Genomic DNA, 142,025 nt, shown 5'->3' with positions numbered 1-142,025 from the left:
CACCTCACAGCTCGTAAGGCCTCTGGGATTAACCCCGATGCCTAATGATGTCACTGCCTGGAGCTGACAATTGGGACAGGTAGCCACGATGGCTTTGGCCTGATTCCGTGTCAGCTGGAACTGACGAATCAGTCCTGGCACATTTTGATGATATTGCTGGTGACTTATTTTTGCCTGCTGAAACACATCAGGGAGACATACCTTTTCGGCTGGGGCAGCAAGGGAATCCGCCTTCCGGTTCCCCTCAGCGATTTCACCTGGCAATGGGGTGTGCGCCCTTATATGCATCACATAGAAAGGTTGTTCTCTATTCGAGACCAAGTAAATCAGTTTTGAAAGCAATCTAAAGAGATGCTCGTTCTCAATGTCTTTGAGAACTGCCTGTTCCGCTCTGGACACCACTCCTGCTACGTAGGCTGAGTCAGTAACTAAATTAATTGGTTCTGAAAATTTTTCAAAGGCTCTCACGACCGCAGCTAGTTCAGCTATCTGGGGTGACCCCTCTACAAACTCAACATCAGCTTCCCAAAGCTGAGTCTGTGGATTTCTCCAAGTCATCACCGACTTGTTGGATGTCCCCAATGCATCAGTGAACACTGTGAGAGCCTTGAGTGGCCTCCGGCTCCTTTTCTCACGAGGAATGAGATGGAATTCCTCATGAAACAATTTATGTGATGGTGCATGAACTGAAATTTGCCCACTATAGCTGTCCAGAGCTAACTGGAGGTTAGCATTGCTCTGCAGCAGATGCTCAAACATCTCTTTGGTCAGTCTCTCAGGGGAGTTTTTCCCTTCTCCAGAGAGCCTGACTGGGAGGTGAATACACATAAAGTCACAACCTGCCAGTTCATGCAGCCTTACCCTGGCCTTTTGAATCAGCTGAGCCATCAGCTCTTGTGGCTTGGTGATAGTCTTGGGTCTTTGATGGGAGAGGAAGACCCATTCTATTATTAAGAGTGGATCTCTCTGCCCTTCAGTCCATTGGAATATTAACCCATGTAGGTGTGGCAATTTTCCCAGGACAATAAATTTGAAAGGCAGCTCAGGTTTGAAGCGATGTGCCTGTCTTTCTGTCAAGGCCTTTTGTGCCTTTTCAATTACAGTTTTTGCTTCTGGAGTTAGCACTCTGGGAGACAGTAATTCTCTCTCCCCTTTTAATAAATTGAGTAGGGGGCTCAGGTCCTCATTGGTGAGACCTAGCCAGGGTCTGACCCAGTTTAGTGACCCGCATAGAGAATGAAGATCTGCTAGAGTTTTAGGATTACCAATAATTTCCAATTTTTGTGGAACAACAGTCCGTGCTGTAATTTGCAGGCCCAGATATTTCCAAGGTGGCATCCTCTGAACTTTGTCTTCCTGCAATTGGAATCCAGCAGAGGTTAAAACTTTAACCACTAGGTCAAGGGTATCTTTCAGTATGTTGTTATTGGGACAGCATATTAAAATATCGTCCATATAATGCAAAATGATAGCCTCTCTCTTTTCAGCACGCACTGAGGACAGCAATGACCCCACATACCACTGGCAGATGAAGGGGCTGGCTTTCATCCCCTGAGGTAATACTGTCCAGTGGTACCGTTTCATTGGGGCTTCCCTGTTAATGGTAGGAATGGAAAAGGCAAACCTTGGTGCATCCTCTGGATGCAGGGGAATTTGAAAAAAGCAATCTTTAATATCCAGTACTGCTAGTAGCCAATCTTGTGGTAGCATGGCTGGGGAGAGCATTCCTGGTTGGAGAGATCCCATGTCTTGTATTTTTTTGTTTATTTCTCTTAAATCTTGAAGGAGACGCCATTTATCTTTCCCTGGCTTTTTTATTACAAACACCGGGGAATTCCAAGGGCTGGTTGTTTCTACTATGTGTCCCTTAGCCAATTCTTCTTCTACTAATTTTTGTAGCGCCCCAAGTTTTTGTTTGCTGAGAGGCCACTGGTTCACCCAAATTGGATCATTATCTAGCCAAGATAATTTTTGGACAGGACGCTCTACAGTGGCCCCTATCAAAAATCCTGAGGTGTCTCAGGAATAGTGAGTTTTACCCCCCACTGCAACATGGTATCTCTCCCCCACAGGGGGCACTTGTAGTCAATTACAAAAGGTCGGACACTAGCTATCCTACCATCCGGACCTTCAATCTGGACGATATCTCTAGCAATTTTTGCCAGTTTCATCCCTCCAACACCCTGTATTTTTCCTGCCACTGGTTGTAGTTCCCAGTGTGAGGGCCACACCTTTTCCAGTATGATGGTCACATCTGCCCCAGTGTCAATTAACCCTTCTACATGGAGATGTTCTGATTTATGTGTTAAATTGCATCCTATAATTGGCTTGTTTTCACCCACTACTTCTGCCCAGTAAACTCCCGGTGCTTTGTCATCTACTGGGACTTCTGTTGGAACAGGGATTTACCTGGGCTATTACCTGCCCTTTGTCTATATAGAAAGGGGGTTGGGGGCACCTAGCTAAGAGAGTGAGGTGTGTTAGGTCTCCCGTGATTGTCATGGGAGCCACCTCAATCTCTATTGGTGTGTGTGCTGTGTCTCCAATAACAAAATACCTGCTATCCAGTCCAGCCAGGTCTTGTGAATTATCCTGCAAATCTACTCCAACAACAGTCCAGCGGTCAGATCTGAAACAAAAAGCTTTAGAAGTTACAAGTTTGAATCGCTTTTGCGGTTGCCAGACCTTATTAGGCAAACGTTTTTCACAATTATAGTTTTGCAGTTTTTCACCCCCCTTTTCCCTTTTTACTAAAGGACAGAGATTCGTTTCCACTTCATTTATGTCTGCACGCTGAGTGGATAAGCGCTGTGATGTAAGTTTTTTGGCAAGCTGGTATCCATGTGTTTCTGTTGTTTTAAAGGACAGTTTTTAGCAAAGTGTCCTGGTTTTCTGCAATAAAAACAAATTCGCTGTTGCTGGTCAGGCATCATCTGTTCATTCCTTGTTTCAGATGAAACTGCAGCAACAGGTCTTGGGGTGGTCCAGGGAGGTCTCTTTTCCTGCGAAAACATCTCTGCTTTCCTTGCACAGGCTGCTGACATCTGTGCAAGGGTTGGAGGGGGATCCACAGGCAAACCTAAAATGACTCTACGGCAAGATTCATTAGCATTTCTCTGAGCAAGTTCTTTGACTAACTCTGTTTGTACCACAGGGTCTTCTACCTGACGGGAGACTTGTTCCCTTAATCGGTCTAAGAATTGCAGGAATACTTCTGAGGGCATTTGTTTTACATTAATATAACTGCCCTTAGTGTCAGCTGTAGGTAGCTGTGTGAAAGCCTTTTCTGCAGCTGTAGTGATTTTATCTATCACAACTTTTGGCAATGCCCTTGTTTGGTCCTCAGGTTTTTCCCATACTCCTTCACCACATAAATGCTCTAAAGTAATAGGATTATTTAATAAATCCACATATTGGGGATTAGTTTTTAATAATTCCACCAGTATGTTTTTTAGAAACCGCTTCCATGTGTTTTCCCATAATTCAAATTCAGATGGTGTAAGCAAACACTTAAAAAGATCTTTAATATCTGTAGGAACTAAATCATTTGAAGTTAATGTTGTTTTAACAATGCTTTTAAATATTTCACTATTACGGCCAAATTCTCTTTGTACCTTGCAAATTTCTTTTTTGTCTTGGTATGAAAACAGTTTGTAAGTACGGTTTTGAGGTCTTGCTCCAATAAAGGTCACCGGAGCAGCAGTAGGGAAAAAGGCTGAGTTAAAACCATTTTGTTTTCCATCCCCAGTTGTATTGACCTGGGAGGGGGGAGAGGCTTGTCCTGCTCGGACATCGGGGAAGCCCGTATTCCCCCATCCCCCAGGGGCACCATGTGGCTCCACACTGGGAGCAGGCTGTGAGGTTCCACCCCTCCATCCCCCGGGGCATCCCCCGGGATCATCAGGGCAATTTGCAGCAGCACAACCACACCCGCCTTTGGAATGTGGTGAGGCAACCTCACCTCCCTGCTCGGTCTGGGGCCCGCCCCCCGGACCGTGGGAACTGGGCGGGGCCCCGCCCCTCACCCCCCACTCGGCCCCGCCCCCAGCCCCGCCCCCCAGACCGTGGGAACTGGGCGGGGCTCCGCCCCTCACCCCCCCTTCGGCCCAGCCTCCAGCCCCGCCCCCCGCTTCCGCCCCATCTCCACCCCCAGCCCCGCCCCCACAGGAGCCAGGCGGGGGGGCGCTCCCCCCCACGCCGGGCCTCGGGGTTCCACCCCCCCCCATGTCGGGTCTCGGGGTTCCACCCCCCCCCCCCCATGTCGGGTCTCGGGGTTCCACCCCCCCCCACGTTGGGTCCGGGAGGCTGGCACCCCTCCATCGGGGGGCAGAGCCGGGACACCCCTCTCCCTGCCCCTCTGCAGGAGCAAGGGGTGTAACTCTCTCCCTCCCCGCTCCTCCTCCCCACGGGACAGGGGCTGGAGGAACAGGGAATAGGGTTACAGCCTCGGGGGACAGGGTCATAGGGTGGGGCCAGGCAGGGCTGGGGGGGATTATGGGTAGGAGAAAGGGGATACACATGGGGATTCACCATGTGGCCGGGTAACATGTGGCCGGCGCCATCTTGGCTCTCAGCCATGTGGGGATAGAAAGATGCATTTTCTGTAACACTGACAGGGTATAGGGAGGGAGCCTTGATGGCTTGTGAGGCAGGACTGGTTGACTGAGAGAGACACACCGGATTAGAACTTGTATTGTTTGTCTCGGGTATCTTTTCTAGTGGGGGAACAGAGGTTTTGGGGGAAAAGTTAGGAAAGTTAGGTGGATACTGTGGTGCTTGATTGTCTTCCGTTTTTATTTCTCTGTTAACTAATTCTTTTCGAATTAAAAGAAAAACTGGGAGGAATTTCAGGGCCGATTTGTCTCCTCCTTCTATTTTTAAGGTTAATAAATTTCCAATTTCATCCCAGGCAGTTACTGAATCTAATTTTAACAATTCGATCTGTTTACTTTGCTGAGTCAAATATGATACAAACTGTTTTATCTTATGTTTTGAAATTTTTACATTTGTGGTTTTTAAAAAATTCTGTATTTGTTGTGTATGACTCCTTTCTTGTGTGCATAGCCGGGATCCCATTTTTGGAGGTCACAGGAGCTCTGCACACAATCTGTCTATTTTCCCTACCACAGAAAACAAGGTTGCACCAAAAGGATTACAATTAAACTCACACTGTACCGGCAGCAGGGAGAATTCCCTCTCCCACCCCCTCTCCGTCTCTGCCCACGGCTGGGGGAACCCCACACGCTCGGGTCTGCTGCCGCTGGGAAGGAGTTACACGGAACACAGTCCCCCGGGGTCTGTTTCACTCGCCACCCCTCCCAGCCTGGTGTCCGAGTTCAATCTTACCTTTTCTGTTGTTTTCTGGCGGTGGAAGGATACTTGTTGCCCTGGAATCGGTCCTCTGGTGCTGGAGGATTTTCGACTCCTTTTCGGAAACTTTTTTGCTGTATTTTTTTTTAACTGCATCCAAAGTCTCCAAAGAACGGCTCACCCTGGCTCCGATAAGCCTTTAACGTGGGCTTGTTCAGCCCCAACGGTCGGGCGCCACTCTGTCGCTATCCAGCTCCCCGATGGGACCCCTCTGTCCCACCCCCCGTGGTGCCTGCCACTGGTCTCTGGGCACAGGCGGCGGAGGGGGTCCTGGAGTGGATACAACACAGACTCAAAGTATCTAGACACAGGAGGCTCAAACTTGCTGGAATAATCCCGGGTTTATTGTCTGTCGTCCATCCGGGGCCAGAAAGAGAGCGAAATGCTCTGGATCTTATCTCTTATACCAGGGGGCAGGGGTGATTAGGGGATGCAGGGAGGTCACAGCCAATGGGAAGGGGGGGGAGGGAAAGAAGGTTTTCAGGTAGGAACTAACATTACACAAACCAAAGGTGAGTTTTACCCTTGGGAGGTACCAAGATTTCTAGATGCACTACAACAATAACTTTTTAACCTTTATTAATTATATTATTAAAAATTCCAAACTCCACCTACGAAAGTCAACTTATCTATAACACCATGACGGCTCTCCCAGCCCAAGGGGACAGAGCCAGGCCCTGTCAGGAGCCAGTGCAGGCCCTGCCCAGTTGGCAGCCAGGGCTGGCTGTGGCCCTGGGCTTGTGGCAGGGCTCCCGCTCAGGGCTGCTCCTGTGCCTTGTGCCTGTGATGCCAATGGCCTGCGCATGCAGTACTTCAAGAAAGTAATGTCTGCCTCTTAATACTACAGTGAGTATTAGTAAAGAGATTGATTCCCAGCATTGGTGACAAGATGAACAAACTGAAGCCACTTACTGTAAAAGGTGTGATAAATGGAGATGGTTTGTGCTAATTAAATTTTAACTATTTAAAAAGTTGTTATTATTATAAAAAAAATAAAAGGATTTAGTGTTACAAGGCAGATGGACCCCTTTACAGATGTTTCATGGTAAAAACAGGATACAGGATGTAGTTTAAGGTAAGTAATGTGCCAAGACAAAATCGACTTTGAGATGGACAAAGCTGGAGCGACTTTAAGCATAGGGCCTGGAATTATAAAATGTAAGACTAATTAATGGAATATAATGCTTATTTACATAGCACAACGCTTAGTACGCACACTGCAACCTATAAGGTTATCCTGGAAAATGAGGATGAGTGTAAGCCTTCATCCAAAGACCACCAAAAGAAGACTGGAGACCCCCTAGCAACAAGTGCTTCATGTGCCATGAAGAATATGTAAAATTTATGAACTGGAAGTAGGAGGAAACTTACGGGAATTATTAATGAATATTTATAAGCATACAGTTAGTAGTAAGTTTAGTTTGAATTGCTTTGTTTTGTATGTGAGGTAGGATGAGAAGCCCTCTCCATACCCCAGTCGGTTTTGCTTCTGTTTTAATCACACCTAATTACTGTCAAATTACATACATAAATTGTATTATTCTACTAAATGGTATTCTTTTATACCAAATTGCTATTCAATTCACTAAATTGTATTCATTTTTAATTGAACTGTAGTTAATTCAATAGTTGTCTAAATTCAATTTCATTTATAACAAAGGCCTGCATAAGTACCACCACAAGTCACAGCCAAAAACAGGATGTCCCACAAGGTATCCCTCAACCATGGCCCAAGCAGCCGCAGATCCTCCTTCAACCCTGGCTGCATTGCAGCCCCACTGAGCAGCAAGAAGAGAAGGGCCTTACTGAGAGCAAGCAAACTTAACCCTCTGCCAGGACACAAATTTAGAGGGCAAAAAATTTAAAAACACCACAGCATCAGCCACGTTTCACAGTGAGAAGGGTTGGAATTCTCTGCCCCCTCAACACTTCCCCAGCAGGTTCACAAAGGTAACTGGGATCGAAGCTGTGCCCTCGGAACCAAGAGAGCCAGCCTCCCTTCAGGGTGAGAAGCCACTGCCCCAGTTATACCCCTGGGTGCTTCCTGTGCCCCAGAGAATGGCCATGGCTGTAAATGTGTGTTTGGCTGCAGCACAGGGCCAGGCCGAAGCTCGGCAGCCTCATCAGACCCCACAGCTGCAGCCATTCCCTGCCAGGGCCCTCACCTGGCCCAGCCCGGCCTGAGCAGCCCAGACTGGCCTCAAGGAATGGGCTTCACCTGCCCACTGTGCCCACAGGCCAGGCCCAAGGGCTCGTAAGAGGATTCCTCCCAGCTTTGTAAAACCTCAGCCAAGAGTGTCCCCTTTGCTGTGCTGAGAAGAGTAAAAAACCCTCTCAATTAAACCCTACTGCACACCTCATGTGGGAACCCTGCACACCTCAGGAGAGAGCCAAAATTTGCCCTGTGTGCCTCATGAGGTGCAGGCCCAGGTGAAATGTGCCCTCAGCCCAGGGACGTTCAGCTTGGACTCCCCCAGCCCCTTGAGGCCCTGCCGCTGGTCACGGCAGCCCCTGCCTGGCTCCTGCCTGCCCACACTGTGGTCAGCCCCGGCTGCTCCAGGACATGGAGATCAGCCAGGGCTGGTGCCATGTGGCCTTTGCTGGTGGTACCAGCCGGACACTGGGCTAAGATTTTCATCTCTAAATTTGAATATAAAACATGGGCCAAGGCCTGCTGTGGAGGACAGGGTGTGTCCACATGCAGTCCTGTCCAGACAGCAAGGCAAGGGAGGTCAGGGGCAGAGGGTCTCGCTTTGGAGGTGTGAGTCCCTCAAGTCGGTGTGCAGCCGCAGAATTGCAGATGTGGGACAGAGATGAAGCGAGGGATGACAGGTCCATTTCTCACTGCCTGAGCTGTTCAGCTGATGTTCTAAAAATGCACAGGAAGAGGAGAATGCAAGGGAAAGAAGAGCTGGCTGAGGCCCCCAGCTGCCGCTGGCACACAAAGACCCTCCTGCACAGCAGGGCCCAGAGCGGCCAAGGCTCCCCAGCACGGCTGCAGCTGCTGGCACAGCTTGGCCCAGCTGGAGAGCTGCCCCTCAGGAGCCCAGCGAGCAGGGGATGGCTCTGGGCAGGGTCCCTGGCCAGGAGCAGGCCCCAGAGCACCTCTGCCTTTCAAGGCCAATCTTGTTCCCACTCTTCCTCCTGCCCACCTTGCTTTGCCTCTGCCTGCTGCTCCTGGGGCTGCTCTTGGCCAGGCAGCCCCTGTGGGAGCCAGCATTGGCTGCAGCACAAGTGGGCTCCTCAGGACAAGGCCCAGCAATTCGGAGGCCAATGAAAGGCCTGGGCAGCAGCAGAACTCTCAGCAGAATTCTGTGGACTACCATTGACTACAAACAAGTGCACAGCAGCATGACTATGCGTCAGGCTCCCAGTGCTGTGTGTAGAGTTTTAAGAAAACTCTGGAGAAAAATCAACAAATTACCATCTGATCTTGTACTGTTTCCGGATCCCAAAATAACAGCATATAAATATAAGTTGCACAGTGATGACTGTTAGAACTGACTCTATCACGCAGGTTTTGTGCACGTCCCGCGGGCGGACAATTCCAGAGATGCGCGCTGGATCCTTAGTATCGACTCCTGTTGTAGTGATAACATCTGTGAGTGACGCTGCTCTTGGCCACACCGGAGCTCTGGGCTAGCTCTACGGTGCCACTCCGGCACGGGCAGTCGCCAGGAGTGGGGAACTGCAGGGGAAAGGCAATCCCACTGCAGAACCTTCAGAGCACCGACTCCTGCTGGGCTCTGCAAGATCAGGCGTCGCTCTGTGGGTGATGGCAGAAGGATGGAGGAGACCCTCTCGCTGATACTTCCCAGGAACAGGTTTATTAGGGAGAGGGGATAAGCACGGGGTCTGGGCTGGGACAAAACACCACCAAAGAGCTCCCAGAGCACCTCTGTGCACTGGGTTTTATCTAAGAGTGGGCACAGTTCAGGGTCCAATCAGAATTCACAGAGGGAGGGGTAAGGAGAGGAGGTTACAATATCGGGGATCAATGGGGATACAAAGAAGGCAGGAACGTAACACAACAGCCAATAACACATCGAGGAAGGGATGAGGTGCATAGAAGGAGCTGGAAGGAGAGGTGGGGCTTATAATGACGGATGGGGAGATGGGGCAGGGTAAAGGCGATTGACAGGGAACATTGAAGAACACAGGGAGGGATTTATATGAGAGACAACTGGGACTAAAACATTACACTCAACAGGGGGAAACAAGAACATACCAACAAATTTTAACATATTTTTACCAAAATTAAATGAGCTAACTACAACATGTGAGAGCAATGGGCAGCGTTGACCCCAAGCTGTGCTCCACTGCTGAGCTGGCAGCACCCTGGATACGGCCAGGACATTCTCTGGTGCCATGGTGCACCCATGCATGATGTGTCAGGAAGCTTAATACATCCAGTGGTAGCTCTAGGGTTAAATCATGAAAAAGCTGTGTTATACCCTTTGGAGCACAGAACGTGAGCACGAGAAGTTGAAGGAAAGTGGCGAACCATCAATTTAGAACCTTGTTCTATGAGAAAGCAGTTAAGATATATATGTGAAAGGATTTTACAAGATGACAAAGACACTTGTTTAGACACGGACCAGAGCATCTGCCACTTTGAAATGCATTCGGTGAACCAAACTTTGCTTGTATATATAGGGCAAGGTTTTGTTTGTCTCAGGACAGTATGTCCCACCATAATGATAGACAATCAAATAGTGACTGAAACACAGTGCTTAATTTATGTGTTTGTAACTTTGTTAAAATTGAAGGCTGTGACTTTTCTTATCAAGCACCCATGATATCACAGCAGTACATAAAAGCAAATTTAGCAACTGTACAGGAAATATCGGCTGTGCCTATAGGGATGAATGTAACCCTAGTTGCTCAGTTGCTTAAGCACCATGAGTTGAATGAAATCCTAAGAGAAATCAAAGGTGCAGGTAGAAGAACTTTGATCACCATACATAACTATACCGAGACAATCAGAGAAGTTTTCAAGAGATTTGAAAGACAGTTGTCTCATTGTTGGTGGAATGTGCTTTTTGGATAGTCCCCAACGGGGACTGGTATACTTAACACCCTAATTCACCCTGTCATTGGTTTGCTTATTCTAGTAAGTGTTAGTTTAATTTTATCTGTTGTAATGTTTGTCTGGAACTGGAAAACGTTGTGAAGAGTAGCAGCTTTGACATTGCTATCAAGAGTGTATGGCTTCGAGCTGAAAGAAGGTAGCCTTGATAGATGAAGACTGTATACTGAGTTAAAGAATTTACTCATGTCAAAGAAGAAGGGGGAAATGAAGCACAAAGCTTCAAAAGTTTTAGATTTTGGAAAAGTCGGGGTTTTAATTAAGATCTGACATTCCTGGAATTTCTAACTAAAACAAACAGAGAGACCATGCTAAAACCACGGGCAAATGGGGAGGCCTTATCAAGGCTAGAAGATGGAGATGCTGACACAGTTGGGCTTAAGAAAGAAAATAGAAAACCTGATAAAGACAATAGTAAATCAGCAAGGCTCACTAAAACAAGAAACTAAGAGCCCAGACAGACGCCCATCTGGCCCTTTTGTCATCTTACCCTGAAAGGTAGGAAGGTCAAGATGCATTCCTTTCTCCCTTCCAGGACCACTACTCATAAAAAGACCACCGACTTATTTCAAAAAACAAACCACGCATGCTTAATTGCCTTTTTCCTCATTAACATGAGAAATGGAGAGTGGGTGGTAACTGAGTTATGAATATGTATTTGTATTCAATACTTTTGTAAATCAAAAAGTATTAAATACTTTTTGTAACCACCTGTACTCAGGGCTGCGTGCATATTAGGGATGACCCAGCACTGGTACAGTGCTGATTAAACGTACCCTTTCTAATTAAAACAATTAGAGAGTTGTTGTCCATCTCAGTTGGATATTGATACTAGATCATATCCATATTTTGGTAAATCACCTGATACCTAAGATTCCCCTCTAATGCATAACCTTCCCTCTTAATTTTTAATTCTTAGGAATTTATGGTGTTTCCCCATTGTCTCTTTCATGTCTCAGTATCCAATTTCATTTATCAGCAAACCTACAGTTTGTTTGTAAAGGCAAATATCTTTTTTCCATTCATCAATCACTGGAATCTTTCCCATTGATTCTTTTATCTCTCAGTGCTAGTTTTATCTACCAGCAGACCCACAGCTTGTTTGTAAAGACAAATCAGTTATTCCTCTCAATCCCTCTCCTTTTTTTTTTAATAACATATAAAATTAACATTTTATAACTTTTAACATTATGAACCTTTATTAAGGAAAGATAATAAAATACTTTCCCTTGAAGTTTTCCTCTAGCCCCCACAGAGAAAGCTGCATGAGAAATACCTAGGTCTGCATAGGACAACACCATCCCCACAAGGCTGCAGCTGCAGAATCAGCTTCAGGATTAGAACTTGCCCATTTTAGCTCTCCACAACAGACCACAGACTGGTGGGGGGTTCCCCACAAGGTAAGAGTGGCAGAATTGGCTTCATAACTAAAACCTGCCAATTCTGGCTTTTTACAACAAAACACACAAAAAGCAGAGGGATGTAGTCCCCTCCAAACAGGAGCCTTTCAGCTCTGCACAAAACCCCATGTAGACAAATGAATTAAATCCTCACATTCATTTACTACAATTTCTACAATTCTCTCACAGAAAGATGCATTCAAACTTCGGAACCTACAGAAGAAACCACAATTTTCACAACTCTCTTGAACAATCAAAAAATCCTTCTGACAATTTTTCCCCTTTCAGGGATAAAAATTAAGGTGGATCGAGAGGCGCCTGTGTTTACTAGGACACACACCTCCTCTCGATCCAGACCCACTTTAAAAGTCACCAAAGGCTCCAGGTTGGTGGATCTCTGGTACAATGGGAGCCCTTGACACTCTTAGCAATCCATTTCCATTATCCTCTGGACTTACTCTTCCTGAGGGTCCAGCTGTTTCTGCCGACATTGCCATTCCCAGTGTCCCTCTACCATGCAGGACAGCACACTGATTCTTTCCCAACTGCTGTTTGGGTTGGGTGTCCCCTGCCGGGGAGAGAACGCCTCTGCCACTTCCTTGTGGCCGACCCCATCCCCTCTGTCCTGGGAGACCTCTTGGACCCTGCGCTTTTTCCCTCTTGGGCTGGAAAAATTCTGCCAGCATCTTCACCTTTCCTCCTTGTGCTCACTCTATTTACCACACACTGTATACCAGAGCTAGTCTCTGTCCTGCCACATTGTCCAAGCAGCTCCTTCCCACTCCGGCGCTCCCGGTGCGCACAGCTGGCAGCACCACAGGCGGCCTCACGGGGCCGGTGGCCACTGGCACCCCTGCCCGGGGCTGGTGTGGTCAGGCACTGCCTGGTGCTGAGTCCTGGCAGCCCCACAGGCCCCCAGCCTGTGCTCCCACACCTCCACACATGGTCCTGCTGCTCCTTGCCTCAACCATATCTCTCCACACTCCCCTTTAACCAATTCTGTTCCAACACACCAACACGATCCGTCCATCCCCTGTTGTCAAGACTCCTTTCTGACTCCCCTTATTGCCCCTGGGTGTGTCCCTTTGTGCTCCCAGTGCTTCTGGTCTGCTTTGGCTGGGAAACTTGTCCATCATGCACTCTGGGGCTGTTTCCTGTCATTCCAATGCACAGCCCTTTCCTGCTGCTTGCCATGGAAATACTCGGGCTATTTTATCAGGTAACTTACATCTTGCGCTTGATGACATTAAATTGTGTTAATCAGACTCTGTCATATCACGAGTTTCTGGAACACATTTTCAAGCCTTCCAGCTGTAGCCCAAGGGAAGCTGTTTCTGTCTTGCATCACAGAAGTGGCAGGTGTTTTGCGAAGACAGCCCTTTACAAAGGACTTCTTGCTTGCATTAACATCCAAGGAGCTGCTTTCAAAGACAGCCAAAAAGCCATGAGGAAACAGCAAACCAACTAAACAACATATTATTTTTAGCTCTCGCTTTTAATATTTTCCAATCTGGCCTCCTTTTCCACTGCAGTGTTTTTTCTTTGGACAGAAGAACAGCCTTACCTCAGATGATGTGACTTAACAAGGAAAACAGAACTTACACACAGTGGATAGATTACAGCTAAACATGCTGAGCCCCATTATCATAGATATCATCATTTATTTTCTGTTTATTTTTGTGTCAGATTGTTTTCAGAAGGGTGAGAACAGTATCTCAGATCCCCTGCTAGTTTGGTGCCATGGTGCACTGGGATCCCCTTCTGCCTTTGGGATGTGGATATTGCAAGGGGCTGGGTAAGACCGTGGTAGCCACATGTCAATGGACATGGCCAAAGCTGCAGAGGGGCCTGGGGAACTCTGGGCTGGCTCCTGGTCACTCTCAACACCCTTTCCATGCTCTGTGCTATATCCTTGAAGGGAAGGCCCTGCCAAGCAGCAGAAATGGCAGCTCAAGCCTCAGCAGGGCTCAGGCCCAGAGGCACAACAATTACCCTCTGGGACTGTGCCTGGCATGGCCTCCCTTCCTGCAGCAGAGGCTGCCAGTGAACCACTGTTTCCTTTGGGAAGCACCGCCTTCAGCACAGCTTTTTGTTCCATCACTGGTGAAAGAAATATTTACATCTGGATCAGATGAAACCATTCTACAGATGAGAGGTGGCATCTTCAGGAGGGAATGCTTGTCAAAGTCATGGATAAAGATCAGGAAATCATACCAACTTTTGGGATTGGTCAGGACCCTCCCTTCTCAAAACAGCCACCATTTCAGTCTACCCTCAGACTGGGAATTTACTGGGGGATCTCAGGGTGTGCATGGCCATGGTGCACTTGGGGCTCCCTATCAGCTGCTGCCAAATGCCTTCCTGCAGAGGCTGGGGAGAAGCTGCAGCCAGGTCAGGCTGGGAAACAGCCCTGCAGGCCGTGAAAGCAGCAGCGGGGCAGACAGGCTGCCATGGATCAGTGCCCATTTTGTGTCCAGATGTGCAGAGAAAGCCCCCGGCTGCTGAGTCTCAGGAGAAAGCTGAGGGACATGTGTAAGAGCTGGTGGAGAGACAGGCACTTCAGATGGCTTTTCTTTATAATGCTGTTTATTCCATAGATTAGGTTGCAGCAGGGGGTCGTGGGTCAGCCTACAGCTGCTGGCTATAGGCAGGCCATGTGTCCTCTGCAAGCCCCCTCGGTTCTGGTTACAATGCATTATATCTCTTTCTTTTCCTGTGCATATTATTGCATAACAACCAATCAGCATCACACACAATACCTTTACATTTACATATATCCCATCAAAACTGCTAGAATTACCATACTGTGTTAATGACAAACTAATCATCTGAGTTAGCACTTACATGTTAAACTTTGACACCTGTTTTGCAGCGGAGAAATCTCTTTTGCTTTGGTAAAAATCATCTTTCTGTCTGCCTATGCATTTTTCCTTGGTAACAAACATGCTTTGTTTGAAAATCATTTAACCTATTGGACTTTTAGCCATAAAACTTCCTTCTAACTGACTAAACTTTTGCTCTAAACCTTCCAACTTGACTAAACCTTTGTTCTTTCAGCTGGTTCAGTAACAACTATCCCTAAAACCATCTTTTTATATATCAAAGCTTGCTTTCATTTCTAGAGAACCTTCTGCTAAGCATTCACATCCATGAAACTTTTCTGTTAAATTCTCATCCTTCCCAACAGACATGGACCCATCTTCTTCTCCCTGCAGCATTTTCTTCAGCATTTTTTGCATGATTTTGGATGGCTCATGGGGTTTCTTGTGTCCTGTGACTTTGTTCTTTCCTGTTGGAGGATCTTAGAGAAAAACAGATCCATTTCCCAGGACGGATCCCACAAAACCAGTGGTCAGCCTGTGGGATCAGCAGGGACACACTACTCGCCCCTACGACAGGAGCTGGGCATGCGTGCAGCAACCCACCCAAGAACTGGCAAAGTCTTCCCTGCGGACACTCCTGTAACTCAACAGCCACAGAAGCTTCTCTCATCTCTGCCAGCTGCATGATTTTTGGGCTATGAGCTGGCAGCTTTTCCAGGGGAAAGACCTTGACCTATCCACACCATCTCTAAGAGGCTCAGTCCAAAATGTGCGTTGGAAAGCTGCTTCACATTCTCCAAGAGGCTTGGCTGCAAAGAAAGGCAGGCCAGAAGCAGCTCCCGTGGCTCTGTAGGAGATTCTCAGGCTTCCCGGAGCTGGCAAAGGAGCCATGCAAGGCACAGGCCAAGGGCACAGCCCTGGGCCTGGCCCCTTCCCTCTTGCTCTTCTCTGTGGCTGCACAGAGCACATGGAAGGAGACACTGGCATTGCACATGAGAAGGAGATTGACAGCTAAATGCTCCTTCCTCCCACTGACAGCGATGCTGTGGGATCACTCAGGGCTCCAGATGGGAGCAGGGTGAGGTTTCCACAATCCATCAATCTTCAGACTCTTAAGGGAAATGGCACATGAGTGAGCTCTTGCCACATTGACACTGATTATTCTGTGCAGAAAGAGACACTGAAAACTTGCCTCCAGTATTTGGCAAAGTCTTCAAAGCACCACTGACCAGCATTTCCATGTACTCCATGTCACAATCCCAATCTAGAAGGAATCACAGATCAGAACCATTTCCATGTGCCCTCAGTGGAGCCGTGTCCACTTTTATCCAGCAGGAAAAGGGATGCAGGCAAAGTAGGCTGGTGCCGCCATGCTCCGTTTGTCAGCCAAGCCTAAGCGCCCCCAGTGTTTCTGGTTTCTTAACTAATTTCTCCCTGACTCCTCTCTAACACGAACAAGACAAGAGCATGACACAGTCCAGTTTGACAAGTAAGGCTTGTGAATGACTGAGTGAGTCCACTAAATTAAAAACCTAGTGTGCTTGAAAGCTGACCTTCTGCTCACTCAGGCCTCCTCACCTCTGTAGATGAGGTGACTTTATGCTGTTGCTATGTGGGTTTTAAGAGGTCTGTGATAGAGATGAGGAAGCGTTAAACTTGTTCCAGTGAGCTGCCCAAAGCAGTGACTTTAGTTTCTCTTTGTCTGGGAAGTAGCACACCGGCCTGGTTGAATAGGCAGCAGCACGAGCAGGGTTCCTCCAGCAGCAGGGACACGCCACGAGGCAGGAGGGGACTGTGGCACCAGAGGGGACTGTGGCACCAGAGGGGACTGTGGCACCAGAGGGGATTGTGGCACCAGAGGGGATTGTGGCACCAGCCGTGCCCAAGGTCTGGACAGGGTGGCAAAGTCAGGTGGTGCTACCAGACTGCATGAACAGCCCAGGCAAGGCGTGGTGAGGAGGCGGCTCTGGGGGCTGTCCAAGGAGTCCTGTCAAGAACAAATGATTCTAATATTCTCTCTGGGACAAAAAAGGAGCAATCTCTTGCGTGCACTGGTGCTAATAAATATTTGCTAACATATGGTGAGGTTTCTCTGCAAATGGGCTTTGATGGGAAATTTCTGACCACATTTGGTTTTGCTGTTGAAGTCGAGTACCTGAGTAGCTTTGGTGAGGAATGGAGAATTGTTTGTAGCTCAGTATTTTCTCTGTAAATGTAAGGAGAAGCCTTACATTTTAGCACAGGAGGAAGGTAAGGCTAAGGTTTAAAAGCTTTCCCCTCCTGAAGGGACACACATGCAGAGGAGTCTGTGAGGAGAAGTGCCCTCAGCCACTGCCAGGTTGTGTTTGCCTCCTCTTCAGGCTCAGGATTCTGGGAGTTCCACGAGCCTCAGCTGCCACTGTATTTTTCTCTGAATGTTCCTTGCTGGGCAGTACACAGGGAGAATATTTTGTGCCAGATTCTCCTCTGGGCTTTGAGGCAAATCTCAGTAATTCTGTTGATTTGCATGTACAGATGAACTTTTTGTAGGTAGGACGGAAAAGGGAAATGGAAAAGGAGTTGCTCCAAATTTGAGTGGCCCAATCACACTAAAAATGAAATATAAATTGAAAAATTTTTTATTTCTTTTTTTTGGCCTAGTAGGTGGGGAAAACATGCAAAGTTATAAAGCTCTATGAAGAGATAAAGCTAGCACCTAGCAGCATAAAAATCAAAAGAGCAAAGGATGAGGTGGGCATGGGAAGAATATTCAGCCCTTCCTCTTGAACGAAAAACAGTAAGAAAACTGCCTCTGGTTGTTACCCATAGGCAACAAGTGTTATATATAGCAAAGAGCAGATGCCCCAAGCTCTTGGTGGCCCAAGGCCTACCGTGGCTGGCCCACTTTCAGTCCTAGCTGGACCAGGGCGGCCGGCTTGGGAGGGGAGGAGGTGGGGGGATCTCAGGGGAAATGGGCATCACAGCCGGGCTGGGGGACTGTGGAGGAGGCCGGGAGTGCTGGTGCTCTTCTTTACAGGGCAAATCCTGCTTCTGAGACCGTGTAGGCGCACAGTAAAACCAGACAGTCTCCGAGCTTCCTGTGGATGAGGGAGAGTGGCACATTCTTCGCCAGGATGCTGGAGTTGCAGAGGTGTTCCTGTGGAGAGAAGAGGTGGCTGAGGCCTCCAGCTGCCACTAGCACACAGGACCCCTCCTGAACAGCAGGGCCCAGAGCGGCCAAGGCTCCCCAGCACAGCTGGAGCTGCTGGCACAGCTTGGCCCAGCTGGAGAGCTGCCCCTCAAGGCCCCAGTGAGCAGGGGATGGCTCTGGGCAGGGTCCCTGGCCAGGAGCAGGCCTCAGAGCACCTCTGCCTTTCAAGGGCAATCTCGTTCCCACTCTTCCTCCTGCCCACCTTGCTTTGCCTCTGCCCGCTGCTCCTGGGGCTGCTCTTGGCCAGGCAGCCCCTGTGGGAGCCAGCATTGGCTGCAGCACAAGTGGGCTCCTCAGGACAAGGCCCAGCAGTTCGGAGGCCAATGAAAGGCCCGGGCAGCAGCAGAACTCTCAGCAGAATTCTGTGGACTACCATTGACTACAAACAAGTGCACAGCAGCATGACTATGCATCAGGCTCCCAGTGCTGTGTGCAGAGTTTTAAGAAAACTCTGGAAAAAAATCAACAAATTACCGTCTGATCTTGTAGACTTTCCGGATCCCAAAAAAACAGCATATAAATGCAAGTTGCACAGTGATAACTGTCACAACTGAGTCTACGACGCAGGTTTTCCGAACATCCTGCGGGCGGACAATTCCAGAGATGGGCGCTGAATCCTTAATATCGATTCCTGTTGTAGTGATAACATCTGTGAGAGCTATGAGCAGCCTTGAGCCCAAGCTGTGCTCCACTGCTGAGCTGGCAGCACGCTGGATACAGCCAGGACATTCTCTGTCTACCTTACCATCCCTTGGCACAGGCTGTGCCCCCCAACAGAGCCCAGAAGGCCGGGAGCAGAACCCCGGGGACAGCGCAGCCACTTGGGCAGTGGCTCCTTCCAGGGACACGGGCCAAAGCCATCCCTGAGCAGCCACAGCCACCCCTGACCCTCCCTTCCACTTGACAGCTCCCCTAGCCCAAGGGGACAGAGCCAGGCCCTGTCAGGACACACTGGAGCCTTGGCCTCCTCCTCTGCCCTTTCCCCACCATGGACACCCAATGCAGCCACTCCCAGGGTGTTTCGGGATGCGTCTCGTACGGAGGGGCCCCAGCAGGACTGCTCAGCCTGGCTGAACCTGGCACAGCAATATACCTTCTGTGCCACTGTCTGCTATCTCCTCCCTTTCTGCAGAGGCATCTGGAATGAAGCTGTTGCATTCTGCAGGAAGTTCTGCCTTCTGCAAAGACTTCTGGTCCATCTCTGGAGAAAGGAAGAGGCACAGCTGAATCAGATGGATCTACTGCCCATCGGGGAGGTGGCTTCTTCAGGGAGTAATACTTGTCAAAGACATATCCATGTCTTGGTCATGATTGCTTGATCAGGAAAAGTCCACGGCTCTTTGGGCACACACAAGACTCTCCCTCCTCCTGAAGCTGCCCCTCTTGATCTACCCTGAGACTGGGAAATTGCAGGGGATTTCAGAGTGTGCATGGCCAAGGTGCAGCTTGAGCTCCCTGACAGCTGATGCCAAATGCCTTCCTGCAGAGGCTGGGGAGAAGCTGCAGCCAGGCCAGGCTGGGGAAACAGCCCCGCAGGCCATGAAAGCAGCAGCAGGGCAGCCAGGCTGACATGGATCCCTTCTTCCTGTGCCACCATGTCCAGATGTGCAGAGAAAGGCCCCAGCTGCTGAGGGAAATTGCACCCACCATGACGTCTGTCCCGATCACTCAGCCTCACATCCATGTGTTTCGATGTCTCCAGGGACTTGATATCTTCTGTAGGCTTGTTCCTCCCTCTAGGAGGACCTTAACAGAAAGTATTTCCATTTCACATGAATGTGTCCAACAAACCAGGGCTCAGCCTGTGGGCTCAGCAGGGACACAGTACTCACCCCTGCGATGGGAGCCGAGCTTGCGTTCAGGAATCAGGAAAGTAGCTGGGAAAGTCCTCTCTGCAGACACACCTGTAACTGAACAGCCACAGAAGCTTCTGTCACCTGTTTCTTGACAGGTTGTCAATGATTATGCTCTGAGCAGAAGTTGAGAACTTACCTGCAGAACCTCCTAATGGTTCCAAGCCATCTTCCATCCCAGCTGCTGGAGAAGCTGTCTCAGCACCCTCATCTAGAAGGGAGCACAGATCAGAACCATTCCAATGTGTGCTGAGATCGACTTCTGCCTTTGGGATCTGGGCACGGCAAGGGGTTTGGGTAATGCTGTGGGAGCCAGATGTCAATGGACATGGCCAAAGCTGCAGAGGGCTCTAGGGAGCTCTGGGCTGGCTCCTGGTCACTCTCAACACCCTTTTTGTGAAACATCCCTGAAGGGCAGGCACTGCCAAGCAGCAGAGATGGCAGCTCAAGCCTCAGCAGGGCTCAGGCCCAGGGGCACAGCAATTGCTCTCTGAGACTGTGCCTGGCATGACCTCCCTCCCTTCACCAGAGGCTGCCCATGGTCCCCTGTTTCCTTCGGGAAACACCGCCTTCAGCAAAGCCATTTTCTTCATCTCTGGAGAAAGGAAGAGGCACAGCTGGATGTGACAGAACCGTTCTCCTTCCAGGGAGGTGGCATCATCATGAGGCAATAATGGTCAAAATCATGGATAAAGATTAGGAAATCATATCAAAGTTTGGGATTAGCCAGGACCTTTCCTCCTCCAAACAGCCCCTACACCTGAATTACCCTGAGACCGGGAAATTGCAGGGGGTGTCAGGGTGTGCATGGCCAGTGCTGCTGTTTGGGCTCCCTGTCAGCTGATGCCAAATGCCTTCCTGCAGAGGCTGGGGAGAACAGCCAGGCCAGGCTGGGAAACAGCCCTGCAGGCCGTGAAAGCAGCAGCGGGGCAGTGAGGCTGCTTTGGATCCCTTCCTGCTGTGCTGGGCACGGCGTGTCCAGATGTGCAGAGAAAGGCCCCGGCTGCTGAGGGAATTACACCCACCACGGTGTGTCTCCAGATCACTCAACATCTTGTCCAGAAGTCGGGATGCCTCCAGGGATTTCCCGTCTTCTATGTCTTGGTTCGTCCATGCAGGAGGACCTGAATGGAAAGCAATTCCATTTCTCCTTCAATCCTGAGGGGCTGGGAGTGCACCTGGATGACTGCTGCCCTCCAAGGCACTCCCTCATCTCTGCCTTCCCCTCAGGAGCAGGGGCAGGGGGACCACGTTCCTGCAGTGGCCCCACACAGGGATGGAAGGAGCCCCTTGCATGGCAGTCAGGGGAGAAAGAACACCCTGGAGCTGCCAGAAGCTCTGAACTGAACCCCAGGCAGGGCCAGGGCTTGACAGCGACAACGGGAGCAGCTCAGGTTCCCTGGGGCTGGCAAAGGAGCCACACAAGGCACAGCCCTGGGGCACAGCCCTGGCCCCTTCCCTCTTGCTCTTCTCCATGGCTGCACAGAGCACATGGAAGGAGACACTGGCATTGCACATGGGAAGGAGATTGACAGCTAAATGCTCCTTCCTCCCACTGACAGTGATGTGTGGGATCACTCAGGGCTCCAGAAGGGAGCAAGGTGAGGTTTCCACAATCCATCAGTCTTCAGACTCTTAAGGGAAATGGCACATGAGTGAGCTCTTGCCACATTGACACTGATTATTCTGTGCAGAAAGAGACACTGAAAACTTGCCTCCAGTATCTGGCAAAGTCTTCAAACCACCACTGACCAGCATTTCCATGTACTCCATGTCACGATCCCAATCTAGAAGGGAGCACAGATCAGAACCATTTCCATGGTTTGCTTGCATCCGCTTCAGACTTAGGGAACTGGGCACTGCAAGGGGTTTGGGTAAGGCTGTGGGAGCCACATTGTCAATGGACATGGCCAAAGCTGCAGAGGGGTCTGGGGAACTCTGGGCTGCCTCCTGGTCACTCTCAACACCCTTTCCATGCTCTATGAAACATCCCTGAAGGGCAGGCACTGCCAAGCAGCAGAGATGTACAGGTCAAGCCTCAGCAGGGCTCAGGCCCAGGGACACAGCAATTACCCTCTGAGACTGTGCCTGGCATGGCCTCCCTTCCTGCAGCAGACGCTGACCATGAGCCACTGTTTTCTCTGGGAAACACCGCCTTCAGCACAGCTTTCTGGTCCTTCTCTGGAAAAAGAAAGTTTTACAACCGGATCAGATGGAACTGTGTCACAGATGGGAGGTGGCATTTTCAGGAATGAATGCTGGTCAAAGACATAGATAAGGATTAGGAAATTATATCAACTTTTGGGACTGGTCAGGACCCTTCCTTCTCTAAACACCCAGCATTCCTGGTGTACCCTAAGATGGGGAATTGCAGGGGATCTCAGGGTATGCATAGCTGAGGTGCACTTTGGGCTCCCTGTCAGCTGATGCCAAATGCCTTCCTGCAGAGGCTGGGGAGAAGCTGCAGCCAGGCCAGGCTGGGAAACAGCCCTGCAGGCCGTGAAAGCAGCAGCAGGGCAGTGAGGCTGCCATGGATCCCTTCCTGCTGTGCTGGGGACGGCGTGACGAGATGTGCAGAGAAAGCCCCTGGCTGCTGAGTCTCAGGAGAAGGATGAGGGACATGGACCCACCTTGTCCTCCCTGCTGCATTTCCTTCAGCATTTGCTGCATGGTATTAGATGGTTCACGAGGTTTCTTGTATCCAGTAGCTTTGTTCCTTCCTGTTGGAGGACCTTAGAGAAAAATTTCCAGGAATGGATTCCACAAAATCATTGCTCATCCAGTGGTGTCAGCAGGGACACACTACTCACCCCTGTGATGGGAGCTAGGCTTGTGTGCAGCATCCTGAAAAGTGTCTGGGAAAATCCTCCCTGCAGACACACCTGTAACTCAGCAGCCACAGAAGCTTCTGTCATCTCTGCTAGCAGGATGACTTTTGGGCTCTGAGCTGGCAGCATTCCCAGGGGGAAAGGCCTTGACCTACCCTCGCCATCTCCGTGAGGCTCAGTCCTGGATGTGAGTAGGGAAGCTAGATCACCTTCACCAAGGGGCTTAGCTGCAAGGAAAAGTAGGACAGAACAGCTCCTGTGGCTCTGTAGGAGATCCTCAGGCTCCCTGGGGCCAGCAAAGGAACCGTGCAAGGTACAGGCCCGGGGCACAGCCCAGGGCCTGGCCCCTTCCCTCTCTGCTCTTCTCCGTGGCTGTACAGAGCACATGGACACACTGGCATTGCACATGGGAAGAAGACTAAGAAGACAGCTAAATGCTCCTTCCTCCCACTGACAGCGATGCTGTGGGATCACTCAGATCCAGTGTCCAGATGTGCAGAGAAAACCCCCAGCTGCTGAGTCTCAGGAGAAGGCTGAGGGACATGGACCCACCTTGTGCTCCCTGCAGCATTTTCTTCAGCATTTGCTGCATGGTATTGGATGGCTCATGGGTTTTTTTGTGTCCAGTAGCTTTGTTCTTTCCTGTTGGAGGACCTTAGAGAAAAATTTCCAGGAATGGATTCCACAAAACCATTGCTCAGGCTGTGGGGTCAGGAGGGACGCACCACTTACCCCTGCGATGGGAGCCGGGCTTGTCTGCAGTAAGCATCCCAGGAGCTGGCAAAGCGCTCCCTGCAGACACACCTGTAACTAAACAGCCACAGAAGCTTCTCTCATCTCTGCTGATCTGCACAGGCAGCACTGAGCTGCAGGAGAGGTGAGGGGATCACACAGGCCAAGGGCACACACGTGCACGGCTCTGTCCTGGCACCTGCAGCGATGCTGCCCTGGCTGAGCTCTGGGCTCTGAGCTGGCCACTCTCCCTGGGGGAAAGGCCTTGACCTACCCTCACCACCTCCCTGACGCTCAGTCCTGGGTGTGGGTTGTGAAGCAAGATCACCTTCACCAAGGGGCTCGGCTGCAAGGAAAAGTAGGACAGAATAACTCCTGTGGCCCTGTAGGAGATCCTCAGGCTCCCTGGGGCCTGCAAAGGAGCCATGCAGAGCGCAGCCCTGGGGCACAGCCCTGGGCCTGGCCCCTTCCCTCCCTGCTCCTCTCCGTGGCTGCACAAAGCACATGGAAGGAGACACTGGCATTGCACATGGGAAGGAGATTGACAGCTAAATGCTCCTTCCTCCCACTGACAGCAATCCTGTGGGATCAGTCAGGGCTCCCAAAGGGAGCATAGAATGGTTTCCAGAATCCATCAACCTTCAAACTCTTAAGGGAAATGACACATGAGTGAACCCTTGTCACAATGACACTGATTATTCTGTGCTGAAGGGGACATTGAGAACTTGCCTCCAGCATCTGGCAAGGTCTTCAAACCACCATTTACCAGCACTTCTAGTTAATCCATGTCACGATCCCAATCTAGAAGGAATCTCAGATCATAACTATTTCCATGATCTGCTGGTATCCCCTTTCTTCCTTAGGGAACTGGCCACTGCAAGGGGTTTGGGTAAGGCCATGAGAGCCACATTACAATGGGCATGGCCAAAGCTGCAGAGGGGCCTGGGGAGCTCTGGGCTGGCTCCTGGTCACTCTCAACACCCTTTTCATGCTCTATGAAACATCCCTGAAGGGCAGGCACTGCCAAGCAGCAGCGATGGCAGCTCAAGCCTCAGCAGGGCTCAGCCCAGATGTTGCAGTGTGTTTCTTGTTAATGGTGTTTTGTGTTATGGCGGAAGTTGCTGGTTTGGTCCAAATGCTGCCCTCCCACCCCACGTTGTCAATGTACCCTGAGTCTCCTGTCAATCTGCCTTAGGCCCACCACATGCCTGGAATTCCACTTCAGAAATCCCCTGAACTTCAACACTAGATTAGTCCATGTGACCTCATTTTTTCATCCACCTCCCTCATTGGATGAGGATTTTGTGAACCCTGCCTTTTACCCCACCCCACGGTATCTCTGATTAGCTGATGTTTTGTACCCTCCCTTTGAACTGCCTCCCTATTTCAGCTGTTGCATACTCACATTTTCTGTCTTTTACCCCCAAGATTCCCCAGAGCAATAAATCCACTATTACCCCATCCAAAAGATCTCCCTCTCATTCTTGCCTCCTCAGAGTAGAGACTGACAGTCAAAAAGCTGTAGAGCAAGTGCTCTAGTGGCACCTCGGGTCTTCCTGCTCCTGGGCTGTGACCCACTCCTGGAGCAGGCCGAAGTGATAGAGCCAGAGAAGCTCCGGCCCAATGTGATACCCAAAGGCACAGCAATTACCTCCTGGGACTGTGCCTGGCATGGCCTCCCTTCCTGCAGCAGCAGAGGCTGCCCATGAGCCACTGCTTCCTCCAGGAAACGCCGCCTTCAGCACAGCTTTTTGATTCTTCTCTGGAGAAAGAACATTGTACAGCTGGATCAGATGGAACCATTCCACAGACTGGAGGTGGTATCTTTTGGGTCAATGCTTGTCAAGGACATGGAAAAGGATCATGAAATCATATTAACTTTTGGGATTGGTCAGGACCCTTCCTTCTCAAAACAGCTGCCATTTCTTGTCAACCCTGAGACTGGGAAATTGCAGAGGACTGGGAAACTGCATGGCCTGTGCTGCAGTTTGGGCTCCCTGTCAGCTGATGCCAAATGCCTTCCTGCAGAGGCTGGGGAGAAGCTGCAGCCAGGCCAGGCTGGGAAACAGCCCTGCAGGCTGTGAAAGCAGCAGTGGGGAAGTGAGGCTGCCATGGATCCCTTCCTGCTGTGCCGGGCACGGCGTGTCCAGATGTACAGAGAAAGCCCCCGGCTGCTGAGTCTCAGGAGGAGGCTGAGGGACATGGACCCACCTTGTGCTCCCTGCAGCATTTCCTTCAGCATTTGCTGCATGGTATTAGATGGTTCACGAGGTTTCTTGTGTCCAGTAGCTTTGTTCCTTCCTGTTGGAGGACGTTAGAGAAAAATTTCCCAGGAATGGATTCCACAAAACCATTGCTCAGGCTGTGGGGTCAGCAGGGACACACCACTTACCCCTGCGATGGGAGTCGGGCTTGTCTGCAGTAACCAACCCAGGAGCTGGCAAAGCGCTCCCTGCCCACACACCTGTAACTAAACAGCCACAGAAGCTTCTCTCATCTCTGCTGATCTGCACAGGCAGCACTGAGCCGCAGGAGCTGTGAGGGGATCGCGCAGGCCGAGGGCACACACGTGCACAGCTCTGTCCTGGCACCTGCAGCGATGCCGCCCTGGCCGAGCTCTGGGCTCTGAGCTGGCCGCTCTCCCTGGGGGAAAGGCCTTGACCTACCCTCACCACCTCCCTGAGACTCAGTCCTGGGTGTGGGTTGAGGAGCTGCATCGCCTGCACCAAGAGGCTTGGCTGCAAAGAAAGGCAGGACAGAACAGATGCTGTGGCTCTGTAGGAGATCCTCAGGCTCCCTGGGGCCTGCAAAGGAGCCACACAAGGCACAGCCCTGGCCCTGGCCCCTTCCCTCTCTGCTCCTCTCCATGGCTGCACAGAGCACACGGAAGGAGACACTGGCATTGCACATGGGATGAAGATTGACAGCTAAATGCTCCTTCCTGCCACTGACAGCAATCCTGTGGGATCACTCAGGGCTCCAGTGGGACAAGGTTTAAAAAACGCATCACCCCTGAGATTATGTTAAGGGAAGTGGCACATGGCTGAGCTCTTGCCACCCTGACATTGATTGTTCTGTAAGTAAAAAGGGGAATTGAAAACTTGCCTCCAACATCCTCCAAGAATTTCAAGCCATCATTCATTACTTCCAGGTAATCCATGTGATGATTCCAATCTAGATTGGAGTACAGATCAGAACCATGTCCATGGTGCATTCTGGGATCCCCTTCTGCCTTAGGGGACTGGGCACTGCAAGGGGTTTGGGTAAGGCCTTGGCAGCCAGATGTCAATGGACATGGCCAAAGCTGCAGAGGGTCCTGCGGAGCTGTGGTCACTCTCAACACCCTCTTTGCAGTCCCTTTGCAACATCCCTGGTAGTGTGGCAGGAGCAGCCCAGGGCCCCTGGGGACTCTCTCCCTCCCACAGAGGAAACCCTCCCTTATGCTTTGGGGAAAACCATTCCCAACGCTTCCCAGGGAGAAGGGAGTGTTGTCCCGAGAAAGGGGAACCAGGCCATGGGCTCACCTGCTCCCTGTGCTCGCCAGGGAGCAGCCTGGGCAGCCCTGTCAGGCAGGGCCACTGCCAGGAGGAGCAGGAGGAAGAGGCGCAGAGGAAAGGCCATGGTGCCTTGCCCTCTGCCAGTCCTCCAGCTCTTGCTGTCACCACTGTCCTCACAACGCTGTCCCAGTGTCAGCACCGCTGCCAACGCCGCTGCTGCTGTCGCCGCTGCTGCCACCGCCGCTGCTGCCACTGCCGCTGCTGCCGTCGCCGCTGCTGCTGTAGCCGCTGCTGCTGTCGCCGCTGCTGCTGTCGCCGCTGCTGCTGTCGCCGCTGCTGCAACAGTCGCAGTCAAGGACTGACTGCTCCGTCCTTGTGGTGCTGTGCAACCACGGGGCTCTGCCACCTCTGTGACCTCAGAGCCTGTCGTGACCTCAACCTGTGTAACCCCAGAGCCTGCTGTGACCTCACAGCCTTGGCTGTACCCCTTGAGTGTTCTCCCATCTGGGTGCCCTGATAGTAAATCTTTTAATTCATCAAAGGGCCATTGCTAAACAAAACCTTGGTTTTGTCTGCTGACATTGCTGGTAAGGTGTCACTAGAGGACACGAACTATAGAACGAGGGTTCCGATCACACACAGGTGTTCTGACACTGGTAGAAGGGACAATACCTCCCTCATCTCATTGGTGGGACAAGAGAAAACAGTCTCAGAAAATATGTGTCTTGTTTTAGGAAACAAAAGCTTATTTTCATAAACAGTCCTTGAGAGTGAAAAACTCCTCAAAAGACTTTCTCTTGGGAACAATCAGCTCCCGAGAGCATGAAATTCTCTCAGGTTCAGAAAATCATGTCCACAGTCAGGCTGTGTCCCTGGTGTTGCTCTTGATGGTTCCCTCTTTTCCTGGGCTCTCCAGTGGAGGAGGTGCAGGCCCAGGTGATGCCACTGAAGGAAATGTGCCCTCAGCCCAGGGACGCTCAGCTTGGACTCCCCCAGCCCCTCAGGGCCCCACCGCTGGTCACAGCAGCCCCTGCCTGGCTCCTGCCTGCCCACACTGTGGTCAGCCCCGGCAGCTCCTGGACATGGATCTCAGTCAAGGCTGGTGCTGTGTGGGCTTTGCTGGCAGTACCAGCCGGACACTGGGCTAACAGCTCCATCTCTTTATTTGAAGAGAAGAAGGGGCCATCACCTACACTGGCAGATGGGCTCACCTTCAGTGTTGTTTACAGGGCAGGGCCAGAGGGGCTCAGGGACAGAGGAAGGGCCATGTTGGTCTCAGGTGGGGCTGGAGGGTGCTGGGCTGGTCTTGGGGTCTCTACAAGAACTAAGGAATGGGCTAGGCTGGGGCAGAGGGAGATCAAAAAAGGGAATGAAGGGACCTTGGGGATACCCATGGGGAGAAGAGTTGGCCGTGGGATCTACAGGGTTATAGGAGGATTCCTCCTGTTCTGGGATGGCTGCTCTGGGGTCCTCTTCTCAAAGCTCTTGCGAGAGCTGCCCAGGCCCTCATTACTGAAGAGGAGCTGCTCAAGCTGTCTGGGTGTTTAGTGCAGCCACTGTCCTTCAAATGCTGTCCAGAAGTGCTCCTGTGGAGAGAGGAGGTGGCTGAGGCCCTCAGCTGCCACTAGCACACAGGGCCCCTCCTGCACAGCAGGGCCCAGAGCGGCCAAGGCTCCCCAGCACGGCTGCAGCTGCTGGCACAGCTTGGCCCAGCTGCAGAGCTGCCCCTCAGGAGCCCAGCGAGCAGGGGATGGCTCTGGGCAGGGTCCCTGGCCAGGAGCAGGCCCCAGAGCATGTCTGCCTTTCAAGGGCAATCTCGTTCCCACTCTTCCTCCTGCCCACCTTGCTTTGCCTCTGCCTGCTGCTCCTGGGGCTGCTCTTGGCCAGGCAGCCTCAGTGGGAGCCAGCATTGGCTGCAGCACAAGCGGGCTCCCCAGGACAAGGCCCAGCAGTGAAGAGGCCAAAGAAAGGCCTGGGCAGCAGCAGAACTCTCAGTAGAGTTATTTGGATAACCACTGACTCCCCACAAGTCCACAGCAGCCTCCTTGGAAATGTTTCCTGTCTACAATAGACTTCCATAAGAAGCTATTTGAGGGAAAGATGAACAAAACCCTCACCATTTTCTCCTCCAGGAACACCAGATTCCAAAGCAGCACAACATGAAGACAAGCTCTCCACCTCCCACCATGGCCATTATCTCTAGTTAGCAGCGTGTTCCCTGACAGAAAGCCCTTTCAATGACCTTCTGGGAATCAGGAACATGAGTTGTGGTGCTGGCTCCATCTGTGGGAGCAATGGGCAGTGTTAGCCCGTGCTGTGCTCTGCTGCTGAGCTGGCAGCACGCTGGATACGGCCAGGACGTTCTCTGTTTCCCCCTGAGCTGGGGCCTGCAGGCACCTTGCTGCCCCTTGGCACAGGCTGTGCCCCCCAACAGAGCCCAGAAGGACGGGAGCAGAGCCCAGGGACAGTGCAGCCACTTGGGCAGTGGCTCCTTCCAGGGACACGGGCCAAAGCCATCCCTGAGCAGCCAGAGGCACCCCTGACCCTCCCTGCTCTGTGACAGCTCCCCCAGCCCAAGGGGACAGAGCCAGGCCCTGTCAGGAGCCAGTGCAGGCCCTGCCCAGTTGGGAGCATGGCCCTGGGCTCATGGCAGGGCTCCCACTCGAGGCTGCTCCTGTGCCTTGGGCCTCTGGGTACTCAGGGCCAGCTCTGGGAGCAGCTGCAGAGGGAGGGATGTTGGTGCACGAGTCCCGTTGCTTGGAGCTGACCTTGGGGCTCTGAGATGGCAGCTCTCCCAGTGGGAAAAGCCTTGACCTACCCTCACCATCTCCCAGAGAATCGTTCCTGGATCCCAGGGGCACAGTTCAGGACGTGGGCTGATAAGCCAGATCACCTTCATTAACAGGTTCAGCTGCAAAGAAAGGCAGGACAGGACAGGTCCTGGAGAGTGCTCAAGATTCTCCTTCAGTCCAGAGGGGCTGGGAGTACACCTGGGTGACTGCTGCCCTCCAAGGCACTCCCTCATCTCTGCCTTCCCCTCAGGAGCAGGGGCAGGGGGACCACGTGCCTGCAGTGGCCCCACACTGGGATGGAAGGAGCCCCTTGCATGGCAGTCAGGGGAGAATGGTCTTCCTTGTGCTGCCAGCAGCTCTGAACCGAGCCTCAGGCAGAGCCAGGGCTTGGTAGTGGCAGCAGGAGCAGCTCAGGCTCCCTGAGGCCAGCAGAGGAGCCATGCAAGGCACAGCCCCGGGGCACAGCCCTGAGCCTGGCCCCTTCCCTCTCTGCTCTTCTCCGTGGCTGCACAGTGCAGGCAGATGGAGACACTGGTGTAGAGAATATTTTAACAGAAGGTGGGCATGATATTTTAGTAAAGGCCTGTCTGCACAAACCAGCCTTTGGCATAAGTCGTGATATTAAAGGCTAATGTCCTTGAAACTTCCCTGAAGCAGAGAGAATGAAGAAAAACAATATCCTTGTGTCTAAGAGAAAAAATGTAAACCAATGTGTATTAGCCAATAGTAACTTGCTTAGACCTCAGGTCCTGGCAAACACTATAAAAGGTGCTAAAGATAGAAATAAATGGCATTCACTTTTACTTCTGTGAAGACTTGTGAATAGTCTCTCAATATCTGGCGCTTTGAACAGGAACCTCTCATGGGCTGAGGGGATTTAGTGGTGGAGCCGGTGGAGTGAATCTGGGCGCTGGAAGCCGCGGACGTGGATCGGTACCGAATAGGCGACCTGAGAGCGGTGAGACACGGCGCGGTGAGATGTGGAAAAAGGAGGCAGGTCTCTGGGGGAGACCGAAGGCGGAGGAGTAAGTGAGGGGTCGTGACCTTCCCCCTGCCATGTGCTGTTAGCATGGAAACTGAGTTTGCAGCAGCGAAAAAGCTGCTTCTGAGTATTCTCATTAAACAAGGCAAAGCAGTCAGGGGATAAGACCTGGACAAGCTCGTTTTATGGGCTACAGATAATAGGCGCGGGTGCCCGGAAGAATCGAAAGATACAGGAGATTTGTTGTGACAGAGAATAATTACAGGGAAAAGCAAGGACACTCTGTCTCTCGGTCCCACTTGGCAGATTGTAATTAATACCTTAAAAAACAGAAAAGTGAGATATGCTGAGGCTGTGAGCCCTGTAATTCTACCTGTGTCACAGCAGCCGTCTCTACCTCCCATTGCTGGGTGAGCATTCCTGTCTATGCCGTCCTTGGAGAGAGGGAGGGAGAGTCAGAGAGAAGAAAATAATGAGAAAGAAATTCCACAGCAAATGCTGAAACAACAAACAGAATCTGTTCAGCTACGGCAGGATGTGATACGTCCTGAACTATTTGCTTCACTTTTGGAGACACTTTTAACACTACAGTCTTATTTAAGCTCCAACTTTACTACCCTGGAAGAAGAGAAGCCAAATTTAGCTTGGTTTCTACCCAAACCAGGGGGACATGGGGGAAAGCACTGAGGTGTGTGCAGAGAACAAAGGCACCCCCAGGGCAGAGGCAGAGCAGAAAAAAAATCTCCAAGGCCATGCTAGACAATTACAGAAGCAGTTGAGCAGAAACAGGTGTCTCAGACAGGTGGCTTCAAAGAGAGACAAAACAGCCAAAAAATTGCTAACTTCGAAATTTATCACTGTAATTAAAAGTTGATAAGCTGCAATGGTCACCATTGTTACCACCTGGCCCTGAGAGGCTTTTCGTGTAACACTGCCTGTTTTTGTAAAATCGTGCCCTTTTTCCTCTATCTGTGAACAACGTGAGAAATATTGAGAGAAAGAACTGCATTTGTTAAAGTTACCTTTGTGAGGTTTTTCTTTCCGTTTTTCTCTCTGCGAGAGTGTGTGGGGGATGACGGAGACTTTGCTCAAACCTTCTAGAGATAACAGCAGCAGAGAGCAGCAGCAGAGCGGGCAGTCCATGTACTTTTTTATTTTTTTTCTTTAAAAAATGGGGGGAATTGATGCCTTAGAAGCATTTGATTAATGTAATTCATTAACTTCAAGGGGAGAAATGCCTGTGTTTTTTGTTAACAGATTGAAAAAAGGTCACCTGTTCATCTGACCAGACTGTCTGCCTTTGAAAACATGAGATCCAGTAAACACAGACGTCACCACACAGCCTTAATACTCCAAACAAGATCAGAAGTGGAGCTGTCAGGACACACTTGTGTCTGAGCTCTACACAGACAGTTTGCCAACAGAAATTTCATGTTGTTATTATGATGTTGTGTCTCTACTGATTTTTTTCAGTTATTCTCTGTTTTAAGATTTAGAAGATGTGAAGAACAAGCTGAACATCGATGCCCTCAGTCAGTCACCGATCAGCTGCCAGTTGACATCACAGGAGCAGTGGATATTCCAAGACTGAATCACGTTAAATCATTGTTTGTGAGAAGAGTTTTATAGAAGATCTAGAAGAGTATAGAGACTCCATCTAACTGTATATAAAAGCAAATTGTAATTGTATTTTACCCTTTAAGCAAATTGCTTTCACGCTTAGATTGCATGAATACCAGAGCACATGTGTTAAAAGTAGATAGTAGTTTAAGATAAAGAGTGTAGCTTGTGTGATAATTGTTATTTGTAGGTTATTGATAAGTTTAGAAAAGATATTAGTATAAAGTGTAAGTATTCCCCTTTCAAGAGTTAATGCGATCATAGTTAAAAGTTCATTTAACTTTAAAGCCTTAGCTGTGATTCTGCAAGCATGCTGTCATTTGCATGGAACAAACTGCTTATGGTAATTGTGCTGTGTATAGTCCTGACCAACTGTCTGCTAACTAACATCCACCCCAGCACTGGCAGTTGGGGTGCAGGAGGAGTTGTGCTTCTGTGCCAGTCACTTCTGAGGCAGCTTGAACTCCTTCATAGGCAGCCAAGATTTCCTTCTCTGTGGGAATGTAGTTGGCTTCGGACCCTCTGTAGCTTCGCCTCCAGAATCCCAGTGGTCGGCCTCGAGTCTCTTCAGGCACTTTCTGCCAAAGGCTCCAGGATTAGCCATTGTTCCCGGCTGCAGAGTACAGCACGTTCTTCACGTCTGGTCCTGTCCTGACTGGGCCAGGGGCTACTGCATGAGTGATCTCCTGCTTGGTCTGAGCAAAGGCTTGCTGCTGTTCAGGGCCCCACTGGAAAGTGTTCTTTTTTCAGGTAACCATGTAGAGAGGGCTCACGATCTGGCTGTACTCAGGAATGTGCATCCTCCAAAAACCTATGGCACGTAGGAAAGCTTGTGTTTCCTTCTTGCTGGTGGGTGGAGACATTGCAGCGATCTTACTGACGACCTCAGTGGGAATCTGATGCCGTCCGTCTTGCCACTTTACTCCCAGGAACTGGATCTCTCGAGCAGGTCTTTTGACTTTGTTCTTCTTGATGGCAAAGCCAGCTTGTAGCAGAATCTGGATGATCTTTTCTCCTTTCTCAAATACTTCCACTGCTGTGTTCCCCCACACAATGATGTCATCAATGTACTGCAGATGTTCTGGAGCCTCACCCTTTTCCAGGGCAGCCTGGATCAATCCATGGCAGATGGTGGGGCTGTGCTTCCACCCCTGAGGCAGTCGGTTCCAAGTGTACTGCACTCCCCTCCACGTGAAGGCAAACTGAGGCCTGCATTCTGCTGCCAGGGGAATGGAGAAAAATGCATTGGCAATGTCAATAGTGGCGTACCACTTCACTGCTTTGGACTCCAGCTCATACTGGAGCTCCAGCATGTCCGGCACGGCAGCGCTCAGCGGTGGAGTCACTTCATTCAGTGCACAATAGTCCACAGTCAATCTCCATTCTCTGTCAGACTTGTGCACAGGCCAGATGGGGCTGTTGAAGGGGGAGTGGGTTTTGCTGACCACCCCTTGGCTCTCCAGCTCTCGGATCATCTTGTGGATGGGGATCACAGCATCTCGATTTGTCCTATACTGCCGGCGATGCACGGTCGAGGTGGCAATTGGTACTCGCTGTTCTTCCACCTTCAGGAGTCCTACTGTAGATGGGTTCTCTGATAGTCCAGGCAAGGTGTTCAATTGCTTAATGTCCTCTGCCTCCACAGCAGCTATTCCAAAAGCCCACCTGAGTCCCTTTGGGTCTTTGTAATAGCCTAGACAAAGGAAGTCTATGCCCAGAATACACGGGGCCTCTGGGCCAGTCACAATGGGATGTTTCTGCCACTCTTCCCCAGTCAGGCTCACCTTGGCTTCCAACAGAGTCAACTGCTGCAATCCCCCCGTCACCCCAGCAATGGAAACAGGTTCTGTCCCCACATGTCCTGATGGCATTAGGGTACACTGTGCACCAGTATCAACTAAAGCTTCGTATTTTTGTGGTTCTGATATGCCAGGCCATAGGATCCACACCGTCCAAAAGACCCGGTTTTCCCGTGCCTCTTCCTGGCTAGCGGCAGGGCCCCTCCAGCACTGGTCATCCTCTCCTCCCTGGGCATACATGCTAGAGGTTCCTTCAAGGGGATCATCCTCTTTTATGTAATATCTGGCAGTTTGGTCACGGGAGGTTGAGGCTACCTTCACTTTAGTGGAACCTTTCTGGTTAATGGTTCCCTCCCTGAGTTGATGTACTCGTGCTGCCAGGGCAGAAGTGGGTTTCCCATCTGTAAGAGACGGTCCGAAGATTCCCTCATCTGTCTCACAACCGTCTCAAGGACAGAGACTGAGACCCTGAATATCACAAGGGACTTGGTTTGGGGGTTTGGGCCTAGCTGAAATGGATGTTTGCTCAGTGATTGTTTGCAGGACGTTGCACGGTACACTGCTCTCGTTCCTGCTGGTGAGCAGAGGCTTGTGCGTGGTACCCTGTGCAATGGGTTTTCCACAACACCTTGTCCTTGTTCCTGCTGGTGAGCAAAAACTTGCAAGACATGGATCGCTCTGTACCCTACACCTGCTCCCTGCGCAATGGAATTCATCACAATGATCATCAATCTCATCTGGTTTTGGCCCTGCACCCCTCGCTTTGCAAAAGACTATAAAATTATACACCAAACTTACCTTCCTTTGAGATCTCCCCAACGGACAGAACACTCTGCGTCGTTGGATGGCTGAGTGGACTTCGACGTTGGTAGCTATAATCCCCTTACTCTCTTTTCCTTATGCTTTGCTTTCTCTTTTCTTTCCCTCTATCGCATATTAGTGCTGATGAGCACTCAATAAACTGTGTTTTCTTGTTTAAGTCCTTGGTTTGCTGATAATCTTTTGTACTCTAAGACCGGCTAAAAGAACCACATCACGAATCCCACCTTGCGGATCGTGACACCATCCCACTTCCCATGTCTTCTCCAAGGTCATGTAGAAAGAACCACAGCTCAGTTCATGAGGTGTACCCTCCCTCTCTAGCTGGGGGACGCTGGGCTTGGAGTTTTGGGCTTGTGACCCGCACTGGTGCCATATGGGAACTGCTCTTCCTCATCTCTTCCCTCATTTCCCTCATCTCCTCTTTGAGTTCCTTAATCACAGCGGAAATCTTAGCCTGCTGCGGGCCATGGACCATACTGGCAAAATGTCTAAGCCTGGTCCCACCGTCTCTCGGCTGTTACCGGCATTAATCATTGCAATATAGGTGGTGTAGTCACGTGGCCCTAGATTTGCCAGACTCCACAACATCTGCCCAGTGCACCTGACTTTGTCGGGGTCATTATCATGCTGTCCACCCCTCCCAAAGAGGACCTCTAATATCACCACTTCTCTCAGCTGTTGGATCCCTTCCTCAATGGTTTTCCAGTCCCTTCTGTGATAGTGCTCTTCCATTCTCTCTCTGTGGACAAACCTTTCTCTTACACTCATCAAAAGCCACTCCCAGAGGGAAAGGGGCCCTTGCTCCCTGACGAATACCTGATTCACACCTGAGTCCTGGGTCAAGGGTCCCACATTCCTTGCCTCACCACCATCCAGCTGCACGCCTGTACCCATAAGGTCCCAGACCCGAAGTAACCAGGCTGTATAAGGCTCAAGCCCCCGCCTCAAAATGTCTTTTTGTAACTTACGGAGACTGTCATATGTCAGAGACTCAGTGATGATTTCAACTTCTGGCTCCCCTGTGGGTTGTGAGGGCCCTCCTTTCTTATCCTTATCAACAGGGTGCTGTGATTTCATCTTAGACTTCCTCGTTTCCACAGGGGCAACAGCTGCTGGCTGTGACTGCCCTTGTGGTTCAGCTGGAACCTGGACGGTTGTAACGTCTGTGGGTTCCACTGCTGCACCATCAGACTGTCCCTCTTTGAGGCAGGGGGAGGGTTTCCCAGCAGCTGAGGAAATGCACTCCTTTAGCATCTGGCCCATCTCATGCATCTGCTTCACCAGAACCCCCACCCACTCTGGGTGGTTCATTTCTGAGGTGGGCTGTGGGGCTGTGCCAGGCTCTGGAGCAGCACCCCCTGTCTCTGGGGCTGTGCCAGGCTCTGGGGCAGCACTCCCTGTCTCTGGGGCTGTGCCAGGCTCTGGAGCAACACTCCCTGTCTCTTTCCCTTTGTCTCTGAAGGCTAAGTAGAACAGGCCTATCAGCAACACCAGCCACTGTATGATGTCATTAGCATTCAGAGAAGATTTTAACCCTTTGAAAACTGGCGGGATAGGCCCAAGGAACTGGGTGAAAGGTTGGGAGAAAATTTCCTCAGCTATCTTTTCCTCCCAGTAGGTACTATTATTAAAGTAACCCAAAAACCATCCAGTTAGTGTGTGACAGCTCTGAATCCATGAGCCCGCTGTCCAGAGGACGTTAAACATCCATGAATTCCTCACCTTATCAATCCACAAAACAAACTGGATAATAGCCATAGTAGCCTTAGTTATAGGACCCATATTTAGGTAAGGTGCAGCAAATGGGAGAAGTATAGCTGTGACCACATGCCCCCCCAAACCTGGGTAAGCTAAACAACATGGTTCTACCTAACAAGGTTTCTAAATCCAGCATACAAAGGTTAGGTTATTTAAGAACTGTTATTCCTTTTTTGCCCTTTTTCTCTCAGTGCCCCACATTGGGCGGCCAAAATCTGTCTTGGTTTTAGAAGACAGGTGTCTGTTAGGGAGAGCAGGAGCCTCCCTTGGGATGAAAGAATGTAGACCCCCTCCCTCCGAATTATTATAATTCTGAAATCAAGGGGCCTTTAGGCAGAGATCTGGGGATAGGAATAACAGTTCTTTCCTAGTATAACCAGGTGTTATAAATGCAACGGCAGATTAAAGATAAAAAAGATAAATTTATTATAAATTAACAAAACAGCAAAACAGCGAGGAAAAACCACAATAAATGGACAGCGCAGCGCTGGGTGTACAGGGTCTATACGCAAGGTATAGGTGTTCCCAAATCCACCTCTGAGGGTTCTTTGGCCTGGGTTTTTATAGGGATTTTATGTCCCCAGGCTAGAATTCCAACCAGTTTCCATTCACCAAGTGTCCCTGATTGTCGGGTGAATGGATTTCCTGGCCTAGAACATTGAGTCAGTAAGTGTCCGGGCAGAGTCTCCTCAAATGCAAAGTGAGTCTGTATGTATTTTAACATATTTCATCACAGCAGAGTCGAGGGATCCGGGCTGGTGCCGATGGATATCTCGGAGGAGTAGTCTCTTCTTTGTCCTTCTTGACTGAGTTACTTTAGCATAGGTTTGGCGGGTGTGGTGTTCAATTCTGGCAACAACCATTTTCCTGAGGCTCGTCCCTTTTGTCTTGCTTGATGGTCTCCGGCCGAAATCGGCCGGGCGTTGCCTAGGTCCGGAGGTAGACTTTCAGGCTAGTTCTTTTGTTTCTGTGATGGCCTGTGTCCTGTCCTTTCCTCCGAGTTGATGTGCCTGCTGAGGTTTGTTATCTGGGGGGGTTCTTTTGCAATCCGTGACTTTGGAAAAGGAATTCTACCTCGACCTGGAGGAGAATTCCTTATTCCATATTTTCATTAATTATAATTACACATACTTCATTTAAACCTTTTCTTCCGAATTTTTATTCATCCAATTCTTTATTACAGTCCCCCACCTAATAATTTGACCACATTAAAAATTCGTGTCTGCATACTTTTTCAGAGGAATACCGGTTTAGATAATGTCGCTTTCCTCTTTGTCTGACTCTTCTACATTTTCTGGGGACAACATATGTTTGTTTTCAAATTCCCTTAATGCTTTAACCGCATTTCTACTCTCTTTTTCTTCCTCTAACTTCATGATTTTTGAAAGAAGGGTGGCGTTTCCTTGTGCCTTTTCTGGGTCTATTGGGAGAGAGGCAATCTGCATTCCTTGAACGACACAATGTATCAGTCTGATCAGACAAGGAATTAGGCAGGGTAGGAAGATGACTCCGGCAATTGAACATCCTATAAAGAATACTAGCTTTTTCCACCATGCCCCTTGCCCAAAAATTTGATCCCACCAAGAAGCTTGTAAAATCGAATTCCATTTCTGGACGGGTACATGGGCTACTTTCTTTATTTCAGCAGCTAGACCCTTTATAGTTTCTCCGAAGTCATCTATTTCCATGCAACACTCTGACTCGTTATATCTGCCACACACTCCTCCCTCCTCAGCTAGCAAATAGTCGAGAGCGAGTCTGTTTTGGTATACAAAAGCTCTCATCTGGGAATGTTGTTTTGCTAGGAGCTCCAGGGCTTCTGAACTGTGATTTGAAACAACTTCTACCACAGCCTGTAACCTAATGAGCCGATTGAGGAGGTAGATTGGGGTCCTGTATCCCCAACTGCCATCATTTGCCCATGTTGCCGGTCCATAATATTGTATGATCCTTTCGGCGGGCCATTCCTCCCCCTTCCACTGGTGGTTACCTCCGGCTATTGGTAGTTCCCGTTTTAATTCCCTCTTTTGTCGGGCTAGAGTTTCAAAGAGGGGAGCACCTAAAGACCTACTTTCATCTTTAGGTAATGTAAAGAAGAAAGGCCGAATTATTCCGAGTGTGCATGATCCCTTCCAATTTCTGGGTAATTCACTGTATGCTTTCTTTCCGCATATCCAGTAAATCCCATCCGGTGCCTTCCAATCTCTGTTAAGTTTTGCCGGGTCCTCCCAATATTCCCTCAGGCCGAGAAAGGCATGGAAGGGATTCGCCCCGTCCTGTTTGTTCCAACATAAACCAATTAAATCTACCCATTCGCAATTATTTTCCCGAGATTGGCTCCAATAGCCCTCGGGTGATTCCGGCTGCCAGATTTTTGTCTTTTTATCTGAATTTACCGAGAGAGTTTTTACACACCGGGTGTAACCAACTAGCTCAGTGAATTCCCTTCCTTCCCGACTGACGCAAAAAGTTCCAATGATTCTTTTGTCAATCACCCACCCCTCTGGTCGCCGGGTTGTTTTGGGTAATTTCAATCCTGTCCACTTAAGTAATTGTTCCGGGGTTAATCCTTCTCCCTTCCATGGCCATCTTTCGGCTGATTTTAGGCCGCCACATATCCAACAATTAGTTAATCCTAATTCGGTAGCTATTTCCTGCATCAGATCTATAAATAGATTCTGATTAGGGCTAGGTAGCTTCCAATTATCGTATTGTTTTTCTAATTGCTCATATTGCTCACTGAGAGAGTTTAACCTCTCTTGTTCGAGTCTTTTTCTCTTATTTTCCATTTCCTGCCTTTTTAGTTCAAGAGTCAATTGTTTTATTTTATTTTCAGGGTCTGAACCATCCTCGTCTTTTGCAAAACAGATCACCTGATCAAACTGTAGACACACTCTGTCATCGTCATTTTTCAGTAAATCCAAAACTATAGGTTCATTACTGAATGACACTTTCGTTTCGTGTTTCAGGTTCCTCCCTTCCCAGTACAATTTCCCTCCCATGGTACAATATTTTAAGTTTGCTTTATTGTAACACAAGGGGTTGACTCTGTGATACGCAATGAACGTCGACTGTTTCTTTCCTCCAATCCAGACAGTTTTATTACACTGCCCGCAGACCGAGATTGGGGAAACCCCTCCTATTTCTCTCTTACTTCGTAGATGGGTCGCTTGGACCTCTCTTCCCCCTGTGATATGGGATTGCCTTTTTCCAGTACTTATCCCCGGGGTGGAGCACCAAATTTTCTTTTCCAGCTTACACAGGTCCATTTGGGTATCATTTGCCCAGCATTCTCCTGCGTGCAATTCCGGAGGGCAAGTGATCAATGGCTCGGTTCTTGTGGCAGTTTGGCACTGCTCACACTTCCCCAGGGAGGTCGTCCCTGGAGGCGCCTCGGGGCCCATTCTCTCGGTCCAGCACATGGCTAGGTTCAGGATCGTCAGGATTCCCCACAATCGCATCCCTCTGCCATTCCCTCCGCCCGTACAAGAACATACGGCGGGGATAGCCATCTTCTCGGCAGCAAGGACTGTCTTCAGGGGCCCTTGACGTCCTGATGGCAAACCTCCTTTTAAAGGTTGCCCACCGAGATGCCTTGATCGTGCCGCTCCTGCACGGTACTTTTACGTTTCGGCGGCACTCGATTATTAGAGGTTCCGCTTTACAGTCCAAATGGCCTCGTAGTCCCTTTTGAAAAAATCGGAACCACTCCGGAGAGTCGAGTTCCAAGATGCCCACCCGGGTAGCAAGTGCTAGAAAAAGGTTGGTCTGTTCTAATTCCTCTTTGTAACACGCGGCACACAACCCTCTTGGTTTTTGCCCTCCCAAACAATGAGTCACCCACGTTTGTTTACAATATGCACACTTAAAATGTACAAAAGGAAAACAATAACATTCAAAATTGGTGCAACTTATCCTGTCTTCGCTGCTCATTTGCTGTTCCGCTGAAGCCTGATTTTCAATTCTCCCGGAGGGGTTACAATTTTCCACTCGGGGGGATCGTGAACTGAAACTTTCTTCACTCGGGAAGAGTGTGTCCAGCCCTTCTCAGCTGTGCGAACCGCGGTGTCTGTAGTCAGGAGGACGAGGAATGGTCCTTCCCAGTGAGGACTGAGGGGTTGCTATGTCCACACTTTGATCAGTACTTTGTCCCCTGGTTGAATTTGGTGGATCGGAAATCCCAACGTGCTGCTCTGAGGAATCAATCCTCTTCTCCTTAACTCCTGTAAGTTTTTATTAATAGAAATGAGATAAGGTTGGAGTTGCACATCCTCTGTTTGAGGATGTTCAACCGGCATACCATGCTTGGACGGCATTCCATACAACATTTCAAAGGGGGACAGTCCTGTTTCTGAGTTCGGCATGGTTCTTATATTCAGCAATGCCAAGGGGAGACATTTGACCCAGGACATTTTTGTTTCAATTGTCAATTTGGATATTTGTGATTTTAACGTCTGATTCATCCTTTCTACTTGCCCCGAGCTCTGAGGGTGCCAAGGAGTATGATATTGCCATCTGATCCCTAATGCATCGGACAACTGTTTGATAATTTTTGAGGTAAAATGTGTGCCCTGGTCCGAATCAATATGGTCTATAATACCATATCTAGGAATTATTTCTTCCAGTAGAATTTTAGACACTGTTTGGGCCGTAGCCTTGGCTCTGGGAAAGGCCTCTACCCAATGTGTCAATTTATCTGCTATAACTAACAAATATTTGTTTCTACCAATCTTTGGTAATTCTGTGAAATCCACTTGGATTCTTTCAAATGGTCGGTATGAGATTGGCCGACCTCCCCAGTTGGTTTGCCGAAAATTCGCTCTGTTTACCTTTTGGCATATCACACATCCCTGTACCTCTTGTTTTGCGAGCTCGAAGATTCCTTTACACCCGAAGAATTTTAAAAATTGTTCAGCCAATGCCCTGGTTCCCCAATGGGTTTGTGCATGTAGTCTTTTGAGTATTCCTTTTGCTATCCCCTTCGGGACCAACTCCCTCCCGTCAGGTAACCACCATTTACCCTTTTTGAAATGTCCACCTACCTTTTTGAAGTCTTCCTGCTCCTTTTCCGAAGGAAGCACTGAAACCTCTGGAGGTTCCCTTGGGACTAGCTCAGAAATACTTACGGTTAACAATGCCGCTCTTTTCGCCTCTTTATCCGCTAAATTGTTTCCCCTTGTATGGAATTGTCGTCCGGTCTGGTGTCCTTTTACATGAACCACAGATATCTCCAGTGGCTCTCTGACCGCTTCTAAAATTTGTTTAATTATTTCCTCATGTATCAATCCTTTTCCTTTAGTGTTGATCAGACCCCTTTCTTCCCAAATTTTCCCGAAGGTATGCACTATCCCAAATGCATACCTTGAATTGGTATAGATGGTTCCCCTTTTTCCCTTCAAGCCTTTGAGGGCTTTTAGGAGAGCAAAGAGTTCACATGCCTGTGCTGACCAATTTGCCTTTAGGGGGCCCGATTCTACAGTCTGTCCTGTTATGCCGTTTACGATGGCATATCCTGATTTACGTTTTCCCTCTATCATTCTCGAGGAACCATCGATAAACCATTTTTCTCCTCCTTCCAATTCCTGATCCTCCAGATCGGGTCTTACTTTAGTCTGTAATTCTACTGCCTCAATACAATTGTGTAGTAGCTTTCCCGTTGGTTCCCCGTACAAAAATTGCGCAGGGTTTTGTGCAGAGGTTGTCCTTAATTCCAGTCCTGGCGAGCTGATTAACATGGCTTCATATTTCAGAAGCCTTGAATCTGTCAACCATTTCTCTGCTTTTTGCTGTAAGATGTTTCTTACGTCATGTGGGGTATAAACTATCAGGGGAGCTCCAAACGTTACCTTTTTGGCTTCCCCAACCAACAGTGCTACTGCCACAATTGCTTGCAGACACGTAGGCCAGCCCCGACTGACTGGATCTAGGATTTTGGACAAAAACCCTATGGGTTTCTTCTTTTCTGCCCATTCCTGGGTCAAAACTCCCTGTGCTGTTTGTCCACTTATATCAACAAACAGTTGAAACTCTTTACTTATGTCTGGTAATGTTAGAACTGGAGCAGTGACGAGGGCATTCTTTAGTTCCTGAAATTTAATTTCGTCTTGCCCTGTCCATTTTAATCGATCTGTATTTAGCCTTTCATACAGAAATTTCACCTTTTCGCTGTATCCTTCAATCCACTGTCTGCAATATCCCATGAGCCCTAAAAATTGCCTAATTTGTCTCTTGGTTTGTGGGGCAGGAAGTTCAAGAATTCCCACCACCCTCTCGGGATCTAATTTCTTTTTCCCTTGCGATATCCAATGTCCAAGATATTTTACTTCGGGCTCTGTGAATTGCAGCTTGGATTTAGATACTTTCAACCCTTTTTGTCCCAGAAAATTCAGCAGGGAAATGGTACATTTCTTCACCTGCTCCTCCGTGACTCCGGCGATTAGCAAATCGTCTACATATTGTAATAGTTTTGTCCCCTCCTCTGGAGTGAATTGAGTGAGTAGTTGCTCTAAGGCTTGTCCGAACAAGTTCGGAGATTCGACGAATCCTTGTGGAAGGACTGTCCACCGCAATTGCTGATTTCGATTGGTATCTGGGTCCTCCCACTGGAAAGCGAAAAAATTCCTACTCCCTTCATCCAAAGGACATGTCCAGAATGCATCTTTTAAATCAATTACACTATACCATACATCCTCTGGTGAGAGTCTGTTTAGTAGAGTGTAAGGATTTGCTACCACCGGAAACCTGGTTCAGGTTCTAGCATTTACAGCTCTCAAGTCCTGAACCAATCGGAAGTTCCCATCGGCTTTCTTTACTGCCAGGATGGGGGTGTTATGTGGGGACATGCAGGGCTCGAGCGTGCCTCCTTTAAGCAGCTCGTCAATTATTAATTTCAAACCCTTCCTCCCTTCGGCTGGGATGGGGTATTGTCGGATCCTTATCGGATTCTCTGGATTTTCAATTTCAATTTTGATGGGAGCAATATCTAATTTTCCCACTTCCCCTTTTGAGTGCCATACTCGGGGGTCAATTTCTTTTTCATCTTTTGAAGTCAAATGTAACACCTTCACTACTAACTCTGAATCTTTCACAACGATATTTATTCCTAAAGCTATGATCATATCTCTTCCTAATAGATTGTAGTCTGCTTCTTCCACAAGCAACAAATTTCCTAAACATATCTTATTTTCCGACTCGATTTCCACCTCCTTGATTACCGAGACTTTAAATGGATCTCCCTTTGCGCCAATTACAATTACTTTTTCTTTACTCGTTTCACACCCTATAGGTAACTTCTGCAGGGTGCTTCTCTCAGCCCCGGTATCAACCAGGAAACTCACTTCCTGGCGGTGGGGACCTACCTTCAGTTTTATCAAGGGCTCTTTTGCTGTTACTGTCCCCATTTGAAAGAGCCCAAGACTTCCCTAATCTTCTTTAAATATTTGTTCATCTTTCATTCGTTTCCTGCAATCCCTTTTTATGTGTCCTACTTTCTTACAGTAGAAACACTCTGGAGGATCCTTTCGAGGAGGAGTTTCCTCCTTCTGAGATCCCTTTTGTTTTTTAGGTATCGGTTTACCCTGTTTCTGTTCTTGTTTTTGAACTTCTTTTACTGCAGCCACTAATATTTTGGCTTGAAGTTTCTGTTTTTCGTCTTCTCTCCTCATATAAACCTTTTGAGCTTCCCTTAGAAGCTCTTGGAGACTCTTCTCCTGCCATCCATCAATTTTCTCAAGTTTCTTCCTAATGTCCTCCCATGATTTAGCCACAAACTGCGTTTTAAGCAGGACCTCCCCCACCGGGGAACTGGGATCAGTCCCGGAGTAAATCTGCAGACTTCTCCGCAACCTTTCTAACCATTCGGTAGGGGATTCTTCCTTTCCTTGACATTCCCCAAATACTTTGCTAATGTTCTGTCCCCTGGTGACCGCCTCTCTTATTCCCTGCACGATGATATTCCTTAAATCTATCATGCTTCTTCTTCCTTCCTCGGTCTGGGCACTCCAATTCGGGCTCACACTCGGCCACTTTTGGTCGCCGGGTGTTCCCTGCGGGTGCCGCCGGGTGTTCCCTGCGGGTGCCGCCTTTCCCAATCTCTGATGCCCGCCTGCTTAATCATTTCTCTCTCCTCCTGGCTAAACAGGGATCTCAGGATGGCCATGAGATCTTCGTAGGTGTAAATACTACTCCCTAGAAAATCGTCTAACTTTTCGGCCACCCCAAATGGGTCATCTAGCAGTCGCCCCATTTCTTTCTTGAATGCTCGTACATCCCCTGAGTTAAGGGGCACGTTTACAAATCCAATTATTCCGGGGGCGGTTGGCACTTCCCTGAGAGGGAACATTCGATGCCCATTTTCTGTCTCTCCCCATTCTCCATTCCCTATTTTTGATTTCCACCGAGTCCTGCTTGCAGGAGGGGAACTGGAGTTTGCGGGAGGTTTTCCCCTCATTGCTGGCGGAATGTCTGCCGCAGCTAAGTGGCTCAGAGGGGTTCCCTTCTGATACTTTCGGTGGTCCCAGCTGTGGTGGCCGGACCGGGATTTGTGGAGGGGGTAAGCCCCATCCTTGCGCCAACACCGACTCCAAAGAGGGTGTGGTGGCTGGGTTTTCTGCAGGTGGGGGGGTAGTGAGGGTTTCTGGCACTACTCCCGGTGGTTGGGGGGAGCGTGCTTCTGCCACTTGCCTCATGGGACCCTCGGGTGCTGATGGTACTACTTGATCCATCACCGGAGGCTCTACTGGCCCGTGGTACGGAGGGGGTAAGTGATCCAGGGGTTCCCAGGTCTCTGTCTTATGTTCGTTTTTCTGTTTCACTGGAAACAGCCGTACTTTGGTGTTTAACCAGAGTTTGGCATATTCTTTCTCCTCAGCGTCTGACGAGACCTTTTTCTCTATGTGTGCGAGTAATTCTCTGCACGTCCATCTATCAAATGTCCCCAATACTGGCCAAGTGAGACAGTTTCTTAATTCCTGTCCTCCCCAAATCTCGGCACAGTAATAAATCATTTTTGCTTTGGATTTCCCTCGTTTTTCGGGACAACTTTCCCAATTTCTCAACATCCACCCTAAAGGACTCTCCGGTGGGATGTCTAGCATTTGTTTTGGTTCCTCTGATGGGCTTTTCTCGTTATCTAGTTTTTGCACTCTACTTTATCTCTGCCCCATTTCTTACGATTCTTACCTGCTCTGCGTTGTGTTCGTCTTTCTTTTTTTTGCTTCCGAAAGTCCTAGATCGCACCAATACTTACCTCTCGGTTTGCTGTACCGGGGTTTTTCTCAGTGTTTCGACTTTCTAAATCTTTTGGCTGAGAGAGTTTACCAGTTCCAGAGCTCGACTGGACGTTCCTTCCTCTCTCAGCCCCTCTTTGATCGGTCCCCTGAGACTCCCTTTAGCCTCAGGCTTTACGAGTAAGGAAAGAGAGACCCTTTTCACACAGAATCGCTTCCTTCGCGGCCGGCCAATTCCCTCGCGGGAGGATGGAAACGCGGCCTTGAAGTCCACACTCGCTTCGTGACCAGGTCACGTCTCTCACAAACTCGCCCGATCACCCGCTCAACCTCACAGTACTTACAGCAATTTCCTGCGAGGGCGTCTTCATGCACGTATGACTTTTTATGAGCTACCAAGCCGCGGCTTTCCCGAAGGCTCCTCGCCTTCCCGAGCTCTCTGGATCCGTTTCCTCTTTATTATGGTTTTTTCCTCAGCCTAAATTTGGTTCGGCAATCAGAGCGAACTGCGGAGGGTCTCTGCTCCCCAGGCCGCTGAAATCAGCGGGGGTACCCCCTCTGGACAGCGAGATTCTCCCACAGTTTCTTCCGATCCGAGTCACGGCACCAATCTGTTATAAATGCAACGGCAGATTAAAGATAAAAAAGATAAATTTATCATAAATTAATAAAACAGCAAAACAGTGAGGAAAAACCACAATAAATGGACAGCGCAGCGCTGGGTGGACAGGGTCTATACGCAAGGTATAGGTGTTCCCAAATCCACGTCTGAGGGTTCTTTGGCCTGGGTTTTTATAGGGATTTTATGTCCCCAGGCTAGAATTCCAACCAGTTTCCATTCACCAAGTGTCCCTGATTGTCGGGTGAATGGATTTCCTGGCCTAGAACATTGAGTCAGTAAGTGTCCGGGCAGAGTCTCCTCAAATGCAAAGTGAGTCTGTATGTATTTTAACATATTTCATCACAGCAGAGTCGAGGGATCCGGGCTGGTGCCGATGGATATCTCGGAGGAGTAGTCTCTTCTTTGTCCTACTTGATTGAGTTTCTTTAGCATAGGTTTGGCGGGTGTGGTGTTCAATTCTGGCAACAACCATTTTCCTGAGGCTCGTCTCTTTTGTCTCGCTGGATGGTCTCCGGGCCGAAATCGGCCGGGCGTTGCCTTTGTCCGGAGGTAGACTTTCAGGCTAGTTCTTTTGTTTCTATGATGGTCTGTGTCCTGTCCTTTCCTCCGAGTTGATGAGCCTGCTGAGGTTTGTTATCTGGGGGGGGTTCTTTTGCAATCCGTGACTTTGGAAAAGGAATTCTACCTCGACCTGGAGGAGAATTCCTTTTTCCATATTTTCATTAGTTATAATTACACATACTTTATTTAAACCTTTTCTTCCGAATTTTTATTTACCCAATTCTTTATTACAAAAAACATTTTGAAAACCCAATAAATTATGACTTTTTAACAAACTGGGTATTATCTGGGTGCTTCTTCTTAGAGAGGGAGCAGGGGGGTGAGCTGCCCACCCTGCTGCTGCAGCTCTGCTCTTATCTTCCTTCACATTCTCTACATACTCTTGCAGCAAGGAAAACGGAGAGAAAGGAAAAGAAAAACCTCACAAAGTTAACTTTAACAAATGCAGTTTTTTCTCTCAATCTCTCGTGTTGTTTGCCGATAGAGGAAAAAGGGCACGATTTTACAAAAGCAGGCGATGTTACACGAAGTCTCTCAGGCCAGGTGCTAACAACGGCGATCATTGAAGCTTATCAGCGTGGCCTTGGAACTTTTCTTGCGCTGCTTCTGCCCCCAGGGTGCCTTTGTTCTCACAGAGCCCACCTCTGTGCTCCCCCATGTCCCCCTGGTTCGGGTGGAAACCAGACTAAATTTGGCTTCTTTTCTTCCAGGGTGGTAAAGATGGAACTTTAATAAGATTGTAATGCTAAAAGTGACCCCAAAAATGAAGCAAATATTTCTGGATGTATCACATCCTGCCATAACTGAACAGATTCTGTTTGTTGTTTCAGCGTTCGCTGTGGAACTTTTTTTTTTTTTCTTTTTTTTTTTTTCTTTTTTTTTTTTCTTTTTCTTTATTTTCTTCTCTTTGACTCTCCCTCCCTCTCTCCATGGGCAGCATAGATAGGAGTGCTAGTCCAGCAGTGGGAGGTAAAGGCATCTGCCGCTGTGACACAGGTAGAATTACGGGGCTCACAGCCTCAGCATATCTCGCTTTTCTGTCTTTTAAGGTATTAATTGCAATCTGCCAAGTTCAACCGAGAGACAGAGTGTCCTTGCTCTTTTCTGTAATTGCCATTTCCCATATCAGAGCCGACATATCAGTCCGTTCTTGCACCGCAAAAAGCAGTGTGAGCACTGCAAATGCCCATGACAATTAGCCCATATAATGAGCATATCCAGGTCCTTTTCCTGGGCTGCTTCGCCTCGTTTAACGAGGATGCAGAGAAGCAGTTTATCTGCCGCCGCAAACTCTGCCTCCATGCTGACGGCCACCCGCAAGGGGGAAGGTTGCGACCCTTCTACCACGCCCTTGCCTGCCTGGGCCCCTCCCAGCAGCCTGACTTTCCACGTCCTACCGCTCAGCGTTTCACCGCACTCAGGCTGCCTATCCGGTGCCGATCCAAGCATGCGACGTCTAACGCCCAGATCCACTCCGCTGACTCCAAAGCCCCTCTGCCCGCAGGGGTGTCCTTGGTCGGAGCGCCAGATGTTGAAAGACCCCCGAGCTGTTCACCAGTCTTCACAGAAGTAATTGTGAATGCCGTTTATTTCTATTATTAACACACCTTTTATAGGGTTCTACAGGGTCTGCGGGCAGAGCAAGCTACTATTGGCTAACACACACAGGTTTACATTCTTATCCTTGTACACAAGGATATTGTTTTGCTTTACTCTCTCTTCTGCAGGCAAGTTTCAAGGATTTTAGCCCTTAATATCACGACTTATTTCAAAGGCTGGTTTGTGCATACAGGCCTTTACTAATATATAAAATATAGCAACACCTTACAGAAGGGCCCTACTGTAATACTAGATCTAAGGCATGTAAGGTAGAGAGACTCTTTCCCTTGAGGGAGGTTCTGATGGGTGGAGTGGCTGGAGGAATTGGTTTTGTGAAGGCCCCACTGACGGCCTCTGAAGTCTGGGGTTTTAAAAAAGAGTTGGGGAATCTTGTAGAAGACCCCATAGGTATATCCAATCAGGTAGATCAATTCTTAGGTCCCTACATCTATACGTGGGGTGAGTTAAATTCTATCCTAAATATCTTATTTAATCTAGAAGAAGTCAGAATGATTTGGATGGCAGGGATAAGCGTATGGGAAAGATAAAATAGATTGGGACCTCCAGGTGACCATAAGTTGCCACTAGTTGGCCCTGGGTGGAATCCAAATCAAGAGGAAGGGAGGAGGAATATGGAGGATTACCATTCTCTGATGATAAAAGGGATAAGAGAATCCGTCCCTCAAGGTAGCCATATGAAGCTACCCTTCGATGGCGCGCAAGTAAAGGATGAAACCCCAGCAGCCTGGTTAAATAGATTAAGAAGGAATTTCCAATTGTATTCAAACATTGACCCTGACAGTCTTGAAGGCCAAGTCCTTTTGAAGGTACAACTTGTTACAAGATTGTGGCCTTATATAAAGAGGAAACTAGAAAAAACAGAAGATTGGCAGGAAAAAGGAATGAATGAATTGTTGAAGGAGGCTTTGAAAGTGTATCTGAGAAGGGAAGAAGAAAAAGCTAAAACAAAGGCAAGAGTTATGGTAGCCGTGGCTAGGGAGAGCATAGGAGCAGGCAAAAACCAGCCAAGTGGAGATGAACTGAGGCCCCCACCTGGGGAGGATAAAAGTAAACCTGTGCCACCTTGGGTTAAAACCAGGAAGCCTGGAGAGAACAGGAGGTGCTATTATTGTGAGAAAACTTGAAAAAGGATTGTTGGAAGCTCACACTCACTTCACAATGAAGCCATAACTCAAGAGCAAGATACTCTAGAAAGGGTCCTGAGAGGGGATGGTAGTGACGATTAGGGGTGTCAGGGGCTTTATACTTTAGGGGACCCAATCAACCACCAAGAAGAGCCCCCGGTAAACTCTGAAGTGGGTTCCCAATGTGAAGAATTTTAATTCTCCTTTAATTCTCCTGTTGACACAGGAGCAGATTGATCAAGTATAGATTCCCAAAGGGAGTTATTATTGGGAAATGGGTCTGTGATATACTGGGGCAGAGGGAAGACCATTTAAAGCTTCAGAAGTAGAAAATGTTGAAGTAAAAGGGAACTCCACACAGTGTTTTACAGACTTTATGTATTTACCAGTTTTAGAATGCAATTTATTAGGAAGGGACTTACAAGTCCAGCTAGGGGTGGGAATTATTCCAAAGAACGGTAGAATGGTGGTTCCAATCATGAGGCTGACTACCAAAGACGTAGGAGAGATAAATCTAGAAGAATGGGCAGGAGAAGGAAACTATGGCTATCTAGATTTGATGAGTTCGGCGGGAGAAATGCAGCACTCAACATGAATGATCAGCAAGTCTCATTTATTGGTAACTCTAAAACCACTTATATAACATCAATAATTAGGCTCATACCTAGTGCAAAAGCAAGCTCGTTATTGGATATTTTCATTTAAGGTCAACTCCACCTAATTCCACATTCCTGTGATCGCTCATCTATGCTGAATTCACATTCTTCTGATCACAGCATCCTGTTCTCAGTTAACAGTTATCACTAAGGTCTTCCTGACTTTGCAACATCTCACACTAACCGAACTCTACTGTCTAATTCTTTCCCAGCTAACTGCTGCATGGGAACATGACCTTTGATAGCTAGCCATTCCTCTATATAGATATCCCACCAATTAAAATAAAAATGCAAGAAAAGGCCCCTGCCATTTGGGTCAGGCAATACCCAATATCCCTAGAAGCCAGGAAGGGAATAGCCCTGGTGATGGAACGTCTACTAGCAGAAGGTATCCTGGAACCATGCATGTCACCTCACAACACCCCCATACTAGCAGTTAAAAAGGCAGAAGGCAAATACAGGCTGGTCCAGGACCTGAGAGAAGTAAACAAAAGAGCTATTGTTAGGCACCCTGTAGTATCCAATCCTTATACTCTCCTAAGTCAAATCCCGAGGGAGCATGCATGGTTTACAGACTTTGATCTGAAGGATGCATTTTGCACATAACCATTAGCTGAGGAGTGCTGAAATTGGTTTGCATTTGAATGGGATTACCCCGATAAAAGGAGAAAGCAACAATTGAGATGGACACGCCTACCCCAGGGGTTTACAGAATCCCCACATCTCTTTGGGCGGGCATTGGAAGAACTATTAGAACAATTCATTCTTGAAAATGAAATACAAATCCTACAACATGTGGATGATTTGCTAATATCTGGAAAAGAGAAAAGTGGGGTAAGGGAGACAAGTATCCAGCTTCTCAATTTCCTTGGGACCAAAGGCTTGAAAGTGTCCCAGGACAAACTTCAATTTGTAGAAACCAAAATCACTTACCTAGGGCACATAATTGGGGAAGGATACAAAAAGCTGAGCCCTGAAAGAATATCTGGCATCTTATCTATTCCACTCAAAACCAAAAGAGATGTAAGGAAACTCTTAGGTCTTTTTGGGTATGGTAAATCGTGGCTGGACCAGTACACCCAGAGTGTGAGGTTTCTCCATAATAAGCTAGTGGATCCTGAACCCATAGAATGCACAGCTGAAGATGAGAAGCAACTGAGTGATCTAAAAGAGAAGTTATCTTCAGCACCAATTTTAAGCCTACCTGACCTTAAGAAAGAATTATATCTGTTTATAAATACAGAGGAAGGAGCCACTTATGGAGTATTGACTCAAGAGTGGGGAGGGTGCCAAAAGCCAGTAGCTTACCTGTCAGAACTATTACATCCAGTAGCTCGAGGGTGGCCAACCTGCCTAAAAGCAATAGAAGCAGCAGCTACTCTGATAGAGGAAACCCAAAAATTGACTTTGCAAGGAAAGTTTAAAATTCACACTCACATGATCTTAAAACTGTCCTGAGTCAGAGGGCCCAACACTGGCTAAAGGATTGCAGGAGATTGAAATATGAAATTATCTTGATGAATACAAATAGTTTAGAATTGGTCACCTCATAAAGCTTAAATCCAGCACAATTTCTAGCGGGGGAACCCTTACCTGAGCTAGAACATGACTGTCTAGAATTTGTAAATCTACAGACTAAAGTAAGGGGAGATCTAGAAGACGTACCTCTGCCCTGTGGAAAGATATGATTTGTTGATGGGTCCTCAAGAGTAGTGGAGGGCAAAAGAAACTTGGGATATGCAGTACTTGTAAGGACAGAAAGAGAAAACATGGAAATTCTAGAGAAAGGGAAATTACCTCTCAACTGGTCAGCCCAGCACTGTGAAATATATGCCCCAAAAAGAGGATTGGATTTGTTAGAAGGAGATAGAGGGACTATTTACACTGATTCATGATACGTTTTCGGAATAGTCCACACTTCTGGGAAAATATGGGAAGAGCAGGGATATTTGAATTCAAAAGAGAAGAATTTGGTACATGAAGAATGAATAAGATCTGTATTGGAATCTCTGCCTAAACCTAGACTACCGTCCTACCTAGTCTACTAAACCTAGACTACTAAACTACCGTAGAAATAGTGGTAGTACACATCAGGGGACATCAGAAAGGGAGTACCTTGGAAGAGAGGGGAAATCAATTAGCCGACAGGATAGCCAAAGAAACAGCCTTGGATCTGGAGGAGCCAATAAGAATTCTCAAATTAAATAACACACCACCTGGGACAGAGAAGGGGGAAGAACCAATATTCAGTAAAAAAAGAACTAAAAGCAATTAAAGAATTGAGACTGCATCAAGGGAAACAAGAGAAGTGGTTTACGTCTGATGGCCACAGATTTTTAAACACCGCTTTAGCCTGAAAGATACTAACCAAGACACATGTATTTACCCATTGGGGAACCCAAGGTTTATGTGACCACTTCTTAAGGGAAAATCTGTGTATTGGGATATATGATTTAGCAAAAGCTATAACCAAAGGGTGTATAATCTGTCAAAAGGTGAACCAGAAGGTAATGAGGAAAACTGAGCCTGGAGGGAAAGAACTAACCTTTAGACCCTTCCAAAACACACACGCATACTTCACAGAGATGCCTCCTATACAAGGTTACAAACACCTATTAGTAATAGTTCATCATCTTACTCAGTGGGTAGAAGCCTTCCCAACTAAGAAAGAAACAGCAGAAGTGGTTGCCAAAATTATATTAGAGCACATCATTCCCAGAGAGGGGCTAGTTAATTACCTCGATGCTGACAGGGGGCACATTTTATTGCCCAAATGTTACAAGCAACAATCAGAGCTCTGGGGATGAAATGGAGATTACACACTCCATGGCACCCCCAGAGCTCATGGAGAGTGGAGAAGATGAACAAAACCCTAAAGAATGTGTTGACCAAATTAATGGCTGAAACCCAAATGAACTGGCTCAAGTGTCTACCCCTTGCCCTCTTAAAAGTTAGGGCGAGGCCTCGATCAGACCTTGGGGTCTCCCCATGTGAGATGATGTTCGGGCTCCCTTTCCTGATAACACCATACCGTGCAAGAGATTATTCAGAATGAGAGGCAATAACACGTAAATACTTAGGAATTACTGGAAGGACATTAGAAGATCTCAGGAAAAGGGATTCCTTTCCCAAACCTCTCCCCTTGGTTTTAAAGCAGTAACTAAAAAATCACTAGAAAACTTATTTATTTTTTGCTGTGAGATATGGATTAGAAAAAGAGCAAAACAGGCTTAAAACTTAAAAGGAATAAAGAAAGTTTATTAAGAAAATTACAAGAATAAGAAAACCAGAATAAAACTTCCAGAAAACTCCTTTCTTTCTCATTACTTAACCATTGTTTTGTTTACATGACAACATAGAGACAAAAAACTTTGGAATTTTAGTGTTTAAAACAGTCTCAGTTTTTGCTAGTCTTTTCATCAGTCTTTGTAGAGAAACAGAAGTCTTTTTTCTGCTAATTTATGGAGTTTCTCACAAGAAAACGATTTCAGTTATATCTTTCTATTTCTCTGATGTCAGCTGCCTGGAAATCTGTCATCAGTTTTCTCTTCTTATTTCACGTCACTCTGAGGTGTGTTATGGGTCAAATGAGTCTAGGGAAGTCATTTTTAAGGATGAGCTATTTAAAGGCAGAAGTCCTCTTTATTTGTCTCTGTGAGCTTCTCTGGAAACAAGTTTTTCCTTTGCTTCAAACAGCCTCTCAAATCTTCAACTATTACTTCTTCCCTTCTGTTCCAGCACTTCACTGTATCACAACTACTCCACTTTTTGCTCAAAATTCACACTTTGAACACTCCGTTCTTCTCAATACACTCTGTCATGAATTAAAGGAGTTTTTTTTCAGAACACTATTGTCCATTTCTATAGCTTCAACAGAAAAATATTTCAGCTTAATTAAAGCATCTCTTTATTCTCTTCTTTATCTAAAACTTAACTCTTTTTTTCACTGTCTTTAATGGTTTTATGATGACTTTTTCATGTCCTTTTTTCTTTTTCTGGGAAAAGGAGTAATCTGTAAATTTCATCTAGGTAGTAAAAGAGTTAAAGTCTTGGAAAGTTGCAGATGTTCATGGTGTCAGCGGCAGAAACTGCAAACCCAGTCAGGCTGGCCAGCTCCGTTTCTGTTCCTTGCTTTTTGCGGCTTTGTCCGGCCTGGAGGGGGAGGGCGAGGGGCGGGGAGAGAGGTCGAGACGGAGCTTTGTTATTTCGTCAGAAGCTGGAAACTAAAGAAAACAAGAGAACTCTGGCTTTACATCTTAAGGTGGTGTTCACAAGTTGATCTCACTTCTTAATGGTTAAAACTGCTGCCAGTTCTCAGAAATGACCAATAATTGGTCAGAAGAAAAAACTCTCATCAGCTTTCAGCAGCTTTAACTTCTTTAGCTCTCAAAGCTATCTTAAAGGTAGTCACTCTAGGACAATGGTTATATCGATGGTTATTGCCAACTGTCATTGTAAGAACTGTTATATCGATGGTTATTGCAGGCTATCATTGTAAGAACGGTTATACCAATGGTTATTGTTAACTGGTATTATTGGAACAGTTATACTGATGGTTATTGTTAACAGTTATGGAACCAAATTATAAGACTGGAAGTTAAAGGAAAGGTATTGAAGACCAACATCTCCTGCAGAGCATTCCCTAAGGGCTATTAAATTAATAGAAAGTGGGAACAACGAGAGGGCTCTACCATCTCTTCCAGGAAAACTCCCAGACCCAAGAGGCAAGACCAGGTGAGGCCAAAGAGCAGGTGAGCCATGAAGCCTGCCACACCACAAATGGCTCATACCAGACTCTTGGGAGGACTGATACTAGTCCTACTCATGAATAACATTGTAGAGGGTACAGGAGCTGGATGTACAAAGTGCTATCACCCTCTTTATGATGGAGAGAACCTTGGGTCCCTAATGAGGGTCCATACAAACATTAATCCCACTTGTTTTGATCATTCCCAGTTGGGCACCTGCCAAGAGAATGGGAAAACAGATTGGGTTACGAGAAATGCTGCCTCATTTAGGCAGCGCCTGCTTGAGGAATGCCCTGTAGAAGAAGCTTGGTTCTGTTTCAAACGTGAAGGATTGGATGACATGGTAAAGGAAAAGTCACTAATAGGGAAAAAGGGAAGCTTAGATGAACGTCTAGGAAAGAATCTGTTCATAGACTTAATAGGAAAGATCAGTAAAGAACTGAATCTTACAAACTGTTGGGTTTGTGGGAATACCCAAATGTCTGCAATTTGGCCATGGGAAGGAATCAGTTTGGGACCATTTGAAATTTTGAGATGGAAATTAATGGAACAAAAACCCCAAGCTATAGGGGAGAGGAGAAGAGAGCAGTGGGGTTTGAAATTGTGATTGGTGAAGGATGTATAAAAAGAGCAGGGAAGAGGTATAAAACCCAAGTGGGAAAAACGGCTTGCAAAAGGTACTTGATAGTAAAGGAGGTAAATAGTCATTGGGTTCCTCGAGGACCCAATCGATATTGGTCCATGGGAAAAGGGGGAAAAGTGTATTTACCATGAAGAATATAGGCTATACGAATGTGCTGAGAAAGGGATAAACCCCTTTTGGGGAGTCAGAGAGCTATCCAAATACTGGGAATGCCCTATCGAGGTACAAGATGATTTCTGGAAAGTTCCTGAACACCTATTTTTGATCTGTGGGAATACAGCAAACACCCATCTCCCTGGGGACTGGGGAGGGAGTTGCACTGTATGAATTATCAAACCTGCTTTCTTCCTCCTCCCAAAGGAGTCGGGATCAAGTCTAGGAGTTCCACTCTATGATGACCTAAAAAGAGCTAACCGAATGAAATGACATATAATTGACATGGGGAGTGCTCAGGAACGGAAAGGAAAAATCTGGACCCCAGAAGAAATAATCAGATCATATGGGCCAGCCACTTGGGCCCAAGATGGATCTTGGAGTTATCGTACTCCAATTTACATGTTGAACAGAATAATTTGACACAAAGCAGTACTTGAGATTGTCTCTAACAAAACAGCCCTTGCTCTAGACCACATTAGCAATCAGTTAGCCCAGACTCGAGCTGTAGTTTACCAAATCTGGCTCGCAGTAGATTATTTATTAGCTGATGATGGGTGAGTTTGTGGGAAGTTTAATTCATTGGAGTGCTGCTTCGTGATCGATGACAAAGCTGAAGTAATCAAAAATACCTCTAAAGAAATACGTAAAATTGCATACATGGGTACCCAAGATTGGACTCCCCTGATAAATTCCAATTGGTGGGATGACTTTTGGTCATTTGAAGGAGGATGGTGGAAGAAAGCGGTGTTTATCATAGCTAGCGCATTCGTAAGTTTTCTGTTCCTACCATGTCTACTCCCATGCCTAATATGAACAGTAACATCTACACTCCGAGCAAGCCTCCAAATCCCAGGGGTAACGGATCAAGAGCAAATCAAAATGATGAGAATAGAAACTCAAAATCAAAAACATCAAACTGCCCAAAAGGTTCAATACTGGAAGTTGAGAAGACTGTATTTCCAGGAGCCAGAGGAGCCGAACCAATGCGGGCCCAAGGCCCGATCAAAAAGACAGAGGAGGGATATTGTGAGGAGTAAAATGTGACCTCCTGACCAGTATACAAAGATGTTTACAGTTTAAACAGTAGAATGTTGTCACCGTAACGTGCCTTCTTTGTTAAAATACCTCATGCTGTGTCATGTTTGGTAACTATCAATGTTGTTGTAACAGCCTTGTTAATGCCACATGGCCTTGTCTATTGCCTCTGCTGCACCCAGTACCCCCCTATGGCACCGATGACAGCACCCAGTGTGTAGATGAGCCCAACTCCCATGGGGGGGTAACACCCAGGAGAAGTGGGATTAACATCTGAAGACCCCTAGAATCAGCGAGCCATGGCACAAACCAGACTCTAAACTACATTGAGGAGCAAGGGAGAACGTTGGGCAGCTGACTGATGTTCTGGACCTCGTTGCCATAGCTAAAACAACACTTGCTATCCATGACTACCCAAGATTTACAACGAGCCAGTGTCTTCCTAGGGACTGTCATGAGGACGGAAGCCCCAGCTCTGCCATGTGGCAAAGCTGAACGCCTCCTCCTCTGGGTCGTCCATTGCGAATAGCAGTGGTCAAGCTCCCCCACCTACAGCTGACCTCAATAAAGGCATTAAAAATGGACCTAGTCTCCTTGCCTATTCTTTTCACTTTCACTTTAATTCGTTTCAGTGAAATGATCATGAATTTCCTTGCTCTGATACACATATTCTGTGAATGTGCATAATTATTTTCTTTGTATTGTTCTCTGTTTCCTTTGTAACACATTTTATATTTTATTTGCTTTCCTCCCTGCAGCTTAATAACTGCAGATGCAGTCTTGGAGTTATAAAGCTCAAGGATATAACTCTTCATCAGCTGTAATAACCTCTAAGTTCATTACTGTATCTGCTTCACTGGAGCTGAAAGCATTGCTTGGGGTTAATTTTGGTTTTTAGCCCCCAAAATGAATCTGATTTCATATATGTGGTTCCTGCCACCATCCCATCATTCAGTGTCCTAAGATCATTCTGTGATTCTTCACAGCTGATCCTGGTTTTTTGTATCTCGACTAACTGAGCAATTTAAAAATCTTTATTTCCAGTAGTATTTCACCTAAAAGTCAAATGATAATCACAGGATTGTAGCTCTTCGTAGCATGTGATATAAAGCAGATTTCTCCAAACAAAACATGTTTCCAGACTACCAGTTGTGGATGAAATTAGGAAAAAGACAAAGTTAGGTTTCCATCTCCCCCTCAGTGGATATTTTGATCTGAATCCAAGCTTTGAGGTTCAAATGCACTTTTAGTGGAGACACGCATCAAATGACTGAGTTGGAACTTCACTGTTTTTACTTGCAGAGATGGGTTCAGGCTCATCTCTGACCAGTGGTCTCTTCTGCAGGGTTTAACAAGAGACAAACAAGCTGATGTATCCTGGGGTTTAACATCAGACAGGGTGCAGCTTTTAAAGGACAAATTAATCTTCTAAAATATAAAATCTAGAGTGATTTTACAATGCACCACATCCACTAGGTACATAACCAGTGTGTGCAGATGAATTTGTTTAATCAAGGAGGGTTGGGAAGCCCTTTAAATTTAAGGATACACAATCTAAGCCACATAAGCTTTTTTACACCTGTTTTATAGCCCTCACCCCAGACCTGGCACTTGATATATTATATTCTGGGCCAGATCACGGGTTCACAGTTTCGCTTCTAAAGCAATGGAAAACAGAAAGCATTTTTATAAAGCTTGGCATGGCAGCATATGTCCCCAGGGTGCTGGGAAGACTTCTGTCACTGAAAAAGTTGCTTCATTCTAAGCTTGGTTAAAATGCAAACCAAAATCCAAAAGCATTGGTTTGCTTACCTTCACCAAAAATAATAAACCCCTGCCAAGTGAACTCAGATCTCTGCATGTTGAGCTGATGGATGGTTCACAAACCTACCTTTAAAAACAATGCAGTGCCTGGTTTTCTTTATGTACTTCAGCAGCTCTCCCAGCTCACATTCATCTTGCCCATTGTGAGCTGTTTCAACACAGAACTCCATTAAAACTAGCCATTTCAATGTTATTGGGAGCCTTTCTGCAGGCTGCAGGAGGAGACTCAAGGACAAGGACACCCCTGGAGCACAGGTGACATCCACACCTGGCTGGTGGTGTTCTCCATGCAGGAGCCTCCCTGGCAGGATTAGGGCTGGAAAAGGGAGGGATTTCTGTGCCCCAGGAACTGGAGGAACCCAGAGATGAGTGCTGCGGTGCATCTGTGCTCTTCATGCTGTGAATACTGTGTTCCCTTCCCTCGGGATGTTCTGCCACCCCGCAGCTCAGCTGCTTCACCCCAAGCTGTAGCTCCTCAGTCGCCTGCCAATCCCTGTCCCAGCCCTGCCTCTTCACCCTGAAATGTTCCCTGTGCCTCCCCCCTGGGCTGTCAATCCTGTGTTATGCCTTTCCCCTTGAGTGCCAATCCACCCCAATTCCTGTCCCTTGTTCCAGCAGGTTCCCTGTCAATCCCCCCTTGTGCCAACCCCCGGCTTGGCCTCCCCTTTGGAATTCCCCCAAACCACGACGCCCCAGTGGATTGTTTCTCTGCTTGTCAGTCTGTGTCCCCTCCCTGTGTTTCGCCATTTGTTAGAGCATGGTAAACCCCACCTTCTGTACCTCCCCTGGCTCTCCCTGATTTGCTGAGAAATTGAAACCTCCCCCTAATCCTTCCCAGGATAAGAGTCCTCACAGAGCCTCGGGCGCTGTTTTTTGTCTTTGTGACTTTGGGTGTAGAAGCTGCTCCCTGGAGCCCACCCAAAGAGCCCCCTCCTCATTCCTGACCTCCAGCCTTGGTGCTGGCAGCTCTAGCGTGTCCTAGAGCATCGGCTGTGGGGCGGATCTGGGCTCGGGCTGCTCCCGAGGTGTGTCCCTGTCCCCAGGTGTGTCCCTGTCCCCAGGTGTGTCCCTCTCCCGAGGTGTGTCCCTGTCCCCAGGTGTGTCCCTCTCCCGAGGTGTGTTCCTGTCCCCAGGTGTGTCCCTCTCCCGAGGTGCGTCCCTGTCCCCAGGTGTGTCCCTCTCTCCCGAGGTGTGTCCCTGTCCCCAGGTGTGTCCCTGTCCCCAGGTGTGTCCCTCTCCCCAGGTGTGTCCCGTGGTGCTGAGCTGCCCTGCCTGCCTGCCGCTGCCCATCCGCGCTCGCCGCCTTTGTTGTGTGCACCTTTGATCTGAGCTGCCGTCCCCGGGCAGAAAGCACACTGGGGATAAATGAACTTGCAATTACGTGACTGGATTTGAAATCAAGGTTTTGCTATTATTATTATTATTGTTATTGTTATTATTATTAGCTTTGAAATACTTTTGCATTTGAAATAAACGCAACCCTTTCACAGAAAGAGATGCTATACGTTTTCCACACTGCTAAATTAATCTATTTAAATCGCTCTGTACGGTTCTCTCTATCATAAATAACAATACCTTCCATTATCCCTTCTTGTGAAATCAAAATGCTCCTTCAAAGTGTTCCCAATGAGAGTAATCTGATTTCCTTACTTAGCTTCTGAGTCTTCCATGACTAGAGACCCACAAGTAGTCTGCGCTTCATGTGATGGAATATATTCACCTGCTGCAGCTAACTTCTTCCAAAACTTGAAGCCATGTGGTTTTTGGCAGACTTGTCTGTAGTACAAAACTTCTTACACCCTTTAGTAGAAAACAGTATCAGCTCCAGGCAAAGTTAGAAAATAAAATGAGATGACATCAGTTCATCCAGAAGAATCTGAGTGTTTTTACAGACAAGGCCGTGCAAATTTAACATTTCATTCCGCTCTCTAAGTTCAGTTCGTTGAGTGCCATCAGTCCCTGCTCCTGTCCAAGGATGTCGTTATCACCTGCAGATCTGTTTAGCACATGCCACACCTACAGCCTCCTCTCAACTTTTGTGCCACTTGGAACAAATTGCCGAGATGCCCCTGTCTTGGTTTTAGAAGACAGGTGTCTGTCTGCTAGGGAGGGCGGGAGCCTCCCTTGGAATGAAAGAATGTAGACCCCCTCCCTCCGAATTATTATAATTCTGAAATCAAGGGGCTTTCAGGCAGAGATCTAGGGATAGGAAAAACAGTTCTTTCCTAGTATAACCAGGCAAACAAACAACAATAACTACAGCATTAGCAAGAAAACAGAACCAGGGACCCCGTGGCAGCTTTCTCGGCCGAGACGGGAAGGGATGGAGGAGAGGCTTTGCTTCACAAACCCCCACGGGCGGGCAGTCCCGGTGCTCCTGCAGGGCTCTGAGGAACAGCCGGCTGGAACAGCAGGGATGAGCTGAGATCCTGGGCTGGTGGCTGAGGTGGATCAGCAGCTCTGCAGCGGTGGCTGGCACTGCCACACGTCCCGGCAGGACAGGGGGTGCGAGGCCACCAACAAAGAGGGAAGAAGGAGAAGAAGCAGCCGCTCCGTCTGGGTGATGGCGAAATTCCCTTCTCCCCACCGCAACAGCTCCGCACCCAAAGTGTTCTTCTCCAAACCTGAAGAAAGCCCGCAAAATTGTCCCCACCCTCCTTTTTTCCTGCCCCGCTTCCCCCTCTGAGCCCAGCCAAACTCTGTTTTTTGTCAAGCACCCACCAAGTACCCACAGTTAGGTTGTCCCTGCAACTAATGGGTAAAAATTCCATGGGCAAGCCAGAACTAAAAAAAGGACACCTGACCCCCAATAGCCCCTCGCCTCACAAGAACAAGGAGCTGGTATTGATGACAGTAGTCAAGCAAAAATTGTGCAGATTTTCTTTACTGTCCAATTTTTAAAATAGAAGAATATTTCTAGGGTGCCTAAAGAGAAACCATTATCAACCTGACAGGAAATAATCTACTACAGACACCTTCTATTGTGTATTAATGTTTCCTTTCTAGGGCTCTTGTTTCTTCACTTAATGGAGCTGATTCTGTATCAGCTAGGAATATTTCCATATTTCTCTCCTGTTCTTGGATTTTTGATTTCAACCTCTTTGGTCCATCTTGTTGTATTTTGCAGAGATTTTATAGGCTCTTTTGGAAAGACTCTAACCAACCTGTAGTGCTGCAGTTGTGATTCCAGCTGCTAAATGTGTATTTGCAGATGTAGCACCTCATTAGCTCTCACTTCCAGCTCCTTCACTTTGCCAAGATTGTCCAGGAAGATGTAAGGAGAAGCCTTACATTTTAGCACAGGAGGAAGGTAAGGCTAAGGTTTAAAAGCTTTCCCCTCCTGAAGGGACACACATGCAGAGGAGTCTGTGAGGAGAAGTGCCCTCAGCCACTGCCAGGTTGTGTTTGCCTCCTCTTCAGGCCCAGGATTCTGGGAGTTCCACGAGCCTCAGCTGCCACTGTATTTTTCTCTGAATGTTCCTTGCTGGGCAGTACACAGGTAGAATATTTTGTGCCAAATTCTCCTCTGGGCATTAGGCAAATCTCAGTAATTCTGTTGATTTGCATGTACAGATGAACTTTTTGTAGGTAGGATGGAAAAGGGAAATGGAAAAGGAGTTGCTCCAAATTTGAGTGGCCCAATCACACTAAAAATGAAATATAAATTGAAAACGTTTTTATTTCTTTTTTTTGGCCTGGTAGGTGGGGAAAACATGCAAAGTTATAAAGCTCTATGAAGAGATTAAGCCAGCACCTAGCTGCATAAAAATCAAAAGAGCAAAGGATGAGGTGGGCATGGGAAGAATATTCAGCCCTTCCTATTGAATGGAAAACAGTAAGAAAACTGCCTCTGGTTGTTACCCATAGGCAACAAGTGTTATATGTGGCAAAGAGCAGATGCCCCAAGCTCTTGGTGGCCCAAGGCCTACCGTGGCTGGCCCACTTTCAGTCCTAGCTGGACCAGGGCGGCTGGCTTGGGAGGGGAGGAGGTGGGGGGATCTCAGGGGAAATGGGGATCACAGCCGGGCTGGGGGACTGTGGGGGAGGCCGGGAGTGCTGGTGCTCTTCTTTACAGGGCAAATCCTGCTTCTGAGACCGTGTAGGTGCACAGTAAAACCAGACAGTCTCCAAGCTTCCTGTGGATGAGGGAGAGTGGCACATTCTTCGCCAGGAAGCTGGAGTTGCAGAGATGTTCTTGTGGAGAGAAGAGGTGGCTGAGGCCTCCAGCTGCCACTAGCACACAGGGCCCCTCCTGCACAGCAGGGCCCAGAGCGGCCAAGGCTCCCCAGCACGGCTGCAGCTGCTGGCACAGCTTGGCCCAGCTGCAGAGCTGCCCCTCAAGGCCCCAGCGAGCAGGGGATGGCTCTGGGCAGGGTCCCTGGCCAGGAGCAGGCCCCAGAGCACCTCTGCCTTTCAAGGGCAATCTCGTTCCCACTCTTCCTCCTGCCCACCTTGCTTTGCCTCTGCCTGCCGCTCCTGGGGCTGCTCTTGGCCAGGCAGCCCCTGTGGGAGCCAGCATTGGCTGCAGCACAAGTGGGCTCCTCAGGACAAGGCTCAGCAATTAGGAGGCCAATGAAAGGCCCGGGCAGCAGCAGAACTCTCAGCAGAATTCTGTGGACTACCATTGACTACAAACAAGTGCACAGCAGCATGACTATGCGTCAGGCTCCCAGTGCTGTGTGCAGAGTTTTAAGAAAACTCTGGAGAAAAATCAATAAATTACCGTCTGATCTTGTACTGTTTCCGGATCCCAAAATAACAGCATATAGATATAAGTTGCACAGTGATGACTGTTAGAACTGACTCTATCACGCAGGTTTTGTGCACGTCCCGCGGGCGGACAATTCCAGAGATGCACGCTGGATCCTTAGTATCGACTCCTGTTGTAGTGATAACATCTGTGAGTGACGCTGCTCTTGGCCACACCGGAGCTCTGGGCTAGCTCTACGGTGCCACTCCGGCACGGGCAGTCGCCAGGAGTGGGGAACTGCAGGGGAAAGGCAATCCCACTGCAGAACCTTCAGAGCACCGACTCCTGCTGGGCTCTGCAAGATCAGGCGTCGCTCTGTGGGTGATGGCAGAAGGATGGAGGAGACCCTCTCGCTGATACTTCCCAGGAACAGGTTTATTAGGGAGAGGGGATAAGCACGGGGTCTGGGCTGGAAAGGAATCACAGATCAGAACCATTTCCACGGTGCCCTCAGTGGAGCCGTGTCCAATTTTATCCAGCAGGAAAAGGGATGCAGGCAAAGTAGGCTGGTGTCGCCATGCTCCGTTTGTCAGCCAAGCCTAAGCGCCCTCAGTGTTTCTGGTTTCTTAACTAATTTCTCCCTGACTCCTCTCTAACACGAACAAGACAAGAGCATGACACAGTCCAGTTTGACAAGTAAGGCTTGTGAATGACTGAGTGAGTCCACTAAATTAAAAACCTAGTGTGCTTGAAAGCTGACCTTCTGCTCACTCAGGCCTCCTCACCTCTGTAGATGAGGTGACTTTATGCTGTTGCTATGTGGGTTTTAAGAGGCCCAAAGCAGTGACTTTAGTTTCTCTTTGTCTGGGAAGTAGCACACCGGTCTGGTTGAACAGGCAGCAGCACGAGCAGGGTTCCTCCAGCAGCAGGGACACGCCACGAGCCAGGAGGGGACTGTGGCACCAGAGGGGATTGTGGCACCAGCCGTGCCCAAGGTCTGGACAGGGTGGCAAAGTCAGGTGGTGCTACCAGACTGCATGAACAGCCCAGGCAAGGCGTGGTGAGGAGGCGGCTCTGGGGGCTGTCCAAGGAGTCCTGTCAAGAACAAATGATTCTAATATTCTCTCTGGGACAAAAAAAGGAGCAATCTCTTGCGTGCACTGGTGCTAATAAATATTTGCTAACATATGGTGAGGTTTCTCTGCAAATGGGCTTTGATGGGAAATTTCTGACCACATTTGGTTTTGCTGTTGAAGTCGAGTACCTGAGTAGCTTTGGTGAGGAATGGAGAATTGTTTGTAGCCCAGTATTTTCTCTGTAAATGTAAGGAGAAGCCTTACATTTTAGCACAGGAGGAAGGTAAGGCTAAGGTTTAAAAGCTTTCCCCTCCTGAAGGGACACACATGCAGAGGAGTCTGTGAGGAGAAGTGCCCTCAGCCACTGCCAGGTTGTGTTTGCCTCCTCTTCAGGCCCAGGATTCTGGGAGTTCCACGAGCCTCAGCTGCCACTGTATTTTTCTCTGAATGTTCCTTGCTGGGCAGTACACAGGGAGAATATTTTGTGCCAGATTCTCCTCTGGGCTTTGAGGCAAATCTCAGTAATTCTGTTGATTTGCATGTACAGATGAACTTTTTGTAGGTAGGATGGAAAAGGGAAATGGAAAAGGAGTTGCTCCAAATTTGAGTTGCCCAATCACACTAAAAATGAAATATGAATTGAAAACGTTTTTATTTCTTTTTTTTGGCCTGGTAGGTGGGGAAAACATGCAAAGTTATAAAGCTCTATGAAGAGATTAAGCCAGCACCTAGCTGCATAAAAATCAAAAGAGCAAAGGATGAGGTGGGCATGGGAAGAATATTCAGCCCTTCCTATTGAATGGAAAACAGTAAGAAAACTGCCTCTGGTTGTTACCCATAGGCAACAAGTGTTATATGTGGCAAAGAGCAGATGCCCCAAGCTCTTGGTGGCCCAAGGCCTACCGTGGCTGGCCCACTTTCAGTCCTAGCTGGACCAGGGCGGCTGGCTTGGGAGGGGAGGAGGTGGGGGGATCTCAGGGGAAATGGGGATCACAGCCGGGCTGGGGGACTGTGGGGGAGGCCGGGAGTGCTGGTGCTCTTCTTTACAGGGCAAATCCTGCTTCTGAGACCGTGTAGGTGCACAGTAAAACCAGACAGTCTCCAAGCTTCCTGTGGATGAGGGAGAGTGGCACATTCTTCGCCAGGAAGCTGGAGTTGCAGAGATGTTCTTGTGGAGAGAAGAGGTGGCTGAGGCCTCCAGCTGCCACTAGCACACAGGGCCCCTCCTGCACAGCAGGGCCCAGAGCGGCCAAGGCTCCCCAGCACGGCTGCAGCTGCTGGCACAGCTTGGCCCAGCTGGAGAGCTGCCCCTCAAGGCCCCAGCGAGCAGGGGATGGCTCTGGGCAGGGTCCCTGGCCAGGAGCAGGCCCCAGAGCACCTCTGCCTTTCAAGGGCAATCTCGTTCCCACTCTTCCTCCTGCCCACCTTGCTTTGCCTCTGCCTGCCGCTCCTGGGGCTGCTCTTGGCCAGGCAGCCCCTGTGGGAGCCAGCATTGGCTGCAGCACAAGTGGGCTCCTCAGGACAAGGCCCAGCAATTCGGAGGCCAATGAAAGGCCCGGGCAGCAGCAGAACTCTCAGCAGAATTCTGTGGACTACCATTGACTACAAACAAGTGCACAGCAGCATGACTATGCGTCAGGCTCCCAGTGCTGTGTGCAGAGTTTTAAGAAAACTCTGGAGAAAAATCAATAAATTACCGTCTGATCTTGTACTGTTTCCGGATCCCAAAATAACAGCATATAGATATAAGTTGCACAGTGATGACTGTTAGAACTGACTCTATCACGCAGGTTTTGTGCACGTCCCGCGGGCGGACAATTCCAGAGATGCGCGCTGGATCCTTAGTATCGACTCCTGTTGTAGTGATAACATCTGTGAGTGACGCTGCTCTTGGCCACACCGGAGCTCTGGGCTAGCTCTACGGTGCCACTCCGGCACGGGCAGTCGCCAGGAGTGGGGAACTGCAGGGGAAAGGCAATCCCACTGCAGAACCTTCAGAGCACCGACTCCTGCTGGGCTCTGCAAGATCAGGCGTCGCTCTGTGGGTGATGGCAGAAGGATGGAGGAGACCCTCTCGGTGATACTTCCCAGGAACAGGTTTATTAGGGAGAGGGGATAAGCACGGGGTCTGGGCTGGAAAGGAATCACAGATCAGAACCATTTCCACGGTGCCCTCAGTGGAGCCGTGTCCACTTTTATCCAGCAGGAAAAGGGATGCAGGCAAAGTAGGCTGGTGTCGCCATGCTCCGTTTGTCAGCCAAGCCTAAGCGCCCTCAGTGTTTCTGGTTTCTTAACTAATTTCTCCCTGACTCCTCTCTAACACGAACAAGACAAGAGCATGACACAGTCCAGTTTGACAAGTAGGGCTTGTGAATGACTGAGTGAGTCCACTAAATTAAAAACCTAGTGTGCTTGAAAGCTGACCTTCTGCTCACTCAGGCCTCCTCACCTCTGTAGATGAGGTGACTTTATGCTGTTGCTATGTGGGTTTTAAGAGGCCCAAAGCAGTGACTTTAGTTTCTCTTTGTCTGGGAAGTAGCACACCGGTCTGGTTGAACAGGCAGCAGCACGAGCAGGGTTCCTCCAGCAGCAGGGACACGCCACGAGCCAGGAGGGGACTGTGGCACCAGAGGGGATTGTGGCACCAGCCGTGCCCAAGGTCTGGACAGGGTGGCAAAGTCAGGTGGTGCTACCAGACTGCATGAACAGCCCAGGCAAGGCGTGGTGAGGAGGCGGCTCTGGGGGCTGTCCAAGGAGTCCTGTCAAGAACAAATGATTCTAATATTCTCTCTGGGACAAAAAAGGAGCAATCTCTTGCGTGCACTGGTGCTAATAAATATTTGCTAACATATGGTGAGGTTTCTCTGCAAATGGGCTTTGATGGGAAATTTCTGACCACATTTGGTTTTGCTGTTGAAGTCGAGTACCTGAGTAGCTTTGGTGAGGAATGGAGAATTGTTTGTAGCCCAGTATTTTCTCTGTAAATGTAAGGAGAAGCCTTACATTTTAGCACAGGAGGAAGGTAAGGCTAAGGTTTAAAAGCTTTCCCCTCCTGAAGGGACACACATGCAGAGGAGTCTGTGAGGAGAAGTGCCCTCAGCCACTGCCAGGTTGTGTTTGCCTCCTCTTCAGGCCCAGGATTCTGGGAGTTCCACGAGCCTCAGCTGCCACTGTATTTTTCTCTGAATGTTCCTTGCTGGGCAGTACACAGGGAGAATATTTTGTGCCAAATTCTCCTCTGGGCATTAGGCAAATCTCAGTAATTCTGTTGATTTGCATGTACAGATGAACTTTTTGTAGATAGAATGGAAAAGGGAAATGGAAAAGGAGTTGCTCCAAATTTGAGTGAACCAATCACACTAAAAATGAAATATAAATTGAAAATTTTTTTATTTCTTTTTTTTGGCCTAGTAGGTGGGGAAAACATGCAAAGTTATAGGGCTCTATTAAGAGATTAAGCCAGCACCTAGAAGCATAAAAGTCAAAAGAGCAAACGAGGAGGAGGGCTTGGGAAGAATATTCAGCCCTTCCTATTGAATGAAAAACAGTAAGAAAACTGCCTCTGGTTGTTACCCATAGGCAACAAGTGTTATATGTAGCCAAGAGCAGATGCCCCAAGCTCTTGGTGGCCCAAGGCCTACCGTGGCTGGCCCACTTTCAGTCCTAGCTGGACCAGGGCGGCTGGCTTGGGAGGGGAGGAGGTGGGGGGATCTCAGGGGAAATGGGGATCACAGCCGGGCTGGGGGACTGTGGGGGAGGCCGGGAGTGCTGGTGCTCTTCTTTACAGGGCAAATCCTGCTTCTGAGACCATTTAGGTGCACAGTAAAACCAGACAGTCTCCAAGCTTCCTGTGGATGAGGGAGAGTGGCACATTCTTCGCCAGGATGCAGGAGTTGCAGAGGTCTTCCTGTGGAGAGAAGAGGTGGCTGAGGCCTCCAGCTGCCACTAGCACACAGGTCCCCTCCTGAACAGCAGGGCCCAGAGCGGCCAAGGCTCCCTAGCATGGCTGCAGCTGCTGGCACAGCTTGGCCCAGCTGGAGAGCTGCCCCTCAAGGCCCCAGTGAGCAGGGGATGGCTCTGGGCAGGGTCCCTGGCCAGGAGCAGGCCCCAGAGCGCCTCTGCCTTTCAAGGGCAATCTCGTTCCCACTCTTCCTCCTGCCCACCTTGCTTTGCCTCTGCCTGCTGCTCCTGGGGCTGCTCTTGGCCAGGCAGCTCCTGTGGGAGCCAGCATTGGCTGCAGCACAAGTGGGCTCCTCAGGACAAGGCCCAGCAATTCGGAGGCCAATGAAAGGCCTGGGCAGCAGCAGAACTCTCAGCAGAATTCTGTGGACTACCATTGACTACAAACAAGTGCACAGCAGCATGCCTATGTGTCAGGCTCCCAGTGCTGTGTGTAGAGTTTTAAGAAAATACTGGAGAAAAATCAACAAATTACCGTCTGATCTTGTAGACTTTCCGGATCCCAAAAAAGCAGCATATAAATGCAAGTTGCACAGTGATAACTGTCACAACTGACTCTATCACACAGGTTTTCCGAACGTCCTGCGGGCGGACAATTCCAGAGGTGGGCGCTGGATCCTTAATATCGATTCCTGTTGTAGTGATAACATCTGTGAGAGCTATGAGCAGCCTTGAGCCCAAGCTGTGCTCCACTGCTGAGCTGGCAGCATGCTGGATACAGCCAGGACATTCTCTGTCTACCTTACCATCCCTTGGCACAGGCTGTGCCCCCCAACAGAGCCCAGAAGGCCGGGAGCAGAACCCCGGGGACAGCGCAGCCACTTGGGCAGTGGCTCCTTCCAGGGACATGGGCCAAAGCCATCCCTGAGCAGCCACAGCCACCCCTGACCCTCCCTTCCACTTGACAGCTCCCCTAGCCCAAGGGGACAGAGCCAGGCCCTGTCAGGACACACTGGAGCCTTGGCCTCCTTCTCTGCCCTTTCCCCACCATGGACACCCAATGCAGCCGCTCCCAGGTTTCGAGACGTGTCTCGTACGGAGGGGCCCCAGCAGGACTGCTCAGCCTGGCTGAACGTGGCACAGCAATATACCTTCTGTGCCACTGTCTGCTATCTCCTCCCTTTCTGTAGAGGCATCTGGAATGAAGCTGTTGCATTCTGCAGGAAGTTCTGCCTTCTGCAAAGACTTCTGGTCCATCTCTGGAGAAAGGAAGAGGCACAGCTGAATCAGATGGATCTACTGCCCATCGGGGAAGTGGCTTCTTCAGGGAGTAATACTTGTCAAAGACATATCCATGTCTTGGTCATGATTGCTTGATCAGGAAAAATCCACGGCTCTTTGGCACACACAAGACTCTCCCTCCTCCTGAAGCTGCCCCTCTTGATCTACCCTGAGACTGGGAAATTGCAGGGGATTTCAGAGTATGCATGGCCAAGGTGCAGCTTGAGCTCCCTGACAGCTGATGCCAAATGCCTTCCTGCAGAGGCTGGGGAGAAGCTGCAGCCAGGCCAGGCTGGGGAAACAGCCCCGCAGGCCATGAAAGCAGCAGCAGGGCAGCCAGGCTGACATGGATCCCTTCTTCCTGTGCCACCATGTCCAGATGTGCAGAGAAAGGCCCCAGCTGCTGAGGGAAATGCACCCACCACGACGTCTGTCCCGATCACTCAGCATCACATCCATGTATTCCGATGTCTCCAGGGACTTGATATCTTCTGTAGGTTTGTTCCTCCCTCTAGGAGGACCTTAACAGAAAGTATTTCCATTTCACATGAATGTGTCCAACAAACCAGGGCTCAGCCTGTGGGCTCAGCAGGGACACACTACTCACCCCTGCGATGGGAGCCGAGCTTGCGTTCAGGAATCAGGAAAGTAGCTGGGAAAGTCCTCTCTGCAGACACACCTGTAACTCAACAGCCACAGAAGCTTCTGTCACCTGTTTCTTGACAGGTTGTTAATGATTATGCTCTGAGCAGAAGTTGAGAACTTACCTGCAGAACCTCCTAATGGTTCCAAGCCATCTTCCATCCCAGCTGCTGGAGAAGCTGTCTCAGCACCCTCATCTAGAAGGGAGCACAGATCAGAACCATTCCAATGTGTGCTGAGATCGACTTCTGCCTTTGGGATCTGGGCACTGCAAGGGGTTTGGGTAATGCTGTGGGAGCCAGATGTCAATGGACATGGCCAAAGCTGCAGAGGGCTCTAGGGAGCTCTGGGCTGCCTCCTGGTCACTCTCAACACCCTTTTTGTGAAACATCCCTGAAGGGCAGGCACTGCCAAGCAGCAGAGATGGCAGCTCAAGCCTCAGCAGGGCTCAGGCCCAGGGGCACAGCAATTGCTCTCTGAGACTGTGCCTGGCATGACCTCCCTCCCTTCACCAGAGGCTGCCCATGGTCCCGTGTTTCCTTCGGGAAACACCGCCTTCAGCAAAGCCATTTTCTTCATCTCTGGAGAAAGGAAGAGGCACAGCTGGATGTGACAGAACTGTTCTCCTTCCAGGGAGGTGGCATCATCATGAGGCAATAATGGTCAAAATCATGGATAAAGATTAGGAAATCATATCAAAGTTTGGGATTAGCCAGGACCTTTCCTCCTCCAAACAGCCCCTACACCTGAATTACCCCGAGACCGGGAAATTGCAGGGGGTGTCAGGGTGTGCATGGCCAGTGCTGCTGTTTGGGCTCCCTGTCAGCTGATGCCAAATGCCTTCCTGCAGAGGCTGGGGAGAAGCTGCAGCCAGGCCAGGCTGGGAAACAGCCCTGCAGGCCGTGAAAGCAGCAGCGGGGCAGTAAGGCTGCTTTGGATCCCTTCCTGCTGTGCTGGGCACGGCGTGTCCAGATGTGCAGAGAAAGGCCCTGGCTGCTGAGGGAATTACACCCACCACGGTGTGTCTCCAGATCACTCAACATCTTGTCTAGAAGTCGGGATGCCTCCAGGGATTTCCCGTCTTCTATGTCTTGGTTCGTCCATGCAGGAGGACCTGAATGGAAAGCAATTCCATTTCTCCTTCAGTACTGAGGGGCTGGGAGTGCACCTGGATGACTGCTGCCCTCCAAGGCACTCCCTCATCTCTGCCTTCCCCTCAGGAGCAGGGGCAGGGGGAACCACGTGCCTGCAGTGGCCCCACACAGGGATGGAAGGAGCCCCTTGCATGGCAGTCAGGGGAGAAAGAATACCCTGGAGCTGCCAGAAACTCTGAACTGAACCCCAGGCAGGGCCAGGGCTTGACAGCGACAGCGGGAGCAGCTCAGGTTCCCTGGGGCTGGCAAAGGAGTCACACAAGGCACAGCCCCAGGGCACAGCCCTGGCCCCTTCCCTCTTGCTCTTCTCTGTGGCTGCACAGAGCACACGGAAGGAGACACTGGCATTGCACATGGGAAGGAGATTGACAGCTAAATGCTCCTTCCTCCCACTGACAGCAATCCTGTGGGATCAGTCAGGGCTCCAGAAGGGAGCAAGGTGAGGTTTCCACAATCCATCAATCTTCAGACTCTTAAGGGAAATGGCACATGAGTGAGCTCTTGCCACATTGACACTGATTATTCTGTGCAGAAAGAGACACTGAAAACTTGCCTCCAGTATCTGGCAAAGTCTTCAAACCACCACTGACCAGCATTTCCATGTACTCCATGTCACGATCCCAATCTAGAAGGGAGCACAGATCAGAACCATTTCCATGGTGTGCTTGCATCCGCTTCAGACTTAGGGAACTGGGCACTGCAAGGGGTTTTGGTAAGGCTGTGGGAGCCACATTGTCAATGGACATGGCCAAAGCTGCAGAGGGGCCTGGGGAACTCTGGGCTGGCTCCTGGTCACTCTCAACACCCTTTCCATGCTCTGTGAAACATCCCTGAAGGGCAGGCACTGCCAAGCAGCAGAGATGTACAGGTCAAGCCTCAGCAGGGCTCAGGCCCAGGGACACAGCAATTACCCTCTGAGACTGTGCCTGGCATGGCCTCCCTTCCTGCAGCAGACGCTGACCATGAGCCACTGTTTTCTCTGGGAAACACCGCCTTCAGCACAGCTTTCTGGTCCTTCTCTGGAAAAAGAAAGTTTTACAACCGGATCAGATGGAACTGTGTCACAGATGGGAGGTGGCATTTTCAGGAATGAATGCTGGTCAAAGACATAGATAAGGATTAGGAAATTATATCAACTTTTGGGACTGGTCAGGACCCTTCCTTCTCTAAACACCCAGCATTCCTGGTGTACCCTAAGATGGGGAATTGCAGGGGATCTCAGGGTATGCATAGCTGAGGTGCACTTTGGGCTCCCTGTCAGCTGATGCCAAATGCCTTCCTGCAGAGGCTGGGGAGAAGCTGCAGCCAGGCCAGGCTGGGAAACAGCCCTGCAGGCCATGAAAGCAGCAGCAGGACAGCGAGGCTGCCATGGATCCCTTCCTGCTGTGCTGGGAACGGCGTGACGAGATGTGCAGAGAAAGGCCCTGGCTGCTGAGTCTCAGGAGAAGGATGAGGGACATGGACCCACCTTGTGCTCCCTGCAGCATTTCCTTCAGCATTTGCTGCATGGTATTGGATGGCTCATGGGGTTTTTTGTGTCCAGTAGCTTTGTTCCTTCCTGTTGGAGGACGTTAGAGAAAAATTTCCCAGGAATGGATTCCACAAAATCATTGCTCATCCAGTGGTGTCAGCAGGGACACACTACTCACCCCTGCGATGGGAGCTAGGCTTGTGTGCAGCATCCAGAAAAGTGTCTGGGAAAATCCTCCCTGCAGACACACCTGTATCTCAGCAGCCACAGAAGCTTCTGTCATCTCTGCTAGCAGGATGACTTTTGGGCTCTGAGCTGGCAGCATTCCCAGGGGGAAAGGCCTTGACCTACCCTCGCCATCTCCGTGAGGCTCAGTCCTGGATGTTAGTAGGGAAGCTAGATCACCTTCACCAAGGGGCTTAGCTGCAAGGAAAAGTAGGACAGAACAGCTCCTGTGGCTCTGTAGGAGATCCTCAGGCTCCCTGGGGCCAGCAAAGGAATCGTGCAAGGTACAGGCCCGGGGCACAGCCCTGGGCCTGGCCCCTTCCCTCTCTGCTCTTCTCCGTGGCTGTACAGAGCACATGGACACACTGGCATTGCACATGGGAAGAAGACTAAGAAGACAGCTAAATGCTCCTTCCTCCCACTGACAGCGATGCTGTGGGATCACTCAGATCCAGTGTCCAGATGTGCAGAGAAAACCCCCAGCTGCTGAGTCTCAGGAGAAGGCTGAGGGACATGGACCCACCTTGTGCTCCCTGCAGCATTTCCTTCAGCATTTGCTGCCTGGTATTGGATGGCTCATGGGGTTTTTTGTGTCCAGTAGCTTTGTTCTTTCCTGTTGGAGGACCTTAGAGAAAAATTTCCAGGAATGGATTCCACAAAACCATTGCTCAGGCTGTGGGGTCAGCAGGGTCACACCACTTACCCCTGCGATGGGAGCCGGGCTTGTCTGCAGTAAGCATCCCAGGAGCTGGCAAAGCGCTCCCTGCAGACACACCTGTAACTAAACAGCCACAGAAGCTTCTCTCATCTCTGCTGATCTGCACAGGCAGCACTGAGCTGCAGGAGAGGTGAGGGGATCACACAGGCCAAGGGCACACACGTGCACGGCTCTGTCCTGGCACCTGCAGCGATGCTGCCCTGGCCGAGCTCTGGGCTCTGAGCTGGCCGCTCTCCCTGGGGGAAAGGCCTTGACCTACCCTCGCCATCTCCCTGAGACTCAGTCCTGGGTGTGGGGTGTGAAGCTGCATCGCCTGCACCAAGAGGCTTGGCTGCAAAGAAAGGCAGGACAGAACAGCTGCTGTGGCTCTGTAGGAGATCCTCATGGTCCCTGGGGCCTGCAAAGGAGCCATGCACGGCACAGCCCTGGGCCTGGCCCCTTCCCTCTCTGCTCCTCTCCATGGCTGCACAGAGCACACGGAAGGAGACACTGGCATTGCACATGGGAAGGAGATTGACAGCTAAATGCTCCTTCCTCCCACTGACAGCAATCCTGTGGGATCACTCAGGGCTCCAGTGGGACAAGGTTTAAAAAACGTATCACCCCTGAGATTATGTTAAGGGAAGTGGCACATGGCTGAGCTCCTGCCACCTTGACATTGATTGTTCTGTAAGTAAAAAGGGGAATTGAGAACTTGCCTCCAACATCCTCCAGGAATTTCACGCCATCATTCATTACTTCCGCGTAATCCATGTGATGATTCCAATCTAGATTGGAGCACAGATCAGAACCATGTCCATGGTGCATTCTGGGATCCCCTTCTGCCTTAGGGGATGGGCACTACAAGGGGTTTGGGTAAGGCCTTGGCAGCCAGATGTCAATGGACATGGTCAGAGCTGCAGAGGGACCTGGGGAGCTGTGGTCACTCTCAACACCCTCTTTGCAGTCCCTTTGCAACATCCCTGGCAGTGTGGCAGGAGCAGCCCAGGGCCCCTGGGGACTCTCTCCCTCCCACAGAGGAAACCCTCCCTTATGCCCGGGGGAAAACCATTCCCAACGCTTCCCAGGGAGAAGGGAGTGCTGTCCCGAGAAAGGGGAACCAGGCCATGGGCTCACCTGCTCCCTGTGCTCGCCAGGGAGCAGCCTGGGCAGCCCTGTCAGGCAGGGCCACTGCCAGGAGGAGCAGGAGGAAGAGGCGCAGAGGAAAGGCCATGGTGCCTTGCCCTCTGCCAGTCCTCCAGCTCTTGCTGTCACCACTGTCCTCACAACGCTGTCCCAGTGTCAGCACCGCTGCCAACGCCGCTGCTGCTGTCGCCGCTGCTGCCACCGCCGCTGCTGCCACCGCCGCTGCTGCCGTAGCCGCTGCTGCTGTCGCCGCTGCTGCTGTAGCCGCTGCTGCCGTAGCCGCTGCTGCCGTAGCCGCTGCTGCTGTAGCCGCTGCTGCCGTAGCCGCTGCTGCCGTAGCCGCTGCTGCCACCGCCGCTGCTGCCGTAGCCGCTGCTGCCGTAGCCGCTGCTGCCGTAGCCGCTGCTGCCGTCGCCGCTGCTGCCGTCGCCGCTGCTGCCGTCGCCGCTGCTGCTGTCGCCGCTGCTGCAACAGTCGCAGTCAAGGACTGACTGCTCCGTCCTTGTGGTGCTGTGCAACCACGGGGCTCTGCCACCTCTGTGACCTCAGAGCCTGTCGTGACCTCAACCTGTGTAACCCCAGAGCCTGCTGTGACCTCACAGCCTTGGCTGTACCCCTCGAGTGTTCTCCCATCTGGGTGCCCTGATAGTAAATCTTTTAATTCATCAAAGGGCCATTGCTAAACAAAACCTTGGTTTTGTCTGCTGACATTGCTGGTCAGGTGTCGCTAGAGGACACGAACTATAGAACGAGGGTTCCGATCACACACAGGTGTTCTGACACTGGTAGAAGGAGCAATACCTCCCTCATCTCATTGGTGGGACAAGAGAAAACAGTCTCAGAAAATATGTGTCTTGTTTTAGGAAACAAAAGCTTATTTTCATAAACAGTCCTTGAGAGAGAAAAACTCCTCAAAAGACTTTCTCTTGGGAGCAATCAGCTCCCGAGAGCATGAAATTCTCTCAGGTTCAGAAAATCATGTCCACAGTCAGGCTGTGTCCCTGGTGTTTTTCTTGATGGTTCCCTCTTTTCCTGGGCACTCCAGTGGAGGAGGTGCAGGCCCAGGTGATGCCACTGAAGGAAATGTGCCCTCAGCCCAGGGACGCTCAGCTTGGACTCCCCCAGCCCCTCGGGGCCCCACCGCTGGTCACAGCAGCCCCTGCCTGGCTCCTGCCTGCCCACACTGTGGTCAGCCCTGGCAGCTCCTGGACATGGAGCTCAGCCAGGGCTGGTGCTGTGTGGGCTTTGCTGGCAGTACCAGCCGGACACTGGGCTAACAGCTCCATCTCTTTATTTGAAGAGAAGAAGGGGCCATCACCTACACTGGCAGATGGGCTCACCTTCAGTGTTGTTTACAGGGCAGGGCCAGAGGGGCTCAGGGACAGAGGAAGGGCCATGTTGGTCCCAGCTGGGGCTGGAGGGTACTGGGCTGGTCTTGGGGTCTCTACAAGAACTAAGGAATGGGCTAGGCTGGGGCAGAGGGAGATCAAAAAAGGGAATGAAGGCAGCTTGGGGATACCCATGGGGAGAAGAGTTGGCCGTGGGATCTACAGGGTTATAGAAGGATTCCTCCTGTTCTGGGATGGCTGCTCTGGGGTCCTCTTCTCAAAGCTCTTGCGAGAGCTGCCCAGGCCCTCATTACTGAAGAGGAGCTGCTCAAGCTGTCTGGGTGTTTAGTGCAGCCACTGTCCTTCAAATGCTGTCCAGAAGTGCTCCTGTGGAGAGAGGAGGTGGCTGAGGCCCCCAGCTGTCGCTGGCACACAGAGACCCTCCTGCACAGCAGGGCCCAGAGCGGCCAAGGCTCCCCAGCACGGCTGCAGCTGCTGGCACAGCTTGGCCCAGCTGCAGAGCTGCCCCTCAAGGCCCCAGCGAGCAGGGGATGGCTCTGGGCAGGGTCCCTGGCCAGGAGCAGGCCCCAGAGCGCCTCTGCATTTCAAGGGCAATCTTGTTCCTGCTCTTCCTCCTGCCCACCTTGCTTTGCCTCTGCCTGCTGCTCCTGGGGCTGCTCTTGGCCAGGCAGCCTCAGTGGGAGCCAGCATTGGCTGCAGCCCAAGCGGGCTCCCCAGGACAAGGCCCAGCAGTGAAGGGGCCAAAGAAAGGCCTGGGCAGCAGCAGAACTCTCAGTAGAGTTATTTGGATAACCACTGACTCCCCACAAGTCCACAGCAGACTCCTTGGAAATGTTTCCTGTCTACAATAGACTTCCATAAGAAGTTATTTGATGGAAAGATGAACAAAACACTCACCATTTTCTCCTCCAGGAACACCAGATTCCAAAGCAGCACAACATGAAGACAAGCTCTCCACCACCACCATGGCCATTATCTCTAGTTAGCAGCGTGTTCCCTGACAGAAAGCCCTTTCAATGACCTTCTGGGAATCAGGAACATGAGCTGTGGTGCTGGCTCCATCTGTGGGAGCAACGGGCAGTGTGAGCCCGTGCTGTGCTCTGCTGCTGAGCTGGCAGCACGCTGGATACGGCCAGGACATTCTCTGTTTCCCCCTGAGCTGGGGCCTGCAGGCACCTTGCTGCCCCTTGGCACAGGCTGTGCCACCCAACAGAGCCCAGAAGGACGGGAGCAGAGCCCGGGGACAGCACAGCTGCTTGGGCAGTGGCTCCTTCCAGGGACTCAGGCCAAAGCCATCCCTGAGCAGCCAGAGGCACCCCTGACCCTCCCTGCTCTGTGACAGCTCCCCCAGCCCAAGGGGACAGAGCCAGGCCCTGTCAGGAGCCAGTGCAGGCCCTGCCCAGTTGGGAGCATGGCCCTGGGCTCATGGCAGGGCTCCCACTCGGTGCTGCTCCTGTGCCTTGGGCCTCCGGGCACTCAGGGCCAGCTCTGGGAGCAGCTGCAGAGGGAGGGATGTTGGTGCACGAGTCCCGTTTCTTGGGGCTGACCTTGGGGCTCTGAGATGGCAGCTCTCCCAGTGGGAAAAGCCTTGACCTACCCTCACCATCTCGCAGAGAATCGCTCCTGGATCCCAGGGGCACAGTTCAGGACGTGGGCTGATAAGCCAGATCACCTTCATTAACAGGTTCAGCTGCAAAGAAAGGCAGGACAGGACAGGTCCTGGAGAGTGCTCAAGATTCTCCTTCAGTCCAGAGGGGCATGGAGTGCACCTGGGTGACTGCTGCCCTCCAAGGCACTCCCTCATCTCTGCCTTCCCCTCAGGAGCAGGGGCAGGGGGACCACGTGCCTGCAGTGGCCCCACACTGGGATGGAAGGAGCCCCTTGCATGGCAGTCAGGGGAGAATGGTCTTCCTTGTGCTGCCAGCAGCTCTGAACCGAGCCTCAGGCAGAGCCAGGGCTTGGTAGTGGCAGCAGGAGCAGCTCAGGCTCCCTGAGGCCAGCAGAGGAGCCATGCAAGGCACAGCCCCGGGGCACAGCCCTGAGCCTGGCCCCTTCCCTCTCTGCTCTTCTCCGTGGCTGCACAGTGCAGGCAGATGGAGACACTGGTGTAGAGAATATTTTAACAGAAGGTGGGCATGATATTTTAGTAAAGGCCTGTCTGCACAAACCAGCCTTTGGCATAAGTCGTGATATTAAAGGCTAATGTCCTTGAAACTTCCCTGAAGCAGAGAGAATGAAGAAAAACAATATCCTTGTGTCTAAGAGAAAAAATGTAAACCAGTGTGTATTAGCCAATAGTAACTTGCTTAGACCACAGGTCCTGGCAAACACTATAAAAGGTGCTAAAGATAGAAATAAATGGCATTCACTTTTACTTCTGTGAAGACTTGTGAATAGTCTCTCAATATCTGGCGCTCCGAACAGGAACCTCTCATGGGCTGAGGGGATTCAGTGGTGGAGCCGGTGGAGTGAATCTGGGCGCTGGAAGCCGCGGACGTGGATCGGTACCGAATAGGCGACCTGAGCGCAGTGAGACACGGCGCGGTGAGATGTGGAAAAAGGAGGCAGGTCTCTGGGGGAGACCGAAGGCGGAGGAGTAAGTGAGGGGTTGTCATGGAGTTACTTTACTTTTAAGGGAGTTGGAGTTGCTGGGAAGTGCTTGGAGTCTTTTCTCCTGACCAATTATCGGTCATTGCTGGGAACTGACAGCAGTTTAGGCCATTGAAAAGTGGGATCAACTTGTGAACCCTACCTTAAAATGTAAAAGCAGAGCTCTCTGGGTTCTCTTTGTTTTCTGGCTGTGGAGGGTCCGGAGCTCCAGGCCTCCCGTCCCTGCCCAGGCCATGCGGCCGGGCGGGGATGGGGCCGGGCCTGCTTCGTCTCCCGGCCGGGAGATGGGGGGGCCTGGGGAAGGTTTTCCTCGGGCCCGGGCCGGGCCGAGCCGATCTCTGGCTCGGCTGCAGGTTTTGCTGTAACTAATTCACTAGAAACTGCCCAGTGAAGAAAGAGGGAAACCCTGGACTTGCAGCGGGTTGGAGCAGAGACTACACGCTCTAGAGCAGCCATGAGGAACTTTCCATCACAGACGGCTCCAGCTCCTGTTCGGCAGAGATCTCCAAACCATCTACAAAAGCCTGGGCAAGATGTTAACTCTTTCATTACCCAGATGAGACTTGCGGATTAATCTTTTTATCCAGAGAGAGAGAGAGAGAGATATCAACATGAAAAGAGACTTTATAAACTACCAGTGACAGGAAAGAAAAGAAGCTTCAAGGAAGGTAGAGAATTAAGAAGATGCTTTAATTAAGCTGAAATATCTCCCTGTTAAAACTATGGAGATGGACAATGAAGTCCTGAAAAGAACTCCTTTAATTCATGATATAGGATCTAGAGAGGAATAGTGTTCAAAGTGTAAATTTGAGTAAAGAGTAATTATAGTATAGTGAAGTACTGGGAGATTAAAAGCCTTGAGAGGCCATGAGAAAACTGTTGAGAGATTTGAAGCCCTGAGAGGCCATGAGAAAACTGTTTTCTGGTGAAGCTCACAGAAACAGATGAAGAAGACTTTTTTTTCTTTTTTTGCCTTTGAATAACATATCCTTAAAAATGCTATCTCTAGATGCATGGCCCATACACACCTCAGAGTGATGTGAGAATGGAAGGAGTGAACTCTAATAATAGCATCTCTAGACAGCTAACATTAAGGCAATAGAAAACTATAACAAAAATAGTTTTCTTGTGAGAAACTCCATAAATTAACAGGAAGAAACTTCTGTTTCTCTATAAAGATTAGTAAAAAGACTAGCAAGAATTGGGACTGTTTTAACCATCAGAGTTCCAGAGTTTTTGTCTCTGTTGTCATGTGTACAAGGGAATAGTGAGTAGATAGGAGATGGAAAGGTTTTTCTGGAAGTTTATTCTGGTGTTCTTATTACTGTGGTTTGTCAATAAACTTTCTTTTTTTTTCCCCTTTTAAGTTGTATGCCTGTTTTGCTCTTATTCTAATCCATATCTCACAGCAAGAAGTAAGTAATTTTCTTAGTTAGTGGTTTAAAACCACGACATTTTTTGGTGGAGAATGCGGGCAGACAAAATTAGCAAATCTAGACCACTACATTAATAGTGTTACTGTGAGATAAAAGGTTAATTAAGAGCAAAGCATGATTGTCTTAAGTTTATATATAACAGTGATAATGAAAGTCTAGGGGTGGAAAGTAGTGAATGTTCTGTTTCTTCTTTTCTGACAATTTATTGTGTTAAGTTGTATATTGAATATAATTGATAATTTTTTAGGTAAGGGTTCACAAGTTGAAGGGGTGGAATGTCATGGAGTTACTTTACCTTTAAGGGAGTTGGAGTTGCTGGGAAGTGCTTGGAGTCTTTTCTCCTGACCAGTTATCGGTCATTGCTGGGAATTGACAGCAGTTTAGGCCATTGAAAAGTGGGATCAACTTGTGAACCCTACCTTAAAATGTAAAAGCAGAGCTCTCTGGGTTCTCTTTGTTTTCTGGCTGTGGAGGGTCCGGAGCTCCAGGCCTCCCGTCCCTGCCCAGGCCATGCGGCCGGGCGGGGATGGGGCCGGGCCTGCCTCGTCTCCCGGCCGGGAGATGGGGGGGCCTGGGGAAGGTTTTCCTCGGGCCCGGGCCGGGCCGAGCCGATCTCTGGCTCGGCTGCAGGTTTTGCTGTAACTAATTCACTAGAAACTGCCCAGTGAAGAAAGAGGGAAACCCTGGACTTGCAGCGGGTTGGAGCAGAGACTACACGCTCTAGAGCAGCCATGAGGAACTTCCCATCGCAGACGGCTCCAGCTCCTGTTAGGCAGAGATCACCGAACCATCTACAAAAGCCTGGGCAAGATGTTAACTCTTTCATTACCCAGATGAGACTTGCGGATTAATCTTTTTATCCAGAGAGAGAGAGAGAGAGATATCAACATGAAAAGAGACTTTATAAACTACCAGTGACAGGAAAGAAAAGAAGCTTCAAGGAAGGTAGAGAATTAAGAAGATGCTTTAATTAAGCTGAAATATCTCCCTGTTAAAACTATGGAGATGGACAATGAAGTCCTGAAAAGAACTCCTTTAATTCATGATAGAGGATCTAGAGAGGAATAGTGTTCAAAGTGTAAATTTGAGTAAAGAGTAATTATAGTATAGTGAAGTACTGGGAGATTAAAAGCCTTGAGAGGCCATGAGAAAACTGTTGAGAGATTTGAAGCCCTGAGAGGCCATGAGAAAACTGTTTTCTGGTGAAGCTCACAGAAACAGATGAAGAAGACTTTTTTTTCTTTTTTTGCCTTTGAATAACTTATCCTTAAAAATGCTATCTCTAGACGCATGGCCCATACACACCTCAGAGTGATGTGAGAATGGAAGGAGTGAACTCTAATAATAGCATCTCTAGACAGCTAACATTAAGGCAATAGAAAACTATAACAAAAATAGTTTTCTTGTGAGAAACTCCATAAATTAACAGGAAGAAACTTCTGTTTCTCTATAAAGATTAGTAAAAAGACTAGCAAGAATTGGGACTGTTTTAACCATCAGAGTTCCAGAGTTTTTGTCTCTGTTGTCATGTGTACAAGGGAATAGTGAGTAGATAGGAGATGGAAAGGTTTTTCTGGAAGTTTATTCTGGTGTTCTTATTACTGTGGTTTGTCAATAAACTTTCTTTTTTTTTCCCCTTTTAAGTTGTATGCCTGTTTTGCTCTTATTCTAATCCATATCTCACAGCAAGAAGTAAGTAATTTTCTTAGTTAGTAGTTTAAAACCACGACAGGGGTCGTGACCTTCCCCCTGCCATGTGCTGTTAGCATGGAAATTGAGTTTGCGTCAGCGAAAAAGCTGCTTCTGAGTATTCTCATTAAACAAGGCAAAGCAGTCAGGGGATAAGACCTGGACAAGCTCGTTTTATGGGCTACAGATAATAGGCGCGGGTGCCCGGAAGAATCGAAAGATATAGGAGATTTGTTGTGACAGAGAATAATTACAGGGAAAAGCAAGGACACTCTGTCTCTCGGTCCCACTTGGCAGATTGTAATTAATACCTTAAAAAACAGAAAAGTGAGATATGCTGAGGCTGTGAGCCCTGTAATTCTACCTGTGTCACAGCAGCCGTCTCTACCTCCCATTGCTGGGTGAGCATTCCTGTCTATGCCGTCCTTGGAGAGAGGGAGGGAGAGTCAGAGAGAAGAAAATAATGAGAAAGAAATTCCACAGCAAATGCTGAAACAACAAACAGAATCTGTTCAGCTACGGCAGGATGTGATACGTCCTGAACTATTTGCTTCACTTTTGGAGACACTTTTAACACTACAGTCTTATTTAAGCTCCAACTTTACTACCCTGGAAGAAGAGAAGCCAAATTTAGCTTGGTTTCTACCCAGACCAGGGGAACATGGGGGAAAGGACTGAGGTGTGTGCAGAGAACAAAGGCACCCCCAGGGCAGAGGCAGAGCAGAAAAAAAATCTCCAAGGCCATGCTGGACAATTACAGAAGCAGTTGAGCAGAAACAGGTGTCTCAGACAGGTGGCTTCAAAGAGAGACAAAACAGCCAAAAAATTGCTAACTTCGAAATTTATCACTGTAATTAAAAGTTGATAAGCTGCAATGGTCACCATTGTTACCACCTGGCCCTGAGAGGCTTTTCGTGTAACATTGCCTGTTTTTGTAAAATCGTGCCCTTTTTCCTCTATCTGTGAACAACGAGAGAAATATTGAGAGAAAGAACTGCATTTGTTAAAGTTACCTTTGTGAGGTTTTTCTTTCCGTTTTTCTCTCTGCGAGAGTGTGTGGGGGATGACGGAGACTTTGCTCAAACCTTCTAGAGATAACAGCAGCAGAGAGCAGCAGCAGAGCGGGCAGTCCATGTACTTTTTTATTTTTTTTCTTTAAAAAATGGGGGGAATTGATGCCTTAGAAGCATTTGATTAATGTAATTCATTAACTTCAAGGGGAGAAATGCCTGTGTTTTTTGTTAACAGATTGAAAAAAGGTCACCTGTTCATCTGACCAGACTGTCTGCCTTTGAAAACATGAGATCCAGTAAACACAGACGTCACCACACAGCCTTAATACTCCAAACAAGATCAGAAGTGGAGCTGTCAGGACACACTTGTGTCTGAGCTCTACACAGACAGTTTGCCAACAGAAATTTCATGTTGTTATTATGATGTTGTGTCTCTACCGATTTTTTTCAGTTATTCTCTGTTTTAAGATTTAGAAGATGTGAAGAACAAGCTGAACATCGATGCCCTCAGTCAGTCACCGATCAGCTGCCAGTTGACATCACAGGAGCAGCGGATATTCCAAGACTGAATCACGTTAAATCATTGTTTGTGAGAAGAGTTTTATAGAAGATCTAGAAGAGTATAGAGACTCCATCTAACTGTATATAAAAGCAAATTGTAATTGTATTTTACCCTTTAAGCAAATTGCTTTCACGCTTAGATTGCATGAATACCAGAGCACATGTGTTAAAAGTAGTTAGATAGTAGTTTAAGATAAAGAGTGTAGCTTGTGTGATAATTGTTATTTGTAGGTTATTGATAAGTTTAGAAAAGATATTAGTATAAAGTGTAAGTATTCCCCCTTCAAGAGTTAATGTGATCATAGTTAAAAGTTCATTTAACTTTAAAGCCTTAGCTGTGATTCTGCAGGCATGCTGTCATTTGCATGGAACAAACTGCTTATGGTAATTGTGCTGTGTATAGTCCTGACCAACTGTCTGCTAACCAACATCCACCCCAGCACTGGCAGTTGGGGTGCAGGAGGAGTTGTGCTTCTGTGCCAGACACTTCTGAGGCAGCTTGAACTCCTTCATAGGCAGCCAAGATTTCCTTCTCTGTGGGAATGTAGTTGGCTTCGGACCCTCTGTAGCTTCGCCTCCAGAATCCCAGTGGTCGGCCTCGAGTCTCTTCAGGCACTTTCTGCCAAAGGCTCCAGGATTAGCCATTGTTCCTGGCTGCAGAGTAGAGCACGTTCTTCACGTCTGGTCCTGTCCTGACTGGGCCAAGGGCTACTGCATGAGTGATCTCCTGCTTGGTCTGAGCAAAGGCTTGCTGCTGTTCAGGGCCCCACTGGAAAGTGTTCTTTTTTCGGGTAACCATGTAGAGAGGGCTCACGATCTGGCTGTACTCAGGAATGTGCATCCTCCAAAAACCTATGGCACGTAGGAAAGCTTGTGTTTCCTTCTTGCTGGTGGGTGGAGACATTGCAGCGATCTTATTGACGACCTCAGTGGGAATCTGACACCATCCATCTTGCCACTTTACTCCCAGGAACTGGATCTCTCGAGCAGGTCTTTTGACTTTGTTCTTCTTGATGGCAAAGCCAGCTTGTAGCAGAATCTGGATGATCTTTTCTCCTTTCTCAAATACTTCCACTGCTGTGTTCCCCCACACAATGATGTCATCAATGTACTGCAGATGTTCTGGAGCCTCACCCTTTTCCAGGGCAGCCTGGATCAGTCCATGGCAGATAGTGGGGCTGTGCTTCCACCCCTGAGGCAGTCGGTTCCAAGTGTACTGCACTCCCCTCCACGTGAAGGCAAACTGAGGCCTGCATTCTGCTGCCAGGGGAATGGAGAAAAATGCATTGGCAATGTCAATAGTGGCGTACCACTTCACTGCTTTGGACTGGAGCTCCAGCATGTCCGGCACGGCAGCGCTCAGCGGTGGAGTCACTTCATTCAGTGCACAATAGTCCACAGTCAATCTCCATTCTCTGTCAGACTTGTGCACAGGCCAGATGGGGCTGTTGAAGGGGGAGTGGGTTTTGCTGACCACCCCTTGGCTCTCCAGCTCTCTGATCATCTTGTGGATGGGGATCACAGCATCTCGATTTGTCCTATACTGCCGGCGGTGCACGGTCGAGGTGGCAATTGGTACTCGCTGTTCTTCCACCTTCAGGAGTCCTACTGTAGATGGGTTCTCTGATAGTCCAGGCAAGGTGTTCAATTTCTTAATGTCCTCTGCCTCCACAGCAGCTATTCCAAAAGCCCACCTGAGTCCCTTTGGGTCTTTGTAATAGCCTAGACAAAGGAAGTCTATGCCCAGAATACACGGGGCCTCTGGGCCAGTCACAATGGGATGTTTCTGCCACTCTTCCCCAGTCAGGCTCACCTTGGCTTCCAACAGAGTCAACTGCTGCAATCCCCCCGTCACCCCAGCAATGGAAACAGGTTCTGTCCCCACATGTCCTGATGGCATTAGGGTACACTGTGCACCAGTATCAACTAAAGCTTCGTATTTTTGTGGCTCTGATATGCCAGGCCATCGGATCCACACCGTCCAAAAGACCCGGTTTTCCCGTGCCTCTTCCTGGCTAGAGGCAGGGCCCCTCCAGCACTGGTCATCCTCTCCTCCCTGGGCATACATGCTAGAGGTTCCTTCAAGGGGATCATCCTCTTTTATGTAATATCTGGCAGTTTGGTCACGGGACGTTGAGGCTACCTTCACTTTAGTGGAACCTTTCTGGTTAATGGTTCCCTCCCTGAGTTGACGCACTCGTGCTGCCAGGGCAGAAGTGGGTTTCCCATCTGTAAGAGACGGTCCGAAGATTCCCTCATCTGTCTCACAACCGTCTCAAGGACAGAGACTGAGACCCTGAATATCACAAGGGACTTGGTTTGGGGATTTGGGCCTAGCTGAAATGGATGTTTGCTCAGTGATTGTTTGCAGGAGGTTGCACAGTACACTGCTCTCGTTCCTGTTGGTGAGCAGAGGCTTGGTAACCTGCGCAACGGGTTTTCCACGACTCATGGCTCTCATTCCTGCTGGTGAGCAGAGGCTTGTGCCTGGTACCCTGTGCAATGGGTTTTCCACAACACCTTGTCCTTGTTCCTGCTGGTGAGCAAAGACTTGCAAGACATGGATCGCTCTGTACCCTACACCTGCTCCCTGCGCAATGGAATTCATCACAATGATCATCAATCTCATCTGGTTTTGGCCCTGCACCCCTCGCTTTGCAAAAGACTATAAAATTATACCCCAAACTTACCTTCCTTTGAGATCTCCCCAACGGACAGAACACTCTGCGTCGTTGGATGGCTGAGTGGACTTCGACGTTGGTAGCTATAATCCCCTTACTCTCTTTTCCTTATGCTTTGCTTTCTCTTTTCTTTCCCTCTATCGCATATTAGTGCTGATGAGCACTCAATAAACTGCGTTTTCTTGTTTAAGTTCTTGGTTTGCTGATAATCTTTTGTACTCTAAGACCGGCTAAAAGAACCACATCACGAATCCCACCTTGCGGATCGTGACATAAATTGGCGTCACGGACAGGATTCTGAGAGACAGAAGGGGTTGCAGGTTGTTGTGCAGTCTGTATCAGGGGAAGGACGTTTCGCTTCATCCGCACCTAGCCTGCCACGCTGGTGAGCAGTGTCTAGAAAGCAAGGGAGGCGACTCGAATTTCTCGCAAACTGCACACGCCCAGGTGAAAAGCACCCCTACACTCATTTGAGGGCTCTGTCTTCAGAATTTTACGCGGGATCTTTGAGTACAAAAGGTGGGACTTACTGGTTTTTTATATGCTGACTGCTTGGTGTAGCGGAGAGACAACCTGAATTTTAACATAAAGGGGTGCCTCCCAAGCAGATTTGGTCTCTCCACCCACAGCAGGGGGGAACACAGCATTGGCTGCGTCTGATGTAGTGTGACTGAGTTTTACCTCCCTGTAGTGGTTCTGTGTACTGTTCTGTGTTTTTGATGAATTTTGACTGCTTGGTGTAGTAAAGAGACAACTTGAATTTTAACATAAAGGGGTGCCTCCCAAGCAGATTTGGTCTCTTCATCCATACAGGGACGCGAAGGGTGATGTGGCAAAGGCCGCGTCTGTGTGTAACTTAAGTCTTACCTCCCTGTAGTGGTACTGAACCCTTCACACACACAAACATGAGTGAGCACTCTGAAAACTCTAGTATAAAAGATAAAGCTGCATTCATTGCTTTGTTAGCAAAACACAATGCTAAGCCCTCCCCAGCTGGGGAAGAATGGGCTCAAAATAATTGGTTCAACCTGGAAAATGTCACTGATAGAATTTGCTCCCTGCAACATGAGGCAAAGTTCAAATTTGGCCGTAATAAAACCATAATTTGTTCTGTCTTGGGAGCTTGTCTTACATCGGCTGTAGAGGCTCACACGAGACGAAGGCAGGAAGAGAATGTAATTATACAATCCCTACAAAATTTAGTTGAAAGTTTGCAAAATGAAATTAATTTCTTACGAACTGCTCTGAGTGAGGAGTGTGCCAAAAATTCACAGTCTGCTGATTCCTTTAAGGAGTCGTTGGAAAAAGAAACTCCTCAGATAAATCACATATATCCTCAAGCAGAATTACATTTGGAAAAAATTGTGGTGAAAACTGTTGCTCCCAAATAAGACCTTTGATTAAAACAGAATATAACTATATCAATGATGAAGATCTTGATCCACATATAACCACTAAAGAAATCCCGTACACTGCTACTGAATTGGCTAAGTTAAAAAAGGAGTACGGGCGTCTCCCTCACGAGTCAGAGACAGAATACGTATTTCGAGTGTCTCTCACAGGGGGAGATCAAATTCGATTATCTGAACAAGAAGCAAGCGGTTACTGGGGACATGGTGTTTTCTTAACAACAGGAGATAACCGCAACCCATGGTCCCTAACACAGCGAGCTGCATATTGGGCAGGGGGACTTAACCCCCTGGAAAGGGGAGATCCTGTAGTTCTAACCAGCTCCCCAGACCAAATTCTCAAAAACATTCATAAGGCAGCTTGTCTACAACTGATTCATGAAAGAAAATTAATTGTTGGTTATGAATCACCAATTTTGTTACCTGTGGAAGCTGAAATTATGACCCCTTTAATTTGTGGTCTTCCAGAATCACTGAAACCTACAGCAATTCTCCTCCAAACAACCATAGATGATATCCTTGTGGGAGGAGATGAAAAGGAAGTAATAAAAAATAAAGATACTGAAAAGAGGTACACTACCTGGGAAAAGGGATTGTTGGTAGTTAATCCAGCTCTCATAAAAGTAGAAAAAATTACACAACAACAACCAATTGCATTAAAAGGCCCTTTTGAAATTACTAAGACAATCACTACTGGGACTCTCCACCCTGACGGGGTGGCCCAGAGGGCCTCAGTGAGAAAGTGGTATGCCCAGATTGAACATGACTCTAACATCTTCTCAATAACAGAAGGAGCTGTAAAAAATCAGGTGATACAAAAAACTGAGAGCTTAAGTAGCAGCCATGACAAACCTGACTTGATAATTAAAGAAACCCCTCCCAACATAAAAACAGAAAAGGGTAGGCTGATTTCTAGCCTACAATATTGGTGGAACTTGGGGGTGAAGAAAGGGGTACCGAAGGGTTTAATGGTTAACCTGCCGCTTGAAAAATTAAGTAAATTGGTCTCTCAGTGGCAGGACTCCAGCCCCATTGTACCAAGCGCTCCACATTGCCCTCAACTGATTCTGGGCAGTGGGCCAAAGCAACACCACTCACAGGTTCTGGACAGTGAGCAAAAACAATCAGCAAACTCTTGGTTCACTGATACCTCTGCCAAACCAGAGGGAGAGGTGTGGAGGTGCGGGGCAGTAGCCTTCCACCTTTCCTCTGCTGAACAAATCATTACTGAGGGAGAAAGCAGCACTCAGGCTGCAGAGCTGAGAGCTGTTTGGAGTGTTTTCCAGCGTGAGGCACAGAATACCTCTCCTGTCTGTATCTACACTAACTCCTATGCTGTGTTCAAGGGATATACTAAGTGGCTTCCTTTTTGGCAACAAAAGGACTGGGAAGTAAACAGAATTCCAGTATGGCAAAAGGAAAAGTGGCAAGAAATTCTACGCTTTCTGCTGGTAAGAGTGGGGATTATATCTTGGTTAGTCCAAACTGAAACTTTTAAAAGAACTACAGGAGAATATGCATGGGTAGCCTCCAATGCCCTGGGGATAGAGCATTGGATAAACACCCACTGGATAATTCCATCATTTTAATCTCCTGCCCCTATGTGGCAGACTCTGTTTTGTTTATTTTCTACAGAAGAACACCGAGGGACATGAAGATCAGATAAACCATGAACTTATAGATTTAAAATAAATGCTGTAACAAAGCCTATATTTAGTGTAATAATCACATACCATGGTGTGAATACCCCTTTTTGTGCTAAATGACAAAGCTAATGTTTTTTTTTCTGTTAACTCAAGGTGATGATGTTTCAATACGCTGCAGACTGAGTACCAGATCCCACACTGAGCCTGTACACAGTCAAGTTGCCGGATCTCGTGGCCAGGTTATATCTTGTGAAACTCGGAATCAAGATTGTTGGCTGAATTTAACGGCTGTACAATTGTCCTCCAAAGTCGTGTGTGGTAAAAACAATACCAAATATTGGGGAGAGCTTAATGTTCAGGTTGTACTACCTACCACACAGCCACCAATTAGATTGACTCCAAAAATTTCTGAAATTGGACCCTATGTAATCAGGAAAACTGGCCAACAACAAATGCTATTTAATCCAGCATGGTCTATCAAACAAGTCAAATTACTAATGCAAAACAATGTCTCAGAGATTCAGCCAGCTTGTTCACCTTTTTTGCAAACTTCCTTTGAGGGGTGGACAACCTGGTTGCGAAAGCGAAATTCTTTTCACAAACGGATGACAAGAGATATAACCGGTGTCGTGGGATCAGGACTAGGAATTTTGAATAGTATTGATTCAGAAGTACTGATGAATAAATTGGCTGTTGCAACTAAAGATTTGACCAAAATACAACAACCACTGAGGTCATCTTTAACTGCTTTGGGAACCCAACAGTGGTTGCTATCAAACATATTACCAAATTGGGAAAGGGTAAACGTAGATGATCACAAATTAATAATTGATGCACTCAGTGCTACCCAAAACAATGTTTCTCTGGCTCTTAGCTGTATTCAGGCCCAGTTGTGGATGCAGTCATTTGCTGCATCAATTATCAGAGAGGGTGAAGAAGGCACCTTTCCCACTGAGATTCGGGAAATAGTCTGGGACAATGCCAATGATTTTGAAAAGGAATTTCAATCTTGGTGGAATTTGGTGAATTTTACCTACGATCCCACCGCAAACACAGCCACAGCTTTTGTGTTGACAATACGTAATGCTTCAGTACATTCAATCTTTCCTATCATTGCATTGGGGCTGAATCATGATGGAGCTGTTCTCTATCCTTTAGAGCAGAGGGAATGGGCCCGTCAGATTGGTGGGAAATGGCAAACTGTTGGTTTAGAAAATTGTATTGTCCGGGAACAACAAGGGTTTATCTGTGAAAGTAATGCAATCAAAGCTCAAGACATTTGTTTAGACACGGAACAGAATATCTGTCATTTTGAAATCCATCCTAATGACACTTCTGAAAGAGTGCTTGTGTATGTAGGCAATGGATGTGTATGCTTGAGAACTGCTTGTGATAGTATGCTTGTAGAAAACATAGTAGTGGATACTAAGAATCATTCAAATTTTTGTGTATGCAATTTTACTGAGATTATAGGTTGTGACTTTTCTTATTTAGCTCCAGTTACTTCATATTATCTTTTGCAGTATAATTACACTTCGATTCATCGTTTAGTGCCTGCTCCAATTGGAATGAACTTTACTCTGGTAAGGCAATTGTTGCTTCACCAGGATTTAATCGAAATTTTGGAAAAGATCAAAAAGGATGGACAAAAGACCTTAGTTACGGTTCACCACAATGTGAAAGGAATACATCGTGTTCTGGAAAGAGTAAGGAAAGATGCTGAACCCAAGTGGTGGGACACTCTTTTTGGGTGGTCACCAACTGCTACAGGTGTTTTGAACAAATTGTGTCATCCCATCATCGTCCTCTTGGTTTTAGTTTTACTTGGTTTTGTTCTATCAGCAATTTTGTACATCCTGAATTGGAGAATGATGAAGCGGTTGACACAATTGACTTCCATAATGGATGCACACAATATGATTGGTACTTTACATGTTGCTGATACCCCTAAGGTTATCGATACTCGATGAATTACGCAGGCACTACAATAAATAATTTGATATTGTGACTATGAGGTTAATCATTTTATCATGGTGTATTTTAGAATATAATTTAAGATAAGAAACCAATATGTAAGTCTTAGTTGAAATTATATATAATAGTTTTTCTTTGAAATCAATATATTGATTTTCTTATTGTTTTTGTTTTCTCTTTTTCCTTTTTCTGTCCCTTATCTTTTCCCTACTACCTGTCTCTGTTTTTTCTGGGATATACTACCAACTGTAACGAGTCCTGAAGACTTCAGAGAAGAATTCTGCAGCAGCACTACAACATCGTGCAGAAAGACCTCGACGATTGTGAGCCACGGGGTGGTGTAAGAGACGGTCCGAAGATTCCCTCATCTGTCTCACAACCGTCTCAAGGACAGAGACTGAGACCCTGAATATCACAAGGGACTTGGTTTGGGGGTTTGGGCCTAGCTGAAATGGATGTTTGCTCAATGATTGTTTGCAGGAGGTTGCACGGTGCACTGCTCTCGTTCCTGTTGGTGAGCAGAGGCTTGGTAACCTGCGCAACGGGTTTTCCACGACTCATGGCTCTCATTCCTGCTGGTGAGCAGAGGCTTGTGCCTGGTACCCTGTGCAATGGGTTTTCCACAACACCTTGTCCTTGTTCCTGCTGGTGAGCAAAGACTTGCAAGACATGGATCGCTCTGTACCCTACACCTGCTCCCTGCGCAATGGAATTCATCACAATGATCATCAATCTCATCTGGTTTTGGCCCTGCACCCCTCGCTTTGCAAAAGACTATAAAATTATACCCCAAACTTACCTTCCTTTGAGATCTCCCCAACGGACAGAACACTCTGCGTCGTTGGATGGCTGAGTGGACTTCGACGTTGGTAGCTATAATCCCCTTACTCTCTTTTCCTTATGCTTTGCTTTCTCTTTTCTTTCCCTCTATCGCATATTAGTGCTGATGAGCACTCAATAAACTGCGTTTTCTTGTTTAAGTTCTTGGTTTGCTGATAATCTTTTGTACTCTAAGACCGGCTAAAAGAACCACATCACGAATCCCACCTTGCGGATCGTGACACCATCCCACTTCCCATGTCTTCTCCAAGGTCATGTAGAAAGAACCACAGTTCAGTTCATGAGGTGTACCCTCCCTCTCTAGCTGGGGGACGCTGGGCTTGGAGTTTTGGGCTTGTGACCCGCACTGGTGCCATATGGGAACTGCTCTTCCTCATCTCTTCCCTCATTTCCCTCATCTCCTCTTTGAGTTCCTTAATCACAGCGGAAATCTTAGCCTGCTGCGGGCCATGGACCATACTGGCAAAATGTCTAAGCCTGGTCCCACCGTCTCTCGGCTGTTACCGGCATTAATCACTGCAATATAGGTGGTGTAGTCACGTGGCCCTAGATTTGCCAGACTCCACAACATCTGCCCAGTGCACCTGACTTTGTCGGGGTCATTATCATGCTGTCCACCCCTCCCAAAGAGGACCTCTAATATCGCCACTTCTCTCAGCTGTTGGATCCCTTCCTCAATGGTTTTCCAGTCCCTTCTGTGATAGTGCTCTTCCATTCTCTCTCTGTGGACAAACCTCTCTCTTACACTCATCAAAAGCCACTCCCAGAGGGAAAGGGGCCCTTGCTCCCTGACGAATACCTGATTCACACCTGAGTCCTGGGTCAAGGGTCCCACATTCCTTGCCTCACCACCATCCAGCTGCACGCCTGTACCCATAAGGTCCCAGACCCGAAGTAACCAGGTTGTATAAGGCTCAAGCCCCCGCCTCAAAATGTCTTTTTGTAACTTACGGAGACTGTCATATGTCAGAGACTCAGTGATGATTTCAACTTCTGGCTCCCCTGTGGGTTGTGAGGGCCCTCCTTTCTTATCCTTATCAACAGGGTGCTGTGATTTCATCTTAGACTTCCTCGTTTCCACAGGGGCAACAGCTGCTGGCTGTGACTGCCCTTGTGGTTCAGCTGGAACCTGGACGGTTGTAACGTCTGTGGGTTCCACTGCTGCACCATCAGACTGTCCCTCTTCGAGGCAGGGGGAGGGTTTCCCAGCAGCTGAGGAAATGCACTCCTTTAGCATCTGGCCCATCTCATGCATCTGCTTCACCAGAACCCCCACCCACTCTGGGTGGTTCATTTCTGAGGTGGGCTGTGGGGCTGTGCCAGGCTCTGGGGCAGCACTCCCTGTCTCTGGGGCTGTGCCAGGCTCTGGAGCAACACTCCCTGTCTCTTTCCCTTTGTCTCTGAAGGCTAAGTAGAACAGGCCTATCAGCAACACCAGCCACTGTATGATGTCATTAGCATTCAGAGAAGATTTTAACCCTTTGAAAACTGGCGGGGTAGGCCCAAGGAACTGGGTGAAAGGTTGGGAGAAAATTTCCTCAGCTATCTTTTCCTCCCAGTAGGTACCATTATTAAAGTAACCCAAAAACCATCCAGTTAGTGTGTGACAGCTCTGAATCCATGAGCCCGCTGTCCAGAGGACGTTAAACATCCATGAATTCCTCACCTTATCAATCCACAAAACAAACTGGATAATAGCCATAGTAGCCTTAGTTATAGGACCCATATTTAGGTAAGGTGCAGCAAATGGGAGAAGTATAGCTGTGACCACATGCCCCCCCAAACCTGGGTAAGCTAAACAACATGGTTCTACCTAACAAGGTTTCTAAATCCAGCATACAAAGGTTAGGTTATTTAAGAACTGTTATTCCTTTTTTGCCCTTTTTCTCTCAGTGCCCCACATTGGGCGGCCAAAATCTGTCTTGGTTTTAGAAGACAGGTGTCTGTCTGCTAGGGAGAGCAGGAGCCTCCCTTGGGATGAAAGAATGTAGACCCCCTCCCTCCGAATTATTATAATTCTGAAATCAAGGGGCCTATAGGCAGAGATCTGGGGATAGGAATAACAGTTCTTTCCTAGTATAACCAGGCAAACAAACAACAATAACTACAGCATTAGCAAGAAAACAGAAGCAGAGGCCCCGTGACAGCTTTCTCGCTTTCTCGGCTGAGACGGGAAGGGATGGAGGAGAGGCTTTGTTTTCACAAACCCCTCGGGCGGGCAGTCCCGGTGCTCCTGCAGGGCTCTGAGGAACAGCCGGCTGGAACAGCAGGGATGAGCTGAGATCCTGGGCTGGTGGCTGAGGTGGATCAGCAGCTTTGCGGTGGTGCCTGGCACTGCCACACGTCCTGGCAGGACAGGGGGTGCAAGGCCACCAACAAAGAGGGAAGAAGGAGAAGCAGCAGCTCCGTCTGGGTGATGGCGAAATTCCCTTCACTCCACTGCAGCAGCTCAACGAAATGTCTCTCCTCGAAGCCGAAGAAAGCCAGCCAAAAACTGTCCCCACCCACCTTTCCTGCCCCTTTCCCCCGCTGGGCCCGGCCACTCTTTGTCCTTTTTCGAGCACCCACTAAATACCCACAGTTAGGTTGCAGCTAATGGGTAAAAATTCCACGGGCAGGCCAGAACAACAAAATAAAACAAAACAAAACAAAACAAAACAAAACAAAGAAAGGACACCTAACCCTCAACAGAGATGGTCTGACGATTCTCTCATCTGTCTCACAACTGTCTCGAGGACAGAGACAGAGACCCTGAATATCACAAGGGACTTCGTTTAGGGGTTTGGGCCTAGCTGAGGTGGATGTTTGGTAAGTGATTGTTTGCAGGTGGTTGCACGGTGCACTGCCCTCGTTCCTGCTGGTGAGCAGAGGTTTGTGTGTGGTACCCTGCACAACGGGTTTTCCACGACACATTGACCTCGTTCCTGCTGGTGAGCAAAGACTTGCAAGACGTGGTTTGCTCTGTACCCTACACCTGCTCCCCGCGCAATGGAATTCATCACAATGATCATCAATCTCCTCTGTTTTTGGCCCTGTGCCCCTCGCTTTGCAAAAGACTATAAAATTACACCCCAAATTTACCTTCCTTTGAGATCTCCCCAACGGACAGAACACTCTGTGTCGCTGGACAGCTGAGTGGACTTCGACGTTGGTAGCTGTAATCCCTTTACTCTCTTTTCTTATGCTTTGCTTTCTCCTCTTTTCTCTCTATCACATATTAGTGCTGATGAGCACTCAATAAAGTGTGTTTTGCTGTTTGAGTCCTTGGCTTGTTGATAATCTTTTATACTCTAAGACTGACTAAAAGAACCACATCACGAATCCCACCTTGCGGATCGTGACAGTCCCCTGCTTCCCTGTTACCACTGTCCGCCCAGCTGCAGCCAGGGAAACAGGGGAGATAGTATAGCTTAGAAAAGAAGGACTTAAAAACGAGGCCCTTTCCCTTAGCTGAGATGCAAGCACAGCTTTATTTCTTGGGGTCCCACGGAGAAGAGCAGGAGGGAAAGAGGAAGAGGTACTGATAAGCACCCCTTTTTGAAGGCAGGGGGAAGAGGGTGGTTTACATTCACACAACCAGTAAGGGGAACTGGGGAGAAAGAGATAAGGGAAAGAAACTTACAATTCTACATTTTCGGGGGTACATTCTTTGGGTCATACCATTTTTCCTAACTGCATTACAACATTGTCCTACAATCATCTTCAGCTAGGTCTTTAGCTACCTTTAATACTAATAGTTTTTCTGTCTCTGTCAGGGCATCGAGCAATAGCTGTAAATCTGCCCAATCCAGTGAATGCTGCTTAACCATAAACCTCAGTTTCTTAGCAAAGCCTACTGGATCACTCTGATAACTCTTAGCAATCTTTTCCCAAACCTCCAAATCCATTGTAGAAAACCGAACCTTGACTAATCTTGTCATTCCCTCAGGGGTCTTTGCTTCTCTCAGAGGTGCTTGTATAACCTCTTTAACCTGCTTTCGGGTCCTGGATGCTACAGGGCTTGGTGGCAGAGACCTAGTAGTTTTGGTATTTGATGAGGAAGGTCCAGGCTCCTCATCCTCACTCTCACTGCTAAGCAATGGTGGTTCTGAGCCTTCTTCCTCTTCCACCCCTCCTCTTTCTAATCTTCTAAGAGGTGGTCTTAATAAGCTTGCTGTTTCCCGTTCCAAAAGCTCTGTTTGGTATGCTTTATCAGGGTGAGTACATCTTTAATTTATTGAGCATGTTCTACAACACCATTTAGGCTTTCCCCCTTTAGCTTTGTTATCTTTCTCCAGGGCCAATACCAAGGGATCAGACAGTGGTCTAATCCCACAATCCCTCTGCCACTCAGGCAGGCCACAAAGGGTGAAAAACATATCAGCATAAGTCACTTCCATCCACTTCTGATCATGCCGGAGGAAAAGCATTCACTGCAATAAGGTTTTATAGTCCAGCGTACCATTTACTGGCCACCTCACACCCCCATCCAGCCTATATAGTGGCCACCATTGTGTACAGAACTTAACAAGCTCCCTCTTGCTTTCTGTACCACCATATCCCACTAATTCTTTCCAATGTGCTAAAATACATCCTAAAGGACTACACTTAGGAATTACTTCACTCTCATTTGCTCCCATCCCAGAAATTCTTGTTCTCCCAACGTTTCTTTATCCCAATTTTGGAGTCTCACTTCGTAATATTCAGGTACCCAATTATCTTGGGCACACTCAACCCTAAGAATGTCAATTGGTTTCTTTAGGGTCCCCGAAACTCTGTTCTCTAGTAACTCAAATATCTCACTGCTGCCACGGGTCACTCTAGCAGTTACTAGCAAGATTTTTATTGCTATCTGGATGGCTTTATTCTCTTTTGTGCTACGAAAGCAACAGAGTCCCCGCTTGGGGATCCTCCACCTAAATACACATCGAAGCCAAGATCCTTGACAAACTACACAGTGAAACACAATCCAAAGGGCTACAACCACAACCTTTCTTTAAACAAAAAAATTCCTTTTCTCTAGCTCTCCAATGCCCCTCCTGATCTCTAGGCATACAGTCTACAGTTATAACTCTTGTCAATAAATGGCGGTGTCTCCTCAAAAACGCTTATCACAACACAAACCACAAGGAAAAGGGGAGATTTTATTAATGGGGTCTCATACAATCAAACATACAACCCATCCTTTTCTAGCCGCTCGCGGTCGTCCGGAGTGGAATCGTAGACAGGGACTCCCCACTCACCCCGTGCCAATAGCACGTCTCAAACACACACTTTTGCTCACCTTTCAGGGCTCACACACACACACAATGCTGTCTCTGTCACTCGAGCTTCTCCTGGTTCCAAGCCTCTCCCTCTTCAAAACAACCAGCCCAACAGCCCACCAGTTGCTACTGGTGAGTATCACCTCTGCTGAGCCTCTCTCACTAATAACATAAATCACTCTGCCAAGCCCCTCTCAGCTAAAAACACAAAATCAACCTTTATAGCTCTCACCAGAACCTTTCCTGTCCCCAAACCTAGAATCATTACCACAAACTGTGACTTATCAAGCCGTTTTTTAATCACAAATTAAACAAAACAGGGACCACCACTGGCCCAAAACACAACAAACCATCAATCCTCTTGTCACCACCATTTCACTTCAAAAGACAAACTGTTAACCCCCAGTGCCGCTCCTGGCACTACTTAAAACACAAACCACTGCCAGCTTATGCTGCACTTCTTGCCCTTAACTTAAGAGCTCAAACTCTTAAAACCAATTTTTCTGTGGAAATATAAAAACAAAACCACAGAGGCATTTGTTGCACGTAAAGACGTCTCTTTACTATTTACCAACAGCCTTTTAACTTTGAATATGCCTTTCACCACTTCAGAGGTACCTGTTTCAATTTTAAATATACATTTGTCTGTAGTTCTGGCAGTTCCTAGTCTTTCTCCAGAGTGTCAGTGATGACACAGGAGCCCCCTTCTCCCAGAAATATCTGGGTGGGCCCAAGGGGGTCCCAGACCCCTGCTGGCCCCACGGCTCTAGAGAGCAGAGTCCTGTCGCAGTCGCGAAAATGATTTACCAAAATATGGATATGATCTTGTATCAGTATCCAACTAGAACGGACCAAAACTCTTTAACTGATTTGGGTTGAAAAATGTATGTTTATTGTCAGTGCTGGGCTGATGTGCAGGGTCACCCCTTAATTCACACGGCCCCAAATACAGGCGATTACAAACTTGTTATTTACCGAGATACTGAATACAAATACATATTCATAACCCAGTTACCACCCACTCCCTGCTTCCTATGCTAATTAAGAAAAATCAATTAAGCATGCGCAGTTTCTTCCTTGAAATGAGTCAGTAGTCTCGTTATGGGGAGCGGTCATAAAAGGGAGGAAGGGATACGGCTCTTCCTCATTCTGACCTTTCTACCTTTTCAATACAAAGTGGCAAAGGAACCCCTGGGCATGTTCCTAGTTTCATGTTTCCAAGTGGTTTCTGATTTGCAATTATGTTCTTGAAGTTCCTTACAAGATTTCACGTTTCCCATTAAAAGCGCAGCTAAACAAACATGAAGTTGAAAGACAATTAGTTATTGGCTAATGATTAGCTCCTAATTCTAGTAGGGCCTCTATAAAATTTAACAAGGATAAGGTTTTTTTTATTAGATTTAACAAAAATTAAATTTAATTAAGGCCTTAGCTTTTCTAGTATCTCAAATTCTTCAAAGTTTATGCTTCAGTGTGAATGGCAAGGAGAATTTGCTAGTCAATAGATGATTATGTCCCACTCCAGAATGAACAAAATCTGCCATTACTTGGAAGAAAATAGACACGGAGCAATGCAGTATTTGGGTTTTATCCAGTGGTTAATGAGGCAAGAAGCTGTAACAACTTAGGTGTTTGACAGAACACAAGTACTGATAGAGCCAATAGTGCACCCACTTTGAAGAGATCTTCAGGACATTCCTTTACTGCTTAACAAGGAATGGGCAGCCAAATGCTGGCATTTATATGAACTGGAAGCCATGTTCCTCTCCTGTTTCTCCTTGAGCACACTATTCTTTGCAGGCTTCACTGTCAAACCCATCAATCCTCTCTTGGCCAATAGCTAAATGGCACAACTATCCAAACACAGGTACCAGCATCATCACCCCAGGATTATTCCAGCACTGCTTTGCACATGAGCACAGAAGGGCTTGGCTTGCAAGGGACATTTAAAGGCCATCTAGTCCAATGCCCTGCAGTGAGCAGGGACACCTTTAGATCAGGTTGCTGAGAGCATGAGCTTGAATGTCAGCAGGGATGGATGCCCACCACAGGAGCAACCTGTGCCAGGCTTTTAAAACCCACAGTGTAAAAAACAGCTTTCTTATGTCTAGGCTGAATCTACCATCTTTTAGATTAAAAACATTCCTCCTGAGTCTTTTCACAACAGGCCCTACTAAAAAATCTGTCCCGTTTTTTTTACAAGCTTTCTTAAGGTTCTGAAAGGTAGCAATCAGGTCTCTGTGGAGCCTTCTTTCTTCCAGGCTGAACACCCCCAGCTATCCCAGCCTGTCTCCAAAGCAGAGGAGATCTAGCCCTCAGACCATTTTGTCCCTCCTCTGGATTAGCTCCAACATGACCATGTCCTTCCTGTGCTGGGCACCCAGAGGTGGATGCAGTACTCCAGGAGGGCTCGCAGCAGAGCAGAAGGGTGATGGAATCTCATCCTTCAAGCTGCTGGGCACCCTCCTTTGGAGGCACATGGCTGGCTCATGCCCAGCCTCTCATCTAGCAGCAGCCTCAAGTCCTTCCCAGCAGGGCTGCTCTCCATCCCTTCATCCCCAGCCTGTGAGATCAGCTGGGCTGGGACCATGTCATAGCCCTTGGACAGAGCTGCTGGGCAGAATGAGCTGCCTACTGAAGGAGGCTGATCCCACTTCCCACACAATTCCACCCTGGCCACGAGGTCACAGCAGGCACTGGGGTCATAGCAGGCTGAGGTGACAGCTGGTTCTGAGGTCCCAGAGGTCCCAGAGCCCTGTTCTTGCACAACACCACAAGGACCGAGCAGTCAGTCCTTGACTACGACTGTTGCAGCAGCAGCGGCGACAGCAGCGGCGGCGGCGACAGTGGTGCTGACATTTGAACAGCGGCATCAGGACAGTGGTGGCAGCAAGAGCTGCAGGACTGGCAGAGAGCAAGGCATCATGGCCCTTGCTCTGCGCCTCTTCCTCCTGCTCCTCCTGGCAGCGGCCCTGCCTGACAGGGCTGCCCAGGCTGCTCCACAGCGAGCATGGAGAGCAGGTGAGCAGGCGGCCTGGTTCCCCTTTCCCGGGACGGGGCTCCCTTCTCCCTCAGAAGTGTTTGGGATGGTTTTCCCCAGGGCTTTATGGAAGGCTTCCTCTGTGGAAGGGAGAAAGTCCCCAGGGGCCCCGGGCTGGTCCTGTTGAGGCCTGACCAGGGATGTTGCACAGGGCCTGCAAAGAGTGGGGAAAGAGATCGGAGCCAGCCAGAGTTCCCTGGGCCCCTCTCCAGCTTTGGCCATGTCCATTGACATGTGGCTCCCGCAGCCTTACCCGACCGGATTGCATTGCCCAGTTCCCTAAGGAAGAAGGGGATCCCAGCACACCATGGAATGGTTCTGAGCTGTGCTCTCTTCTAGACTGGGACCGTGACATGGAGTATATAAAAAAGCTGGTAAATGGTGGTTTGAAGACCTTGCCAGATGCTGGAGGCAAGTTCTCAATGTCCCTTTCCACACAAAATAATTAGTGTCAGTGTGCAAAAGCGCAGCCATGTGCCATTTCCCTTAAGAGTTTGAAGGTTGATGGATTCTGGAAACCATTCTATGCTCCCTTTGGGAGCCCGGAGTGATCCCACAGGATTGCTGTCAGTGGGAGGAAGGAGCATTTAGCTGTCAATCTCCTTCCCATGTGCAATGCCAGTGTCTCCTTCCATGTGCTTTGTGCAGCCACGGAGAGGAGCAGAGAGGGAAGGGGCCAGGCCCAGGGCTGTGCCGTACATGGCTCCTTTGCAGGCCCCAGGGAGCCTGAGGATCTCCTACAGGGCCACAGGAGCTGTTCTGTCCTACTGTTCCTTGCAGCCAAGCCACTTGGTGAAGGTGATCTTGCTTCACAACCCACACCCAGGACTGAGCCTCAGGGAGATGGTGAGGGTAGGTCAAGGCCTTTCCCCCAGGGAGAGCGGCCAGCTCAGAGCCCAGAGCTCGGCCAGGGCAGCATCGCTGCAGGTGCCAGGACAGAGCTGTGCACGTGTGTGCCCTTGGCCTGTGTGATCCCCTCACCTCTCCTGCAGCTCAGTGCTGCCTATGCAGATCAGCAGAGATGAGAGAGGCTTCTGTGGCTGTTTAGTTACAGGTGTGTCTGCAGGGAGCGCTTTGCCAGCTCCTGGGTTGGTTACTGCAGACAAGCCCGGCTCCCATCGCAGGGGTAAGTGGTGTGTCCCTCCTGACCCCACAGCCTGAGCAATGGTTTTGTGGAATCCATTCCTGGGAAATTTTTCTCTAACGTCCTCCAACAGGAAGGAACAAAGCTACTGGACCCAAGAAACCCCATGAGCCATCTAATACCATGCAGCAAATGCTGAAGGAAATGCTGCAGGGAGCACAAGGTGGGTTCATGTCCTTCAGCCTCCTCCTGAAGCAGCAGCCGGGGGCTTTCTCTGCACATCTGGACACGCCATGCCCGGCACAGCAGGAAGGGATCCATGGCAGACTCGCTGCCCCGCTGCTGCTTTCACGGCCTGCAGGGCTGTTTCCCAGCCTGGCCTGGCTGCAGCTTCTCCCCAGCCTCTGCAGGAAGGCATTTGGCATCAGCTGACAGGGAGCCCCAAGTGCACCACAGGCCATGCACACCCTGGGAACAACTGCAATTTCCCAGTCTCAGGGTTGACCTGAAATGGCAGCTGTTTTGAGAAGGAAGGGTCCTGACCAATCCCAAAAGTTAATATGATTTCATGATCCTTTTCCATGTCCTTGGCAAGCATTGACCCAAAAGATACCACCTCCAGTCTGTGGAATGGTTCCATCTGATCCAGCTGTACAATGTTCTTTCTCCAGAGAAGAATCAAAAAGCTGTGCTGAAGGCGGCGTTTCCTGGAGGAAGCAGTGGCTCATGGGCAGCCTCTGCTGCTGCAGGAAGGGAGGCCATGCCAGGCACAGTCCCAGGAGGTAATTGCTGTGCCTTTGGGTATCACATTGGGCCGGAGCTTCTCTGGCTCTATCACTTCGGCCTGCTCCAGGAGTGGGTCACAGCCCAGGAGCAGGAAGACCCGAGGTGCCACTAGAGCACTTGCTCTACAGCTTTTTGACTGTCAGTCTCTACTCTGAGGAGGCAAGAATGAGAGGGAGATCTTTTGGATGGGGTAATAGTGGATTTATTGCTCTGGGGAATCTTGGGGATAAAAGACAGAAAATGTGAGTATGCAACAGCTGAAATAGGGAGGCAGTTCAAAGGGAGGGTACAAAACATCAGCTAATCAGAGATACCGTGGGGTGGGGTAAAACGCAAGGTTCACAAAATCATCATCCAATGAGGGAGGTGGACGAGAAAATGAGGTCACATGGACTAATCTAGTGTTGAAGTTCAGGGGATTTCTGAAGTGGAATTCCAGGCATGTGGTGGGCCTAAGACAGGATTGACAGGAGACTCAGGGTACATTGACAACGTGGGGTGGGAGGGCAGCATTTGGACCAAACCAGCAACTTCCGCCATAACACAAAACACCATTAACAAGAAACACACTGCAACATCTGGGCTGAGCCCTGCTGAGGCTTGAGCTGCCATCGCTGCTGCTTGGCAGTGCCTGCCCTTCAGGGATGTTGCACAGAGCATGGAAAGGGGGTTGAGAGTGACCAGGAGCCAGCCAAGAGCTCCCCAGGCCCCTCTGCAGCTTTGGCCATGTCCATTGTAATGTGGCTCCCACGGCCTTACCCAAACCCCTTGCAGTGCCCAGTTCCCTAAGGAAGAAGGGGATACCAGCAGACCATGGAAATAGTTATGATCTGAGATTCCTTCTAGATTGGGATCGTGACATGGATTATCTAGAAGTGCTGGTAAATGGTGGTTTGAAGACCTTGCCAGATGCTGGAGGCAAGTTCTCAATGTCCCCTTCAGCACAGAATAATCAGTGTCATTGTGACAAGGGCTCACTCATGTGTCATTTCCCTTAAGAGTTTGAAGGTTGATGGATTCTGGAAACCATTCTATGCTCCCTTTTGGAGCCCTGAGTGATCCCACAGCATCGCTGTCAGTGGGAGGAAGGAGCATTTAGCTGTCTTCTTAGTCTTCTTCCCATGTGCAATGCCAGTGTGTCCATGTGCTCTGTACAGCCACGGAGAAGAGCAGAGAGGGAAGGGGCCAGGCCCTGGGCTGTGCCCCAGGGCTGCGCTCTGCATGGCTCCTTTGCAGGCCCCAGGGAGCCTGAGGATCTCCTACAGGGCCACAGGAGTTGTTCTTTCCTACTTTTCCTTGCAGCCAAGCCACTTGGTGAAGGTGATCTAGCTTCCCTACTCACATTCAGGACTGAGCCTCACGGAGATGGCGAGGGTAGGTCAAGGTCTTTCCCCCTGGGAATGCTGCCAGCTCAGAGCCCAAAAGTCATCCTGCTAGCAGAGATGACAGAAGCTTCTGTGGCTGCTGAGTTACAGGTGTGTCTGCAGGGAGGATTTTCCCAGACACTTTTCTGGATGCTGCACACAAGCCTAGCTCCCATCACAGGGGTGAGTAGTGTGTCCCTGCTGACACCACTGGATGAGCAATGATTTTGTGGAATCCATTCCTGGAAATTTTTCTCTAAGGTCCTCCAACAGGAAGGAACAAAGCTTCTGGATACAAGAAACCTCGTGAACCATCTAATACCATGCAGCAAATGCTGAAGGAAATGCTGCAGGGAGCACAAGGTGGGTCCATGTCCCTCATCCTTCTCCTGAGACTCAGCAGCCAGGGCCTTTCTCTGCACATCTCGTCACGCCGTTCCCAGCACAGCAGGAAGGGATCCATGGCAGCCTCGCTGTCCTGCTTTTGCTTTCATGGCCTGCAGGGCTGTTTCCCAGCCTGGCCTGGCTGCAGCTTCTCCCCAGCCTCTGCAGGAAGGCATTTGGCATCAGCTGACAGGGAGCCCAAAGTGCACCTCAGCTATGCATACCCTGAGATCCCCTGCAATTCCCCATCTTAGGGTACACCAGGAATGCTGGGTGTTTAGAGAAGGAAGGGTCCTGACCAATCCCAAAAGTTGATATAATTTCCTAATCCTTATCTATGTCCTTGACAAGCATTCACTCCTGAAAATGCTACCTCCCATCTGTGACACAGTTCCATCTGATCCGGTTGTAAAACTTTCTTTTTCCAGAGAAGGACCAGAAAGCTGTGCTGAAGGCGGTGTTTCCCAGAGAAAACAGTGGCTCATGGTCAGCGTCTGCTGCAGGAAGGGAGGCCATGCCAGGCACAGTCTCAGAGGGTAATTGCTGTGTCCCTGGGCCTGAGCCCTGCTGAGGCTTGACCTGTACATCTCTGCTGCTTGGCAGTGCCTGCCCTTCAGGGATGTTTCACAGAGCATGGAAAGGGTGTTGAGAGTGACCAGGAGCCAGCCCAGAGTTCCCCAGGCCCCTCTGCAGCTTTGGCCATGTCCATTGACAATGTGGCTCCCACAGCCTTACCAAAACCCCTTGCAGTGCCCAGTTCCCTAAGTCTGAAGCGGATGCAAGCACACCATGGAAATGGTTCTGATCTGTGCTCCCTTCTAGATTGGGATCGTGACATGGAGTACATGGAAATGCTGGTCAGTGGTGGTTTGAAGACTTTGCCAGATACTGGAGGCAAGTTTTCAGTGTCTCTTTCTGCACAGAATAATCAGTGTCAATGTGGCAAGAGCTCACTCATGTGCCATTTCCCTTAAGAGTCTGAAGATTGATGGATTGTGGAAACGTCACCTTGCTCCCTTCTGGAGCCCTGAGTGATCCCACAGCATCACTGTCAGTGGGAGGAAGGAGCATTTAGCTGTCAATCTCCTTCCCATGTGCAATGCCAGTGTCTCCTTCCATGTGCTCTGTGCAGCCACAGAGAAGAGCAAGAGGGAAGGGGCCAGGGCTGTGCCCTGGGGCTGTGCCTTGTGTGACTCCTTTGCCAGCCCCAGGGAACCTGAGCTGCTCCCGCTGCCGCTGTCAAGCCCTGGCCCTGCCTGGGGTTCACTTCAGAGCTTCTGGCAGCTCCAGGGTGTTCTTTCTCCCCTGACTGCCATGCAAGGGGCTCCTTCCATCCCTGTGTGGGGCCACTGCAGGAACGTGGTCCCCCTGCCCCTGCTCCTGAGGGGAAGGCAGAGATGAGGGAGTGCTTTGGGGGGCAGCAGTCATCCAGGTGCACTCCCAGCCCCTCAGGACTGAGGGAGAAATGGAATTGCTTTCCATTCAGGTCCTCCTACATGGACGAACCAAGACATAGAAGACGGGAAATCCCTGGAGGCATCCCGACTTCTAGACAAGATGTTGAGTGATCTGGAGACACACCGTGGTGGGTGTAATTCCCTCAGCAGCCAGGGCCTTTCTCTGCACATCTGGACACGCCGTGCCCAGCACAGCAGGAAGGGATCCAAAGCAGCCTCACTGCCCCGCTGCTGCTTTCACGGCCTGCAGGGCAGTTTCCCCAGCCTGGCCTGGCTGCAGCTTCTCCCCAGCCTCTGCAGGAAGGCATTTGGCATCAGCTGACAGGGAGCCCAAACAGCAGCACTGGCCATGCACACCCTGACACCCCCTGCAATTTCCCGGTCTCGGGGTAATTCAGGTGTAGGGGCTGTTTGGAGGAGGAAAGGTCCTGGCTAATCCCAAACTTTGATATGATTTCCTAATCTTTATCCATGATTTTGACCATTATTGCCTCATGATGATGCCACCTCCCTGGAAGGAGAATGGTTCTGTCACATCCAGCTGTGCCTCTTCCTTTCTCCAGAGATGAAGAAAATGGCTTTGCTGAAGGCGGTGTTTCCCGAAGGAAACAGGGGACCATGGGCAGCCTCTGGTGAAGGGAGGGAGGTCATGCCAGGCACAGTCTCAGAGAGCAATTGCTGTGCCCCTGGGCCTGAGCCCTGCTGAGGCTTGAGCTGCCATCTCTGCTGCTTGGCAGTGCCTGCCCTTCAGGGATGTTTCACAAAAAGGGTGTTGAGAGTGACCAGGAGCCAGCCCAGAGCTCCCTAGAGCCCTCTGCAGCTTTGGCCATGTCCATTGACATCTGGCTCCCACAGCATTACCCAAACCCCTTGCCGTGCCCAGATCCCAAAGGCAGAAGTCGATCTCAGCACACATTGGAATGGTTCTGATCTGTGCTCCCTTCTAGATGAGGGTGCTGAGACAGCTTCTCCAGCAGCTGGGATGGAAGATGGCTTGAAACCATTAGGAGGTTCTGCAGGTAAGTTCTCAACTTCTGCTCAGAGCATAATCATTAACAACCTGTCAAGAAACAGGTGACAGAAGCTTCTGTGGCTGTTGAGTTACAGGTGTGTCTGCAGAGAGGACTTTCCCAGCTACTTTCCTGATTCCTGAACGCAAGCTCGGCTCCCATCGCAGGGGTGAGTAGTGTGTCCCTGCTGAGCCCACAGGCTGAGCCCTGGTTTGTTGGACACATTCATGTGAAATGGAAATACTTTCTGTTAAGGTCCTCCTAGAGGAAGGAACAAACCTACAGAAGATATCAAGTCCCTGGAGACATCGAAATACATGGATGTGTTGCTGAGTGATCGGGACAGATGTCATGGTGGGTGCATTTCCCCCAGCAGCTGGGGCCTTTCTCTGCACATCTGGACATGGTGGCACAGGAAGTAGGGATCCATGTCAGCCTGGCTGCCCTGCTGCTGCTTTCATGGCCTGCGGGGCTGTTTCCCCAGCCTGGCCTGGCTGCAGCTTCTCCCCAGCCTCTGCAGGAAGGCATTTGGCATCAGCTGTCAGGGAGCTCAAGCTGCACACCTTGGCCATGCATACTCTGAAATCCCCTGCAATTTCCCAGTCTCAGGGTAGATCAAGAGGGGCAGCTTCATGAGGAGGGAGAGTCTTGTGTGTGCCCAAAGAGCTGTGGACTTTTCCTGATCAAGCAATCATGACCAAGACATGGATATGTCTTTGACAAGTATTACTCCCTGAAGAAGCCACCTCCCCGATGGGCAGTAGTTCCATCTGATTCACCTGTGCCTCTTCCTTTCTCCAGAGATGGACCAAAAGTCTTTGCAGAAGGCAGAACTTCCTGCAGAATGCAACAGCTTCATTCCAGATGCCTCTACAGAAAGGGAGGAGATAGCAGACAGTGCCACGGAAGGTATATTGCTGTGCCAGGTTCAGCCAGGCTGAGCAGTCCTGCTGGGGCCCCTCCGTACGAGACACGTCTCGAAACCTGGGAGCGGCTGCATTGGGTGTCCATGGTGGGGAAAGGGCAGAGGAGGAGGCCAAGGCTCCAGTGTGTCCTGACAGGGCCTGGCTCTGTCCCCTTGGGCTAGGGGAGCTGTCAAGTGGAAGGGAGGGTCAGGGGTGCCTCTGGCTGCTCAGGGATGGCTTTGGCCCATGTCCCTGGAAGGAGCCACTGCCCAAGCAGCTGCGCTGTCCCCGGGGTTCTGCTCCCGGCCTTCTGGGCTCTGTTGGGGGGCACAGCCTGTGCCAAGGGATGGTAAGGTAGACAGAGAATGTCCTGGCTGTATCCAGCGTGCTGCCAGCTCATCAGTGTAGCACAGCTTGGGCTCAAGGCTGCCCATAGCTCTCACAGATGTTATCACTACAACAGGAATCGATACTAAGGATCCAGCGCGCATCTCTGGAATTGTCCGCCCGCGGGACGTGCACAAAACCTGCGTGATAGAGTCAGTTCTAACAGTCATCACTGTGCAACTTATATCTATATGCTGTTATTTTGGGATCCGGAAAGTCTACAAGATCAGACGGTAATTTGTTGATTTTTCTCCAGAATTTTCTTAAAACTCTACACACAGCACTGGGAGCCTGATGCATAGTCATGCTGCTGTGCACTTGTTTGTAGTCAATGGTAGTCCACAGAATTCTGCTGAGAGTTCTGCTGCTGCCCGGGCCTTTCATTGGCCTCCGAATTGCTGGGCCTTGTCCTGAGGAGCCCACTTGTGCTGCAGCCAATGCTGGCTCCCACAGGGGCTGCCTGGCCAAGAGCAGCCCCAGGAGCGGCAGGCAGAGGCAAAGCAAGGTGGGCAGGAGGAAGAGTGGGAACGAGATTGCCCTTGAAAGGCAGAGGCGCTCTGGGGCCTGCTCCTGGCCAGGGACCCTGCCCAGAGCCATCCCCTGCTCGCTGGGGCCTTGAGGGGCATTCCATTCCATTCCTGTTTTCCTTCCTATCTACAAGAAGTTCATCTGGATATGCAAATCAACAGAATTACTGAGATTCACCTGAAAGCCCAGAGGAGATTCTGGCACAAAATATTCTCCCTGTGCTGCCCAGCGGGTAACATTCAGAGGAAAATACAGTGGCAGCCGAGGCTCATGGAACTCCCAGAATCCTGAGCCTGAAGAGGAGGCAAACACAGCCTGGCAGTGGCTGAGGAGACTTCTCCACATAGACTCCTCTGCAAGTGTGTCCCTTCAGGAAGAGAAAGCTTTAAACCTTTGCCTCATCTTTCTCCTGTGCTAAAATGTAAGGCTTCTCCTTACATCTTCCTGGACAATCTTGGCAAAGTGAAGGAGCTGGAAGTGAGAGCTAATGAGGTGCTACATCTGCAAATACACATTTAGCAGCTGGAATCACAACTGCAGCACTACAGGTTGGTTGGAGTCTTTCCAAAAGAGCCTATTAAATCTCTGCAAAATACAACAGGATGGACCAAAGAGGTTGAAATCAAAAATCCAAGAACAGGAGAGAAATATGGAAATATTCCTAGCTGATACAGAATCAGCTCCATTAAGTGAAGAAACAAAAGCCCTAGAAAGGAAACATTAATACACAATAGAAGGTGTCTGTAGTAGATTATTTCCTGTCAGGTTGATAATGGTTTCTCTTTAGGCACCCTAGAAATATTCTTCTATTTTAAAAATTGGACAGTAAAGAAAATCTGCACAATTTTTGCTTGACTACTGTCATCAATACCAGCTCCTTGTTCTTGTGAGGCGAGGGGCTATTGGGGGTCAGGTGTCCTTTTTTTAGTTCTGGCTTGCCCATGGAATTTTTACCCATTAGTTGCAGGGACAACCTAACTGTGGGTACTTGGTGGGTGCTTGACAAAAAACAGAGTTTGGCTGGGCTCAGAGGGGGAAGCGGGGCAGGAAAAAAGGAGGGTGGGGACAATTTTGCGGGCTTTCTTCAGGTTTGGAGAAGAACACTTTGGGTGCGGAGCTGTTGTGGTGGGGAGAAGGGAATTTCGCCATCACCCAGACGGAGCGGCTGCTTCTTCTCCTTCTTCCCTCTTTGTTGGTGGCCTCGCACCCCCTGTCCTGCCGGGACGTGTGGCAGTGCCAGCCACCGCTGCAGAGCTGCTGATCCACCTCAGCCACCAGCCCAGGATCTCTGCTCATCCCTGCTGTTCCAGCCGGCTGTTCCTCAGAGCCCTGCAGGAGCACCGGGACTGCCCGCCCGTGGGGGTTTGTGAAGCAAAGCCTCTCCTCCATCCCTTCCCGTCTCGGCCGAGAAAGCTGCCACGGGGTCCCTGGTTCTGTTTTCTTGCTAATGCTGTAGTTACTGTTGTTTGTTTGCCTGGTTATACTAGGAAAGAACTGTTATTCCTATCCCCAGATCTCTGCCTATAGGCCCCTTGATTTCAGAATTATAATAATTCGGAGGGAGGGGGTCTACATTCTTCCATTCCAAGGGAGGCTCCCGCCCTCCCTAGCAGACAGACACCTGTCTTCTAAAACCAAGACAGGGGCATCTCGGCAATTTGTTCCAAGTGGCACAAAAGTTGAGAGGAGGCTGTAGGTGTGGCATGTGCTAAACAGATCTGCAGGTGATAACGACATCCTTGGACAGGAGCAGGGACTGATGGCACTCAACGAACTGAACTTAGAGAGCGGAATGAAATGTTAAATTTGCACGGCCTTGTCTGTAGAAACACTCAGATTCTTCTGGATGAACTGATGTCATCTCATTTTATTTTCTAACTTTGCCTGGAGCTGATACTGTTTTCTACTAAAGGGTGTAAGAAGTTTTGTACTACAGACAAGTCTGCCAAAAACCACATGGCTTCAAGTTTTGGAAGAAGTTAGCTGCAGCAGGTGAATATATTCCATCATATGAAGCACAGACTACTTGTGGGTCCCTAGTCATGGAAGACTCAGAAGCTAAGTATGGAAATCAGATTACTCTCATTGGGAACACTTTGAAGGAGCATTTTGATTTCACAAGAAGGGATAATGGAAGGTATTGTTATTTATGATAGAGAGAACCGTACAGAGCGATTTAAATAGATTAATTTAGCAGTGTGGAAAACGTATAGCATCTCTTTCTGTGGAAGGGCTGCGTTTATTTCAAATGCAAAAGTATTTCAAAGCTAATAATAATAACAATAATAATAATAATAGCAAAACCTTGATTTCAAATCCAGTCACGTAATTGCAAGTTCATTTATCCCCAGTGTGCTTTCTGCCCGGGGACGGCAGCTCAGATCAAAGGTGCACACAACAAAGGCGGCGAGCGCGGATGGGCAGCGGCAGGCAGGCAGGGCAGCTCAGCACCACGGGACACACCTGGGGACAGGGACACACCTGGGGACAGGGACACACCTCGGGAGAGAGGAACACACCTGGGGACAGGGACACACCTGGGGACAGGGACACACCTGGGGACAGGGACACACCTCGGGAGAGAGGGACACACCTCGGGACAAGGACACACCTGGGGACAGGGACACACCTCGGGAGAGAGGGACACACCTGGGAACAGGAACACACCTGGGGACAGGGACACACCTGGGGACAGGGACACACCTCGGCAGAGAGGGACACACCTGGGGACAGGGACACACCTGGGGACAGGGACACACCTGGGGACAGGGACACACCTCGGGAGCAGCCCGAGCCCAGATCCGCCCCACAGCCGATGCTCTGGGACACGCTAGAGCTGCCAGCACCAAGGCTGGAGGTCAGGAATGAGGAGGGGGCTCTTTGGGTGGGCTCCAGGGAGCAGCTTCTACACCCAAAGTCACAAAGACAAAAAACAGCGCCCGAGGCTCTGTGAGGACTCTTATCCTGGGAAGGATTAGGGGGAGGTTTCAACTTCTCAGCAAATCAGGGAGAGCCAGGGGAGGTACAGAAGGTGGGGTTTACCATGCTCTAACAAATGGCGAAACACAGGGAGGGGACACAGACTGACAAGCAGAGAAACAATCCACTGGGGCGTCGTGGTTTGGGGGAATTCCAAAGGGGAGGCCAAGCCGGGGGTTGGCACAAGGGGGGATTGACAGGGAACCTGCTGGAACAAGGGACAGGAATCGGGGTGGATTGGCACTCAAGGGGAAAGGCATAACACAGGATTGACAGCCCAGGGGGGAGGCACAGGGAACATTTCAGGGTGAAGAGGCAGGGCTGGGACAGGGATTGGCAGGCGACTGAGGAGCTACAGCTTGGGGCGAAGCAGCTGAGCTGCGGGGTGGCAGAACATCCCAAGGGAAGGGAACACAGTATTCACAGCATGAAGAGCACAGATGCACCGCAGCACTCATCTCTGGGTTCCTCCAGTTCCTGGGGCACAGAAATCCCTCCCTTTTCCAGCCCTAATCCTGCCAGGGAGGCTCCTGCATGGAGAACACCACCAGCCAGGTGTGGATGTCACCTGTGCTCCAGGGGTGTCCTTGTCCTTGAGTCTCCTCCTGCAGCCTGCAGAAAGGCTCCCAATAACATTGAAATGACTAGTTTTAATGGAGTTCTGTGTTGAAACAGCTCACAATGGGCAAGATGAATGTGAGCTGGGAGAGCTGCTGAAGTACATAAAGAAAACCAGGCCCTGCATTGTTTTTAAAGGCAGATTTATGAACCATCCATCAGCTCAACATGCAGAGACCTGAGTTCACTTGGCAGGGGTTTATTATTTTTGGTTGAAGGTAAGCAAACCAATGCTTTTGGATTTTGGTTTGCATTTTAACCAAGCTTAGAATGAAGCAACATTTTCAGTGACAGAAGTCTTCTCAGCACCATGGGGACATATGCTGCCATGCCAAGCTTTATAAAAATGCTTTCTGTTTTCCATTGCATTAGAAGCGAAACTGTAAACCCGTGATCTGGCCCAGAATATAATATATCAAGTGCCAGGTCTGGGGTGAGGGCTATAAAACAGGTGTAAAAAAGCTTATGTGGCTTAGATTGTGTATCCTTAAATTTAAAGGGCTTCCCATCCCTCCTTGATTAAACAAATTCATCTGCACACACTGGTTATGTACCTAGTGGATGAGGTGCATTGTAAAATCACTCTAGATTTTGTATTTTAGAAGATTAATTTGTCCTTTAAAAGCTGCACCCTGTCTGATGTTAAACCCCAGGATACATCAGCTTGTTTGTCTCTTGTTAAACCCTGCAGAAGAGACCACTGGTCAGAGATGAGCCTGAACCCATCTCTGCAAGTAAAAACAGTGAAGTTCCAACTCAGTCATTTGATGCGTGTCTCCACTAAAAGTTCATTTGAACCTCAAAGCTTGGATTCAGATCAAAATATCCACTGAGGGGGAGATGGAAACCTAACTTTGTCTTTCTCCTAATTTCAACCACAACTGGTAGTCTGGAAACATGTTTTGTTTGGAGAAATCTGCTTTATATCACATGCTACGAAGAGCTACAATCCTGTGATTATCATTTGACTTTTATATGAAATACTACTGGAAATAAAGATTTTAAAATTACTCAGTTAGTTGAGATATAAAAAACCAGGATCAGCTGTGAAGAATCACAGAATGATCTTAGGACACTGAATGATGGGATGGTGGCAGGAACCACATATATGAAATCAGATTCATTTTGGGGGCTAAAAACCAAAATTAACCCCAAGCAATGCTTTCAGCTCCAGTGAAGCAGATACAGTAATGAACTTAGAGGTTATTACAGCTGATGAAGAGTTATATCCTTGAGCTTTTTAACTCCAAGACTGCATCTGCAGTTATTAAGCTGCAGGGAGGAAAGCAAATAAAATATTAAAATGTGTTACAAAGGAAACAGAGAACAATACAAAGAAAATAATTATGCACATTCACAGAACATGTGTATCAGAGCAAGGAAATTCATGATCATTTCACTGAAACGAATTAAAGTGAAAGTGAAAAGAATAGGCAAGGAGACTAGGTCCATTTTTAATGCCTTTATTGAGGTCAGCTGTAGGTGGGGGAGCTTGACCACTGCTATTTGCAATGGACGACCCAGAGGAGGAGGCGTTCAGCTTTGCCACATGGCAGAGCTGGGGCTTCCGTCCTCATGACAGTCCCTAGGAAGACACTGGCTCGTTGTAAATCTTGGGTAGTCATGGATAGCAAGTGTTGTTTTAGCTATGGCAACGAGGTCCAGAACATCAGTCAGCTGCCCAACGTTCTCCCTTGCTCCTCAATGTAGTTTAGAGTCTGGTTTGTGCCATGGCTCGCTGATTCTAGGGGTCTTCAGATGTTAATCCCACTTCTCCTGGGTGTTACCCCCCATGGGAGTTGGGCTCATCTACACACTGGGTGCTGTCATCGGTGCCATAGGGGGGTACTGGGTGCAGCAGAGGCAATAGACAAGGCCAGGTGGCATTAACAAGGCTGTTACAACAACATTGATAGTTACCAAACACGACATAGCATGAGGTATTTTAACAAAGAAGGCCCGTTACGGTGACAACATTCTACTGTTTAAACTGTAAACATCTTTGTATACTGGTCAGGAGGTCACATTTTACTCCTCACAATATCCCGCCTCTGTCTTTTTGATCGGGCCTTGGGCCCGCATTGGTTCGGCTCCTCTGGCTCCTGGAAATACAGTCTTCTCAACTTCCAGTATTGAACCTTTTGGGCAGTTTGATGTTTTTTATTTTGAGTTTCTATTCTCATCATTTTGATTTGCTCTTGATCCGTTACCCCTGGGATTTGGAGGCTTGCTCGGAGTGTAGATGTTACTGTTCATATTAGGCATGGGAGTAGACATGGTAGGAACAGAAAACTTACGAATGCGCTAGCTATGATAAACACCGCTTTCTTCCACCATCCTCCTTCAAATGACCAAAAGTCATCCCACCAATAGGAATTTATCAGGGGAGTCCAATCTTGGGTACCCACGTATGCAATTTTACGTATTTCTTTAGAGGTATTTTTGATTACTTCAGCTTTGTCGTCGATCACGAAGCAGCACTCCAATGAATTAAACTTCCCACAAACTCCCCCTTCATCAGCTAATAAATAATCTACTGCGAGCCAGATTTGGTAAACTACAGCTCGAGTCTGGGCTAACTGATTGCTAATGTGGTCTAGAGCAAGGGCTGTTTTGTTAGAGACAATCTCAAGTACTGCTTTGTGTCAAATTATTCTGTTCAACATGTAAATTGGAGTACGATAACTCCAAGATCCATCTTGGGCCCAAGTGGCTGGCCCATATGATCTGATTATTTCTTCTGGGGTCCAGATTTTTCCTTTCCGTTCCTGAGCACTCCCCATGTCAATTATATGTCATTTCTTTTGGTTAGCTCTTTTTAGGTCATCATAGAGTGGAACTCCTAGACTTGATCCCGACTCCTTTGGGAGGAGGAAGAAAGCAGGTTTGATAATTCATACAGTGCAACTCCCTCCCCAGTCCCCAGGGAGATGGGTGTTTGCTGTATTCCCACAGATCAAAAATAGGTGTTCAGGAACTTTCCAGAAATCATCTTGTACCTCGATAGGGCATTCCCAGTATTTGGATAGCTCTCTGACTCCCCAAAAGGGGTTTATCCCTTTCTCAGCACATTCGTATAGCCTATATTCTTCATGGTAAATACACTTTTCCCCCTTTTCCCATGGACCAATATCGATTGGGTCCTCGAGGAACCCAATGACTATTTACCTCCTTTACTATCAAGTACCTTTTGCCAGCCGTTTTTCCCACTTGGGTTTTATACCTCTTCCCTGCTCTTTTTATACATCCTTCACCAATCACAATTTCAAACCCCACTGCTCTCTTCTCCTCTCCCCTATAGCTTGGGGTTTTTGTTCCATTAATTTCCATCTCAAAATTTCAAATGGTCCCAAACTGATTCCTTCCCATGGCCAAATTGCAGACATTTGGGTATTCCCACAAACCCAACAGTTTGTAAGATTCAGTTCTTTACTGATCTTTCCTATTAAGTCTATGAACAGATTCTTTCCTAGACGTTCATCTAAGCTTCCCTTTTTCCCTATTAGTGACTTTTCCTTTACCATGTCATCCAATCCTTCACGTTTGAAACAGAACCAAGCTTCTTCTACAGGGCATTCCCCAAGCAGGTGCTGCCTAAATGAGGCAGCATTTCTCGTAACCCAATCTGTTTTCCCATTCTCTTGGCAGGTGCCCAACTGGGAATGATCAAAACAAGTGGGGTTAATGTTTGTATGGACCCTCATTAGGGACCCAAGGTTCTCTCCATCATAAAGAGGGTGATAGCACTTTGTACATCCAGCTCCTGTACCCTCTACAATGTTATTCATGAGTAGGACTAGTATCAGTCCTCCCAAGAGTCTGGTATGAGCCATTTGTGGTGTGGCAGGCTTCATGGCTCACCTGCTCTTTGGCCTCACCTGGTCTTGCCTCTTGGGTCTGCGAGTTTTCCTGGAAGAGATGGTAGTTGTTCCCACTTTCTGTTAATTTAATAGCCCTTAGGGAATGCTCTGCAGGAGATGTTGGTCTTCAATACCTTTCCTTTAACTTCCAGTCTTATAATTTGGTTCCATAACTGTTAACAATAACCATCAATATAACTGTTCCAATAATACCAGTTAACAATAAACATTGGTATAACCGTTCTTACAATGACAGCCTGCAATAACCATCGATATAACAGTTCTTACAATGACAGTTGGCAATAACCATCGATATAACCATTGTCCTAGAGTGACTTTACCTTTAAGATAGCTTTGAGAGCTAAAGAAGTTAAAGCTGCTGAAAGCTGATGAGAGTTTTTTCTTCTGACCAATTATTGGTCATTTCTGAGAATTGGCAGCAGTTTTAACCATTAAGAAGTGAGATCAACTTGTGAACACCACCTTAAGATGTAAAGCCAGAGTTCTCTTGTTTTCTTTAGTTCCCAGCTTCTGACGAAATAACAAAGCTCCGTCTCGACCTCTCTCCCCGCCCCTCGCCCTCCCCCTCCAGGCCGGACAAAGCCGCAAAAAGCAAGGAACAGAAACGGAGCTGGCCAGCCTGACTGGGTTTGCAGTTTCTGCCGCTGACACCATGAACATCTGCAACTTTCCAAGACTTTACCTCTTTTACTACCTAGATGAAATTTACAGATTACTCCTTTTCCCAGAAAAAGAAAAAAGGACATGAAAAAGTCATCATAAAACCATTAAAGACAGTGAAAAAAAGAGTTAAGTTTTAGATAAAGAAGAGAATAAAGAGATGCTTTAATTAAGCTGAAATATTTTTCTGTTGAAGCTATAGAAATGGACAATAGTGTTCTGAAAAAAAAGTCCTTTAATTCATGACAGAGTGTATTGAGAAGAATGGAGTGTTCAAAGTGTGAATTTTGAGCAAAAAGTGGAGTAGTTGTGATACAGTGAAGTGCTGGAACAGAAAGGAAGAAGTAATAGTTGAAGATTTGAGAGGCTGTTTGAAGCAAAGGAAAAACTTGTTTCCAGAGAAGCTCACAGAGACAAATAAAGAGGACTTCTGCCTTTAAATAGCTCATCCTTAAAAATGACCTCCCTAGACTCATTTGACCCATAACACACCTCAGAGTGACGTGAAATAAGAAGAGAAAACTGATGACAGATTTCCAGGCAGCTGACATCAGAGAAATAGAAAGATACAACTGAAATAGTTTTCTTGTGAGAAACTCCATAAATTAGCAGGAAAAAGACTTCTGTTTCTCTACAAAGACTGATGAAAAGACTAGCAAAAACTGAGACTGTTTTAAACACTAAAATTCCAAAGTTTTTTGTCTCTATGTTGTCATGTAAACAAAACAATGGTTAAGTAATGAGAAAGAAAGGAGTTTTCTGGAAGTTTTATTCTGGTTTTCTTATTCTTGTAGTTTTCTTAATAAACTTTCTTTATTCCTTTTAAGTTTTAAGCCTGTTTTGCTCTTGTTCTAATCCATATCTCACAGCAAAAAATAAATAAGTTTTCTAGTGATTTTTTAGTTACTGCTTTAAAACCAAGGGGAGAGGTTTGGGAAAGGAATCCCTTTTCCTGAGATTTTCTAATGTCCTTCCAGTAATTCCTAAGTATTTACGTGTTATTGCCTCTCATTCTGAATAATCTCTTGCACGGTATGGTGTTATCAGGAAAGGGAGCCCGAACATCATCTCACATGGGGAGACCCCAAGGTCTGATCGAGGCCTCGCCCTAACTTTTAAGAGGGCAAGGGGTAGACACTTGAGCCAGTTCATTTGGGTTTCAGCCATTAATTTGGTCAACACATTCTTTAGGGTTTTGTTCATCTTCTCCACTCTCCATGAGCTCTGGGGGTGCCATGGAGTGTGTAATCTCCATTTCATCCCCAGAGCTCTGATTGTTGCTTGTAACATTTGGGCAATAAAATGTGCCCCCTGTCAGCATCGAGGTAATTAACTAGCCCCTCTCTGGGAATGATGTGCTCTAATATAATTTTGGCAACCACTTCTGCTGTTTCCTTCTTAGTTGGGAAGGCTTCTACCCACTGAGTAAGATGATGAACTATTACTAATAGGTGTTTGTAACCTTGTATAGGAGGCATCTCTGTGAAGTATGCGTGTGTGTTTTGGAAGGGTCTAAAGGTTAGTTCTTTCCCTCCAGGCTCAGTTTTCCTCATTACCTTCTGGTTCACCTTTTGACAGATTATACACCCTTTGGTTATAGCTTTTGCTAAATCATATATCCCAATACACAGATTTTCCCTTAAGAAGTGGTCACATAAACCTTGGGTTCCCCAATGGGTAAATACATGTGTCTTGGTTAGTATCTTTCAGGCTAAAGCGGTGTTTAAAAATCTGTGGCCATCAGACGTAAACCACTTCTCTTGTTTCCCTTGATGTAGTCTCAATTCTTTAATTGCTTTTAGTTCTTTTTTACTGAATATTGGGTCTTCCCCCTTCTCTGTCCCAGGTGGTGTGTTATTTAATTTGAGAATTCTTATTGGCTCCTCCAGATCCAAGGCTGTTTCTTTGGCTATCCTGTCGGCTAATTGATTTCCCCTCTCTTCCAAGGTACTCCCTTTCTGATGTCCCCTGATGTGTACTACCACTATTTCTACGGTAGTTTAGTAGTCTAGGTTTAGTAGACTAGGTAGGACGGTAGTCTAGGTTTAGGCAGAGATTCCAATACAGATCTTATTCATTCTTCATGTACCAAATTCTTCTCTTTTGAATTCAAATATCCCTGCTCTTCCCATATTTTCCCAGAAGTGTGGACTATTCCGAAAACGTATCATGAATCAGTGTAAATAGTCCCTCTATCTCCTTCTAACAAATCCAATCCTCTTTTTAGGGCATATATTTCACAGCACTGGGCTGACCAGTTGAGAGGTAATTTCCCTTTCTCTAGAATTTCCATGTTTTCTCTTTCTGTCCTTACAATTACTGCATATCCCAAGTTTCTTTTGCCCTCCACTACTCTTGAGGACCCATCAACAAATCATATCTTTCCACAGGGCAGAGGTACGTCTTCTAGATCTCCCCTTACTTTAGTCTGTAGATTTACAAATTCTAGACAGTCATGTTCTAGCTCAGGTAAGGGCTCCCCCGCTAGAAATTGTGCTGGATTTAAGCTTTATGAGGTGACCAATTCTAAACTATTTGTATTCATCAAGATAATTTCATATTTCAATCTCCTGCAATCCTTTAGCCAATGTTGGGCCCTCTGACTCAGGACAGTTTTAAGATCATGTGAGTGTGAATTTTAAACTTTCCTTGCAAAGTCAATTTTTGGGTTTCCTCTATCAGAGTAGCTGCTGCTTCTATTGCTTTTAGGCAGGTTGGCCACCCTCGAGCTACTGGATGTAATAGTTCTGACAGGTAAGCTACTGGCTTTTGGCACCCTCCCCACTCTTGAGTCAATACTCCATAAGTGGCTCCTTCCTCTGTATTTATAAACAGATATAATTCTTTCTTAAGGTCAGGTAGGCTTAAAATTGGTGCTGAAGATAACTTCTCTTTTAGATCACTCAGTTGCTTCTCATCTTCAGCTGTGCATTCTATGGGTTCAGGATCCACTAGCTTATTATGGAGAAACCTCACACTCTGGGTGTACTGGTCCAGTCACAATTTTCCATACCCAAAAAGACCTAAGAGTTTCCTTACATCTCTTTTGGTTTTGAGTGGAATAGATAAGATGCCAGATATTCTTTCAGGGATCAGCTTTTTGTATCCTTCCCCAATTATGTGCCCTAGGTAAGTGATTTTGGTTTCTACAAATTGAAGTTTGTCCTGGGACACTTTCAAGCCTTTGGTCCCAAGGAAATTGAGAAGCTGGATACTTGTCTCTCTTACCCCACTTTTCTCTTTTCCAGATATTAGCAAATCATCCACATGTTGTAGGATTTGTATTTCATTTTCAAGAATGAATTGTTCTAATAGTTCTTCCAATGCCCGCCCAAAGAGATGTGGGGATTCTGTAAACCCCTGGGGTAGGCTTGTCCATCTCAATTGTTGCTTTCTCCTTTTATCGGGGTAATCCCATTCGAATGCAAACCAATTTCAGCACTCCTCAGCTAATGGTTATGCGCAAAATGCATCCTTCAGATCAAAGTCTGTAAACCATGCATGCTCCCTCGGGATTTGACTTAGGAGAGTATAAGGATTGGATACTACAGGGTGCCTAACAATAGCTCTTTTGTTTACTTCTCTCAGGTCCTGGACCAGCCTGTATTTGCCTTCTGCCTTTTTAACTGCTAGTATGGAGGTGTTGTTAGGTGACATGCATGGTTCCAGGACACCTTCTGCTAGTAGACGTTCAATCACCAGGGCTATTCCCTTCCTGGCTTCTAGGGATATTGGGTATTGCCTGACCCAAATGGGAGGGGCCTTTTCTTGCATTTTTATTTTAATTGGTGGGATATCTATATAGAGGAATGGCTAGCTATCAACGGTCATGTTCCCATGCAGCAGTTAGCTGGGAAAGAATTAGACAGTAGAGTTCGGTTAGTGTGAGATGTTGCAAAGTCAGGAAGAGCTTAGTGATAACTGTTAACTGAGAACAGGATGCTGTGATCAGAAGAATGTGAATTCAGCATAGATGAGCGATCACAGGAATGTGGAATTAGGTGGAGTTGACCTTAAATGAAAATATCCAATAACAAGCTTGCTTTTGCACTAGGTATGAGCCTAATTATTGATGCTATATAAGTGGTTTTAGTTACCAGTAAATGAGACTTGCTGATCATTCATATTGAGTGCTGCATTTCTTCCGCCGAACTCATCAAATCTAGATAGCCATAGTTTCCTTCTCCTGCCCATTCTTCCAGATTTATCTCTTCTACGTCTTTGGTAGTCAGCCTCATGATTTGAACCACCATTCTACCGTTCTTTGGAATAATTCCCACCCCTAGCTGGACTTGTAAGTCCCTTCCTAATAAATTGCATTCTAAAACTGGTAAATACACAAAGTCTGTAAAACACTGTGTGGAGTTCCCTTTTACTTCAACATTTTCTACTTCTGAAGCTTTAAATGGTCTTCCCTCTGCCCCAGTATATCACAGACCCATTTCCCAATAATAACTCCCTTTGGGAATCTATACTTGATCAATCTGCTCCTGTGTCAACAGGAGAATTAAAGGAGAATTAAAATTCTTCACATTGGGAACCCACTTCAGAGTTTACCGGGGGCTCTTCTTGGTGGTTGATTGGGTCCCCTAAAGTATAAAGCCCCTGACACCCCTAATCGTCACTACCATCCCCTCTCAGGACCCTTTCTAGAGTATCTTGCTCTTGAGTTATGGCTTCATTGTGAAGTGAGTGTGAGCTTCCAACAATCCTTTTTCAAGTTTTCTCACAATAATAGCACCTCCTGTTCTCTCCAGGCTTCCTGGTTTTAACCCAAGGTGGCACAGGTTTACTTTTATCCTCCCCAGGTAGGGGCCTCAGTTCATCTCCACTTGGCTGGTTTTTGCCTGCTCCTATGCTCTCCCTAGCCACGGCTACCATAACTCTTGCCTTTGTTTTAGCTTTTTCTTCTTCCCTTCTCAGATACACTTTCAAAGCCTCCTTCAACAATTCATTCATTCCTTTTTCCTGCCAATCTTCTGTTTTTTCTAGTTTCCTCTTTATATAAGGCCACAATCTTGTAACAAGTTGTACCTTCAAAAGGATTTGGCCTTCAAGACTGTCAGGGTCAATGTTTGAATACAATTGGAAATTCCTTCTTAATCTATTTAACCAGGCTGCTGGGGTTTCATCCTTTACTTGCGCGCCATCGAAGGGTAGCTTCATATGGCTACCTTGAGGGACGGATTCTCTTATCCCTTTTATCATCAGAGAATGGTAATCCTCCATATTCCTCCTCCCTTCCTCTTGATTTGGATTCCACCCAGGGCCAACTAGTGGCAACTTATGGTCACCTGGAGGTCCCAATCTATTTTATCTTTCCCATACGCTTATCCCTGCCATCCAAATCATTCTGACTTCTTCTAGATTAAATAAGATATTTAGGATAGAATTTAACTCACCCCACGTATAGATGTAGGGACCTAAGAATTGATCTACCTGATTGGATATACCTATGGGGTCTTCTACAAGATTCCCCAACTCTTTTTTAAAACCCCAGACTTCAGAGGCTGTCAGTGGGGCCTTCACAAAACCAATTCCTCCAGCCACTCCACCCATCAGAACCTCCCTCAAGGGAAAGAGTCTCTCTACCTTACATGCCTTAGATCTAGTATTACAGTAGGGCCCTTCTGTAAGGTTTATATTTTGATCAAGAGTGGGAGATAAAAGGGTTTGATGGATGCTAGAGGAGGGGCCAGGGTTAGACATGGATGAACCCAACTCACAGCTGGGAGGAGGCAAAGGAACAGTAGTGGGGGAAGGAGAAGGGACCGAGTTAGTCAGAGACGTCACAGGGGGTGGGGCTGAGGAGAATGGCAATGGGGTTAAAGGAATGATTGAAAGCGAGGTGGGTGGAGGATTTGGGTAAATTGAGGGAGAGGTGGTAGTTGGAGGTGGTAAGGAGATTACAGCTGTTGGAGAAGGGATGGGTAAGGGTTTTGGAGGGGAAAGAACTGGGGTCTCAACAGAAGATATTATGGGGGTGTTCACGGAAAGGTAAAGCTGGGGGATCTAGGGGAAAGGCCTGGGGTGCTGCTGGGTAAACAGGAGAAGGGGTTGGTAAGTAATCAAGGGGGTCCCAATTTCTATTAACTCTTTTCTCTTGTTTCCTTTCCCTTTTACTCTCTTCTTTTTGTTCTCATAATTTACAAATTCTTACAGTCTCACCACCCTTTGTCGCGTCCCTCTGCCAACAAGCTGCGTAGGACAGTTGTTCTAAATCAATGTCTTCTTGAGCCTTCAAATGCTGATTTAGTTGGGAGCACATCCATGGGTCCTTGGTTCCACACCATGGCCACTCCCCTTGTAGTTTCAACTTGGACCAGACTTCCATGCAATAATATATCATTCTGATTTTGTCTAGACTCTTCCTAGCCTCTTGTGCTTCCCATCGATCTAACATTTGCCCCAGGGGGCTGCTAGGGGGAATATTCTTTAGTTTTCTCTTATGCCTTCCTTTGGAGCTTGTTTCCTTACTTACACACTTTCCCATCCCCCACTTCCTTAATCAGACCTTCACTAAAACTCTGAGGTGCCCCCATCCAAACAAAAAGTTAAAGACGGGCAACACAACTTATAAATAACTTAAAATTATGTTGGTCCTAATACTCTCTGGCCTGCATTCTGCTGCCAGGGGAATGGAGAAAAATGCATTGGCAATGTCAATAGTGGCGAACCACTTCACTGCCTTGGACTCCAGCTCATACTGGAGCTCCAGCATGTCCGGCACGGCAGCGCTCAGCGGTGGAGTCACTTCATTCAGTGCACGATAGTCCACAGTCAATCTCCATTCTCTGTCAGACTTGTGCACAGGCCAGATGAGGCTGTTGAAGGGGGAGTGGGTTTTTCTGACCACCCCTTGGCTCTCCAGCTCTCGGATCATCTTGTGGATGGGGATCACAGCATCTCGATTTGTCCTATACTGCCAGCGGTGCACTGTTGAGGTGGCAATTGGTACTTGCTGTTCTTCCACCTTCAGGAGTCCTCCTGCAGATGGATTCTCGGACAGTCCAGGCAAGGTGTTCAGTTGCTGGACACCCTCTGTCTCCACAGCTGCTATCCCAAATGCCCAGCTGAGTCCTTTTGTGTCTTTGAAATACCCATTTCGGAGGTAGTCTATGCCCAAAATGCACGGGGCCTCTGAGTCTGTCACAATAGGGTGTTTCTTCCACTCACTCCCAGTCAGGCTCACATCTGCTTCCACCAAGGTAAAATCCTGCAATTCCCCTGTCATGCCAGCAATAGAAACAGGTTCTGCCCCCACATGTCTTGATGGGATTAATGTGCACTGCGCACCAGTATCAACTAAAGCCTCATGTTTTTGTGGTTCTGATGTGCCAAGCTAAGGAATCCACACAGTCCGAAAAACACAATTTTCCCATGCCTCTACCTGGCTAGAGGCAGAGCCCCTCTAAGCCTGGTTATCCTTCTTTCCTTGGGTATATGTCTTGGATGTTCCTTCAAGGGGATCAGACATGTCATCATCATCATACCTGGCAGTTCGGCTATGGGCAACTCGAGCTGCTTCCCTTTTGGTGGAACTTCCTTTGTGACTCTTCTCCTCCTTCAATTCACGCACACGTTGTGCCAGAGCTGCAGTAGATTGCCCATCCCATCTCCTCATGTTTTCTCCGCAATCACGCAGGAAGAACCACAGCTCAGCTCGTGGGATATACCTTCTCTCCCGATCTGGGGAACCCCTGTGTTGAGTGACAGCACCTCTGATCTGTACTGCTGAGATTTGGAGAAGGTCCTCTTTAATCTCATCTCTAAGTTTCTTGTGGTTCTCCTCTATCTTATCTTCTAATTTCTGCAGACGTGTTTCCACAGCTGCGATTCTTGCATGTGTGGGGCCATGCACGGCATCTGCGTATGCTCAAAGCTTCTTTGCCATATCCAGCACAGTCTCCTCCCTTTCATCCCGTTTCATCATTGCTAAAGCAGATTCATATTCTTGTGGCCCAAGTCGTACCAATTTTTGCCGCATCACAGATGTACATGGCACCAAGTCTGGATTCTTAGTTGGTATGTCGTCTGAAAAGACAATCTCTGCCACTGCCATTTCTCTCAGGCGTTGGATCCCTTGTTCGATGGTTTTCCACTGTGTTTGCTGCATGTAAAGATTATCTACACACAGGTATCTTTGGGCTACACTTTTCAGGACTCGTGCCCAGAGACTGCGAGGGTTAGCCCCCCTCATCATCCCCTGGTCGATAACCGGATCGTGTGACAGGGATCCCAGATGCCTCGCTTCAGTGCCATCCAGAACTGTAGCTTCACCTGCGGCGTCCCACAGACGGACTAACCAACTAATTATAGATTCATCAGGTCGTCAAGTGTAGTCCTTCCTTAGGCCATGAAGGTCTTTCAGGGAAAAGGACTCAATATTAGCCTCTGATCTTGTGCCAGTTGCTTTGTCTCTTGATTTTATGTCAGGAGGCGTTGAGGGTCCTTCTCCTGCATCATCATCATCATCATCCACTGGTCGATCTGTTTTGTCTGTGCACTTTCCACTTCTCGTGCCAGTAGCAACAGCCATGGGTTGAGGCTTGCTGTCTGGTTTAGCTACCAGCTTTGTAACTGGGAGGTTGGCTGCAGCCTGAGTAATTGGGGTAACTGTTGATTTATCTCCCTGTCCACTTTCTCCTGTTTGCTGCCCTACAGTATCCAGCAATGTACGATAAGCATGTGCTAGGTCCCAGCTTACTGCAATGATCTTTTTTTCCTTGGAATCATCATTCTCTTTCAGGTATTTCCCCAGCTCAGCTGGATTCTGAATTTGTTTGTGTGCAAAGTCCTTAACTATAGGGTCACAAAATTCCTTCAGGATTTGGCCCATATCCTCCCATTCTGCACACCACTCAGGATTTTCCACGCCTGGTTCAGGGGTCTCATCAGTCCCTCTAGAAATCTCAGCCCTCATTCTAGAGAGGCCGAAGACTGTTTAGAGGAAACTTGCCAGATTAAATGCCAGAAAGATGGTCTCTTTAACATTCAGGGGAAACTGAACACTCTCCAATAGTGATGTAACAGATTCAGAGGAGAAGAAGGAAAGGAAAGGTTGAAAAACCTCATCCCCTGCTCCTCCTCTAACAAACCGGGTGCATAACCATACCCATGAATCCTTTATATTTGGAACAGACTCCAGCACCTGAATAAACTTCTTAGAAATCATAATCACTAGGCCCAGCCCAACAGCTATTCTAATCCGTGCCCCTCTACTGTAAAAGCTATGTGTTAGGGACAATACCAGGTCTAGTTGCGGATAAGAAAATAAACCAAGGGACCATAAAGGTATTAAAACCTCAAAAAAGCCTAGCAACCAGAAACACATGAAGGCCTGCACCCCAAAAGACATTATTAATTCAAACAGCATGGCTGGATGGCTAGGGACTGCTTTATCTTATCCCAATACAAAGTAATTGCCACTTCAGTACAATCAGTACAGGGTTTTTCTACTCTCTCGTGCCCCGCGATGGGCGCCAATGAATGTATTTGCCCTGGTTTAGGGCAAATTTGAGAGAAAACTTCCAATGGGCCCCCCCTCCGGGAAGCAAACCCACGTGGCCCCTTTCTCCCACCCCCAACTGGTTCAGGAAGAGATTTCTCTGAGAGAAGTGGAAAAAACCTGTTTATTTGACAGGCACAGCACTACCCAGCACAAGAACAGTATCAGATTACAAAACCTCTCGCTGCTCTGAAAAGATGACACAATTCAGAGGGTCTCTTTCCTGTGGGTGTTCGCTCTGTTATCAGTCCCTCTGGCACTGGAAAATGCCGCTGCCCAGGCTGGGCTCCCGGTAGTCCACGGGTGCAAGCTCCCGGTGCTCACCCGAGTCCCCAGTCCAGAGCAGGTTCGATTCGTTTCAGAAAAAGGGAAAGAAAACAGTCCAGGAAGACCTCTCTGCTCTGGCTAGTTGGAAAGCCAAGGCGATCTGTCTCTTGTTGTCTGTCTGTGCTGTAGTCAAAACTCCCGATGCGGGGGGAGCAAGTACAGTCTCTGATAACAGACTCGGTGCTTCTTCTCCACTCACTTTTACTCTTAGATGAAATTTTAAGGATACAAAACCTGTGTCTGGGCTAGGTGGACGACTGGGGATACAATTTAACATCATAATCAACCCAGGACATTTATTTCCCAAGCTCTTACATACAATACATATGCCTAATCCCAGCACCTCCCGTCCCCATTCAATATTAAAATGAATCTATTAGTCCTGCACATGTGTGCAATTCTTCTCTTGATGTGGGTCGGTGGTCTCAAATTGGGTCAGTAATCTTCAAAGGATGAAGTCAGGAAAATCTTCATCAGGTCTCTGTGACCCTTTGGCACGATCCAAGGCCCCCTGTTTGGTGATTGATTGGTACAGAGTCCAGGTGCTGGTCATTGTTCTCACTGGTTTCAATCTGTTCTTAAAACAGTTCACTTACTCCACTTTTGTTTAGAAACCAGCTCATAATAGCAAACAATGTAACAATTAGCTCTGGCTTAAGCATCTAATAATCATTAACCTACCATTTGCTTATCTGATTTACATCTTGATCAGTCTAAGTTGCTTGTAACTCTTAGCTAAAATCTTAACTCTCCAAAAATCATGATTCATTTCCCCACTCCTTTTTCAAGTTAGTAAATTCTTTTACTAATATACAGATTCTTCTTCATCTAGCAAAGCTGTGTGGTAGGCATACTTTAAGACCATACCATATGCTTTTGATATTGAAGTTAAAGCTTTGCTACTCGCTTCAGCATTCTCCAATTTCATACAAGTATTATAACAGACAGAATCAAACTTACACTAACTAAAATAAGCAAAACAATAATTGAGTGAACCAAGGTATTTAGCAGATTGATTGCAGTTAGTGACCACCCAAAAAGCACATCCTACCAATACTGGGGTGGGCCTTCATCTAACTTTTAAAATACTCTCTGTATAATCTCTTTGTCATGATGCATCGTAATCAAAGTTTTCTTCTCTTCATTTTTAATTTCTTTAAGAATTTATTTCAATTCATTGTGTTTCAATAATTGTGCAGCTAAAGTTAAGTTCATCCCTATAGGCATAGGTGATTTCTTGCACGGTAGTCAAGTTTGCCTTTATATGTTGAAGCAATACGGCGGGTGCCTGATAGGAAAAATCACATCCTTCAGTTTTGACAAAGTTACAAATGCACAAGTTAAACTGACTTTCATTCACAATGATCTCATCTACCACTATAGTGGGGCGTGCTGTCCTAACACAGACACAACCTTGTCCTGTATATACAAGCAGAGTTGTTTGATTAATGGGATGCATTTCAAAGGGACAAATCCTTTGCTCCCTATCCAAACAAGTATCTTTTATTATTACTTACATTGCCCTCACATATAAACCCCAATTGCTCCCTCATTGAACAGGGTTCGAAATTAATGGTCCAGCCACCTTCCTTTAACTTTCTGTGCCCACATTCTGTCCTGCCCTTCTATATTTTCTCTTTCTGGTAATACTTCAGACAACTTCCACTGTCTGGCACCTAATGCTGATAAGGAAGATTGTAAAGGTTGTTTCAGTTTAACTATATCACTGTCAATTACTGTCAATTTGTCCATTAATACTTCCAAATCCATGGTGTTTAGAACCCCCAGTCCCATCCCCAGTAATTCAGTAAGGTCTCTCTTCTGTTTGGACATACAAGGTTTATGCTGCTGCAGCCAGGTGGTCACATCCAGAAAAGAGGTCCTTAAAAATGGAGCACACTCGGGCCGAATATCAGACCTGCATTGCCATCTCTACCCGTTTGAATGACCAATTTGGATTAACCAGTGGTTTTTGAGTGCCTGTCTTCTTAAAAGCATATGGAGCATATGGCCCAATTTTGGTAATTATGGGGATTATAAAGTGTCTTGAGTCATCCATTGTGGTTCTTTTAATGTTAGCACTGGTCGAGGTGGTTATCATAACTTCATCTTTTAGGGGAGCAGTACAAACTTGAGTTATATTAAAATTAATCTTCAGGTCTTTAATTGCACGTCCTTCTATTTTGAGCCTAAACTCAGAAGAGTTAGTTAAGCATTTGTCACAGCATTCAGGGCCAATTCAAATAGGTTTCATGTGTTTCTGATGAGATTCATGGAATCCATCTTGGACAAATGCATTTGCACAATCCCCAAACATTTCTTCCTTCCCACACAGTTGTAACTTTTAGCATCTGATTCAGACACTCACGGGAGTCAAAATCATAAGCTTTTCTTTTGCACTCATGTATACCAGACACATTATATACAAGTGGTGCTGCATTAGCTGTGGCTATAGCGATGAATGTAAATGTCACAACTCTCCAGGCTATAATTACTTGGTTATCCATTACAACTACAAACTCTTCTCTTTTTCAGAGAGTTGCTATATTATACTTACTATTCCACCCACACTCTTATGTATTTTCCCGAGAAAGCTTTAGTTTCAGTTCGTTATCACCCAGTATAACTTTCCAGCGTCCTTCAGGAGCCTTCTTCACTCAGGAGTGATGGATCCAGGTGCTTTGTTCCTTGATCTTGATTGCAGTAAAGGTGGTGAGGAACACTTGGAATGGTCTTTCCCACTGTGGTTCCAAAGCTTTTTCTGCAAAAGGCTTAACATATACATAATCCCCAGGCTGCACATCATGTACTGGTCCATCTAATCCTCTGCTTTGAGCCCCAGCCACATGTTTCTTGATTTCTCTAAGTTGCTTGTTTAGGGCTATCATATATCTGTGTAGGGTTTCTTCCCCTACTTGAGTGGATGTTGTTCCTTCTTGAATTCCATATGGCCTTCCATAGAATATTTCAAAAGGGCTTAGTTTTTCTTTTACTCTTGGCTTAGTCCAAATTCATAATAATGCTAATGGAAGAGCCTGAGGCCAAGGTAGCTTTGCCTCTTGTGCCAATCTTATAATTTGCTGCGTAATCAAATAGTTCATTTTCTTCACTTGGCTGCTTGACTGAGGATGATACGGAGTATGAAGTTCCCAGTCTATGCCTAAATGGTGGCTAATTTGCTGCACAATTTTTGAAAGGAAATGTGGCCCCCTATCTGAGGACATTGTAACTGGGACTCCAAAGCGTGGTATTATTTCTTGTAACAATGCTTTGGTTACCTCTCGTGCTTTGGCAGTTCTGGTAAGGAAAGCTTCTGGCCACCCTGAAAAGGTGCACAGCAGTAAGTATCAGTACCCACCTTTCCTGGGTAATTCTGAAAAATCCATTTGCCATTGCTGCCCAGGTCCATATCCTTTCGCGGTTTGCCCAAGCCTTGGTTTAGGAATATTTTTGGGATTAGTTTGGAGGCAAAGGCTGCATTGGTGAGTCACATGAATTACTGTACTTTGCAAGTTCCTGGCTATAATTCTGTCTTTCAAAAAATTGTACAGAGTATCTATTTCCCAATGTGTTTTCTCATGTTCTGCTTTCACTAATGACCATAACATGTAAGGGGGGATCACAAGCCTTCCTTTCCCTTCATCTGTAATAGCCCACTCCTCTTGGTTATAACTTCCATTTTCTTTCTCAATAAATCTTTTGTCTTCTTTACTATGCCTTGGCTTACCTTCAGTGGAAATTTAACCATCTGGAATTAAAGCGGACTCAACTGTCTCAACAATCACCTCACCTTTAGCTGCTTCTTTTGCTTTTCTGCCCAGCAGCTCATTTCCTTCTTCCAATTCAGAGCTCACTTGTTGGTGTGCCTTGATATGCATGATGGCTACCTTTTCGGGTAACTGGACTGCCTCCAACAGTTTTATCTTGTGCATATTTAATACTTTTTCCTTGTGACTTCAACAGTCCTCTTTCTTTCCAGATGGCTCCATGTACATGAACTTCCTCAAAAGCATACCTCGAGTCTGTGTGAATATTAATTTGCTTTCCTTTTGCCAGCTCTAAAGCCCGGGTTAAGGCAATTATTTCAGCTTTCTATGCCGAGGTGTTGGTTGGTAATGGTCCAGACTCTCTTACATCTTGGCTCGTGGTAACCGCTTACCCCGGGTGTCTTTTTCCACTGATGACATAACTGCTTCCGTCAGTAAACCAGGTCTCAGTGTCCTTGAGATCTGGGTGACCGGAGTAGGTGGCTTGGATGGTCTCCAGGCAATCATGGATCAAGAGTTCTCCCATGCTACCACTGAGGAAAGGAAGCTGGGTTCACAATATGAGTTACTGCAATTTCTGCATCATCTTGTTCTACCATAATGGCTTGATATTTCAGGAATCTCAGCAGGGAAAGCCAGTGTCCACCTTTTACCTCCAGGACCATTGACACTGCATGGGACACTAGCACAGTCCTCTTCTGGCCTAGGGTGAACTTGCGTGCTTCTTGGACGTTTACTGCCACTGCTGCAACGGCTCTGAGACGCCCCGGCCACCCTTTAGCTGCTGCATCCAGCCGCTTGGAGAGGTAGGTGACTGCCCTGCAATACAGGCCCAGGTCTTGTGCTAGTATTCCCAAGGCAATCCCCTGCTTTTCCTGAGAGAACAAAAGGAATGGTTTACTCACATCTGGCAGTCCCAGGACTGGAGCTGACATGAAGGCCTTCTTTAGTTGGTCAAAGGCTCATGTTGCTTCTTTTGTCCATTGGAGGTTTCTGTTTCCTTCTGTAATCACGGCATCTAGGGGTCTAACTAACAGCCCATAATTGTAAATCCACAGTCTACACCACCCCGTCATGCCCAAAAAGGTTCTCAGTTCTTTTACATTCTGGGCTTTTGGGGTCTGGCATATTGTTTCCTTATGGTTCCTAAGGTTCTTTGGCCAGCACTAACCTCATAGCCCAAATAAATAACTGTTTGCTTCACCATCTGGGCTTTCTTCTGGGATACTCAGTACCCCTGCAGACCCAAAAAGTTTAGCAGGCTTACCGTCCACTCCACACATGCCCTTGAGTTTTGGGAGCTATCAGGAGCTCATCCAAATTCTGTAATATCTGTCCTTCTCTTGATGGAGCTTCCCAGGATTCCAGATCTTTTGCTAATTGTTCTCCAAATATTGTGGGCAAGTTCTTGTAGCCCTGTGGGAGTACGCACCACATGAGCTGAGTCTTGTGTCCAGTTTTGGGACTTTCCCATTCAAATGCAAAAATTTTCTGTCTGGCCTCATGGAGAGGAATGCAAAAAGAAAGCATCCTTTAAATCTAGGAGAGTAAACCATGATAGTTCAGGTGTTAAACAAGTTCACAAAGTGTCGGGGTTGGCAACCACTGGGTACAAATCCTCAGTTATCCTATTAACAGCTCCTAAATTTTGTACTGTTCAGTATGACCCCTCAGGCTTTTAAACAGGTAGTATAGGAGTATTGAACTCCCACTGACATTCTCTTAATAACTTTATTTGTAAAATATTTACAATTACAGGACTAATTCCTTCTCTGTCTTCTTTCTTTAAGGGATATTGTCTAACTTGAACTGGCTGTTTTCCTTCCTTAAGTTTCACTTGCACTGGGAGTGCATTCTTTGCTCTCCCTGGTATGTTTTCAAGCCCAAACCCCAGGAAATACCGGATCCACTCTTTTTCTATAAATCTCACCTTCACTTTCAACTTTAGCCTCATTAGCCATCAACAGCAAGCTTAGCAATTTCACATATTGTTGAACCTTAACCTTTAAAGTAATCTCCCCATTTTTAAATATTTTTTTTGCCTCTAATAGTTCCTTCCCAGATCTCTACCCAAAAGTGCTGATGGTACACTGGGCATATATAAAAACCTGCAAATTCCCCATTGTTTCCCAAGTTTATATTTCAATGGCCTGCAAAAATAGGCTCGTTCAGATTGGCCAGTGGCTCCCTTTACCATAACATAATCATCTGTTATGGGTATTAAAGCTTTATTTAACACCAAATATGTTGCCCCTGTGTCTATCAAAAACTCTCTCTTTTTCTTTGTTCCCTAGTTTCATTATAACCAGAGGGTCTCCTAGGGTCAGATCCTCTGGCCCACCTCAGTCTTCCTTAACAGGAGCAAGCACTGCCTCCCCTTTTCCATCTCTAATTCTTTGATCATCACCTTTTCTTTGTTCTGGACACTGGCTTTTTCAGTGTCCAATTTTCTTGCAGTATGCACATTGATTTCTCCCTAGCCTTGGGGTTCTTGCTTTTGCAATCCTTGTCCATGCCTCCCTTGTTCTTCTTTTACTACTGCTACTAATTTTCTCATCCCTTCTTTACACTCTTCTTTGCGATTGCTGAAACTCTCCATGCCTCTTCTAGCAAAGTCTCCAAATCCCATGCTGATGGCTTCTGAAGTTTTTAACTGATGTCCCTTGTAGATTGTCCTAAAAATAAACCCACTAGTTGTTGTGCCCTTTCCTCAGACTCTGAACCTAAAGTCGTAGGGCAACGCATTGCATCTCGTAAATGTTCTAAAAATTCAGAAGGTGTTTCAGAGGGACCTTGTTTAATTGCATATAGGCCCAACCAGCTTATTGTTCTAGGAATTGATCTTTCCAACCTCTTTACTATAAAATACTGATAATCTTCTAATTTTCTCATATCATCATTATTACAATTCCACTGTGGATCCTGGAGTGGAGAAATTTCATTAATTCTGCTCTGTGTTATTCTGCAAGCATCTTCTGCTAAACCCCCAGCTACCTTCAAAAGCCATTGTTTTTCTCTCTCTGTTAAGGCATCCAACAACAGCTGGAGATCTAACCAGTCAGGTCGATGCTGTTTAATAATAAACTTCAACCTCTTTGCCACAGTTATTGGGCCACTTCAATAACATTTAGCAATCTTTTCCCAGACCTCTAAATCCATTGTAGAAAAAAGGATCTTAACTAGCATTGTTTTCCCTTCAGGATTTGCTGCCTCCCTCAAAGGTGTTTGTATAATTTCTTTGGTTTGTTTCTGAGTCTGGGTTGTTGTAGGACCCATTGGAGAGGGCTCCTCTTCCTCACTGTCACTGCTAGGCAGCAGGGAGAGATTAAGGAGTAAGTGGAGTAATTGAAGTAGAGGAGAAAGTAGAAGCTGAAGCTGAACTTAAAATAGAAATTGGAGTTGATTCAGCTGTGCTTAAAGCTGGAGCTGGAGTTGAAATGGAAATTGCTTTAGGAGTGGGGGATGGAACATAAGCTGGAGTTTGGACAGAAATGTCAGGAGTAAGAGCTGGAGCTGGGTGTTGAGGTGAATATCTGTCCCAAATTTGCTTCTCCCCTCAGCCCCCCCTGCCTTCTAGGAGGTGGGTCAAAGAGATCTCCCAACTCTTGCTCCAGTGAGTTGGCTGGGTACACCTTGTCAGGGTGTGTACAGAGTTGATTTATGGAGCATGTACTGCAGTAACATTTTAGCTTAGCCCTATTGTCTTTTCCCTGGGCCAATACCAAGGGGTCCAAAGGGGCCCTAAGCCCAAGGTTTCTCTGCCACTCAGGGTCGTTCCAGATGCAGAAAAACACGTCAACATACGTCACCTCCTCCCGTTTCCGCTCCTGTCTCAAAAATAACATAAGCTGCAAAAGAGTCTCCTAATGTAAAGTTCCATCTGAGGGCCACCTGACGCCCCCTTCAAGCTTGTAAAGTGGCCACCACTGAGGAGAGAACTTAACAAGGGACCTTTTATTCTCTGTACCCCCATACTCTGCGAGCTCCTTCCAATGTGCCAAAATACACCCTCAAGGACTAGTTTTAGGGATCTCTTTACTCTGGTTACTTCCCATCACTCCTCATTTCCTTAACAAGAATCAGCACTTTATTCTGATCCCCATTGTCTCCTCCTTTGCTTTCTGTCTCACTTCCAACCAAACCTAGCTTCACAGATCTGTACAGTTCTTTCTCAGTCTTTTTTCCCGCACAGCCCTCTGCTCAGGTACTGAATGTGACATTCCATACACCAGCTTCAAAATCTTTGGCTCTAAATCAACTCCATCTGTCAACACTGGGTACACCCTCTCTACTGAAGAACGATAGTAACATCCTGCACAAATTTTACACTGCAACAGCACCAATGTACAGTGCCAACCTCTAGATGCACCAAAAGCTGCAGGAAAATACAAGCTATTCCATTCACTCCTTCTTGATTTTCTAACTTCTCCACAGCCTGCTTTTCCCAATCCAAAGACACAAGTCCTCCAGCAGATGTCCGATAGAAACCTTCTAAATATATTCTCTCATTTCCCCTATCTATCCACCAGCTTACTGAATTCACAAACTCCCACAAGTCGAGCCCAAACCACTCAGGCAAAGAGATTCCTTCTATTTGTCTGGCCAGACTGAGTTCTCAGACCAAAGCTACCCTTATTCTTGCAAGGGTGGCTTCAGATTATGCTGACTCAGGGCCTCACAGTGCCCAGGTATCACAACTAAGCTCTTATCAAGGGCTTCTACTCCTCCTTCCCAAAGTAGTCCTATCCTTTGTCTGTCCTCAATCTAATTCAAAAACATTCACGTCTCAGCTCTCACAGACTAATCAACTTCTCCAAACAGACTACTTCTACTGCTTCACTCAGTATGCACTGCACTTACAACTTTTGACACAGGATAGCAGTGTTGCCTCAAAAATACACCACAGCTTGCAAAACAAATTCAAGTCACTTACACACAAACAAAGCGTCTCTTCCATGCAGACTAACGCCACCATCTTATTATTCTCACGGGAAACACTTACAAACACACTATACTAAAGCACTCAACCTCAATATCTCAAATTTCACAGACAAAAACACCAAAAAGCTCTCGGAGTTCAGACCCTTTCAACATGAACCTCGCGTGTTACAGTAAATGCTGTCCCCTGTTAAAAATAAACGAGGCTGGTAACTTCCTAAAGGTAAGCATGTTTATTGGGAACAATGAACAATTGGAAATGAGATCCCAAGATAAGCCCAGGGCCAGCGTGACAAGCCAGAGTAACAATAAATGGAGTGACACCTGGGGTGCTCCTTAGGACTTCAAATTCCACAGGAGGACCAGGTGCTGAGCACCCGGGGGGCTTCAAAGTCTTCCAGTCTGCTGGATCGGTGCATTTCTCAATCCTCGTGCTGGCTGGTCTCTTTTCTGTCCACTGGTTGGTCCACACTGCCGTGCAGTTCTGACCAATCATTTCAGATTGGTTTGCTCATTCTCCAGTCACACTTTAGGGTATTGTTGTCATCCCTTTTTCTCCATGAGGCACTATTCTAGGTTTCTCCTGTTAAATCTATTTGATCCTTTCTGCACCCCCATCTAGTGGTTACATACCCGTAAATCAGCACATTTAACTTCAATACTCATTACATTAATTATAGCGTTAGAAATTCATAACTTTTTAACCTTTATTAATTATATTATTAAAAATTCCAAACTCCACCTACGAAAGTCAACTTATCTATAACACCGTGACGGCTCTCCCTGCCCAAGGGGACAGAGCCAGGCCCTGTCAGGAGCCAGTGCAGGCCCTGCCCAGTTGGCAGCCAGGGCTGGCTGTGGCCCTGGGCTTGTGGCAGGGCTCCCGCTCAGGGCTGCTCCTGTGCCTTGTGCCTGTGATGCCAATGGCCTGCGCATGCAGTACTTCAAGAAAGTAATGTCTGCCTCTTAATACTACAGTGAGTATTAGTAAAGAGATTGATTCCCAGCATTGGTGACAAGATGAACAAACTGAAGCCACTTGCTGTAAAAGGTGTGATAAATGGAGATGGTTTGTGCTAACTGAATTTTAACTATTTAAAAAGTTGTTATTATTATAAAAAAAATAAAAGGATTTAGTGTTACAAGGCAGATGGACCCCTTTACAGATGTTACATGTTAAAAACAGGATACAGGATGTAGTTTAAGGTAAGTAATGTGCCAAGACAAAATCGACTTTGAGATGGACAAAGCTGGAGCGACTTTAAGCATAGGGCCTGGAATTATAAAATGTAAGACTAATTAATGGAATATAATGCTTATTTACATAGCACAACGCTTAGTACGCACACTGCAACCTATAAGGTTATCCTGGAAAATGAGGATGAGTGTAAGCCTTCATTCAAAGACCACCAAAAGAAGACTGGAGACCCCCTAGCAACAAGTGCTTCATGTGCCATGAAGAATATGTAAAATTTATGAACTGGAAGTAGGAGGAAACTTACGGGAATTATTAATGAATATTTATAGGCATACAGTATGTAAGTTTAGTTTGAATTGCTTTGTTTTGTATGTGAGGTAGGATGAGAAGCCCTCTCCATACCCCAGTCGGTTTTGCTTCTGTTTTAATCATACCTAATTACTGTCAAATTACATACATAAATTGTTTTATTCTACTAAATGGTATTCTTTTATACCAAATTGCTATTCAATTCACTAAATTGTATTCATTTTTAATTGAACTGTAGTTAATTCAATAGTTGTCTAAATTCAATTTCATTTATAACAAAGGCCTGCATAAGTACCACCACAAGTCACAGCCAAAAACAGGATGTCCCACAAGGTATCCCTCAACCATGGCCCAAGCAGCCGCAGATCCTCCTTCAACCCTGGCTGCATTGCAGCCCCACTGAGCAGCAAGAAGAGAAGGGCCTTACTGAGAGCAAGCAAACTTAACCCTCTGCCAGGACACAAATTTAGAGGGCAAAAAATTTAAAAACACCACAGCATCAGCTGCGTTTCACAGTGAGAACGGTCAAAAGTCTCTGCCCCTCAACACTTCCCCAGCAGGTTCACAAAGGTAACTGGGATCGAAGCTGTGCCCTCGGAACCAAGAGAGCCAGCCTCCCTTCAGGGTGAGAAGCCACTGCCCCAGTTATACCCCTGGGTGCCTCCTGTGCCCCAGAGAATGGCCATAGCTGTAAATGTGTGTTTGGCTGCAGCACAGGGCCAGGCCGAAGCTCGGCAGCCTCATCAGAACCCACGGCTGCAGCCATTACCTGCCAGGGCCCTCACCTGGCCCAGCCCGGCCTGAGCAGCCCAGACTGGCCTCAAGGGATGGGCTTAACCTGCCCACTGTGCCCGCAGGCAAGGCCCAAGGGCTCGCAAGAGGTTTTCTCCCAGCTTTGCAAAACTTCAGCCAAGAGTGTCCCCTTTGCTGTACTGAGAAGGGTAAAAAACCCTCTCAATTAAACCCTGCTGCACACCTCATCTGGGAACCCTGCACACTTCAGGAGAGAGCCAAAATTTGCCCTGTGTGCCTCATGAGGTGCAGGCCCAGGTGATGCCATAGAAGGAAATGTGCCCTCAGCCCAGGGACGTTCAGCTTGGACTCCCCCAGCCCCTTGAGGCCCTGCCGCTGGTCACGGCAGCCCCTGCCTGGCTCCTGCCTGCCCACACCGTGGTCAGCCCCAGCTGCTCCAGGACATGGAGATCAGCCAGGGCTGGTGCCATGTGGCCTTTGCTGGTGGTACCAGCCGGACACTGGGCTAAGACTTTCATCTCTAAATTTGAATATAAAACATGGGCCAAGGCCTGCTGTGGAGGACAGGGTGTGTCCACATGCAGTCCTGTCCAGACAGCAAGGCAAGGGAGGTCAGGGGCAGAGGGTCTCGCTTTGGAGGTGTGAGTCCCTCAAGTCGGTGTGCAGCCGCAGAATTGCAGATGTGGGACAGAGATGAAGTGAGGGATGACAGGTCCATTTCTCACTGCCTGAGCTGTTCAGCTGATGTTCTAAAAATGCACAGGAAGACCAAGGGAGAGAAGAGCTGGCTGAGGCCCCCAGCTGCCGCTGGCACACAGGGACCCTCCTGCACAGCAGGGCCCAGAGCGGCCAAGGCTCCCCAGCACGGCTGCAGCTGCTGGCACAGCTTGGCCCAGCTGGAGAGCTGCCCCTCAAGACCCAGCGAGCAGGGGATGGCTCTGGGCAGGGTCCCTGGCCAGGAGCAGGCCCCAGAGCGCCTCTGCATTTCAAGGGCAATCTCGTTCCCACTCTTCCTTCTGCCCACCTTGCTTTGCCTCTGCCTGCCGCTCCTGGGGCTGCTCTTGGCCAGGCAGCCCCTGTGGGAGCCAGCATTGGCTGCAGCACAAGTGGGCTCCTCAGGACAAGGCCCAGCAATTCGGAGGCCAATGAAAGGCCTGGGCAGCAGCAGCACTCTCAGCAGAATTCTGTGGACTACCATTGACTACATTATTAATATTTAATAATTTATATTAATATTAATATTTAATAATATTTAATAATTGACTATGCGTCAGGCTCCCAGTGCTGTGTGCAGAGTTTTAAGAAAACTCTGGAGAAAAATCAACAAATTACCACCTGATCTTGTACACTTTCTGGATCCCAAAACAGCAGCATATAAGCACAAGTGGCACAGTGAACAATGTCACTACTGTGTCTATCATGCAGGATTTGTGCTCGTCCTGGGAGCAGACGGTTCTTGAGAATTGTTATGCTCCGGGCCTGCACGATCAAGTCCAGGGAGGCTGCACTTGCTGGAGACAGGCATGGGACTCCAAGGAGATGTGCTTCTCCTCAGGAAACCATTTATTCAACACGGGAACCAACTCAGCTTAGATCCAGAGACAGAAAGCCCCAAACAGGGGCAGGGATCCCCAACGGTTCCCAGGGAGAAGGGAGCACCATCTTGGGAAAGGGGAACCAGGCCGCCTGCTCACCTGCTCTCCATGCTCGCTGTGGAGCAGCCTGGGCAGCCCTGTCAGGCAGGGCCGCTGCCAGGAGGAGCAGGAGGAAGAAGCGCAGAGCAAGGGCCACGATGCCTTGCCCTCTGCCCGTCCCGCAGCTCTTGCTGCCACCACTGTCCTGTCACCGCTGTTCCAATGTCAGCACCACTGCTGCCTCTGCTGCTGGGTTTTTTTGGGAATGAATCTCAAGAAGCGCCCTACTAGTGAGGAGAATATTTCCCTCCAGGCAGCTCTGTTCAAGCTAGCTTTTTTTACATGAACCTAGTTATATGACACTGGAGAAGTGAGACATTTCATGGTTCTTCCTGCAATAGGTATGTCATGTCCAAAATTCAACTCATATTGGTGATTCCCACTAATGCAGGCTGCACCAGCTCTTGTAAGCAGACAGAGTCTGTGCTGTGAGCTATGACCAGCTGGGGTGGTGGTGGAGTGGAGTGCCAGTGTTATAGCACCTGTCAGCTGCTATAGTGATTTCAGCTTTCGCCTTTAAAAAGTCTGAGTGAAAGTCCGCTCTCAGCGATGTGGAAGAAAGAGAGATGGAGCTTGTTATCTACTCTCCTTGGAGGGCTTTTTAATTCAGCTCTTTCCTTCAAGAAATCCTGTAGGAATGCTGCTGGGCTTCCAGAGAATTAACCTTTTATCTCCTGCAGGTCAGGGTATGTACAAGGGAACAACCAATAAGAACCACAGAATTAACATGAACTGAAAAGGATGCTGGACAGGTGGCTTTTTGTGTCCGTATGCCTGCAAAGGTTGCCTGCTGAGGTTTCTCCCCTAAGGAGAGTGGCAAACTCTATCCTAAATAGTCCCTCCAAGGAAAGATGGGTGTATTGTTGGCTGCCTCACTGTCCCCTACAGTGAGCTGTGCTGGCCTTTGGCTTGTATTTAAGAAGTGAATGACTTGAAGCCATAATTGACAAAAATAATGCAACACAGGCCATCAGGGTAGCTGCATGCTCTAGCGGAGACCCAAACCCCCTGCACAATTTGTGGGTGTTCTCACCCACCCTAAAATCTCCCTGTGGGCCTCACGAGTAATCCCAGAGCCCTGCTCAGCATACTGGTGTCCCTGAGCCCCTGCACACCCCTGGAGATATTCCAAATGCCCTGCACAACTAAGGGTGTCCCCAGCCCCCTGCACAGCAGAGAGGGGACCCAAACCCCCTGCATGCCTTTAGAGGGACCCAAAGGTGACATTCAGGAAGCAGCAACAGGGCTGAGCCATATTCTCTGTGTGAAGAATGTGTCTCATGGTGTGTGTGTTCACCATGTGTCCCTGAGTGAACAGATGAGGCGTGGGGGGCAAATCTCCACTCTGCTCTTAACAGATCCTGTGGTGCCACAGGCCCAGTGTCTGTCAGGCTCTGAGCTCATCTCTCAGGCTATGAAGGACTTCCTTTGGTGCACAGTCCAGCCTCATTCCATTTCTTTCAAGGCAAGCACTTAGTGATGGCTTTCCTCTTTTCCTGGGCATGTCACTGGAGGAGGTGCAGGCCCAGGTGATGCCATAGAAGGAAATGTGCCCTCAGCCCAGGGACTCTCATCATGGGCTTCCCCAGCCCCTTAGGGCCCAGCCGCTGTTCATGGCAGCCCCTGCCTGGCTCCTGCCTGCCCACACCGTGGTCAGCCCCGGCTGCTCCAGGACATGGAGATCAGCCAGGGCTGTGGCATGTGGGCTTTACTGATGGTACCAGCCGGACACTGGGTGACAGCTCTGTCTCTTTATTGGAACAGAAGAGCTGATTTGGGAATCTCTCAGTTGAGGTTTAGTTGAGAACTTCCAAATTATTTCCAAACTTACCCTTATCATAAACAAGCAGAGTGTTTCGCAACAGCAACCCCTTATGATGCCCTTCTGGGAGTTAGGAACACGTGTTGTGGTGCCGCCTGCATCTGTGGGAACAATGGGCAGTGTTGAGCCCAAGCTGTGCTCCACTGCTGAGCTGGCAGCACGCTAGATACGGCCAGGACGTTCTCTGTTTGCCCCTGAGCTGGGGCCTACAGGCACCTTGCTGCCCCTTGGCACAGGCTGTGCCACCCAACAGAGCCCAGAAGGACGGGAGCAGAGCCCGTGGACAGCGCTGCCGCTTGGGCAGTGGCTCCTTCCAGGGACATGGGCCAAAGCCATCCCTGAGCAGCCACAGCCACCCCTGACCCTCCCTTCCCCGTGACAGCTCCCCCAGCCCAAGGGGAAAGAAACCTGTCCAAAAGTCTACAGTCAGGGAACAGATTGTTCCAATAATTGTGTGCTGCTGTTTTTTTTCTGCAATTGGTCCCAAAAACATCTGCCAGGTTGCTGTAAATGCCCAGACATGGTCTGAGAAGCCCCTATGCTTTTCCAGTCAGAAATTTTCAGAAATTTTGCAAGAAATCCAGCAATAAATTCCAGATTACATCTGTGGATTACACACCACAGTTTCCTTTGTTTATTCCCACTACCTGGAGGGTCCTGTATATAGTAACAATCTTGGGGATCTGATTCTTTCCAATGATTTTTTTTTTTGTATTGAGACAGATGAAACAGCCTTATTGGTTTTAATTTTGGTAGGTCTGCTTTTTCTCTTACTATGTTTGTTTTTTAGAAATCCCCATGTAAATGTAGTATTATTTTGGGTTTTTTTGTTCCCCAAGCAGTTATTTTGACTATCTGCTCTTCACTTCTTAGTTAATATTCCATACATAAACAATTTTGACTCTGTTTTTATAGGAATATAAATATCTCAGAGAGCTGTATTCTTAGTTTTGTTGACATTCTCTCCCTGCTCCCAGGTTTTACTATGAAACTTTTGGAAACTTCCCTGAGGATAGGTAGTTATTTGGGAAATGCTTGGCTTAACCTGGGTAATGGATTATTATTTTTGGTGCTCTAAACCTACATTGCTTCAAGCTTCACAGCCACAGTCCTGATTTGTTGC

The 142,025-nt window shown here is 48.1% G+C and overlaps 3 protein-coding genes and 1 pseudogene across 15 annotated transcripts in view; 1 reads left to right on the top strand and 3 right to left on the bottom strand.

Annotated features, from left to right (window-relative positions):
* Positions 1 to 27,194, bottom strand: part of LOC111945973 (uncharacterized) — a 248,502-nt gene extending 221,308 nt beyond the window's left edge. For all 9 annotated transcript variants that reach the window (XM_086845384.1, XM_086845399.1, XM_086845415.1 and 6 more), the window contains exons 1-4: positions 26,809 to 27,194; positions 26,390 to 26,458; positions 25,951 to 26,022; positions 23,285 to 23,362 (exon numbers count right to left, since the gene is read on the bottom strand). In XM_086845384.1, coding sequence (XP_086701510.1) covers positions 23,285 to 23,362; positions 25,951 to 26,022; positions 26,390 to 26,458; positions 26,809 to 26,905 — 316 coding nt within the window. In that variant the 5' untranslated portion in view covers positions 26,906 to 27,194. The remainder of the gene's footprint in view (positions 1 to 23,284; positions 23,363 to 25,950; positions 26,023 to 26,389; positions 26,459 to 26,808) is intronic.
* Positions 27,195 to 67,909: 40,715 nt separating this feature from the next.
* Positions 67,910 to 85,052, bottom strand: LOC147651078 (uncharacterized). Its single transcript, XM_086846674.1, has 19 exons — positions 85,021 to 85,052; positions 75,309 to 75,562; positions 75,044 to 75,262; positions 74,626 to 74,694; positions 74,187 to 74,258; positions 73,913 to 73,990; positions 73,733 to 73,822; positions 73,336 to 73,407; positions 73,163 to 73,222; positions 72,982 to 73,071; positions 72,425 to 72,532; positions 72,067 to 72,138; positions 71,375 to 71,473; positions 70,485 to 70,556; positions 70,325 to 70,396; positions 70,140 to 70,238; positions 69,588 to 69,695; positions 68,972 to 69,128; positions 67,910 to 68,443 (listed from the first exon to the last, which is right to left on the bottom strand). Exons 1-19 carry the CDS (start codon positions 85,050 to 85,052, stop codon positions 68,200 to 68,202), a joined length of 2,067 nt encoding a protein of 688 aa, XP_086702800.1. The 3' UTR covers positions 67,910 to 68,199.
* A 15,197-nt stretch (positions 85,053 to 100,249) lies between these two features.
* Positions 100,250 to 110,739, top strand: LOC111943949 (uncharacterized). 5 transcript variants are annotated; one of them, XR_015274917.1, is made up of 18 exons: positions 100,250 to 100,524; positions 101,324 to 101,395; positions 101,592 to 101,669; positions 101,761 to 101,850; positions 102,299 to 102,409; positions 103,716 to 103,787; positions 103,889 to 103,960; positions 104,039 to 104,140; positions 104,590 to 104,697; positions 104,984 to 105,055; positions 105,648 to 105,746; positions 106,566 to 106,637; positions 106,726 to 106,797; positions 106,884 to 106,982; positions 107,430 to 107,537; positions 107,997 to 108,153; positions 108,582 to 108,996; positions 109,537 to 110,739. XR_015274917.1 is itself a non-coding variant. In XM_086845756.1 (18 exons), the coding sequence occupies exons 1-18, from the start codon at positions 100,428 to 100,430 to the stop codon at positions 108,616 to 108,618; spliced, it is 1,590 nt and encodes a 529-aa protein (XP_086701882.1). In that variant the 5' UTR covers positions 100,253 to 100,427; the 3' UTR covers positions 108,619 to 109,292. The 5 variants fall into 5 exon arrangements, 3 of the variants coding, with proteins under 3 accessions (XP_086701883.1, XP_086701884.1, XP_086701882.1); XR_015274918.1 differs by lacking the exon at positions 109,537 to 110,739 and adding an exon at positions 108,249 to 108,425 and having other exon boundaries at positions 108,582 to 109,292; XM_086845756.1 differs by lacking the exon at positions 109,537 to 110,739 and adding an exon at positions 100,883 to 100,954 and having other exon boundaries at positions 100,253 to 100,524; positions 108,582 to 109,292.
* A 13,258-nt stretch (positions 110,740 to 123,997) lies between these two features.
* Positions 123,998 to 126,029, bottom strand: LOC147651077 (uncharacterized; annotated as a pseudogene).
* Positions 126,030 to 142,025: the final 15,996 nt, after the last annotated feature.

The sequence above is a fragment of the Cyanistes caeruleus genome, chromosome 11 (assembly GCF_971803275.1).
Source record: "Cyanistes caeruleus chromosome 11, bCyaCae1.hap1.1, whole genome shotgun sequence".
Classification (NCBI taxonomy): domain Eukaryota; kingdom Metazoa; phylum Chordata; class Aves; order Passeriformes; family Paridae; genus Cyanistes; species Cyanistes caeruleus.
Note: the sequence above shows the minus strand (reverse complement) of the source record. Positions and strands in the feature narration are given on the sequence as shown.

Coding starts and splice junctions, on each gene's coding strand:
- LOC147651078 (XM_086846674.1), bottom strand. CDS start 85,052: ATGCTGGAGCTCCAGTCCAAAGCAGTGAAGTG. Junction 74,695..75,043: donor CTGGCGAGCACAGGGAGCAG/GTGAGCCCATGG, acceptor GCTCCAATCTAG/ATTGGAATCATCACATGGAT. Junction 71,474..72,066: donor GACTTTGCCAGATACTGGAG/GCAAGTTTTCAG, acceptor CTTTCCATTCAG/GTCCTCCTGCATGGACGAAC.
- LOC111943949 (XM_086845756.1), top strand. CDS start 100,428: ATGGCCCTTGCTCTGCGCCTCTTCCTCCTGCTCCTCCTGGCAGCGGCC. Junction 100,525..100,882: donor ACAGCGAGCATGGAGAGCAG/GTGAGCAGGCGG, acceptor GCTCTCTTCTAG/ACTGGGACCGTGACATGGAG. Junction 104,698..104,983: donor GCCAGGCACAGTCTCAGAGG/GTAATTGCTGTG, acceptor GCTCCCTTCTAG/ATTGGGATCGTGACATGGAG.